Source organism: Schistocerca nitens, chromosome 1 (genome assembly GCF_023898315.1).
Source record: "Schistocerca nitens isolate TAMUIC-IGC-003100 chromosome 1, iqSchNite1.1, whole genome shotgun sequence".
Taxonomy (NCBI): Eukaryota; Metazoa; Arthropoda; class Insecta; order Orthoptera; family Acrididae; genus Schistocerca; species Schistocerca nitens.
In genome coordinates, this window is record NC_064614.1 from 585,677,725 (window position 1) to 585,821,903 (window position 144,179).

At 43.1% G+C, this 144,179-nt stretch overlaps 1 protein-coding gene, 1 non-coding gene and 1 pseudogene across 2 annotated transcripts; 2 read left to right on the forward strand and 1 right to left on the reverse strand.

Moving 5' to 3' along the window:
• Window positions 1–28,697: 28,697 nt before the first annotated feature.
• On the reverse strand, window positions 28,698–28,815 carry LOC126209829 (5S ribosomal RNA; annotated as a pseudogene).
• An 11,189-nt stretch (window positions 28,816–40,004) lies between these two features.
• Window positions 40,005–85,913, forward strand: LOC126236467 (trypsin alpha-like). Its single transcript, XM_049945793.1, has 7 exons — window positions 40,005–40,062; window positions 42,086–42,184; window positions 47,860–47,999; window positions 77,898–77,995; window positions 81,636–81,742; window positions 81,993–82,186; window positions 85,742–85,913. Exons 1-7 carry the CDS (start codon window positions 40,014–40,016, stop codon window positions 85,883–85,885), a joined length of 831 nt encoding a protein of 276 aa, XP_049801750.1. The 5' UTR covers window positions 40,005–40,013; the 3' UTR covers window positions 85,886–85,913.
• Trnaa-cgc (transfer RNA alanine (anticodon CGC)) lies at window positions 46,683–46,755 on the forward strand. Its single transcript has one exon. It is a non-coding gene; the product is annotated as a tRNA-Ala (tRNA).
• Window positions 85,914–144,179: the final 58,266 nt, after the last annotated feature.

The window sequence follows — 144,179 nt, forward strand, 5'->3', positions numbered from 1 at the left end:
GAGAAATTTTATTCAGTATAGGTTAAGTGTTCAAAATTATATTCTTTTGTTAGTTACCTATAACATTATAGTCCAGTTTTTTATTTGCTGAGAAAATTAATTTCTGTCCGTTCACTTATTTGTGTTCTCAGAATTCCCTCATAACAAACAACTTCTAGAAAACCGTTCAGCGCATCGAAGCCCTGAAAATAATTTGACCTCAGTGCTATAACAACTCTTCATAACAATTTCAGTCTTCTAATCAGAACAGTTCTACGAAGATACTGATGTCACTCTGTGTCGATTCAGAAGTAATGCACGCTGCGTTCATTCGAACCAAGTCTTATCAGAAACCTTGAAAACATTTATCTCTGATCCATTTAAAAGAAACTAATCTGTAAATCTAAACAACAACCATTCACAATATGCGCATATTTTTATCAAACTGATTGATTAATTATTTTGCAATCATGGAAGATGTATTTCATTGTCAGAAAGGAGTTTTAATGAGCTACTTATCAGTATACTCCAAGTTCTTAAACGTTATGGACGTCATTTGCACAATGTCTTAGGATTCGTATAGCTAATATTGTTTCTACGCTGCAGAAAAATATTAGCTTATCAGCCAAGACAATCTGGTACGCCCCTGGAGAGAATATTGTGTACGTGTAAGCCTAGAGATCTATCACTTGGTATTGCTACAGTGTGATTATAATTAAAAGTTAAACTTTCAATCCGCTGTAGAAGTAACACCACTGGTCAGAATGACGTCAAATTGCAATGGAATATTATCGGAGAAGGGGGAAAACGTATGGCAGAAGAAAAATAAATAGTTACATAATGTAGCAATATATGGCGCAGCACGCATCATAATTTAATAGTGATCGATTACAAACGAGAAATGAATCACACTACAACGCCTAATGTATACGTTTGACGTTAAACAAACTGTACTACTCAGTGTGTATGGTGTACAGGTGTGATAGTTACGTAAGCCCACCCACCACGGCAATATCATATCACCTCGCATGGGAATTATCGGTTTTTATTGTCCTGAGACCAAAAACTGCTTAAAAAGCATCAATCAAAATCAAATCGGATTATTAATTTCCGTGCGACTGGCGCAGAACGTGTTCAGTACACCGTCCACCGTTTTCTCCAACAAGATGAAATCGAGAAACAGCATGTTCCGGAACTGATCGAAGTGTTTTCGGGGTCACGTTCAGAACGTGTTGCGCAATGCGTGCCTTTAATGCAGCTAAGTTTGCAGTCGGAACACTGAACACAACATCCTTCAGGTAGCCCCACAGCCAGAAGTCAAGTGATAGGGACGGCCAGGCTGCTTAACTGGATTTGCAATGCTCCGATGTGCGCCATCTTGCATACAAATGACCCCATCCACACATCCACGCTGTTGGTGAGCTGGAATGACGTGGTTGTACAAAAGACACTCGTAGCGCTTACCAGTGACGGTACAGGTAACAGGACCGGAAGCACCTGTCTCTTCGAAAGAAACGTGGCCCTATGATAAATGATACCTTAAACCCGCACCATACAGTGACCTTTTCAGGATGAAGTGGTACTGGTTGATTTGCGTGTGGTTTTTCCGTTGCCTATATTCGACAATTCTGTGTACGACATATCCTGTCAGATGGAAGCGGGCTTCGTCTGTCCACAAAATCTTCCACGGCCAATCATTGTCCACTTCTATGCGAGCAAGAAATTGTAAAGCAAAATGTGCGCCATCTTGCATAAAAATGATCCCATCCACACATCCACGCTCTCTTGCTGGCAGGTCAACCGGAAGCAACTCGTACAGATGGGTAATTTTGAATGGGTAGCAAAGAAGGATGTTTCGTAGGACCTTACGCCCGGTGCTCGTATGTCCAATATGCCCGAAATTCTCCATGCAGTACACGTTCGCACACCACCACTCGTCTGCTCGTGCATTGCTGTGGCCACTGCTTCCACTGACGTCGAATCAATTCGTTTCTTTCCTCTACCAGGTTGTACACCAAAAGGATCCGTCTTTTCGAATTCCCGAATCATTTTCTCCAGACCCACAGCAGTCTTCGGAGCAACGCCTTTTTTCAAAGCCTTTAGTGCCCGGAACTTCTGCAGAGCGACGTGTGCCAATCATCATTCTTGTAATACAGCTTTACAAGCAGAGCGCGATACTGGATTGAGACAGTCATGGCGAACGTCGCAGACGCGAAAGGAGGAAAAGCCGTGTACCCGGCGTGTTTATAAATTGGAAATTTGTGGTAAGATCTCATGGGACCAAACTGCTGAGGTCATAGGTCCCTAAGGTTACACACTACGTAATCTAAATTAAACTAACTGACGCTAAGGACAATACACACAGCCATGCCCAAGGGAGGACTCGAACCTCCGACGGGGAAAGCCGCGCGAACCGTGACAAGGCGCCCTAGGCCGCACGGCTACCCAGAGCGGCGGCCTGCTTATATCAACATAATTGGGTCGTGCGCATGACAGGTGATTTCATTTACATATTCTGACACTTACAGCACCATCTGTTGATCAATTTTCACATCCATTTTTTTTCTGACATACTTTTTCCCCCTTCTCCGATAATATTCCGTTGCAATTTGACCTCATTCTGACCAGTGGTGTTATTTCTACAGCGTTTTGAAAGTTTAACTATAATTATAATAATCCTGTATATTGTGCCGAAAGATAGAGGAAACGTTTTGACTATCGGCAACGCGAATAATTGACAGAATAGAACTATCAGTAAATGTAAAAAAAAATTCACGGCTGGGAACGGAAATTCAAATAATGAAAACGAGATAAGGCCATCTACGAGGAACTACAACCGGAGTCGATACTTACCCTAGCTCTTAATTTGTTAGCATATTCGACCGAGTGGAAAAAAGCTGCTCAAAAAACATTTTCAACACCTGCATATCTGCGAACATGTATAGATCTATATTCAAGAGGATGCAGGGAGTAGAAGAAAAAGTCTTTTATATTACAAAAATAAGCTCACTGTGAAAGAAAAAGGAAGTAGTAGCCAAAATAAGGCATTCTTCTCGAAAATACACAACTTTGCACATCTGTATAACATAAATCTGCTGCTGAATAACATTGCCATATTGTGCCACATTTTGCTTTATACACTGAAGAGCGAACGAAACTGGTATAGGCATGCGTATTCAAATACAGAGATACGTAAAGAGGCAGAATACGGTGCTGCGGTCGGCAACGCCTATATGAGACAAGAAGTGTATGACGCAGTTGTTAGATCGGTTACTGCTGCCACAATGGCAGCTTATCAAGATTTAAGACAGATTGAACGTGGTGTTATACTCGGCGCACGAGCGATGGGACACAGCATTTCCGGGGTAGCCTTGAAGTGAAGATTTTCCCATACGGCCATTTCACGAGTGCACAATGAATAGCAGGAATCCGGCAAGTCATCAAATCTCCGACATTGCTGCGGCCGGAAGAAGATCCTGGAATAACTGAATATCGATGACTGAAGATAATCGTTCAACGTGACACAAAAATGGCTCTGAGCACTATGGGACTTAACAGCTATGGTCATCAGTCCCCCAGAACTTAGAACTACTTAAACCTAACTAACCTAAGGACATCACACAACGCCTAGTCATCACGAGGCAGAGGAAATCCCTGACCCCGCCGGGAATCGAACCCGGGAACCCGGGCGCGGGAAGCGAGAACGCTACCGCACGACCACGAGCTGCAGACTTAGGCAGGTGTACCAGTTTCTTTGGTTCTTCAGCGTACATCCAAGAGGATGCAGGTAGTCAAAGAATAAGTCTTTTATAGTAGAAAAAATAAGCTCACTGTGAAAGAAAAATGAAATTGTAGCCAGAATAAGGTATGCTGTTCGAAAATTCACGTCTTTACACATCTGCGTAAGATAAATCTGCTGCTGGATATGTGTGATGTCCTTAGGTTAGTTAGGTTCAAGTAGTTCTAAGTTCTAGGGGACTGATGACCTCAGAAGTTAAGTCCCATAGCGCTCCCATTTGAACCATTTTTGCTGCTGGATAACAACTCCATACTGCGCCACATTTTGCTTTATAGTGTTTTGGGATCATCTTGTGAACTGTAACGTGCAGATGCTGAGCACACTCACAGGAGCGCTCGTCGCAAACACATACAGCTATCAGAAGGGGTGGTTTGTTGTTCAGTAGAAGCGGCGGAACCTCAGGACGATTCCTGGCTACCAACTAAACGGCAAGGCACGAGAGACACTGAACACGAGATGGATTTCTCTGCTGCCACGATACATCACATCTGCACACATGGCACAGAAGGGATATCGCGGCTAGTGTGCCCACTGAAATAAAACATCTCTACGTAAAAACCTTGGTTATTTAGTGTCATAAGAGCTAGTAACGCTGCATTAATTCCAAAGCTGTCAAATTGAGTGTGAAGATGATAGGAGTCCGTCGTCGCATAGAATTTTTTTATACTCCAAAAACTACACAAGTTAAAGCAATATTAATAATGGTCCTTGATGCTAGTTTCTTAACAAATTAATGGTTTAAGAAAATGAGGTGCTGTGAACTCAAACGACATGGAAAACGAAATATGCTTGTTTATACTTTGAGGGTTGCTCAGAAAGTAATGCACCGCATTCTTTTTTCTCGGCCAAAAGCAATGCTACGAACGCGAAACGTAACGTATTATTTGACGTCTCCTGACTGAGCCCACCAAGCTTCCGTCACTTCCGACAGATAGCGTAGCTGCAGGACAGTGTCAAAATGGCATCTGCAGGTGACGTACGTTACAAGAAACGTGTCGTCATTGAATTTCTCACTGCAGAGAAAGAAACCGTGGAGATACAGTTAGTTGCTGGGCACGGAGGGTGAGGTCATCAGAAAATGGTTGGGCGGAGCCCCACGATTTGCAGCGGTCGGGCAGACCATCACGGCTATCACACCTGACACACCTGACCTATCCCCTCAGACTACCACTTGTTTGGGTCATTAAAGGATGACATTCGTGGAAGACATTTTGAGGACGATGAGAAGGTGATTCACACAGTGAAGCACTGGCTCCGCCACCAGGAGAAGGAATGGTAAGGACAGGGCATACACGCCCTTGTTTCGCGCTGGAGGAAGGCCATAGAACTGGATGGAGATTAAGTGGAAAAATAGGGGTGCAGATAAAACACTATTCTTTTGTGTGTATAATTCTCATTATGTTCAATAAAGAACTGTTGAAAATGCTGTGCATTACTTTCTGGGCAACCCTCGTATAACTTGTGAACGCAGCACTTTAACACATTAAAGAGTTTTAACATTGCGAGCAACAAACAATTTCGCAGTTAAACAAATTAAGCCAGAGTACGCTACCTTCCACAGCAATGCGTATTATGAAGTACGATAGTAATGATGACAATTTTGGATGACGGGCACTCAACATCATGGTCATCAGCGCCCTGACCAAAAGTCGTCATTCCATTCTCGTAGGGAGGGGGTGGGGGGCTGTCCCCATTTGCCCAGTAGCTTATTACGCTTTAAAGTCCGCCTACTGTCCCCACCACTTTATGGATGAGGGTCGACAGTTCACAAAACTTTAGAATCAGTGTAACACTGGTGTCGGTGACGTCGAGGGTGGTGGGCAGATCTCCATCCAAACCGAGGGCTACCATTCTGAACCGAAAGTGGCTCATCACAAACCCCACACAGTGGTGGATACTCCTACGGAAGAAGCAAACCGTGTGTCAAGGAGCTGTCCTCCAGTGAACAATCGGTAAGCAGCACTTCCCTTTCATAGCTGAGTTATCAGGAAGTCCGCCGTGCCTGTGTGGCCGATTGAGTGACCACCGTTAGTTTTCCGCCATCTGCAAGTAATCAGTTTCCCGCTGACGCATGAGTCGGCAGCGGTGGCCAAGCGGTTCTAGGCGCTTCGTTCTGGAACCGTGCGACCTCTACGGCCGCAGGTTCGAATCCTGCCTCGGCCATGGATGTGTGTGATGTCCTTAGGTCAGTTAGGTTTAAATACACTACTGGCCATTAAAATTGCTACACCAAGAAGAAATGCAGATGATAAACGGGAATTCATTGGACAAATATATTATACTAGAACTGACATGTGATTACATTTTCAAGCTATTTGGGTGCATAGATCCTGAGAAATCAGTACCTAGAACAACCACCTCTGGCCGTAATAACGGCCTTGATACGCCTGGGCATTGCGTCAAACAGAGCTTGGATGGCGTGTACAGGTACAACTGCCCATTCAGCATCAACACGATACCACAGATCATCAAGAGTAGTGACTGGCGTATTGTGACGAGTCAGTTGCTCGGCCACCAATGATCAGAAGTTTTCAATTGGTGAGAAATCTGGAGAATCTGCTGGGCAGGGCAGCAGTCGAACATTTTCTGTAGCCAGAAAGGCCCATACAGGACCTGCAACATGCGGTCGTGCATTATCCTGCTGAAATGTAGGGTTTCGCAGGGAACGAATGAAGCGTAGAGCCACGGGTCGTAACACATCTGAAATGTAACGCCCACTGTTCAAAGTGTCGTCAATGCGAACAAGAAGTGACAGAGACGTGTAACCAATGGCACCCCATACCATCACGCCGGGTGATACGATCCGTTACAGCCATGCGGATAAGATGCCTGTCATCTCGACTGCTAGTTATACGAGGCCGTTGGGATCCAATACGGCGTTTCGTATTGCCCTCCTGAACCCATCGATTCCATATTCTGCTAACAATTATTGGATCTCAACCAACGCGAGCAGCAATGTCGCGATACGATAAACCGTAATCGCGATAGGCTACAATCCGACCTTTATCAAAGTCGGAAACGTGATGGTACGCATTTCTCCTCCTTACACGAGGCATCACAACAACATTTCACCAGGCAACGCCTGTCAACTGCTGTTTGTGTATGAGAAATCGGTTGGAAACTTTCCTCATGTCAGCACGTTGTAGGTGTCGCCACTGGCGCCAACCTTGTGTGAATGCTCTGAAAAGCTAATCATTTGCATATCACAGCATCTTCTTCCTGTCGGTTAAATTTCGCGTCTGTAGCACGTCGTCTTCGTGGTGTAGCAATTTTAATGGCCAGTAGTGTAGTTCTAAGTTCTAGGGCACTGATGACCTCAGATGTTAAGTTCCATAGTGCTCAGGGCCATTTTGAACCGCTGACGCATGATTCTTTAGTCGGATAATGAGATGACGGCATGAAATGGGACGGCACATCGACGTACAACGCCATCCCCACACGCTTCTTCGGTTGCTTTGTCGCCTATGTCGTTTCCATGTATCCTTACGAGTCTAGGTAACCAGCAGAAGATCACCTCCTTGCCACACTGTTGGACCTGCCGCAAAGAGCCATGAATGAGCTGAATCAAATGGTCTGCTGGACACATTTTGTGGACCGCTTGTAGCGCACGGAGCGAGTCAGAATAGACAAGAAACATTTCACTGTGATGCCTGTGAACCCACTCAAGTGCCGTCATAATGCCGTGTAATGCGCGTCATAATTTTTAGATTGTATCAGAAGATGCTCTTTGAGAACAGTGCCAGGTAAAACGAACTAAGTATGTACGTAAAGTTGAAGAAGGCAGGATTGTAAAAACGTAATCTGGGGAACTGCGTCAAGCTTAAAATCTCTTCGGTTCTCCGAAGACGACAAGGAGGCAATTTGTTGCATCCCTGGCTGTATATTCGGAAGCCTGAAGTTTCCAGATTCATGAGCTAGTCAGCAGTATATATCCCGAACGGCTTGGTGGCATGAGGCCGGTTCCTGAACAGCCACCCAAAGTTGCGGTGGACAGTCATACTAAATGCTAACGACTGCGGCAGCGCTGACGTTTTCAGGGCCTACCAAGCAAGGAGAAGGTGCCGCTGAACCCCGAGTGGTGGTTCACCGGCCTCTGCACACAATGAATAAGATTGGTCCGAAAGGCTCCAGTCGATATCCGAATGCCCTCATGGTGAACAGCTTCTAACATCTTGATGTAGGAAATATGAGCTGCTCGATAAATCGCGAACTGATAAATGTTATATAAAACTGCAGGAGGCGGGACCAGTCAGATTCTCACTCATTTCCACTGAGGCTTTTCAAAATATTCAGTGGTTTGAAGCCCTTCGACCGCAACCCCTTAAGATGCGGGAGCCACGTTAATTTCGAGTCAAACAGTAGGCCATAAGCGGGTAATGTCATTAAAATGTAAAATGTTGTCCCCTACTGTGAGCTTTGGTTGTTTAAAACTTCGACAAGAACGTCTGAAATTGACACACGTAGTCTTCACTGGTGAGAACCAAAACCGTTTTACTGGCCCATGTTTCCAGCCTCTTAACAGTCAGCTGTAGCTGCCCCGTTGTCATTGTAAGATCGGAGGAAGATTAGAAGACTGCGAACTGATAGCGATATCAAAAAGTATGTAACTGAGTACACTGCATTTGAGAACCCCATTTTCCTGAACATAGGTATCAGACAAGGCACACCAACACGATACTAAAAGCACAGATACTCGAGGAAAGACTGAATAACAAGTGGCAGACGTCCACGTAATTCCCATTCATGAAGTTGGAGAAGAATGTTGTACCTCCAAGCTGTGTTGTACACTTTTCCGAGGTCAAAAACACACCAACCAAATGGTTTCGGCATAAGAAGGAATCCTGTATCGCCGCCTCCTGTAGAATTACGTTATCAAGGGCAGAATTGCAGCGCCTGAAACAGCACATGGAGCGGCATAGGTGAGCCCGGAATTTAAGAAGCCAGGCGAGGAGGCGGGTGGTCAAGTCCTCGAGTATCTTACCCAAAAAACTGATAAGGATTGCACTGCGGTAACTGTTAGGGTCGGTACAATTCTTTCTTGGTTTCTACGAGGGAATCAATATTGCCTTAAACCAAGTTGTAGGGCACTGTCCATCAAACCAGATCTGTTGGGAACAAGACAGGAGGTTGGCTTTGGCTCGAGGGCATAGATGACGGAACATGGTATAATGAATCTGATCCGGTCCTGGAGCTGTGTCTTTGGCCCTGACACAGCTGATTCGAGTTCCCGCATGGAGAATGGAGGATTGCAGAGCTCCTCATTATATGAGGAGACGTGGAGCCTCCTCATCCGTAGAATCCTACAGAACACCTGATAAGGTGATGTATTGACTCACATGCTTTTTATGTGAACCACTACGAACTTCCACTTATTACTTTACAGTATTCGCTTGACTACGCCCCAGTTATTGGGTTTCAGCATTTTACCCAAATATTTCAGTCACGATATTCCTTATACACGGCTTTGGTTTCGATTAATGTTATAGAGTGTGAGATACTCTTACATCGTCAGTTTGATGTCGACCGACTTCTTTGAGTATTCGCTGACACATATCTTCGGATATTGTATTGGAATGTTTCTCCAGTCAGTTGGCAGTTGATGGTTGGAGTGCTGACACGTAAGTTCCGGGTATTTCCAACATTCTCTTACGATGGTTATTAGAGTTCTACACTCTGGTATTCATTGTATTTATGTCGTTCTGCAGATTATCTGCGTATCCAATTATGCTGGCAACTGATGTGATACATATAGGGATCATATCAACCCGTAACGCATCAACAAGAGTGAGTCTTTCAGTGTTTTCGGTATTTTTGTGGGTATTTGGCGTATGAGTAGGGAGGGCTTTTCGATACTGACGTATAGCTGCTTGATAATTGTCGTAATGGTTCAGGTCTCTGCTTGTTCTCACATTAGGGGTACACCATTTGTAGCTGTAAGTTGTTGGGTGTATATTACAAGCTATCTCGTGCCTATACGGTTACAATAACTCTTATCTTATCCCTTCTTCACTCCTCCTTCCACCCACTATGTATTTCGTGCCACGTTCCTGTTTTTTCATAGCTGTTTTAGTACTGATTAAGTGCGTGCCTCTTGCCCACTCCCACTGGTAGTTTGTTGTTCCATGACACAATTGTTACTGGACTTGGTATGGGTTATCTGTTTATGCTTGGGTTCGTACTTGATAAGTAGTTCGTAGCGTGTTTTAGAGGATTTTTCGAGTAATGATCTACATTGACGTGTACGGTGGTGTTTCTTTCACATGCAGTTATTTTGATCGTATGTGAGACATTCAGTGGTTATGCACCCATTTTCGAGTTTACGTAAGTATGCATTTACCATCACTCAGATTCCAATGGACAGGACTATGGCATCCTCAGTGTTGCAGTTGTAATAGTGGATGTATTGTCAACTCGTAGACTACTGTGACATGGTTACAGCCTCACATCAGACATAAGTATAGGATTCACTTACAATTCAATTATTGGCATGTTGTGTGGGCTCTTCACTGGTCAATTGATAAATTGGTTTGTGAGACGATATGTATGACCAGTATGGCTCTTTTGAAACTTGATTGCATAGATATGATGGATTTTTAGTTTTTACGTGGTTCAAAGACCAAAGTGTGAATTGGTTACATTACATTTACTCGTAAGTATAGGCAATTTAAATTTTGTTGTATTTTGCGTGTTTACTTGGGCTTTATACATATGAGTATCTTTCCAGTGGGTTGCTGGTCAGGAAGTTGATGTGAAGATTGCTGCCGCTAGCCTCTAGTTAGGTGTTTGGTGGTAGAACTGTGTATGTTATCCCTAGAATTATATCTAGATATCTTTAAATGCCACTTTCTTTGACATGCAATTACTTTAGTCATATGTAACAAATTTAGTGATTATGAACATGTCTTCAACTTCGTGTGGATTTGCATTACATTACCTTAAGTTCCGCAACATACGACTCGTGGCATTGCCAGTGTTTTTGTTGTAATAGTGTATGTATTGCAAACTTGTAGACTGCTGTCACACGGTCACAATTTACGTCTGACAGAAAAATTACAATTACTTACATTTTAACTACGGGCATGATGTATGGGCTCTTCACTGGTAAATTAATAATGCGGCTTGACTCTGACACGATTTGTATGACTGCTATTTTCGTTTTAAAATTTAAAAAAATTTAATTGCTTGCATGTTCAAATGGCTCTGAGCACTATGGGACTTAACATCTATGGTCATCAGTCCCCTAGAACTTAGAACTACTTAAACCTAACTAACCTAAGGACAGCACACAACACCCAGCCATCACGAGGCAGAGAAAATCCCTGACCCCGCCGGGAATCGAACCCGGGAACCCGGGCGTAGGAAGCGAGAACGCTACCGCACGACCACGAGATGCGCGCTTGCTTGCATGTAATGGCTTTTGGTTTCAATGTCATCGAAAGACCTAAGTGTGTACTGGTTACAATGCATTTATTCATAACTGTATATTATTTTAGATCTCCATTATTTCTTCGTGATCACTTACGCTTAACAGACATGAGTACGTATTGAGCGGTGTGCTAGTCAGTAAGCTTTTCTGGTTTTTCATGTGTATACACTTGTGGAAAATGAAAAATGAACACACTGACGCAAGTGAATAAGACCTGCCATACTTGCACTGGACACTAAAAGAGGGCAGTGCATGCAGTGATCAAATGCGGAGCGCTGTGGAAGCACCATGAAGCTCGTTATCGGCCATGGGATGTTGCTAGCTGCGCAATGGTTGGTCACCACCAGACCCAGTGGCAGCCAGTTTGCCGTTGCCTGTGTCTGCAACGTTGTTAGCATGTCGCGACAGCATGTACATGAACCGTTCCAATTTTTTTTAGTATATGTACCGCCGAAGCGAGTACGTACATGAACCGTTTGAGCAATTGACGGAGTTTGAGCGAGGGCATATAGTGGGTCTGTCGGAGGCCAGGTGGACGTACCGCAGAATTGCGCATGACGTAGGGCGTGAGGTCTCCACAGTGCATCAATGTTGTCGCCAGTGGACAGCAGAACGTGTACATGCCCGTCGACCTGGGTCTGGACAGTGGCAATGCACAGATGCATGCCAAGACCGTCGCATCCTACCAAGTACCATACTGGACCACACCGTCATTTCACAGCAACTTAGGGACACAGTTCCTTCAGGAGTATGAGTGTCAACCATTCACAACCATCTCCATGAAGCAGGGCTGTAGGTCCACATACCGTAAGGGCGTCTTCCGCTCCCACCACAAATGGTTCTTCAAATGGTTCAAATGGCTCTGAGCACTATGGGACTTAACATCTATGGTCATCAGTCCCCTAGAACTTAGAACCACTTAAACCTAACTAACCTAAGGACATCACACACATCCATGCCCGAGGCAGGATTCGAACCTGCGACCGTAGCGGTCACGCGGTTCCAGACTGAAGCGCCTAGAACTGGACGGCCAGGACTTAACATCTGAGGTCATCAGTCCCATAGAACTTAGAACTACTTAAACCTAACTATCCTAAGGACATCACACACATCCATGCCTGAGGCAGGATTCGAACCTGCGACAGTAGCGGTCGCGCGGTTCCAGATTGAAGCGTCTAACAATACCACCACTTGCAAAGTAGGTTAGAAATCAGATTAACAATGTTGCTCACGCAGCATATGTTCACTTTATCGGGCAACAACAAAGTTATTGACTGTGAGTGGTACCGTCAGAATGGAAATAGGGAAGTCACTGTAAAAAAGTCATTAATTTTGACACTTATCTTGAATGGATTCTCACGTAGATTTCGTCGAAGTTGTTATGTCTCATGTTGTTGATTCTAGGGTGATTCCACTTTGACTGCTAGAAGGTCCAGATCTGTATTTTAGCAATATTTGAAGACCTAACAAATGCGTTTTTCAGGAAATTCTTAATGATCAAACAATCCCAGATCAGAAAAATGGTAAGGTAGAAATAATTTTTGACTTGGTGTTCACGATACACATTTTTATTAAACTTCTTGTAAATTCACATATACTTCTTCTTAATTGTCACATCATCAAGAAAACAGTTTTGTATCACTCTTCATATATTTAATTTCCACTTCAACCAAACACAAGACTTGACTGTTCTTTTACAAAGCGAAATAACAACTTAACTTCTGCAAAGTGAAACAAAGACTGCCCCGTGCGCATTCGTGCCAAAACGCTTACAAGTAAGTCAAAGATTATGACAGTCTCACAGAAATGAATAGACACAAGAACCATATCACTGTAATATATCGATACATCGGAGTACGTATACATTAATAAAACCAAATGTGAATATTGTCACAAAAATATGTCTGTTACTTCGCAGAAAAGTAGTACGATATTACTGGTATCGAGAACTGGGGTTGGAGTGCCGAAATGGTCACGTAAATAAAGAACCGCTGGGCCACAGCGACCGGCTGCTCACACCACAACATCGTTCAGCTCGCCTCTAGTGGTGTCGCGATAAGCATTTATGGAAACACGAATGGAGACTTGTCGTCTTCAGTAATGAGAGTCGCTTCTGCCTTGGTGCAAACGATGGTCGCGCGCATGTGTGGTGTTATGCAGGTGAGTGCCAGAATCAGGAATGTATATGATGCAGGCACAAAGGGCCAACATCCGGCATCATGATGTGGGGAGCAATATCCTACACAGGCCGTACACCTCTGGTGATCATCGAGGGAACGTTGAACACTGCACAGAACATTCAAGCCATCATCCAACGCATCATGCTACTGTTCATGGAGCAGCTAGATGATGTGCTTTTGCAACAAGCCAATGCACGTCCACATGTATCCCGTGCCACCCAACATGCTTTTGAAGGTGTACGTCAACTACCCTAGGCAGCACAATCTGCAGATCTGTCCCCATTGTGCATGTTTGGGACCGGATGAAACGTCATCTTGCGCAGTCTGCATGTCCGGCACGAACTCTGGCCCAACTAAGGCGCCAGGTGGAAATTGCATGGCAGGCCATTCCGCAAGACTACATTCAGCACCTCCAGTACTCATGTGCGCATGACTCTGTCTGTGTGATCGTGTGTTGCATATGTCCTCAAGAATGTATCAATAAAATTTCCCCATGCTGGGGTGATGAATTCATGGTGTTCATTAACATTTTCCAGGAGTGTATATTGTTGAATCATCCTTTATGATACATTGAATCCTTAGTACCATTGCGTGTGATTCCTACATGGCAGTACATGATATATAGACGCATTCGCACATGAATGTTTTTATCATGAACAGTTTCGTTGTGGGCGTCTTTCATACGTTCTACGTATTTTATGATCTGAGGTGGGTCTTACATTCGGTTTTATACCACGTCTTAGACATTCATTTTATAGATATAGTGTATGGCCCTCATCTGTGTACAACTAAGCATTTTATACTTTGACAAGACACTTAGGTCATGTTCCTTCTCTTTACTTGTTTGTGAGGTATTGTTTCCTTCCATTTATCACCTTCTACAGTCATTCTGTCTTACAGTAGGCTATTTCAGGGTTATGCAGATAATGTATGTCCGAATGGCCAATAAAAATCATGAATAGTTATTTAAAGAAGTTTTTAATAGGTAGTATAATTGTACAATCTATTGAGTGCAAATTCGTTATGGTATATTTTAGATATGTGACAATGGATGTATCCGTTCTATCAAATGTTCGGTGTAAATTCACTTGTAGAGTCTCACCATTGTTTCTCATTCTGTTTTTAATCTGTTTCTATGTAACTTGATTGATAAGTTGATAATGATATCGTTATTGATTTATGCATACAGGGCTCAAGATGGCACATGGAAATGTAGAAACTGGTTGCGGGGCCACTGATTAGCGATGGTCGTCCTTGCTCTTCTCCGTCGGCAGCAGTGATTTACCCGAGAGATCACGGAGAACTTTAGACGGTGCCCAGTTCTCCGGTTCCTCCATGTGGATGCCTATATTACCGAGTGTCAAATCATCATCGGAATGGGTGAGTACTCGCCGATCCCAAGGTTTAGCTGCCACTTTCTTCGATTTCGAACGACTTTTTGTGTGATTTTTCCCATAGTTATTCGAGGAGTTGCTTGTATGGGTAGAAAGGATGGCTTAATGGTCTTGTGATGGTGTGCAGCGGTGCGTGGCTTAACTCCCGAGTCTGCCATTGCCGGCTTCCGAATAATTTTTCCCCCACAGCTACACTGAGGAGTGCAAGTACTCATATCTGAATCTGTGGCTTGGGTTTGTGTGGAGCCGTCAAACTTTGCAGATGGCTTCTTAAGAGCCGATGGAAAAAGAAGTAGCAAACACAGGAGGTTGCATAGCTTTGGAAACTTTTTTAGCTTTCCCATAGGGTATGGATCTCGTAACCTTCGACTCCCGAATTTTCATTTCCTCATTATAAACTCCACATATCCTGCTCCATTCTGGGTAATCCACATATCATTTTATATATTTCGGAGAAAGTGTACAACAAAACAACAATAGAAACAGAAATCAGTAAAAAGTTTTGGCTTGTCAGTATGTCATTCCTTTTGAAACTGAAAGTGCGTTTTCAGATAATGTTAAGAACGTGGTTCCTTCCTGAAAAGTACCACATGGCACCGAATATGACCCATCAACAACACAATATGAGTACAAATATTATGTAAAGCAAAGTTCAACGAAATGGGAGGGCTACTCGGAAGTAACGCAGCTGAGATTTGTAGTAGAACACTCACTGCAAACACCATACTATACTGCCTCACAGTGTGGTAAATTGGAATTTACAGGACCAATTCGTGCAGAACAAAAGTATTTGTTATTTGAGGCCTACACTGGCTAATGAGCTGAAAACTGAGAGTTTGTGTGGTGGAAGCAAGAATTTATGATGGCTCTCTAATGATATTGTCATTTGTTGCCTAACACCCCCACACCCGGGTTCCCGGGTTCGATTCCCGGCGGGGTCAGGGATTTTCTCTGCCTCGTGATGGCTGGGTGTTGTGTGCTGTCCTTAGGTTAGTTAGGTTTAAGTAGTTCTAAGTTCTAGGGGACTGATGACCATAGATGTTAAGTCCCATAGTGCTCAGAGCCAGCCTAACACCCCGCACAAATTGCATTGTGACTGGCACACACTTCATTTTAAGCAGTCCTAAGTGTTCACACTTGGAGGCAACGTATATGTGGTAAAATATGTGAACAAAGAAAAGGTATAAAGTAATAAATTCGTAATAGCAAATGTAAAATAAATCCAGTATAATGTTGGAGTAAGCGAGATAGACGAAGTTAACCGCCACAGATAAGCACTAACATCAGATTAAACCGTTCACCATCGCCTCTGAACATCATAACACAAGATTCCTTAAACATAAGTTTATAGACTTCTGAAAAAATAACCTTGTGAGTGAAAGAATCTAAACGAAAATTGAATTTATAAATGAATAACTTGTAACACCGAAATTGCAGAGAAAATGCCTTCTGAACCATCCAAAGTTTTTCGGCGTTTAATATCAGTTGATAACTTGCACTGTGCTTCTAATTCTGAATCTTTAACTTTTATTGAAGAAAATATATTTAATATGTAATGGATGTAGTAGTGTATTTATTTGTGACTGTATGTATTTGACTGTAATTATAACGTAAATATTGTAAACTGCTGGGTAATAGCCAAGGGAACTTTAATTTAATGTATCGATATGAGCGACGAAATGGCAGTAACTGTGCTGTTGTTTATCTGTGGGTATGGAGAATCTCTGTCGCTGTGCGAACACAGGGAAGCAGAGCAGCTTGAGATTGTTGGGCGCTCCCGCAGACACGGTATGCAGCTATGATCGCGCCAGTGTTGGCGCACCTAATTCGTTAACCCGCGGCTGTTCAGAACAAGGTGGGAGTGGACAGGTGGAGAAATCTGCAATTCTAGCTATTGCCTGTCCCATAATTATCTGTGTCTCTGGAGGCGACACACGGATCTCAACCAGCAGCAGCAACGGCGGCAGCTCAACATTGTCGTCGGCACAGCTACAACATAGTAAGATTATTACGCGACAGAATGTAACTAATATTGTAGAGGCATTACCCAGTGGCTTTCCTTTCACAAAATATGACTAAATTGAATAATAAGCTGCTGCAGTAGTTGAACCTTGTAGAGCACCTGTGTTGTCATTGTCCTCAGTCACTATTACCAAGCAGGGTCCCTCCCCTTTCCATGCTGTCACCGAGGGTGGCAAAAATATGAAAACCGATTAACTATTTACTGCTAGTTTTGTTTCTTTGCTAATGGCCAGTTCCAGGCTAAGTTTTCTGCCTCAGCAACAGAACATAATTGTATTGCGTAACACGACCTTAACCAATTTGCAATTTTGAGTATTTACTTCATTCGCTTAGATTCAAATGGCTCCAAGCACTATGGGACTTAACTTCTGACCGAGCGGTTCTAGGCGCTACAGTCTGGAACCGCGCGACCGCTACGGTCGCAGGTTCGAATCCTGCCTCGGGCTTGGATGTGTGTGATGTCCTTAAGGTTAGTTAGGTTTAAGTAGTTTTAAGTTCTAGGGGACTGATGACCTCAGAAGTTAAGTCCCATAGTGCTCAGAGCCATTTGAACCATTTTGAACTTAACATCTGAGGTCATAAGTCCTCTACACTTAGAACTAGTTAAACCTAACTAACCTAAGGACATCACACACATCCATGCCCGAGGCAGGGACGAATCTGCGACCGTAGCAGCAGCGCAGTTCCGGACTGAAGCGCCTAGAACCGCTCAGTCACAGTGGCCGGCTTCATTCGCTTAAAGCAACTTAAAATTTCACTAGCAAAACTAGTAACTAAAGATACAGCACAATTTAAGATTGCGCAATTTCATTTATTCTGTATTTAGCTTAGCGAGTGACTTTTTCTGGCTTGGTATGTATTTTTATTATTGTTCCATTAAAAGTAAAATCAGTTGCTCCTTTGCTTAAAGTGAATTCAGTTCAAAACAGAAGTAAATTGCTTGCCTTTTTCTAAATTTTGCATTACGTTATACTGAGGTTATAAAAAGTATTTTTTTACATAATAAGGTTTTAATTATATTCATTTAATTAGTAACTTTAATTAACTGTACTTTCAATTTTAGTGTTTTAGAAAAATAACTGCAAGCTCAATGCTTTCTGATTCGTTTATTTTCTTGTGAACTGTTGTGTTGTGGAAAAGCGTGACAACTTTCTGTTGCCATTATCTTTCATAAGATTCTGGAGACTCATTGCCCTAGTGGGCTGGCGACCGTTCAGTTATCCCTTTTTAGATAATCAGTATTTTTTTTGTACTATCAGTATTTCTTGTATTAAATTTTACGTGGTACTTTTTCCTCCCTGTGTGATTCGTGAGCGATTGCACTCTATTTCACGCACTTAAAAAATGGTACAAATGGCTCTAAGCACTATGAGACTTAACATCTGAGGTCATCAGTCCCCTAGAACTTAGACTACTTAAACCTAGCTAACCTAAGGACATCACACACATCCATGTCCGAGGCAGGATTCGAACCTGCGACTGTAGCAGCAGCGCAGGTCTAGACTGAAGCGCCTAGAACCACTCCGCCACAACGGCCGGTCACACACTTCAAAATTATCATCAGTATTTAGATTAATTTTAGAATAGATTCTCCCTTCAGAAGGGTATGTTGTATACTTTCCTCATACTAGCCAGTATTATTTTCCTTTGGTAACGATAGCTTTACTCACTGTAAAATTTCACTACGCGATCAGGGTTAATTGTCTCTCATTCCAGTAGGTTCAAATGGTTCAAATGGCTCTGAGCACTATGGGACTCAACTGCTGAGGTCATTAGTCCCCTAGAACTTATAACTAGGTAAACCTAACTAACCTAAGGACATCACAAACATCCATGCCCGAGGCAGGATTCGAACCTGCGACCGTAGCGGTCTTGCGGTTCCAGACTGCAGCGCCTTTAACCGCACGATTTCCAGTAGGCCGGTTAGGAAGGGGGAGGTTACAAGCTCAGAAATGGATACCGATCACCACTTGTTCTGATGAGATCAAACGCGTGAACAAAGGCAAAACACATCCCAAACACGCTCGTGATATACAGTCACTTGAACACAACCCAAATGCTCGCAGCTTGCTGTGACTCACCATTGTGCTGAAAGTTTCTGGTCGAATGTCTCCATACCCAACGCAATACAAATGTGTAAATGACTTCTTCTCATTGTATTGGCCGGGAAGAGAGTGCTTCGTGCTTAAACTGCACGAAGCGTCGAATCGAAAAATACACGCCCAGTGCTCTAACTGGCCAGCGTCGACCAAAGCTTTAGCGTCACCGCAAGGGATACCTGCCTATTTTTGTTGCAAATATGCACCGCTCCAGCGGACAGAGTCAACTAGTGACGGACTGTCTGCAAGTTGGTAAGGGGCTTAGGTGTGTCGCACTGGCGCGTGAGTTAGTACGACGCTTGTGCTACGGTGGCCGTCCTTAGGGTTATATGAGAACTACTTCACGGAAGTGAGTCGTGAATAATGACAATAAAGAATAAAAGCCAAATAGGGGCAGAAGAAGAAACTCCTCCGCTTAATCAAAGAGTATACGGTACTTCTTAAGATAAGAAACAATATAGTCAGAGAAGATGCTAAAAGTTTTAGTGTCTTTTCCTAGTGGTTTGAATAATATTCTCCATAGCGTCTATCCTGTTGTAAAAGAGTTGATATTTATTTTATTTTAGCTCTGTAGACTGAAACCCCCAGTCTCACTCCTTGGAGTACAGTAAAATAAGTAGATAAAAAATACTATCAAATACGGCATATTTTTTTCTCCAAAACCACTAAAAATGCTTTGTTTCAAATTGGTTGCTTCGGTGTGCAAAGGAGGTTACTGACGTTCGTCTTCAGTGCTTGAAGTGGTACTTTACTCGTAATACAATCAGCTGTTGGCATCATCTACATTTAACGTTTGCGTAAACAAAATTTGTGTAACTACCAAACGCAATGCTAAAAAATGGCATACTATCGAAAGAAATGTTTTGGCGGAACAGTTTCTTACGATCAGATCTCAGAACTTCGAAAAACAATGAGAAACTTAATCATCGGTCACTCTCTTACGGCATATAGTCTACTCCTAATCACTGAGTCTACTTAACGGCAGCGCCTGTGTATCCCAACTTACAAGTTGAATAGAGTAGTGGTCTCTGAAACGACATACGTCTAAATTCATGTGTTTAAGTTCGACTGTTTTCATTCTATGAAACGAATCTGCTTATTTTGATTTAAAATGGGGTAATATGTAGGATGAGTTGGTATATCTGCACTATCTGATCAAAAGTTTCTGGACAGCTCTACGTAATGCGGAACTCACTAGATGTCACGAGAGGTGGATCCACCGTTATGGAAGGACGTAGCAGAGAAGCAACAACAGCAGAGCTGGGCGATCAGGAAAGCTCAGTGACTTCGAACGTCGACTAATCACTGGATGCCACCTAGTTAACAGATCCAACAGCGACATTTCAACACTTCTCAAGGTGACCGAATCGACTGTTGGTGATGTGATGGTGAATGGAAATGCGGATGAACAGCCACAGCCAAACCGAGACCAGACAGGTCTCATATACGGACATATGGGGACCGTCGAGCTTTGTGAGGGGGTTGTAAAAACCTCGCACGAAATCAGCGTAAGGAATCACTCTGTTCCAAAATGCTACCAGCAGTCCAGCTAGCGCAATGACTGTGCGTAGCGATACAAAAAGGAATGGCGTAAAATGGCCGAGCAGCTCCTCATAAGCCACACAGTTCTGCAGTCAGTGGCGGGCGACACTTGAGGTGATGTAAAGTGCGAAAACTGGGCAGTGGATGACTGGTAACGAGTGAAACTTCCTGGCAAACTAAGACTGTGTGCCGGACCGAGACTCGAACTCGGGACCTTTGCCTTTCGCGGGCAAGTGCTCTACCATCTGAGCTACCCAAGCCAGGAAGTTTCATATCAGCGCACACTCCGCTGCATTGTGAAAATCTCATTCTGGAAACATCCCCAAGGCTGTGGCTAAGCCATGTCTCCGCAATATCCTTCCTTTCAGGAGTGCTAGTTCTGCAAGGTTCGCAGGAGAGCTTCTTTAAAGTTTGTAAGGTAGGAGACGAGGTACTGGCAGAAGTAAAGCTGTGAGGGCGGGGCGTGAGTCGTGCTTGGGTAGCTCCGATGGTAGAGCACATGCCCGCGAAAGGCAAAGGTCCCGAGTTCGAGTCTCGGTCCGGCACACAGTTTTAATCTGCCAGGAAGTTTCATACCAGCGCACACTCCGCTGCAGAGTGAAAATCTCATTCTGGTAACGAGTGATTCGGCCTGGTGAATCGTGCTACACGTGTGGGAATTCGATGTGATTGTTTGGTTTTCGCGAATGCCTGGAGGCCGTTACCTGCCATCTTGCGTAGTGCAAACAGTGATGTATGGAGGAGGTGGTGCTACAATATGGGAATGTTTTTCGTGATAATTGTGTGACCCCATTGTTGCGCTTAAGAAAACGCTCTTGCATATCGTCGTGGAAAAGTTCGGAGACGAAATCCTCTGTATCAGCATGACTATGCATTGTGTCGTAAAGCAGCACCTGTGAGACAACGTTCTGTGGACAGTAACATTCCTTAAATGGACTGGCCTCTCGAGAGCCCCGACGTGAAACCAAGGAACACCTTTGGGGTGAGTTGTAACGTCGAGGACGTTCCAGACCGCAGCGACCAACATCACTACCTTCTCTGGTTTCGGTTCCTGAAGAAGACATTCGTAAACCTCACTGAAACCGTCCCCAGGACAGTTCAAGCCGTCGTAAAGGCGAAAGGTGGACACACTACACAGTGATGTCCACCACTAGGATACATTTGATCTATGTTTCCTGTATTGTTTCCCCTATTGTATTACGAGGGTCACTCCAAAAGAAATGCACACTATTTTTGTAAATATACAGTTTTCATTCTGCATGTTTGAAAGTTTTACAGTGTGTAGAGACATCCTTCCCGCTTGTTTTCAAATTTAGTTCAACCTGTTCCCGTGAGTGGCCCAGTCACAGCATGTCTTCAAGATGGCTGCTACACTTGACATTCGTCAGAAGCAACGTGCTATCATAGAATTCCTTTGCTGTGAAAACGAGACAGTGGGGAAACATATACAAGAGGCTGAAAAAGGTGTATGGAGATGCTGCTGTCTATCGCAGTACAGTTAGTCGGTGGGCAAGCAGGTTACGTGATGAAAGCGGGCACGGCAATATTGAGGCCTCGTACTGGACACACTCCAGACAATGTGTACAGAGTTAACGAATTGGTGACTGCTGACAGACCCATCACAGTGAACGAATTGTCACGCTACGTTGGGATAGGGGATGAAGTGTTTGCAGAATACTGAAAGTGTTGGCGTTAAAAAAGGTTTGTGCCAGGTAGGTTCCCAAGATGTTGACAGTGGCTCACAAAGAAACAAGAAAAACGGTATGCAGCGAACATTTGGAACAGTACGAGAATGGTGGAGATGAATTTCTTGGAAGAATTGTGACAGGTGATGAAAGATGGCTCCATCGTTTTTCACCAGAGACGAAGAGGCAATCGATGGAATGGCATCATGCAAATTTACCCAAGGAAAAAAAAAAATCAAAACCACACCTTCTGCTGGAAATGTTATGGCTACGGTGTTTTTCGATTCTGAAGGAATCGATTCTGAAGGAATCAAGTGGAACCACCATAAATTCTGATGCATATGTGACGATACTGAAGAAACTTCAAGCTCGACTGAGTCGTGTTCGACCACATCGGCAAAAGCAGGATGTTTTGATGTTGCACGACAATGCACAGCCACATGTCAGTCAAAAACCCATGGAAGCGATCACAAAACTCGATGAACAACACTTAAACACCCGCCTTACATTCCTGACCTGGCTCCATGTGACTATCATCTCTTTGGGAAACTGAAAGACTCTCTTCGCGGAACAAGGTTTGAAGATTATGACTCCCTTGTGCACGCTGCCAAACAGTGGCTCCAACAGGTTGGTCCAGAATTTTACCGTGCGGGTATACAGGCGCTGGTTCCAAAATGGCGTAAGGCAGTTGAGAGGGATGGAAATTATGTGACGAAATGAAAATATTGTTCCTAAAGTATGTATCTACGCACTGTAAAACTTTCAAACATGTAGAATAAAAGATGGATTTAAAAAAAATAGTGTGCATTTCTTTTGGAGCACGTGTTTCTCGTTGACGCAATATGCACGATGCATTAGTGTCTCTTACTGTTCGGAAGTATGGTAACTACAGACGGAGAACAGGCTAGGTCATGTCGACATGATATTATTTACTGCTTATAGAGACACTGTCGCACTTACAGAAATGCAGTTTCGACCTTGAGCCAGCGAGACTCATTCGGAAAATTCTGTTATTCATTTTCCCTCTTATCTATTGTCGTTGTTAAGTACAATTATTATAATGAAACGCGGAAGATAACTGTTGAGACATCAGCGCTCGTGGCGCAATAGCAAAGTGACAGCAATCACAGCAAGGCATTCTTCGCCCTTCGGACTCCTGTAACGATTATAACTTCGCACTTTTGTCCGGGAGACACTTTGACCTTGTTGCTTATCGATATAATTAGCGTTTCAATACACCCGGTAACAGACGATGTTGCCACCTTAAGATTTGTGATATTTTCCATGAATCGTGTAACAATGAATAAATTATCTCATCATGTCATTGACGGCATTGGTATCAGTAATTGCAAAACCCATCAAAAATGGTACATGTTAATGGACGTAGATAACATGCTATTGTTCGACCTTCAGTCTTTGGTATGACTGCGATTTATTCTGCCACGAATATGTAAGATGCGTAAAACGTAATTGTTTTAAAAGAATATACTGTCAGATGTTCTGCGTACCGTTTACATAATCTGTAGTCGACAATCGGTAGGAATGCTACATATGAATATGTGCTGTAAACCCTATCAAAGACGCTTGACAACTTCTAAATTTGCAGTGTGGTTCCGTGTTATTCCTAGTAATCATTAAATGAACGTTTGATTCACATATGTATAGCCAGCAAACCACATCAATCAATGACGCCTGAAAATTTGCATATTTGAAGATTGATTGTAGCGTCAGAGGCGTTGGATGGCATGTGTATGTATGTCAACCCATTCCAGGACGGAAGTAGCTGTCTGAATTCTACCGTATTTATCGTGGATATCGATTTTATATATTTATTGGATGTCTTATTTATTGATTAGCTTAGGATGCACAGTGGTATGGTGACAAAAGTTCAGCATGAGAAGTGAAACGTACAAAAATTGAATTGATTCACCCAATTAATTAATTAAATAAGCAAGTTTGTATAGTTGGGTTAAAGGCTTTCAATATCGATGTTGTCAGGCCCCGTACGACATTGTTATTGTTACATAAAAGAATATGGGAAGGAGCCGGCCACCCTCTAACTCATGTCTGTTTAAACTTGCACGTACGTACGTACACACACACACACACACATATACAGGGTGTTACAAAAAGGTACGGCCAAACTTTCAGGAAACATTCCTCACACACAAATAAAGGAAACATGTTATGTGGACATGTGTCCGGAAACGCTTAATTTCCCATCTTAGAGCTCATTTTAGTTTCGTCAGTATGTACTGTACTTCCTCATTCCAACGTGATCAAATTGTAAATTTTCACAATCAACATGTGTGGGCTGAGGAGAATCCGCACTCAATTGTGTAATCACGTCATCAACACAGATTTTCTGTGAACGTTTGGGCAGGCATTGTTGGTGATGTCTTGATTGGGCCCCATGTTCTTCCACCTACGCTCAATGGAGCACGTTATCATGATTTCATACGGGATACTCTACCTGTGCTGCTAGAACATGTGCCTTTACAAGTACGACACAGCATGTGGTTCATGCAAGATGGAGCTCCTGCACATTTCAGTCGAAGTGTTCGTACCCTTCTCAACAACAGATTCGGTGACCGATGGATTGGTAGAGGCGGACCAATTCCATGGCCTCCACGCTCTCCTGACCTCAACCCTCTTGACTTTCATTTATGGGGGCATTTGAAAGCTCTTGTCTAGGCAACCCCGGTACCAAATGTAGAAATTCTTTGTGCTCGTATTGTGGACGGCTGTGATACAATACGCCATTCTCCGGGGCTGCATCAGTGCATCAGGGATTCCATGCGACGGAGGGTGGATGCATGTATCCTCGCTAACGGAGGACATTTTGAACATTTCCTGTAACAAAGTGTTTGAAGTCACGCTGGTACGTTCTGATGCTGTGTGTTTCCATTCCATGATTAATGTGATTTGAAGAGAAGTAATAAAATGAGCTCTAACATGGAAAGTAAGCGTTTCCGGACACATGTCCACATAACATAATTTCTTTCTTTGTGTGTGAGGAATGTTTCCTGAAAGTTTGGCCGTACCTTTTTGTAACACCATATATATATATATATACGCACAAAGGCACAGTTGAATTATTAATTGGCCAATTTTTGTAAAATTTCATTAAATAACCTAATTAAATACAGAGATGAATGTGGATGGCTTATACCACAACCAAATCTTCCACAAAGTATTTTAAGTAGGAGATATTTAGCACGTAAATGATTAAAATACACACAACATCTAAACACAAGACCGCTCTTCTGTCATCGTCTGAAACAGAATCGGGTGAAATATTTTGGCAGTACGAGGGCGTGCTGGAAAATAATGAAATAATGTCTGCGACTTTTTTGTGTGAAAACTCTTAAAGCTGTTTAAATTAAGCAAACTTTGTTAACATTTCACATCTTTACTCTTCATGTCTGCATATTTATTTCACCCTAGCGACGAACATATTTCTCTCTACGAGAAACCTGTTCGTCGATATGGTCACTGTAGAATGTTTGACTTTGTTGATGGAGCCACACCTCTGCTTGCACCGCAACATCACTATCTAAGTGAGGCCTTTGAATGTGTGCTTTAAGCTTCAGCAGTATATGAAAATCGGATGGGCGAAGTCGAGACTGTACGGAGGATGGTCGATGAGCGTGAAGCCAAGGCGTCGAATTGTTGCAGATGGCGCAGCGCTCTTGTGTGGTCCGGGGTTGTCATGCTGAAGTAGAGAGTGCTCCATGAGTGGACGAACTCTTTCAGTTCCTGCTTTCAGTTTTCTAAGAGTTCTGTGGTACCTTGCGGAGTTTATGGCGGGGCCTTTGGGCACGAATTCCAAATGCACAACATATTGAACATCCTAGAACACTGTGAAAATGACTTTGCCTGCTTATGGCACGGTGTTGAACCTTTTTGGCGTCGGTGATCCTTTGTGACGGAACTACACTGAAGCTGTTTTGTTTTCGGGTCCAAAATAGTGAACCCAGCTTTCATCAATTTTCAAAGTATTGCTATGGAACGCAAAAGAAATTGACATATGTCAAATTTCCTCTGTTTCATGTCACGAGTGGACATTCGAGGCACGAAGGTTTTTGTACTGCATTTCTGCAATGATGGCCTGTACACACACTCGTGATATGCCACACTTACCTGACAGGTGTCTCCGTGTTGTCCAACGACTTTCTGTGATGAGTTCACCAACCCGGTTCCGCTGAGTCTCGTCGGTTGCTGTGTGCGGTCGTCGACTAAGAGAACTGTCACACATGTTCAGGTTAGCATCACTGTTTCCTTCATTACGAGCACGAAGAATCCAACCTCGCACGTGACTGATGTCGACAGAATTCTCACCGTGGACAGCTTTCTTGCTTCTATGGATTTCAAATGGAGGCACGTTTTCTGCGGTTAGAAACTTCATTACAGTACGCTGTTCTTCACACACAGACATAATTACGTTGCACACTGCCATGTTACACGCTACAATTCCGAACTCTCTAGCGCAGAGGATTGCAGCTTTCGTCAGCGAAGTGGAAAAATCGACGGAGCAACATGCATGACATTTGATACCTCAACCGATATTGAGAACAGAGTAAAAAATACGGAGATATTACTTTTTAGTACGCCCCCGAACATTCTGTGCGTTACATACAAGCTCCATTCTTGCCGGCCGAGGTGGACGAGCGGTTCTAGGCGCTACAGTCTGGAACCGTGCGACCGCTACGGTCGCAGATTCGAATCTTGCCTCGGGCATGGATGTGTGTGAAGTCCTTAGGTTAGTTAGGTTTAAGTAGTTCTAAGTTCTAGGGGACTGATGACCTCAGAAGTTAAGTCCCATAGTGCTCAGAGCCATTTGAAAAACGCTCCACTCACATATGAACACTGAACCATGTCTTAATGGAATTTGGCCATCATGTAACCACGTAAAAAGATCATTTATTCGTTGTTAATTTCATATGCAGAGTCTTATTACAGCAAACACCAGGCTCGTGCTTTTCCACTGGCACACGGTTTGTTGCCTCAACAACTCAGTAACTGTCTGTGGGGAACTCAGCACAGCAATACACTGAAGGAAAAACAAATCTTAGGCGTGTTTCTACATCTGAAAGACGATGTCTCTTCAAACTTCGCTCCAGTCGCAAAAGAATGGCGGTAGTAGCGACACTATGAGAATGCAAATCAGACCGCTGTGACGGTCGTGAGCGTGACTCACCTTCGAGATTGGACTTTATGAACTGATGCTAGTCATGGCATAAAGGCAGAAAAGACGCCATTATCAACACGTCACTGAGTTTGAACGAGGTCATGGAGTAGGGTTACGAGAAGCTAGATGCTCCTTCTGCGACGTCAGAGAGACTTGACAGGAATGTAGCCACTGTATATGATTGCCAGCAGCGATGTTCCTGGGAATGCACGGTCGCAAGGAGACAGGGCTCCAAATGGCCATGTGGCACTGCCGATAGGGAAGACCATCGTGTTCGTCGTATGACTGGAGCATCGTACTGCATCTGCAGCAACAATTTGAGCAGCAGTTGGCACCACAGTCGCACGACGAGCTGTTACACATCGGTTACTTCAAGGACAGCTCCGATACAGATTCACTGTGGCGTGCATTCCACCGAGTCCAAACCACCGCCAACAGCGACGTCGGTGATGTCAAACGAGACCTCGTGGGAGGGCAGGGTGGAGGTCTGTTGTGTTTTCTGATGAAAGCTGGCACTGCCTCGGTGCTAGTGATGGCCGTGTGTTGGTTAGAGGGAGGCCGGTTGAGTGTCTGCAATCAACCTGTCAGCGTGCTAGACATACTGGAGCTACACCTGGAGTTATGGTCTGGGGTGCGATTAAGTATGACAGCAGGGGTAGTCTCGTTTTTAGCCCGCGCACACTGACTCCAGATTTGGACGGCAGTCTGGTGATTCGACCTGTTGCGCTGCCATTCATGAGCAGCAATCCAGGGGGTGCCTTCCAACTGCATAAGCTCGCCCACATATCGCCGTTGTAAACCCACATGCTCTACAGAGTATCAACATGTGGCCTTGGCCTGTTCGATCACCAGATGTCTCCAATGGAGCGCAAATGGAACAGCATCGGACGTTAACTCCAGCATTAACCGGCGCTGTATTGACCGACCAAATGCAACAGGCATGAAACTCCGTCCTAAAAACTGACATCCGGCAAACATACAACACAATGATTTCACTTTTGCATGCCTGTATTCAACATTCTGGCGGTTACACCGGTTATTAATGTACCAACATTTCATATTTGCAATGGCTTATCTCGCGCTTACATTAACCTGTCATCTTGCAAATGTTAAATCACTTAAATGTGTTACCTAGACAAATCTATTCCAGATTTTTCATTAAAACTAAAACTAAACGCCTCCCGAACAGGCCATTAAGGCCCAACGGTACCGACAGGCCGCCGTGTCATCCGCAGCCCACAGGCGTCACTGGATGCGGATTGGAGGGATGTGGACAGCACACCGCTCTCCCAGCCGTATCTTAGTTTCCGAGATCGGAACCGTAACTTCTCAATCAAGTAGCTCCTCAGTTTGCGTCACAAGGGGTGAGTGCACCCCACTTGCCAACAGCGCTCGGCAGACCGGAAGGTCATCCATCCAAGTGCTAGCCCAGCCCGACAGCGCTTAACTTCGGTGATCTGACGGGAACCGGTGTTACCACTGCGGCAAGGCTGTTGGCGATTTTTCATTACTCTACATTAATTATTTTCTAACGTTTCGATTTCTTTTCCGTCGATGCATAATCGGCTACTCGGAAGCCCCTGCACCGCTTTATTTCCCGTTGATTCAGACATGTACGCATCAGAATACCGTATTTTCCATCACTGCAGTAACTATTAAGATGTATCCTGGATATTTTGGGCAGTTCTGTCTACTGAGTAAAGGTGCTGTAAGAAATGCGGAGCAGATCGAGAACCCGAGTAAATGAAGAACTTCATGTTTGGCTCACGTCTTTCCTATTCCATGCGATTAGGTTCACTAACAACGACATTAAGTTCACTTGTGAGAGAAATCCAGAAGATAGAAATACAGAAATCAGTTGTGAAGCAAAACTATCGCTCTTACTATACTGCATTTTACACTTCAGGGTAGCCGGCCGGAGTGGCCGAGCAGTTCTAGGCGCTACAGTCTGGAACCGCGCGACCGCTACGGTCGCAGGTTCGAATCCTGCCTCGGTCATGGATGTGTGTGATGTCCTTAGGCTAGTTAGGTTTAAGTAGTTCTAAGTTCTAGGGGTCTGATGACCTCAGCAGTTAAGTCCCATAGGGCTCAGAGCCATTTGAACCATTTGAACACTTCAGGGTAAAAATCTACATCTAAACTGAAATGAGCCCCATGTGCTTGCATCTATCAGAAGGTGCATTACTCGAATTCCAAATTCCCCGTCATGTCTGGATTTTGTGCATATAAGCGCTTCAGATGCGAGTGAGGAATACAGGCGACAACACAACGGAGCGACGTCTGTACGAAGGTACAGGTGTGGAACGAAAATAATAGAACATCGTGAAAAACGCAGATTTGAACATGAACGTAGATGCTAGCCAAGGTTGCAAGTTTCACTGTTGTATCTGACCACGAACGATGCCTGTGCAGTGTCCTCAAAACTTTGTAAATGTCAGTCGTGTTCAAAACAGTGCTCCGTGTACTGTGTACTTGTGAGTGCATAATGTTAGAGCTAAAGAATACAACGTGGACAAATTGCTGGCGCTTGTGCGGTGCGTGCTGCCGGAACCGAGGTAGGCGAAGTGTTTGGTGTTTCAAGAGGCACCTTATCGAAGGTTTACACAGCATCCAGGGAAAGCAGAAAAGAGTCATCCGCTAAGTCACGATGCAGATGCATGTGCATGTTGGGTAATCGTGACAAGGCGGCCATTCGAGAGGCTCGTGAACTACAGTTACAAAAGTCATCGCAGAACTAAATGTCTCAGTCGCAATGCCTGTCAGCACCAAAGCAACAGGAGAGAGCCCCATAAGTAGGCTTTTATGCTCCTTTACCCTCGTATATCTTTGACTAGTTTTCTCTCTGCTACTATGTGCAAGCTAGACCACGCCCACTTTCATCGGTATTTAGGCCCCTCTCCGACGACCGACTCCTCAGTCGGCAGGACTCAGCAGGACCAGCCATACCTCTGAAGATGTCCAACGTAGTATTGGACGAAACGTTAGGAATAGAAGAATTCCATGGACCACGGCCATATAACCCGGAAGAATTATCAACAACACCACAAGACCTGAGCTATGGAGAAATGGAAGAATGTCATTGGGTCGGATTAGTCTTGTTTTACAGTGTTTCCTACCTCAGGCCGAATTTACGTCGCAAGAGAGAAACATTGCGGGAGTTAGGCTGTAATTTCGGCAGCCATATCGTGGCATTCCATGGATCTCATGGTTGCACTGCGAGGTCGCATTACTGCCAAGGGTTATGTGATCATTTTCGCTGATCACGGCCACCCCACTGTACAGTATTGGTTCCCCAATGGTGATGCTGGGTTTCAAGACGACAGGGCTTCTGTTCACACTATTCGCATCATCAGGGTCTGGTTTTCCCAGCACGAGGGTGAGTTTCGCATCTCTCCTGAGCACCACACTCGCCAGATCTCATTATTATCGAACCTTTGTAGTCTACTTTGAAGAGCTATCCTCTTCCATCATCGTTAGCTCAACTTGTTACTACACTACTGGCCATTAAAATTCCTACAACAAGAAGAAATGCAGATGATAAACGGGTATTCATTGGACAAATATAATATACTAGAACTGACATGTGGTTACATTTTCACGCAGTTTGGGTGCATAGACCCTGAGAAATCAGTACCCAGAACAACCACCTCTAGCCGTAATAACGGCCTTGATACGCCTGGGAAATGAGTCAAACGGAGCTCGGATGGCGTGTACATCTACAGCTGCCCATGCCAGCTTCAACACGATACCACAGTTCATCAAGAGTAGTGATTGGCGTATTGTGACGAGCCAGTTGCTCGGCCACCATTGACCAGACGTTTTCAATAGGTGAGAGATCTTGAGAATGTGCTGGCCAGGGCAGCTGTCGAACATTTTCTGTATCCAGAAAGGCCCGTACAGGACATGCAACATGCGGTCGTGCATTATCCTGCTGAACTGTAGGGTTTCACAGGGATCCAATGAAGGGTACAGCCACGGGTCGTAACACATCTGAAATGTAATGTTCACTGTTCTAAGTGCCGTCAATGCGAACAAGAGGTGACCGTGACGTGTAACCAATGGCACCCCATACCATCACGCCGGGTGATACGCCAGTATGGCGATGACGAATACACGCTTCCCATGTGCGTTCACCGCGATGTCGCCAAACACGGACGCGACCATCATGATGCTGTAAACAGAACCTGGATTCATCCGAAAAAATGACGTTTTGCCATTCGTGCACCTAGGTTCGTTGTTGAGTACACCATCGCAGGCGCTCCTGTCTGTGATGCAGCGTCAAGGGTAACCGCAGCCATGATCTCCGAGCTGATAGTCCATGCTGCAGCAAACGTCGTTGAACTGTTCGTGCAGATGATTGTTGTCTTGCAAACGTCCCCACCTTTCGACTCAAGAATCGAGATGTGGCTTCACGATACTTTACAGCCATGCGGATAAGATGCCTGTCATCTCGACTGCTAGTGATACGAGGCCGTTGGGATCCAGCACGGCGTTCCGTATTTCCCTCCCTAAAACACCGATTCCATATTCTGCTAACAGTCATTGGATCTCGACGAACGCGAGCAGCAATGTGGCGATACGATAAACCGCAATCGCGATAGGCTACAATCCGACCTTTATCAAAGTCGGAAACGTGACGGTACGCATTTCTCCTCCTTACATGAGGCATCACAACAACGTTTCACCAGGCAACGCCGGTCAACTGCTGTTTGTGTGTGAGAAATCGGTTGGAACTTTCCTCATGTCAGCACGTTGTAGGTGTCCCCACCGGCGCCAACCTTGTGTGAATGCTCTGAAAAGCTAATCATTTGCATATCACAGCATCTTCTTCCTGTCGGTTAAATTTCGCGTCTGTAGCACGTCATCTTCGTGGTGTAGCAATTTTAATGGCCAGTAGTGTATTTTGCGGGAAGAATGGTATAACGTTCCCTTGAAAACCACACAGTACTTGCATTTGTCCATTACGAGACGACTGGAAGCTGTTTTGAATTCCAACAATTTCCCTACGCCGCACTATGCATGCCAGTGTGTTGTGGTGTTGGTATTTTCAAGGTTTTGACCCCCATGCCCCCGTAGCATCTTGGCCTACGCTGACGAATGGAAAATAGTGGCTCCGCACCTACGCAAAGAGATGCTGTGTGAGATGTTCTGTAAGCCGCTGCAACCAGCGTATTGCCCTGATTCTTAGCTAAAGCAGGTGACCGACTTCGGTTCATTTGTAGCATACTGGGAAAAGATTGCTTACAAAACAGTCATGCGACCAATCCTAGAATGCTATTCGAGCACTTGCGACCCACACAAAATTGGACTAACAGAAGATATCGAACATATACAGAAGAGAACGAGAGGAATGGTCGCAGGTTTGTTTCCACCAGGCGAGACCATCACGGAAATGCTGGCAAACTTGTAATGACAGTCACTTGAAGCTATATGCCAAATATCCCGTGGAAGCCTATTTACAAACTTTCAAGGACCAATATTAAATAATAAAGCTAGAAATATATTACGAACACCTATGTATAGATCTAGTAGAGACCGCGAAGACAGTGTTGCACTAATTACAGCGCACATACAGGAATGCAAGCAGCACTTCTTCCCGCGCTCCATACGCGAATGGAACGGGAAAAAACCATTATACAATGGGAAGAACTCCCTGCCACGAAATCCTCATTATTTTTCAGAGAATGAATATAAATGTAGACATTTTTGCGCAGAGAGGGAAACGATCTGTAGAAAAAAGTTACTCTTCCATGACAGCTTCCCACTTGTTAAAATAGACTTTTTCTTTGCTATCTAAAGGGCTGCTAGGCCCTCTCCTGATCAACTTGAACCTTCGTAGTGACGTGCACCTACCCGCGGTTGTAGAGCGAAATCGTTGTCCCACCAGGGGAGAGGTCACCTCTTCTGCTGACCAAAGATATTTCGTATTTTTGCATCAATAGCACAACGGATTAGGATAATAATATAGTCTACAGCTCCAGGGTGTCTTGACGGTGTTCAAACGTCAGTAGTTGGTTGTACAACATGCAATTTGTTTCATTGATTACCCATTTTGGCGGCTTTTTTTCGGGTAATGCTTTCCCTAAAATTAGTAACCAGAATGTAAAGTGGGATCTCAAGTGGAGATTGGTACCAGCTTCCCACCGAACACCATCGGCGAAGGTTAAGAATGCGGCAGTGGAGGTCCCTGTTGCTGAGTCTTGACTGTCATAACCTCCAGCTAACAAAATGAGTCCCTCGAATTCGCGACCTATGAAGCAGATGTTTGCGAAGCTTTCTTAGATGCTACACCTGCAATTCATTTCTCTGGATTCATATGTACTCCGGTTCGCAGCATTACGACAACTATTCACCAGTCCTCGAAACTGGGGAAGTGAGGCCTGGAAGTTCCATACTGATTTCCCTATTGTGTACACGCATCGTCTGGATTGAATGGCACTCAGCACGTTGGACTAGAAAAGGAATTTGGCCAAACAGAAGCTGTCATCTGTTCTAGTGCTGTCGAGTTCATCACGTACCATAAATTTATTTGTTTAACAAGTCTGGAAGACCCGTACCGGAAAAATGCTATGTAGTCACATGTATCCAATTGCTTAGAGTCATCTGTAGATGTTGTTACACATTTGTGGCGATTATTTCAAACTACGCTTGACAGCAGTAATCAGGTTCGAAGGGGTATACGTTGTAGAAGTTATTCAGAGATGAAGAGGCTTGCTCAGGATAGACAAGCGTGGAGAGCTGCATCAAACTACTCGTCAATCTGAAGACTCCAACGAAAACACGGTGAAGAATGCAACACGCTTAAAATAACTGGTTGAGAAAGGCAACTTTTCCCACTAAAATGCATCATACAAAACCAACTTGCAACGTAAAATAGCTTTGGGACATAAGAATTATATGACTAGAGGCTTACAGTACTTTTGAAGCACATTCCTGTAAGTTTTGTAACTGTAGGAACTGTCTAAACTAGTCCTCTGTAAAAAAAATATTACTATTAGACACTGTCTGCAAAGATAATTCCAGTAGGACCAGAAGGCGGATGACGGATCAGTGCCTCCTACACCGGAGCTACAAGTGCGTAATGTTTTTACTGGTGTGTAAGACTCGGACCAGGCGATGGTTTACCGTTCGCCTCAAATTCTTTGCTACACAGTATAGTGTATGGGATACGTATTACAGACGAAAGAACTGTAATTATTCTCGCCTGCCCTATCTGGTGGCACACGGCTAATCAGGAAATTAATTCATTTGAATACTACTGCAATAAAAGATTGTCTCTGAATTAATGAATAAGGAGGCAGATTCGTCGTTTGCCGTATTTAACTTGAGCATTGAATTCTCGTCTGTGTAACTGCCGTACAAGATAGGATCTAATATGCTACATACTGTGTCTCCATAATAAGTCTGGAATCCCTTAAACATCATCATTTCTAAAATTGACATATTTTCTGAACTGGAAGAGATGCTTTAAGAACACGTAACATGACGTTATACTTTAATAGTTAAATATTTTTATTACTGCAAAGTATACAAATACCTTTGTATTAAGATGACTGTACTCTACCAAAAACTAAGGATGAATGGGCTTTAAAAATGGCCGTAATTAATTTCATGTCATTCTTTAGCAACCCCGAGTTTTGTCAGTATTAGTAAGGATTTATATTCTGCACCATCGATTCCTCTGCAACGTTGCATAATCTCTGACGAAAACCAGAAGTAACGCGAATTATCTAATATTTCGTGAGATGTGTGTTATAACAAGTGATTAAAATGACCTTTCCGTAACAACTGGGACATGCTCGGACATTCCCTTGTTTACGAGGGAGTTTCAAAAAAGATTCATCCCATTTTACGAGCCTATAACTTCTATATGACTGAAGATAGAAACTGGGGGCGAATTTTAACTTACGCACAGGACTAGAAAGTATTTGGTTTCAAATGAACCATCTGATTTAAAAAGAGTAAATCATTTAAGCGCCTGCACTTGCAACCTTGTTGTACTTTTTATAACTGTATTTGAGATCAAAGTTTTCACTTAGGGTACCTTCCCCAGATTTTCGATGTGGCCTCCACCAGTCGCATGACGTATACACAGAAGATACAAACGCCCAGATCTGTACAACAATCATTTCTTACATGAAGCAGAAAGTAAAGGGACAAACAGTTCAATAGAAAAATTAAAAGAGTGTGTTGCATAAGCACCTCTCATAAAATTAAATTATATGAATGTATCGCCAACTTTTCCTTCTGAAATTAAAAAAGGTTATATATTCTCTCAAAAATGAAAGCTCATCTGGATTTGATGGCGGTCCAATAGAGTACTAAAGATTTGTTCCCATATAATACGTACTGTTCTACCTGGAATATCTAATGCGTCAGTAACTCAAAGCATTTTTCGGAGAAACTGGAATATGCTATTGTTAATTACGGTATGTTGATGATTTTTATACTTGTTGGCCATCTAGCTACAACTGAATGAAACACTATCTTCGTGCCATATCCGTTTCGCCTTTACTCATTGCAAGGCATATCCAGTGGCAGGTTCCGTGGATGCTGTTCTACACTCCTGGAAATGGAAAAAAGAACACATTGACACCGGTGTGTCAGACCCACCATACTTGCTCCGTACACTGCGAGAGGGCTGTACAAGCAATGATCACACGCACGGCACAGCGGACACACCAGGAACCGCGGTGTTGGCCGTCGAATGGCGCTAGCTGCGCAGCATTTGTGCACCGCCGCCGTCAGTGTCAGCCAGTTTGCCGTGGCATACGGAGCTCCATCGCAGTCTTTAACACTGGTAGCATGCCGCGACAGCGTGGACGTGAACCGTATGTGCAGTTGACGGACTTTGAGCGAGGGCGTATAGTGGGCATGCGGGAGGCCGGGTGGACGTACCGCCGAATTGCTCAACACGTGGGGCGTGAGGTCTCCACAGTACATCGATGTTGTCGCCAGTGGTCGGCGGAAGGTGCACGTGCCCGTCGACCTGGGACCGGACCGCAGCGACGCACGGATGCACGCCAAGACCGTAGGATCCTACGCAGTGCCGTAGGGGACCGCACCGCCACTTCCCAGCAAATTAGGGACACTGTTGCTCCTGGGGTATCGGCGAGGACCATTCGCAACCGTCTCCATGAAGCTGGGCTAAGGTCCCGCACACCGTTAGGCCGTCTTCCGCTCACGCCCCAACATCGTGCAGCCCGCCTCCAGTGGTGTCGCGACAGGCGTGAATGGAGGGACGAATGGAGACGTGTCGTCTTCAGCGATGAGAGTCGCTTCTGCCTTGGTGCCAATGATGGTCGTATGCGTGTTTGGCGCCGTGCAGGTCAGCGCCACAATCAGGACTGCATACGACCGAGGCACACAGGGCCAACACCCGGCATCATGGTGTGGGGAGCGATCTCCTACACTGGCCGTACACCACTGGTGATCGTCGAGGGGACACTGAATAGTGCACGGTACATCCAAACTGTCATCGAACCCATCGTTCTACCATTCCTAGACCGGCAAGGGAACTTGCTGTTCCAACAGGACAATGCACGTCCGCATGTATCCCGTGCCACCCAACGTGCTCTAGAAGGTGTAAGTCAACTACCCTGGCCAGCAAGATCTCCGGATCTGTCCCCCATTGAGCATGTTTGGGACTGGATGAAGCGTCGTCTCACGCGGTCTGCACGTCCAGCACGAACGCTGGTCCAACTGAGGCGCCAGGTGGAAATGGCATGGCAAGCCGTTCCACAGGACTACATCAAGCATCTCTACGATCGTCTCCATGGGAGAATAGCAGCCTGCATTGCTGCGAAAGGTGGATATACACTGTACTAGTGCCGACATTGTGCATGCTCTGTTGCCTGTGTCTATGTGCCTGTGGTTCTGTCAGTGTGATCATGTGATGTATCTGACCCCAGGAATGTGTCAATAAAGTTTCCCCTTCCTGGGACAATGAATTCACGGTGTTCTTATTTCAATTTCCAGGAGTGTATATGCGTAGTCTTGTTCCATTTTTTGCGCTGTTATTCTTATAACCGCCATTTGAGTTTTTGTTTTCCAAACTTCAGAGCACTGGGAACTGAAAACTTGTTTCTTGTGATCAAAACAGAGGACGACAGGACTACAAAAGTTAATGATGCTGTTGTTAAACCCCTCTATATGAAATGTGATTGAAGAGATGTCAGTAACTACCGAACTGTTTCACTAGTGACATTTTCCAAAATATTTGAGAATAGTATCTAACCTGAACAGTAATAATATTCTCAGTGAATCACCGCTTAGCTTTCAGAACAGTTGCTCTACTGAGAATGCCCTTTATATGTTCACTCACCAATTATACACGCATTAAATAACAAAATAGTGCTGGTTGGTATTTTCTACGACATATCTATGGCATTTGACTACTCGAATCACAATAGTCTCCTACATAAGTTGATATTTTGTGGGACTGATTGTATAAGCAGCCAGTGGATAATGTTACATCTAACCAAAAGAGTGCAAAAACTAGTATCTAGTAATTCAACAAATGTCGTCTGGGGACATTATTCCCAAGGCTCAGTCTTAGGTCCGCTATTGTTCCTCATGTATGTAAACGCTCTTTTGTCTAACATACAACAAGCAGTATTAGTTCTTTTTGCGGTTGACACTAGTATTGTAATCAGTCCAAACATACAAGTAGCAACACAAGAAATGGTAAATAATGTATTTAAAAGTGCCACTGACTGGTTTTCTATGAACAGTCTCACTGTCAATTTTAAAAAGACGCAACATACTGATACCTGCATCTAGAAGTACTGAAACTTCTTAATAAACTTCTGAAACTGCTGAGTGAAACTGAATGCAAGTGAACCTGCTTAAACTGCGGAGTGAAACTGAACGTACTGTCACAGACCTACGGAATTTTCCCTGACGAATACAGCTCAAAGTTATTCTATTCATTTATGACCCTCAATATACAACGCTACGCGATCTGACTGCTCAAATAATTAACACAGAAGAATGGCCCTGAATTAGAAGAAATCATAACAACAACCTATACATTTCATAAGACACTTACCTCACAAAAAATCTTCGTTATACGAACTACAGCGATACAGCAAGCACCAATACAACCAGCTAAATAAAAGATTCTAACTAGTGTAGGCTCTAGCTACTAATAGGCGTGTGGTTACCAAAGGAAAGATTTTGTTGCAGAGCAAACAATGTATTTAGAAAATTTTACCTTAGTAATGTGACATCCAGTTCAAAAAATTATGTAATCGTCCGTGACATCTAGTTCCAAAAAAATTATATTATCATCAACAATCTTACATTTCCATGACGGACACACGTCCAGACCGTCCGCTCGCGCTAACACTTCAAACCTCTAACCTTCATCACTGCTAACTATTAACATCCAACCTCTACCACTGCTGGCTATTCACCTCCAACTGCGAGTCCGACCAGCACAGAATCTCTTACAGAAGGCGCACACCACTGTCAGAGTTATTAATGTAGTCTATCCCGCTGACAACATGCAAACACCTAAACAGGCTGCTTACATTACTACATTGGTGATAAGTGCAATAAATGGAGAGAAGGTAGTAAATAGGGTGGAAACCTCGAAAGTCTTAGGTGTCGATATTGATGAGAATTTAAACTGGAAGAAGCACATTTTGGAACTCATAAAACAACTCAGTTCAGCCACAATTGCACTCAGAATCATTGCAAAACTTGGAGAGAGACAGCTCAGTAAGATGACTTATTTTCTTTCATTAATGTCATATGGAATAATGTTCTGAGGTAACTCATCTTTAAGACAAAGTCTGCATTGCTCGAAAATGTGTTGTAAGCATAATACATGTGGCTCACCCACAATCATCTTACAGACATGGGTTTAAGGAGTTACGTATTTCGGCTGTGGCTTCATAGTATATTTATAACATCATGAAGTTTGTTGTAAATAATGCCCTTCAGTTCAAAAGGAACAATGATGTACATATGTACAATGCTAGAAGAAAAAATGAAGTTCATTACACCACAATAAGATTGTCTTTCGCACAAAAAAAGGAGTGCACAAAACTGCAACCATAATTTTTAATCGTTTACCCAGTCATATAATATGTCTGACAGACAACGAAGCAAAATTCGAAAACAATCTGAAAAACTTTCTCCTTCACAACTGCTCTTCCGTAGAAGAATTTCCGTAATTGTAATGTGTAAAAAGTTGTGGGTAGGAATTACTTACTCAATCAGTAACTCTTAGATGCTTGTATTTGTTTTGTACATATTATCTCTTTTTGCATCTTGCTACCTATGTCAAACAATAACTCCTTCAATACATTTAAGAATTTTGTAACACTTTTGTTAATTACAGCTTTGAACGTGCGCCTCACCGCAAGTAGCAATCGCACATCTTCAAAGCTACTCTGTTACTGGACGGAAACTTGCACGTTAATAGTTTTCAGGTACAGCACGTTCGATCTGCATTTCGATGATGAAAGATATGAACTAGTGAAGAAAAACCTATCAAAGAAGACTGGACAGCAGAGGTCGGCGAAAAGTCAACTTTAATCACAGATATGAGTCTCGTTATCAAGGTCTTCCAGTTCATTAATTTCGCCATCCCTGGTTCAAAGTGCGAAGTGTCACTTAACAGGCCAGTATATAAGGCCCTGGAACGGCACTACGCGGCATCCATCCTTCAGACTACAAAAGTCCAACATGATGAGACAGACTGTCCTGGTTCTGGCGCTTGCTGCCTGCGTGCTCGGTAAGTATCCCTGCTGGATGAAGACCCTCTCTCTCAGCTTCTGCAGACATTTTACTTAAAATTTAAAGCTTTGCATTTAGTTAAGAAAATATTGTTTTAATGTAATTACACAAAAACAATAAGACAAGAAAGCACGACATACCACGAAGGAATTAACCTAATGGTACGGGAATCGGTAGATGTGACGTACATGTACAGACAAATGATTACAATTTCAGAAAAAATGGCAGATTTTTTCACGAGAAAGAGGTTCATAAATTGATCAAGTAAATACGTAACACGTTGGTCCACCTCTGGCCTTTATGTAAGCAGTTATTCGGCTTGGTATTGACTGATAGGGTTGTTGGAAGTCCTCCTGATGGATGTCGAGCCAATAGTGTTCGAATGGCGCTACATATCCTGAAAATCCCGAGCTGGTTGGAAGGCTCCGCTAATGTTCTACTTTGGGAGAGACCGGCGACCTTGCTGGTCCGGGCAGGGATTGACAAGCGCGAAGACAAGAAGTAGAAACCGTTACCTCGTGCGAATGGGCATTCTCTTGCTGAAATCTAAGTCCGGGATGCCTTGCCATGAAGGGCAACAAAACGGGGAGTAGATCATCGTCGACGTACAGCTGCGCTGTGAGGACGTCTCTGACGACAGCCAAAGAGGTTCTGCTACGAAATGAAATGGCAGCCCAGACCATCACTCCTGATTGTTGGGTCGCATGGTCGGCGACCGTCAGATTGGTATCCCTCCGCTGTCCAGTCGTTTCTAGACACGTTTTAAAAACTGCTTATCGGTGATCAGTTCGAAGCGGGAGTCATCACTGAAGACAATTCTACTCCAGTCAATGAGGTTCCAGGCCGAGTATTCCCGACACCACTGCAAATGGGCTTGCTGGTGTAGAACGGTTAATGGTAGTCGCCAAAAGGGACGCCATGAGCTCAGCTTCCTTTCTGTAGGCCGCCTATTAGAGGTTACTGAAGCACCAGTTGCCCCTCGGATCGATGATAATGATGAATCCGGGCCTCTGTGCGGCTTTCTGAGGATCGCTCTGTCCTCATGTTCTCTCGTCTCTCTACGACGACCACTTGCATCTTGACGCTTTCGACCATGGTCCACCTGTTCCTGCCAACATCGTTGAATAGTGGCATCGCTCGTATTCAGATGTGGAGCGCTTGGCCGATTACTACAGCCGTCTTCCTTGAGCCCAGCTACATGTCCTTTCTCAAGTGCGAACATCTGTCTATCATGTTGATGCGCCTGTCAGGGAGCCACAGTAACTGTTCAGTTGAGTACACGAAATGAAATTCGGTAAGACTTTATGCACAGGTATCGACATGTTCCCTGTTTACTATGCTTGCCAGCAGTGAAGTTAAATTGTTCTAGTTTACCATTTTCCGTCGACACTTTTACGAGTATCAGTTTGTGTAGAATTTGCATAACTAATCCGTTGTTCGTCGTTTCTTTATCTTAGTGTGTATTTGAGGTGAACAAGAGCGCAGTCGTTTCCTGAGAACCATATACGATGCGACCACTGTTGGGTCTTACACCACTAGTATATTTATCGGAAGCGGGAAATATTTTGTTTGTTGCAGAAATTAAAGCGACGAAATTCCAGAAAGAAAGGACGATTTCTTTATTTTTATTTATTTTTGATATAGTATTATGACGCAAACCAAATACAACATACCCTTCGTTTGAGATTACACACAGAACAGAGAATAATTATTAGTTTACTCATACTGAGTGTGAAGGGGCGATCTGTATAACCTGGCACAAGATGTTTATCTTGTGCCAGATTACACAGATCTGAAGATGGTAACATGAATTTACCGAAACCAGTCATCCATAATACACTGTTTAATTGTGATCCTTGCTACGAAGTTTTTCTTCTCCTAAGAAAACACAGAATAGTCTCTGTGAACACCTCCTTCGTTGGCAGCACTTAACGTTTCGTTAGTTTGTTTGTCATACATCAGACGCGGGCGGTGGCCCGCCTCACTTCACAGTGTTCATTGTGGTGTTTGCTGTGTTCCAGCGGCTGAGCTGCCCGTCCGTCGCATCCCACACAGCGGTCCGCAAAGGAGGTTTGGCCGGGTGCACGGACGCATCGTCGGCGGCTCAGATGCCACCTTAGGTGAGTTACTGCATCCTACATACTCCCAAAGACACCTGTTTATCCTCTTTTATGCTTTTGGTTGGTAGCAAAACATGTGTGATAACGGGCCTGTGAAGACGAAGAATCTTGCAGACCAAATTACTAGCAAGGTAATGTTGCTCAAGACGGTACGAGGGTTCCACAGCTACTTTTGTTGGACCTTAGGGCAATCCTTGAATTTAGCAGCTATGGATTTCTTTCACAAAGACAGAGACAAGTTTCACAGAACGAGAGCAGCTTTAGCTTCTGGCTTCTGCATTACTTCAATGTATGAGTCTACGACGAATGGTGCAAAGGAGTCTTGTTGAAGTGACAACCATTTCGCGTACCCACAGCAGATGTTATAGCACTTGTACGTAGTTACTGCCGAATTTCGAACCAAGATCAACACCCTGCGTACTTTATGTTGCACTTCCTGGCTTTATTAACCTTTGCAGTGCCAAGGCATTTTTCCAAAATGCGCCTAAACAATGCCCTCTCTTAAAAGAATACGAAAAGCAGATTTCGTTAATTTCTGCTGAACTATGCTAAAAAACATACTTTTTCAATTGGTACTGATGAGTAAGTAGGATTCAGAACCTGACAATGCCTTGTAGCACACACGTAGCAATCTCAAATGCAAATGCAGATTTCGATCATTGTCGTTGACTTTTACTCTCAACACACTTTTTAAAGAGAGACTGGTGGGTAAGTATTCCACCTGGAAATACTGAATACGACGTTCATTAGGGAAAGGGACATCTACTGCTGAGACTTAAATTTTTGGACCAAATTTAACTAAAATATGTGAAACATATATGTGGAAGCTTGTAGAAGAATCAATTCAAAACATTAATTTTTTCAAAATTTTGAAGTACAAAGTAACTGACTAGATTACAATATTTTCATAACGTGGGCATAAAGTACCCGCCTTGGTGGCTCAAAATGGTCCTGAGTGCTATGGGTCATGAGTCCCATAGAACTAGAACTACTTAAACCTAACTAACCTAAGGACATCACACACATCCATGCCCGAGGCAGGATTCGAACCTACGACCGTAGCGGTCGCGTGGTTCCAGACTGAAGCGCCTAGAACCGCACGGCCACATCGGCCGGCCCCGCCTAGGTATTGCGAGGGTTAAGCGTCCTCATTGCTTTCCGGTATAGTATAGGGAGCCCCTTCGGCGTGTAATCATCCTTCTCATCAGAATAATCAGAAACAAAACGCCAAGTTGTGAGCGGCCGGAGAGGGGGATAATCCGTGAGGCTATGATGGCAATATGGCGTCCATTCTAGAAGCTCCCATCGAGGATGCAACTCATAATTTTCAGCCAGAAAGAGGGCCATGAGTCACATCACACAGATGAAGAGTTACACGAAAAAAAAAAAACAAAAAAAAAACAATGATGCATTTCATTCGTGGCACATCAGTGTTACTGTCGTCCATTGTATAAACATGAATCTACAGTTCTCTGCAGCATACGTTTTCGGCTATTCGTTCTACTTGTGCCACTTACATTCGTCCTGTACGACGGTGTCCCATCTCCTATTTCAGGTTTACCAAATAATATCATATTTATTATATTCGGTTGGTGCAAAAGTTTGTAGCATTTTTGTTTTGCATGTTGATAGTCCGGTTGCTATCGATTTATTTATCGATTGTCATGTTTTATTTGTAGTTTACTGTTGCTATTTCAGCTAACATATTGTCATTTGGAGATAGTGAGTGGAGCTGCGGACACTAGAAAATGGAGTGCCAAGTGGAATAATCGGAACATTTCCGACATATTCTCCTGTCTGAACTCAGCGGAGGGGTGACAGCAGCGTAGGGAGCCAGAAGCATTTGCACCGTTTATGAGGATAATGTCACCGGATAGAGCAGGGCAAGAAACTGGTTTTCTCGTCTTAAGGAGGGTCGTTTCGGCATTGGTTGCTGTCCACGTTCATGAAGACATTCAGAGTTTGATGAAGATCGTTTAGACGCATTAATCCACAATGATTCACGTCACTGACCTTGAGAGATGGCAGATGTGATGAGCTGCGATCATTCCACCACCGTGCGACTTTTGCATGCAGTGGGGAAGGTTCAAAAATCGGGGTTTAGATGCCGCACACTCTAATCCAAAATCACAAAAACCAGAGGGGGGGGGGTGGGGGTGGCCAAATGTGCGTCTCTGTTTGCACGTCATCAACTGACTCGTGAACAACACCGACCATTCCTGTCCCGCATTGTCGTTACTGGTTGGTTGGTTGTTTCGGGGAAGGAGACCAGACAGCGAGGTCATCGGTCTCATCGGACTAGGGAAGGACGGGGAAGGAAGTCGGCCGTGTCCTTTGAAAGGAACCATCCCGGCATTTGCCTGGAGCGATTTAGGGAAATCACGGAAAACCTAAATCAGGATGGCCGGACGCGGGATTGAACCGTCGTCCTCCCGAATGCGAGTCCAGTGTCTAACCACTATGCCACCTCGCTCGGTTCGTTACTGGTAAAGAGAAATAGAGTTCTTTGCTAACACAATGAAAAGAAAAGAATGGGTGAGCCCAAATGAAGCAGCTACATGAGCCCAAACAAAGTAGATGCACTCTGTACAAAGACCAGCACGCGTCCACAAAGGATAACGTTATACATCTGGTGGAAAAGCGTTGGTGTGGCGTACTACGAATTGCTTCCCCAGATTGTAACCACACTGCTAATATTTATTGTCAACAACCGAGACGTCTTACAGATGCAATCCAAGAACTGCGTGACGCGATGCTACTTCAGGGTAAGGTCCGGCAGCATTCTGTTACAATGACAGAAAACACTGTACAGGAGCTGCATTGGGAAGTAATTCGGCACCCATCTTATTCACCTGATCTTGAGCCCTCTGATTTTCACCTTCTATGTCTACATCTACATCCATACTCCGCAAGCCACCTGACGGTGTGTGGCGGAGGGTACCTTGAGTACCTCTATCGGTTTTCCCTTCTATTCCAGTCTCGTATTGTTCGTGGAAAGAAGCATTGTCGGTATGCTTCTGTGTGGGCTCTAATCTCTCTGATTTTATCCTCATGGTCTCTTCGCGAGATATACGTAGGAGGGAGCAATATACTGCTTGACTCTTCGGTGAAGGTATGTTCTCGAAACTTTAACAAAAGCCCGTACCGAGCTACTGAGCGTCTCTCCTGCAGAGTATTCCACTGGAGTTTATCTATCATCTCCGTAACGTTTCCGCGATTACTAAATGATCCTGTAACGAAGCGCGCTGCTCTCCGTTGGATCTTCTCTATCTCTTCTATCAACCCTATCTGGTACGTATCCCACACTGCTGAGCAGTATTCAAGCAGTGGGTGAACAAGCGTACTGTAACCTACTTCCTTTGTTTTCGGATTGCATTTCCTTAGGATTCTTCCAATGAATCTCAGTCTGGTATCTGCTTTACCAACGATAAACTTTATATGATCATTCCATTTTATATCACTCCTACTGCGTACTCCCAGATAATTTATGGAATTAACTGCTTCCAGTTGCTGACCTGCTATTTTTTAGCTAAATGATAAGGGAACTATCTTTCTCTGTATTCGCAGCACATTACACTTATCTACATTGAGATTCAATTGCCATTCCCTGCACCATGCGTCAATTCGCTGCAGATCCTCCTTTCCCACTGTCTATCGGGCAATCTTCAAGGAACTTCTTTTTCCGGATGGAAATGTTCTCCGAACATGCTCGACGAGTTCTTCGGCTCTCAAAACCATGTGATATCTATAATCGCGGAATCGAAAAGTTACTCTAGCGTTAGCCATACTGTTGTAAATAGTGCAGCAGAACACATTAGTGATGGCTAAAGTCTCTGTCATGCGTCTCTGCCGGCCGTTGTGGCCGATCGGTTCTAGGCGCTTCAGTCTGGAACTGCGCTGCTGCTACGGTCGTAGGTTCGAATCCTGCCTCGGACATGACTGTGTGTGATGTGCTTAAGTTAGTTAGGTTTAAGTAGTTCTAAGTCTTGGGGGACTGATGACCTCAGATGTTATGTCCCATAGTGCTTAGAGCCATTTGAACCATGTGTCTCTGTTGTGCTTATTAAACTTATGGAAAAACAGTACGAAATTACTCACCAACCCAATACATGCATATAAATGGTGTCCGCAGGAGTGTTACGTACGTAACATTTGTTCTTGTAGTCAATCAGGCTCTGTAAAACAGTAATTCTTAGAACTGGCAGAGAAACAAATGTCATCGACAAGGCGAAATCCATAAGGTTTCAGAATTGCACCGGAAGAAGGCTTGAATTCTCTTCTTGTCAATTTTGAAGAAATAAAGATTAGGGCTTAACGCTCTGTAGATGGTGAAATCATTACAAACTGATACCAAGATCATGTTAGGGGGGAATGGAGAAGGAAATCAGGCGTGCCCTTTCAAAGGAAACGTCTCGTGTTCGTCTTAATCGATTTATGGAAGACACGAAAAACTTAGGTCCTGGTCACAGAAAGGGGCTTTGTATGGCTGCTCTCACCGAGCGGGGTGGCGCAGTGGTTAACGTACTGGACTCGCATTCGGGAGGACGACGGTTCAAACCCGTCTCCGGCCATCCTTATTTAGGTTTCCCGTGATTTCCCTAAATCGTTTCAGGTAGATGCCAGGATGGTTCCTTTGAAAGGGGACGGCCGATTTCCTTCCCAATCCTTCCTTAGTCCGAGGTTGTGCTCCGCCTCTAATGACCTTGTTGTCGACGGGACGTTAACCACTAATCTCCTCCTCCATGGCCGCTCTCCCGAATACGAGTCGTATGTGTTGTTACTAAGGTACGGCGCTCTGTATCGGTGGTATTGAGGGCTGTTAAGGGGGGTAGGATGTGAAACGGACCGACTTGGAGCAGGAGAGGCACCACAGCACATTTTATTTTCTGCTGTCTATACTCTTACAAATAAATTCATAAAACTTTGTCAACATGACCAGGAAGGATTCAGGATTCACACTCATAGCAGTGGAAGTGCAAAAACATAACAAAATAAATTTTTTTTAGATACGAAATTTCATCATTTTTTCACTTACTGTTGGCTGCATTTGATGTTATAGCTACATTCTTCTTCACAAGTAAGAGAGATTCTTTGATGAATTTTTCACAGCATACAAACCATACTTACAGGTGTATGAAACTCTAGAATTTTCCAAATCTATTATAAACTGTGATAAAAATTGAGATAATTAACTACAAAATTTGATTATTTTCTAAACATAAAGTTTAAAACGTAACAGCTCATTCATTTTTTCATAAATTAAATAGATTCTAGAGTTTCAGACACCTGTAAGTATGGTTTGTATGCTGTGCAAAATTCATCGAACAGTCTCTCTTATTTATGAAGAAAAGTGTACCTATAGCAACAAATGCAGCCAATAGTAAGTGAAAAAATGATGAAATTTCACTTGTAAAAAAAATTATTTTGTTATGTTTTTGAACTTCCGCTGCTACGAGTGTGAATCCTGAATCCTTCCTGGTCATGCTGACAAAGTTTCATGAATTTACTTGTAAAAGTATAGGTAGTGGAAATTAAAATGTGCTGTGGTGCCTCTCCTGGTCCAAGTCGGCCCGTTTGACGTCCTACCCCCCTTAATGTCTCTCTGTGGTGGTGTCAGATGCCGTGCTTTTATAAGGAGTGTGTGGCGACTACATCAGCTGTCTCCGCCTGTGCAGGCCAGTTCCCGTACCAGGTGTCGCTGCAGTGGGTGCTGCTCGGCATCGCCTCCCACACGTGCGGTGGTTCCATCGTGTCCGCCAGTGCTGTCGTCACGGCGGGACACTGCCTCGACCCGGCAACCGTCGGCCACTACGAGGTGAGTGGCTCGCACAGCGCTCAGCTGTTACAACTAGGCGCCAACAGAAACGTCTGCCAAGTCTGTCTCCAACAAGAAGGGATAACAGAAAATTTAAACGTTGCCCACATGTAGGACGTTCTAGACTTTCCTGCAACATTCGGTGCAAGAAGCACAAAACCTTACTCTAGAGGGTCATCATCATCATTATCACCATCGTAATGTACATAATGGGATGCGCTTTTTGGTCCGTTCCATGTGCTTCATAATTGGTGACGCCATCTCTTCATTAGTGTTCCTAACGATCTTTCGCATCTTGGTTTATATTGGTTTAATGATACTTGCGTCTGGCATTCGGCTTATGCGTTTTTTCCACCTTATCTGATACTGTGTCACTTATGTTGTGCGTATTTTGTACAGCTATAATGTCATAATTACTCTTGATATCCATTAAAGTACATCCACTCACGTGTCTAACGAAGTTCATTCCACTCGCTTGTACCTCTTTTTGTAAGGATCTAGCTTTCGTAACCATACAGCAGTGCCTCCCGAGGTCAGCCGCTTTACCGTGGCGAGGAGGTTTGTGCACTCCGTCAGGGCTGCCAATCTTTTTTCATCGAAATCGGGACTTTTACGAAACCTAGACAAAATGCACATACGACTTAGAATAGAATTTACTTTCATCTGCGTTGTCGAGGCCCACAGTTGAACAGACGTTCTCTGTTTTGCAATGTTTATGTGTTTTCTAACTTCATTTTCATCTTCATGATAAACACGGAAATACGAGAGGTACACAGTTTTGTGTTGGCAGAAGAGCCAATGAGTGAAGGCCGAAATGCACGCGTTTTAGCTCACGCAGGCTGGCGTGAGGAGGGAAGAACTATACTGACGTGAGGTCTGGAACATGACAAGGAATGATAATCCAGAAATCGGTCATAATTAGTTTGATACTTAACTTTAATCCATTAATGATGAACGTCGCTCTTGACGGTACATGAGTCACAATATTATCTGTTCAGAAGACATTCTTGAAGTAATTATAGTAACTGAATATGGCGCCTTGCTAGGTCGTTGCAAATGACGTAGCTGAAGGCTATGCTAAACTGTCGTCTCTGCAAATGAGAGCGTATGTAGACAGTGAACCATTGCTAGCAAAGTCGGCTGTACAACTGGCGAGTGCTAGGGAGTCTCTCTAGACTAGACCTGCCGTGTGGTGACGTTCGGTCTGCAATCACTGATAGTGGCGACACGCGGGTCGGACGTATACTAACGGACCGCGGCCGATTTAAAGGCTACAACCTAGTAAGTGTGGTGTCTGGCGGTGACACCACACACAGTCCAGTGGGCATCATTATCATATTCACTTTTTCGAAGCCACGAGTAAACTTTACACTGTTCACTCGCGAACTTAGTTTTCAACTTTTGTTTCCTTTTCGACACAGACACTTCCCTAGTTTAGCTGTCTGCTGATGAATTCATATTTGTGAAAATATCTCACGAACGAAACTGCACAACACAACTTAGTTGTTCCTGCAGAGAATGACTAAGCACCGCTATGGTCGACTTCGGACTAGCTACTCGAAAACAACAGCTGTTGAGTCAGGTTTGCGAACTTAGCTGTCTGACTAAAACCAAAAGCAGAATTTTAAATTTCAGTAACTTTTACAAGCTTGTGCCTCAGTTTTAACTCCATACTAAGCAATTTAAAGCGGAGTCCACAATATTAAATGAAATTTTGCCCATTTTTATGCGATAGCAATTTTTTCCTATCCCGACAAGTTTTATCGGAAGTCGGGTTTTCAGCTGGATATTCGGGACAGTCCCTCCTAAATCTGGGTTCCTGGCAACCCTGCACTCCGCTACGACCCAGAGAGCAGTGCTGGTGCGACCTTAAGCTTCTGGCAGGACCACCCCAGCCAGACAGGTTTCTTGAGCAGGAGTCAGGCGAAGAGCGGTCCACCACCTCTTTAAAATGATCTACTGCACGTTCTTGTACTCCAATCCGAACCATATTAATTTACCAGTTTTCCGAAGTGATCCTCTCAGTTTTCCAAATGGTTCAAATGGCTCTGAGCACTATGGGACTTAACATCTGAGCTCATCAGTCCCCTAGACTTACAACTACTTAAACCTAACTAACCTAAGGACATCACACACATCCATACCCGAGGCAGGATTCAAACCTGCGACCGTAGCAGCAGCGCGGTTTCAGACTAAAGCGCCTAGAACCGCTCGGCCACAGCGGCCGGCCTCTCAGTTTTTCTCCCTGTCATGGCCGACTGGAGATCTGTCAGTCTTTCATCGAGATTTTAAAACTGCTAGTTTCCAGTGATTAATTGTGTAATTCATGGCTTCACTGTTCGCCAGCCTCGAAATATGCTCCCTAGTTTTCTGCTTATATCTTTGACTTTGGAATTTATTCACGTGTGGTGAATACACGAAGAAAATTCTCGCGCATTGTTTGTATCATTCTGTGAAGATGTCAACGGCTAGTGGAAAAATGTTCACAAAACGTGTGAATTGGCAGATGTAAATGAAGAACAGATTACACTCAATAGGAAACATTGTTTTAATGTCTTCAACGGTGGAAGGACCAAGATGTGCCAACGCGGCTGATCCACAGAACCCCAGCTAATGTTTGCACTTTCCCCTATTATTAATGCGTCCAGTAGGAAGCTCAAAGACGCTGAAAATATGTATAAAGTGCTTGAAAAGGGCAAGGAAGTTTTTGAGATTGTCGACATAGTAAATTTTCTGAAGTTCTCGAACAGAATCTGTGTTGCAAAAAGTGTTGTAAGTTTGTACTAATCTGCAGTATAAGTAATGCCAGTTGCAAGTTTTCCAATTCTGATTCAGTGAAAATCAATGACACTTCAGTTTATAAAGTGAACATTAGATTAATGTATGGGCTGCGAGCTATCGGTAAATGAAGACCAGCGGGAGCTATGCTGTGTGGTGTAACAAACCTTCCTCCACCACCTTCAAAATTTCATATGTACAGTCGTGGACAAAACGAGCGAGACCCCTCGCCTTTTCGTTATGCTGATCCGCACGGCTTTAAAGTCTGCTACACAGCATAACAGGCAAGGCGACGAAGTGCTACCAACATACTATGCGCAGGCGTGAAATTGACAAACTATCTGAACTTTTTTTAGACTGTATTCCATAATTTGTAAGACTATATTAATGCTGATTAGTGTGTTAAATACAACACGTAAATATAAGACAGAACTGAAAGAACAAACGCTAATTGGTATGAACTGGACAAATAAAAATGAATTTCAACTTATCGAGATGACTTAACTGTTTCAGTAAGACAAAGAACCCCAGATCGTTACGAAGTAGCAAAATATTATCCGCATTCGGCCGCGAAACGGTCTGTGTCAACGTTCAGACCAGTCATACTGGATTACCGTTGCTGACCTACCGTGAAAGTGTGCAAATTTAGCAATGTTTGAAGATTCATAACGAAATTCAGTTAAAAATCATTCAGTGCCACGCTTAAGTCAATTCCATATTGACAGAAGCGGAAAAAGTAGGCAGTAACATGTATGAAATTCTACAAGAGTGTCATATTGACATGCACAGGGCGCCAGTACAGAATAAAGGTAGCGATAAAACGTATTGGGTGCGCGAGAATTTCTTAAAATTGCTTTACTGATATTCTACCTGCCTCCATAGAGATTAGAACCGAAAACAAACCAGACCTTCCTTTCACTATGCTAGCAGACAACCTAGGCAAACAGCCCTCTATTATTACCCCAGACATGAACAAGCAGGCAATTTCGAAATGAAAATCTGCAGTTTCTGTTGCATAGAGCTTTCTGGACTCAAAAACATGAATTTTCTTCCTTTATGTCACCGCTTATGTGACAATCATTCGGGATGTTTATCGAAATAACAAATTACTGTTATTAGAGAGTAAATTTTGTAGGATAATTCTGCACCACCCCAGGAAATAAACGGCTACATAGCTGCCAAACGTATTCTGCATTGTTTCGAATTCTCCACTAGACTCGCCACAGCCAGAAAACGTTCATTAGCAGAAGTGTTTCTTAAGCTAGCTAGCAATGAGAATGTTCGTACTTCTAAAACGCGGTGGCATTAATACTGGGATGTGAATTACCACGTGTATAGGCAAATACATTCTATTTGCATTCCTGTAAACGTGATTTGGATCGAAAACGTAGCTACGACTAATATGCTTATGTATCGACAGCAACTAGAACATTTCGAATAAAGAGTAGCGGGTGTTATTTATGCGGCCCTCATCTTCAGTGTTTTCGTTGTTAGGATTTCGTCACCTAAACCGGTAAAAACGGAACCCTACTAGTCTCACTTTCTTGACCGTCTATCGGTCTACCCAACCCTTAAAACCCGTTTACCTCCAGAACGGGTGGACATAATAAGCGGAAATGTATCGCACTTCTTGCTGTAACCGGTCCCATGCTGGTGTAAAAAAGTGAGCTTCTATGTCAACGCAATCAAAAGATACGACGGTTTATGTAAAGAAAATTTACGCGAAAGGTCAAAAAATGGCTTCAAGAACTATGCGACCTAACTGCTTAGGTCATCAGCCCCTAGACCTAGAACTACTTAAACCTAGCTAGCCTAAGGGCATCACAGACATCTATGCCCGAGGTAGAATTCCAACCTGCGACTGAAGCAGCCGTGCGGTTCGTCACTGAAGCGCCTGGAACCGCTCGGCCACCGCAACGCGGCGAAACCCTACTCACCTCATGTATAATGATAATATATACTGTCTAGTGAGGATAAACTGTATTCGCCAGCAACTCAGATCGTTTGCTCACGGAACTTTTACGAAGCTACATTCAAACTTTGTCGAAGTCGTCTGCAATATCCATTACAAACACCCTAGGAACTTCGTATGCGATATCCACTTCTGAAGACGCTGGCAGATACTGCAGTACTATAACAAGTAGGTGGGAATTTATTGTTATTGGTCCACGCATGACACTTTATTTCAATATCAATTTAAGGCGCCTAGGTGTTTGTATATGCCTGAAACTATTGAACAAAAAGTAAATAAACAACAAACGAGCCGGCCGCGGTGGTCTCGCGGTTCTAGGCGCGCAGTCCGGAACCGTGCGACTGCTACGGTCGCTGGTTCGAATCCTGCCTGGGGCATGGAAGTGTGTGATGTCCTTAGGTTAGTTAGGTTTAAGTAGTTCTAAGTTCTAGGGGACTTATGACCACAGCAGTTGAGTCCCATAGTGCTCAGAGGCATTTGAACCATTTTGAAACAGCAAACAACTTCGATGTTTAAATCAAATGAAAGTCACATGTCGTAATTAAAACATAATTTCGTCGTTACATCTACATGACTACATCAACAGGATTTCTTGGCAATCCGGACTTACGTGCCTGGCAGAAGGTTAGGGTTATTTCTCTACCGTCCCACTCATTAACAGTGTGCGGGAAAAAGGACCACTTAAATCTTTTCTTGCGAGCCTTGAATTACATTATTACTATGGTTTCTTCCTGTGTTCCCGAGGAAATACCCCGATCTTGCTGAAACTTCGCTCAGTGAAAGCGGGGACAAAATAAGCGAACACGTGTCTCGGCTTATCTGCTTACACTCTACCGCTTCTGAGAAAACGACGGTCAAAGTTTTCAATGCGCTGTTACTATAGTGTAGACACCTCTTAGCGGGTAAGCATTCAACTGGAGCGGTGGCTCTGCGGCTACCATAGCGATTTCTGAACTTTGCGCTGCGAGTTCGAAACCCGGTTTTTCCTTTTTTTTCCCCTCACTCTCTGAATTATCTACGAATGTTTATTCCAATTTATGTTGAAACACTGTTGTCGTTATTCGTCAGTTAATTTACTGTGTAAAGAAATAAGTTAAAAAGGGAACACACAGTGCGTAGTGGGGCGATCACTCTGTTGTAGAAATAATTCAGAAGCCAAGATCGCTTAAATATTGTTTACTGGATAACCGGTTTCAACACACTAAAGGTGCCATCATCGGATCTGAATGTAGATTAACATTTATAAAATATTTGGTTATAACGATACATGAGGCAGCCCAGATGATGTTAGATCAGCTTGTCTCATTCGTTTATTACTTTTTAATTCATTAATTACACATAAAGTTAATTGGCGAATAATGACAACATTATTTCAACATAACTTAGAAAAAAACATTCGTAGATAATTCTGATAGAGAGGCAGGAAAATAAAATAATTAAAAAACCCAATATGGTATCGAACACGGGAATCAGTGTTAAGAAGGAACGACGGTAGCCACCGCTTCAATTGCGTTCTCGGCTGCAGATGGTATCTACACTAGAGCAACAGCGCGTTGATAACTTTGACCGTCGTTTTCTCGGAAACGGTCGAGTGTCTGCAGATAAGCCGAAACACATGTTCGCTTATTTTGTCCTCTCCTTCACTGAGCAAAGTTTCGGGACAATCAGCCTATGACATTTGGCGAGTTCCCCTCGCTCGTCGAGTCGCTTCTTACGCCCGGCGAGAATTATGTATGCCTCCGAGTAAACTGCGCCACCTGGAAACACGGCGAGCGGGGATAAACACGTTTTCCTTCTTATAAGGCAACCTTCTACAGATAATATTCACGAAGTGTTCTTCAGGTTGCCTCAGATATTTCAGAAATGTTTCTTGCCTCAGGCCTGCCGCATATGCAAAACGTAAACATTTCATTTCATGTAATATTTATCAGGATAAGACATGACAAGAGTGGACCAGTCACTTCTGAGAAAAATTAGAGATTCTAAGTTGCTCCACTATGTAATGACACGGGCACGGGCTTGCGATCTGTCTTTTATGCCATCGATTTCCGTGTTACACATACTTGGCCACTGCGTTGCGGCTGCCATCTTGGAGGAGGCAGTCTGTTTCCTGCCAGCGCTGTTTCCGCAGCCAATATTAACCGCGACGAATCATTCAGTCAACGCTAAATGGCCCATCTGGCTGAGGCAGACAAGGGCGCTATAATACTCCATGCAGAGGGATCTTCAAATGCCGACATAGCGAGAACTATGGGTCTTCACAAGTCGACGGTAGCCAGGTGGATCAGACGAAAGGAAGAGAGTGGTAACTTGAATGGGAGGCCTCATGGCCGTCGCCGCAAAACAACGCAAGCTCAGGATCAGCAGATACGCCGTTTCAGTGAGAACCACCCATTTGTCAACGCACGACAAATCAGCAAATTCATGAAGCTTGGAATGAGTTACTTGAATCTCCTAGTTCTGTGGCTCGAGTTGTGGGCTCAATGCCCAACAGACTTCCAGCTGTTGTGGAAGCCAAAGGAGGCTATACGCGATTTTTTTTACAGACTTATGTTTTATATAATTTCAAGGAAACGCAATAAGTGGAATGGGGACAAACAAATTAATTCACAGCAAGATATGTAATATTTAATTTGATAAGAGAAGAAATACTCACCTTATATATTCATTCAGTCTCTATAAAATACGTGACACACGTGTGTATGCAAGAAGGGTACAAAACAGTTCAGCACAAAATAAAAATGTTGAGGAGAAGCTCCCCGATGAAGACGTAATTGCAGAACAAAGGTTGGGCTAGAAGGAGAGGTAAGGAGGCCCGAAAAAGCAGAACAAAATCAAATACCCAATAGACTTTGAGTAGTTGTCGCAGCAAAGGGCGGTTGGTATATGCGATTCGGAGCAACTGTACAAGAATAGTTATATTTACTGATTTTTGAGGCTTTATTTTGTGACGGCTAAACAGTGCTGCATCATGAGACCCGCTATTTTTCCACATGTGGCTAAACATCAGAGCTGAAAAAATTTTGAGAGGTACCGAAGTTCTCTGGAAGAGTAAAGTGTTTTAGACAAGAAGATGATTTTTAGTTCATTTCATTTTAACCATTCACACTATACTTCGACATTCTAATCTTTGATTTCATTTTATTATTACGTATCTTTCCTTCAGTGAAAGTCAACGGTAGTAAGTTTCAAGATATGAAGAATAACTGGAAGTTTTTAATTTGTGGAATAGCGTATTTAACAGTTCATATTTTCAACAAATCTGTAGTTATAGGACATATTAAGAAGCAAGTAAAAATGGCACTGTGGAAAGATCAGGTTGGCCTCTAAAGGGTAACGACGGTAAAATAGCAAATACTAAACAATGGGTAACAACTATTGTTGATGGTGAGTAGCCGTAATCGATATGTCACTTTTCCGTAATTGTATTTCTGAAGTTTATCGTCAATCCTAGGACTGACATCGATACTCTGTTTTACGTAAAGAATACAACCTTCAAAATTTATTTAGCAGCGCAGAATATTAAATCACAGTTTATAGATCAGGAACCTAATCCAACTGCCTTTAATTTTATTCTCACGGATGACTTTGGGACAGTAAATAACAAGAGAAATAACAAAACTCTCAGAATCAATATATAGAATTCAAGTGTCCAGTGGATTCAAAAGTTTGCTATAATAGCGATTAATTGCTTTTACAGACTCCTTCATGCCTACATTTTCTATCAGACAATGTTTGAAACTAGGACTAAGAAGGTAAACAATTTTTCCACAAATTGTCAAATTGGAAGTCGGAGAGACAGTTACACAAATTACGATGACAACAAACGTTTTTCAAGTAAACTGATCACAGGAGGAATCCAACGCATTTATTGTGAGTTACATGCACAGTATGTAAACTGGCAACGCCACCAACACACAATACCACTAACAAGGGAACATCCCCATCGCACCGCCCTCAGATTTAGTTATAAGTTGATACAGGGGATAGGCCTTGAAAAACTGAACACAGATCAATCGAGAAAACAGGAAGAAGTTGTGTGGAAGTATGAAAAAAATAAGCAAAATATACAAACTGAGTAGTCCATGCGCAAGATAGGCAACATCAAGGATAGGGTGAGCTCAGGAGCGCCGTGATCCCGTGGTTAGCGCACGCAGCTGCGGAACGAGAGGTCCTTCCGTCAAATTTTCCCAGGAGTGAAAAGTTTAATTTTTATTTTCAGACAATTATTATCTGTCCGTCCGTCCGTCCGATGCGAGGTAACCGCGCCGTAGTATGATGACGCTACACCTAAAAAACATCGAAAGACATGACGTCAGTCGACTATAGCGCACGGAAGAGAGAGTATTCCTGCTAATGAGGCTCCCTGGCTGGCAGTTAACTGTTCGCTACTTTGGACGAGAGTGCATTAAATACGTGCGATGCATTGCGTGGGCAATATGAATCCAGCAAATATAGCTCGTGACTCCAATAACAATGTCAATGAATATTTTCCGAACTGTAAGGCATCGGAAAGTTCCTTAAGGGATCGAACGATTGTCGAACATTTGTATGATTATTTCCTACATTTGTTGAATAACAGTACGTGTGGTGATGATTGTCTGAAAATAAAAAAAAATCAAACAACTAACCCGAGGGAAGACTTAAACCAACGACCTCTCGTTCTGCAGCTCCTCACGCTAACCACGCGACCACTGCGCTCCCGTGCTCAAGCTATCCTTGATGTTGCTTATCATGCACACGGACTACTCAGTTTGTTTGGTTTGAATATTTTTTTCATAGGTCCACACAACTTCTTCCTGTTTTTCGAATGATCTGTGTTCAGTTTTCAAGGCCTATCCACTGTGTCAACTTATAACTAAATCTGAGGAGGGTGCGATGGGAAGGTTCCCTTGTTAGCTATGAAACAACTGTAGCAAAACGGAGCATCCTCGTTATCCATGTGATGGATAAGACGACTAATTCGCAACATAAATGTCAATGTAAGCATCAGTTTCTGTTGGAACGTGCTTCCCGGACCAAATAACATACATTTCCTACGTCTTCAATGCGAATCATGTAGCAAATGTAATTTAAAGGACATAAAAATATCGAGTGAATTTACTAAAATAATTATGAACCACTTGAATTTGCATTCAACAGGCAATGTTCAGAAGTCTGGTGTAGGAGTACTGCATGCTCTAATTCGAAACAACAAAAATCAACAGAGTAACTATTATTGAACGTCATCAGGTCACTCATCGAGCATTCCTATGCAGTACTGTTACTGGTGACGTGTTATGATGCCTTTATCGTTAACTTCCTAAGAAGAAATGAAAGGCTGAGCCCCACCAAAAGACGTAAACTCGAGGAAAGAGTTGCGTGAACATATTATTTTACATCTGATAAATCCAAAAGTGTGTTTTGGGCTACGAATTCTGCCCCCAGGGTGTGTGCAACACAGCTGGAATTTGTTGCCAACAACTGAGACACCTTTCGGTCACAGTGTAAGAAAATCGAGCAACAAAACTACATCACCTGTGCTACTGCATGATAACGCACTATGTTGATTTGAGAAACAAAACTATCCAGGAGATTGATAGGAAAGTCGTCTCTCAGGCACATTTGTATTGATAGGGAAGTCCTCTCTCAAGCACTTGTCCCTCTCGTCATATATTTGTAAAATTTTACCTTTCCCACTCTAGATCGATCAACCGTCAAGGCAATTCATTTCTAGACGAAAATACTTTTAAAACTACTCTGGTTTATTGACATCGTTAGAACAAGTAGGTTTCTACAGGCGTAGAATTTGTAAACAACTTTAGCATTGTCATATCGTTTTAGATATCGTGAAAGAAAATTCTGCTGCTAATTAATTTCTCTTTGATAATTACTGTTGCGTTTAGTAAACTAATGGAAAATGCAATTAAAATATTCACTGTACTAATACAAACTAAAGTCAGCTTAATACAGAAACATCACGACGGCAGTCTATCTTAATAAAGCATTAAGTTTCTGTGAGACAATTGGGCTTATTTTAACACGAATTAGTAGGATATTACAGACTTTACACTTAGAAAAGATCTGTATTTATTTCATTTCCTGTACCATTCGTAAGTGTTATGAAAATGGGGCTTTTCATAGATAAAATTATGTATTCACAACAACAACAAAATGTCGGCAGAAAACAAAAGTGGCATTATGAATCTGGCAGTACCGTAAGGTTTTCACTCTGACACTAAGAGTTACTGAAAGTAGCAAGAAGAATTTTGCTCGAGCGTTTTCTTACGATTCCCTTATTAAGTTTTTATCTGCCTGCTTGTAGCTGTGCTACAAAAGAATTAAAAATCTGGCTTTCAGCAAGTCTCGAAAGGCGAACAAAAGCAGCTTGCACCTGGTTACTAAGCATGTTACCTGGGGACTGGTTTTTTCTTAAAGCGGGAAGACATCCTTTTGTGGTTCAATTGGCAAATGTCAGTCAGACGTGTGACGTTAGTCTAAGCGTTTCGGTGTGTTGAATTTGTACCAATGATTTTTCTACACGTTTTTTCTGTCCCAAATAGAGTTGAAGTCTCCCATTAGTATTTTCACGTCATCTTGGTGAATTTTGCTCATGGTATTTTCGAGTGTGTTCCAGAATTTTTCAACATTGTGGGTGTTTTTCTTATTTTCGATGTTGGTGGTTCAAAATGGTTCAAATGGCTCTGAGCACTATGGGACTTAACAGCTATGGTCATCAGTCCCCTAGAACTTAGAACTACTTAAACCTAACTAACCTAAGGACATCGCACACATCCATGCCCGAGGCAGGATGCGAACCTGCGACCGTAGCGGTCGCGCGGTTCCAGACTGTAGCGCCTAGAACCTCTCGAACACTCCGGCCGTCGATGTTGGTGGGGACACGTGCATTGATGAGTGTATATGTTTTACTGGGGCTCTGAATGACCATAGTCATAAGTCGCTTGTTGACGGGCCAGCCGCGGTGGCCGAGCGGTTCTTGGTTCTTCAGTCCGGAACCGCGCGACTGCTACGGTCGCAGGTTCGAATCCAGCCTTGGGCATGAATTTGTGTGATGTCCTTAGATTAGCTAGGTATAAGTAGTTCTAAGTTCTAGGAGACTGATGACCTCCACTGTTAAGTTCCATAGTGCTCAGAGCCATTGGAACCTTTTGATTGTCGATCGGTGTGAATTCTTTGGCAGAGTTGATAGATCGGTGTTCGAGAAATGCAATGCCGAAGATTGGTACGCCTTTCGTTACCTTTTGTTGTATTCTGCTCTTGAAGATGCAATGGTTTCCCTAATACACGGTTTCATTGTCAGTTAGTCGTGGTTCTTGAAGTGCAAGGATAAGAATTTTTTGTCGGTCCATTTCTTTTGTGAAATTATTTAGTTTTCGTGTTTGGATCAAGGTATCGATGTTTACTTTTAAATGCATGTTTTTTGCTTGTAGGGAAATTTACCAGAGATCTTCGATATTCTCTGTCGTGCTAACCTGGACTCCCCAGAATCCGAAAATCCAACTGCCGCCTGTCGACAGCCGGGTTGTGTACCACCTGGGATAAAGTTGACTTTGCTTGCATAGTTTACGTTTGCTTGTGTTTCATTGGTTGTGCTTGGGTGATACCAGGACCGGACAGGACCAGAGGGTGTTGAAGCCTTTGAAAGCAAATATTTTCAGCCAAGCTCATTGAGCTAACACGGTGACCAGAGTAACGGTGATTTTCACTCAGACGTGTCTGGATTTTGCGTTCAACGGATTGAGTAGCCGTTCAGGATTGTGTTAGTATTTGGTTCACCCCTAGTATTTGATTTCCTCGGTACCACCCATATGGGGGAGGGTTTCCACTATTCGCCACACGCGATTATTATTATTATTATTATTATTGTCATTATGTCTCAGCAAATCCCATATGGTGTATCTTCCCACCACTGAAATAGATGTGTATTGTTCGATTCAGTATTTCCATCACATAAATGTGGTTTATAATTACGTTACATTGCTACTAGTAGACATATTTCTCACTTTTTCTTAGACAGTTGCTACCTGTTACTCCATCATAGGAATTTATGTGCGAAGCATTGTTGAAATACAGACGTTCAAATTATCCGATTTCTGTAATTTCATTTCGATACCAGATCGTTCTAATCGGATTCAGCCAGGTAGTCTTAATGTGGATATCCGACCACGACTGTCATCATATGATAGACTGTGTAAACCACATTCTTTATCGGACTGTTGAATATAGATCACTTATCTATGACAGGACCTGAATTCTTAAACACTGTGGAAAATAATAATCCGATGTGCTTATTACAAATACGTTATTCCAATATAAATATGTGAACTAACGAGATAACAGTTTATTTACAGGAGCAGAACTAATGTTCAAATGTTCAAATGTGTGTGAAATCGTATGGGACTTAACTGCTAAGGTCATCAGTACCTAAGCTTACACACTACTTAACCTAAATCATCCTAAGGACAAACACACACACCCATGCCCCAGGGAGGACTCGAACCTCCGCCGGGATCAGCCACGCAGCTCATGACTGCAGCGCCCCTGACCGCTCGGCTAATCCCGCGCGGCTACTAAAAGTATACTCGTCCACAAAACCCATGTGGACAATTATCTGATAATCGGTCAAGCTTTGCTTTGTCGCAGCTCTTTAGGATACAAGTCCATTTACTTTCAGGCTCTTACATACAATTCTTGCAATGCAAGGTAATTGAAAAAACTCATCCACTCGACGCCAACTGAGGAACTGACTGGTGCATGTGTTGTTCAACACACAGTAGTTGTCACCCTCACTGGAATCAATGAGTGTGTGCGTGTGTGAGTGTGTGTGTGTGTGTGTGTGTGTGTGTGTGTGTGTGTGTGTGTGTGAGTTTTCGTGTTAATGCACAATCTGAATCAATACTATTAACATCAGACAGACAACCGGGCATCAAATATGACTGTAAAGTATGTTAATGCGATGGGAAGTTACAAACTGAATTTTCACCTAACCCACGTCCTGCATATTACGTTAAGTAAGATGTATTAACTCCATAGTATCGTTAGCAGAGAGTGCGCTCTTGTTGTCGAGGCCTGCGACAAGCGCAGCGATCAGCACTGCCCAATGCCGCCGCGATTTGTTTATGTTGGCTGAGCGTGGACACTGCAGCAGACGCTTCGCCATAAACAGAAAGAAATCACCTTGGCTCTGACTGCAGTGAGCGGATATCACTGCCTGCGTGTTCTTATAGTAACCAACGTGAGACTCTACTCACAGGTGCCATGGAGCAATTGCAACGGGTATCATGTCATTAGTCATGAGAATATTAACCAGTGATGAAATGTCCACTCTATTTGAATCCTAAGAAAATAGGAACCTTCTCACAAAGGAATGTGAGGTGATATCAAAATTTATCCAACATACAAAAATTAACTGCAGGGCTTTCATGTATGCAGTAGTAGCACACAAGGAAATAATATGTCTTGGAAGCGTATATTTCATTTCCTCTTCTCATATTAACGTCCTTGTTTTAGAATGAAGTGAGAAAATTAACGCGAAAAACTTAAGTTCCTGAGAAGCATATAAGTCATTTCCTCGTCTCATATCATAGCTTTTGTTTTAGTATGAGGTGAAAAAATAAACAGTTTACGGCTCTGAAACATAATATGACACCAGATTCTTATCGTAGGCGCTATCGGAAACGCAAAAAGCAGGGAGCTGTCCATTCTTTTGTCCTAAAGAGCTGCGACAAAGCAAAGCTTGACCGATTATCAGATAATTGTCCACATGGGTTTTGTGGACGAGTATACTTTTAGTAGCCGCGCGGGATTAGCCGAGCGGTCAGGGGCGCTGCAGTCATGAGCTGCGTGGCTGATCCCGGCGGAGGTTCGAGTCCTCCCTGGGGCATGGGTGTGTGTGTTTGTCCTTAGGATGATTTAGGTTAAGTAGTGTGTAAGCTTAGGTACTGATGACCTTAGCAGTTAAGTCCCATACGATTTCACACACATTTGAACATTTGAACATTAGTTCTGCTCCTGTAAATAAACTGTTATCTCGTTAGTTCACATATTTATATTGGAATAACGTATTTGTAATAAGCACATCGGATTATTATTTTCCACAGTGTTTAAGAATTCAGGTCCTGTCATAGATAAGTGATCTATATTCAACAGTCCGATAAAGAATGTGGTTTACACAGTCTATCATATGATGACAGTCGTGGTCGGATATCCACATTAAGACTACCTGGCTGAATCCGATTAGAACGATCTGGTATCGAAATGAAATTACAGAAATCGGATAATTTGAACGTCTGTATTTCAACAATGCTTCGCACATAAATTCCTATGATGGAGTAACAGGTAGCAACTGTCTAAGAAAAAGTGAGAAATATGTCTACTAGTAGCAATGTAACGTAATTATAAACCACATTTATGTGATGGAAATACTGAATCGAACAATACACATCTATTTCAGTGGTGGGAAGATACACCATATGGGATTTGCTGAGACATAATGACAATAATAATAATAATAATAATAATAATAATAATAATAATAATTATACATCAACAGCTTGCCTTACAACATAAACTTTTAAAACAACAAGTTCCTACATACAAGTATGCACCACAAAATGTACTGGAGAATGATGAATACAAATTATACTGGAACAGAACCATTATAACAGATAAAACAACGCCACATAACAAACCTGACATCATACTCACCAATAAAAAGAAGAAATTAACACAACTAATCGAAATATCCATACCCAATACAACAAATATACAAAAGAAAACAGGAGAAAAAATTGAAAAATACATCCAACTGGCTGAGGAAGTCAAAGACATGTGGCATCAGGATAAAGTTGACATCATACCAATTATAGTATCAACTACAGGAGTCATACCACACAATATCCACCAGTACATCAATGCAATACAGCTACATCCAAACACATATATACAACTACAGAAATCCGTAATTATTGATACATGTTCAATTACCCGAAAGTTCCTAAATGCAATATAACACATACCGTACAGTTAATAGGAAGTGACGCTTGATCAAGGTCCGCGTCACTTTCCATTCTCAACCAGACTTAACGTCTGAGAAAGTAAAGAAATAATAATAATCGCGTGTGGCGGATAGTGGAAACCCTCCCCCATATGGGTGGTACCGAGGAAATCAAATACTAGGGGTGAACCAAATACTAACACAATCCTGAACGGCTACTCAATCCGTTGAACGCAAAATCCAGACACGTCTGAGTGAAAATCACCGTTACTCTGGTCACCGTGTTAGCTCAATGAGCTTGGCTGAAAATATTTGCTTTCAAAGGCTTCAACACCCTCTGGTCCTGTCCGGTCCTGGTATCACCCAAGCACAACCAATGAAACACAAGCAAACGTAAACTATGCAAGCAAAGTCAACTTTATCCCAGGTGGTACACAACCCGGCTGTCGACAGGCGGCAGTTGGATTTTCGGATTCTGGGGAGTCCAGGTTAGCACGACAGAGAATATCGAAGATCTCTGGTAAATTTCCCTACAAGCAAAAAACATGCATTTAAAAGTAAACATCGATACCTTGATCCAAACACGAAAACTAAATAATTTCACAAAAGAAATGGACCGACAAAAAATTCTTATCCTTGCACTTCAAGAACCACGACTAACTGACAATGAAACCGTGCATTAGGGAAACCATTGCATCTTCAAGAGCAGAATACAACAAAAGGTAACGAAAGGCGTACCAATCTTCGGCATTGCATTTCTCGAACACCGATCTATCAACTCTGCCAAAGAATTCACACCGATCGACAATCAAAAGGTTCCAATGGCTCTGAGCACTATGGAACTTAACAGTGGAGGTCATCAGTCTCCTAGAACTTAGAACTACTTATACCTAGCTAATCTAAGGACATCACACAAATTCATGCCCAAGGCTGGATTCGAACCTGCGACCGTAGCAGTCGCGCGGTTCCGGACTGAAGAGCCAAGAACCGCTCGGCCACCGCGGCTGGCCCGTCAACAAGCGACTTATGACTATGGTCATTCAGAGCCCCAGTAAAACATATACACTCATCAATGCACGTGTCCCCACCAACATCGACGGCCGGAGTGTTCGAGAGGTTCTAGGCGCTACAGTCTGGAACCGCGCGACCGCTACGGTCGCAGGTTCGCATCCTGCCTCGGGCATGGATGTGTGCGATGTCCTTAGGTTAGTTAGGTTTAACTAGTTCTAAGTTCTAGGGGACTGATGACCACAGCAGTTAAGTCCCATAGTGCTCAGAGCCATTTGAACCATTTGAACCCACCAACATCGAAAATAAGAAAAACACCCACAATGTTGAAAAATTCTGGAACACACTCGAAAATACCATGAGCAAAATTCACCAAGATGACGTGAAAATACTAATGGGAGACTTCAACTCTATTTGGGACAGAAAAAACGTGTAGAAAAATCATTGGTACAAATTCAACACACCGAAACGCTTAGACTAACGTCACACGTCTGACTGACATTTGCCAATTGAACCACAAAAGGATGTCTTCCCGCTTTAAGAAAAAACCAGTCCCCAGGTAACATGCTTAGTAACCAGGTGCAAGCTGCTTTTGTTCGCCTTTCGAGACTTGCTGAAAGCCAGATTTTTAATTCTTTTGTAGCACAGCTACAAGCAGGCAGATAAAAACTTAATAAGGGAATCGTAAGACAACGCTCGAGCAAAATTCTTCTTGCTACTTTCAGTAACTCTTAGTGTCAGAGTGAAAACCTTACGGTACTGCCAGATTCATAATGCCACTTTTGTTTTCTGCCGACATTTTGTTGTTGTTGTGAATACATAATTTTATCTATGAAAAGCCCCATTTTCATAACACTTACGAATGGTACAGGAAATGAAATAAATACAGATCTTTTCTAAGTGTAAAGTCTGTAATATCCTACTAATTCGTGTTAAAATAAGCCCAATTGTCTCACAGAAACTTAATGCTTTATTAAGATAGACTGCCGTCGTGATGTTTCTGTATTAAGCTGACTTTAGTTTGTATTAGTACAGTGAATATTTTAATTGCATTTTCCATTAGTTTACTAAACGCAACAGTAATTATCAAAGAGAAATTAATTAGCAGCAGAATTTTCTTTCACGATATCTAAAACGATATGACAATGCTAAAGTTGTTTACAAATTCTACGCCTGTAGAAACCTACTTGTTCTAACGATGTCAATAAACCAGAGTAGTTTTAAAAGTATTTTCGTCTAGAAATGAATTGCCTTGACGGTTGATCGATCTAGAGTGGGAAAGGTAAAATTTTACAAATATATGACGAGAGGGACAAGTGCTTGAGAGAGGACTTCCCTATCAATACAAATGTGCCTGAGAGACGACTTTCCTATCAATCTCCTGGATAGTTTTGTTTCTCAAATCAACATAGTGCGTTATCATGCAGTAGCACAGGTGATGTAGTTTTGTTGCTCGATTTTCTTACACTGTGACCGAAAGGTGTCTCAGTTGTTGGCAACAAATTCCAGCTGTGTTGCACACACCCTGGGGGCAGAATTCGTAGCCCAAAACACACTTTTGGATTTATCAGATGTAAAATAATATGTTCACGCAACTCTTTCCTCGAGTTTACGTCTTTTGGTGGGGCTCAGCCTTTCATTTCTTCTTAGGAAGTTAACGATAAAGGCATCATAACACGTCACCAGTAACAGTACTGCATAGGAATGCTCGATGAGTGACCTGATGACGTTCAATAATAGTTACTCTGTTGATTTTTGTTGTTTCGAATTAGAGCATGCAGTACTCCTACACCAGACTTCTGAACATTGCCTGTTGAATGCAAATTCAAGTGGTTCATAATTATTTTAGTAAATTCACTCGATATTTTTATGTCCTTTAAATTACATTTGCTACATGATTCGCATTGAAGACGTAGGAAATGTATGTTATTTGGTCCGGGAAGCACGTTCCAACAGAAACTGATGCTTACATTGACATTTATGTTGCGAATTAGTCGTCTTATCCATCACATGGATAACGAGGATGCTCCGTTTTGCTACAGTTGTTTCATAGCTAACAAGGGAACCTCCCCATCGCACCCTCCTCAGATTTAGTTATAAGTTGACACAGTGGATAGGCCTTGAAAACTGAACACAGATCATTCGAAAAACAGGAAGAAGTTGTGTGGACCTATGAAAAAAATATTCAAACCAAACAAACTGAGTAGTCCGTGTGCATGATAAGCAACATCAAGGATAGCTTGAGCACGGGAGCGCAGTGGTCGCGTGGTTAGCGTGAGGAGCTGCAGAACGAGAGGTCGTTGGTTTAAGGCTTCCCTCGGGTTAGTTGTTTGATTTTTTTTATTTTCAGACAATCATCACCACACGTACTGTTATTCAACAAATGTAGGAAATAATCATACAAATGTTCGACAATCGTTCGATCCCTTAAGGAACTTTCCGATGCCTTACAGTTCGGAAAATATTCATTGACATTGTTATTGGAGTCACGAGCTATATTTGCTGGATTCATATTGCCCACGCAATGCATCGCACGTATTTAATGCACTCTCGTCCAAAGTAGCGAACAGTTAACTGCCAGCCAGGGAGCCTCATTAGCAGGAATACTCTCTCTTCCGTGCGCTATAGTCGACTGACGTCATGTCTTTCGATGTTTTTTAGGTGTAGCGTCATCATACTACGGCGCGGTTACCTCGCATCGGACGGACGGACGGACAGATAATAATTGTCTGAAAATAAAAATTAAACTTTTCACTCCTGGGAAAATTTGACGGAAGGACCTCTCGTTCCGCAGCTGCGTGCGCTAACCACGGGATCACGGCGCTCCTGAGTTCACCCTGTCCTTGATGTTGCCTATCTTGCGCATGGACTACTCAGTTTGTATATTTTGCTTATTTTTTTCATACTTCCACACAACTTCTTCCTGTTTTCTCGATTGATCTGTGTTCAGTTTTTCAAGGCCTATCCCCTGTATCAACTTATAACTAAATCTGAGGACGGTGCGATGGGGATGTTCCCTTGTTAGTGGTATTGTGTGTTGGTGGCGTTGCCAGTTTACATACTGTGCATGTAACTCACAATAAATGCGTTGGATGCCTCCTGTGATCAGTTTACTTGAAAAACGTTTGTTGTCATCGTAATTTATGTAACTGGCTCTCCGACTTCCAATTTGACAATTTGTGGAAAAATTGTTTACCTCGTTAGTCCTAGTTTCAAACATTGTCTGTCTGACGGAAAACGTAGGCATGAAGGGGTCTGTAAAAAGCAATTAATCGCTATTATAGCAAACTTTTGAATTCACATGATACTTGAATTCTCTATATTGATTCTGAGAGTTTTCTTATTTCTCTTGTTATTTACTGTCTCAATGTCATCCGTGAAAATAAAATTAAACGCAGTTGGATTAGGTTCCTGATCTATAAACTGTGATTTAATATTCTGCGCTGCTAAATAAATTTTGAAGGTTGTATTCTTTACGTAAAACAGAGTATCGGTGTCAGTCCTAGGATTGACGATAAACTTCAGAAATACAATTACGGAAAAGTGACATATCGATTATGGCTCCTCACCATCAACAATAGTTGTTACCCATAGTTTCATATTTGCTATTTTATCGTCGTTACCCTTTAGAGACCAACCTGATCATTCCACAATGCCATTTTTGACTCGCTTCTTAATATGTCCTATAACTACAGATTTGTCGAAACTATTAACTGTTAAATACGCTTTCCACAAATTAGAAACTTCCAGTTATTCTTCATATCTTGAAACTTACTACCGTTGACTTTCACTGGAGAAAAGATACATAATAATAAAATGAAATCAAAGATTAGAATGTCAAATCATAGTGTGAATGGTTAAAATGAAATGAACTAAAAATCATCTCCTTGTCTAAAAGACGTTATTCTTCCAGAGAACTTCGGCACCTCAAAATTTTTTACACCTCTGATGTTCGGCCACATGTGGACAAATAGCGGGTCCCATGATGCAGCACTGTTTAGCCGTCACAAAATGAAGCCTCAAAAATCAGTCCACATTCCATTTACTGCGTTTCCTTGAAATTATATAAAATATACGTCTGTAAGTAAAAAAAAAAAAAAAAAGACGAAGAAGAAAGAAACAAAGCTTGAAACAGCTGATTGGTGAAGCCTCCTTTGGCTTCCACAACAGCTCGAAGTCTGTTGGGCATTGAGCCCACAACTCGAGCCACATAACTAGGAGATTCAAGTAACTCATTCCAAGAGTCATGAATCACATCAGAAAGCTGTCGGCGAGTCGACGGTGACTGCCCTTTTCTCGTATTACTCTGACCATTTCTGCCCAGATATTCTCAATGGGATTCGTGTCAGCTCCTTTAGGTGGCCATTCCGTTACAGTAATATTACTATGGTCGTCGACCCGCCTCTTAACCACACGTGCCATATGAATAGACGAGCGATCTTGTTGGAACATGATCTGATCATCGCCAAATCTTGCTGCCACAGCAGGCAACATCACGTTCTCCAGAATTGATATGTAATTGCGCGCATCGAATCTTCCTTCCACTTCCCACAGGAGCCCACACCCTTCGGCCGATATCCACGCCCATACCGTTACCGACTACAAATGGCTCTGAGCACTGTGGGACTTAACATCTGTGGTCATCAGTCCCCTAGAACGTAGAACTACTTAAACCTAACTAACCTAAGGACATCACACACATCCATGCGCGAGGCAGGATTCGAACCTGCGACCGTAGCGGTCACGCGGTTCCAGACTGAAGCGCCTCGAACCGCACGGCCACACCGGCCGGCACCGACAACCTGCCACTCCTTCGGCAACTGTAAATATATTTTCGATTATACCTAGCACATTTAGGCCGGTAAACTAGTACTTTTCCGGATGATGCCGTAGAGAAAACTTTTTGGTGCGTGAAAATCACTCGCCTCCAAAACTGGAGAGGTTTGTCGCCATTTTCAGTAGCAAAAGCAAGGCAAGCTTCTCTTTGGGAAACAGTCAATGTCTCTTTCACAGCAGCGCTTCTTGCTCTCAGTCCACCTTCCCTTACACGAGGAGTGACGGTCTTACTGCTAACATTGAGACCCAAAGTTTGCTGAATTTGTCGTGCGTTGACAAATGGGTGGTTCTCACTGAAACGGCGTATCTGCTGATCCTGAGCTGCTGTTGTTTTGCGGCGACGGCCATGAGGCCTCCCATTCAAGTTACCACTCTCTTCCTTTCGTCTGATCCACCTGGCTACCGTCGACTTGTGAAGACCCATAGTTCTTGCTATGTCGGCATTTGAAGATCCCTCTGCATGGAGTTCTATTATAGCGCCCTTGTCTGCCTCAGCCAGATGGGCCATTTAGCGTTGACTGAATGATTCGTCGCGGTTAATATTGGCTGCGGAAACAGCGCTGGCAGGAAACAGACTGCCTCCTCCACGATGGCAGCCACAACGCAGTGGCCAAGTATGTGTAACACGGAAATCGATGGCATAAAAGAGAGATCGCAAGCCCATACCCGTGTCATTACATAGTGGAGCAACTTTAATTTTTCTCAGAAGGGACTGGTCCACTCTTGTCATGTCTTATCCTGATAAATATTACATGAAATGAAATGTTTACGTTTTGCATATGCGGCAGGCCTGAGGCAAGAAACATTTCTGAAATATCTGAGGCAACCTGAAGAACACTTCATGAATTTTATCTGTAGAGGGTTGCCTTATAAGAAGGAAAACGTGTTTATCCCCGCTCGCCGTGTTTCCAGGTGGCGCAGTTTACTCGGAGGCATACATAATTCTCGCCGGGCGTAAGAAGCGACTCGACGAGCGAGGGGAACTCGCCAAGTGTCATAGGCTGATTGTCCCGAAACTTTGCTCACAAGGGGAGGCAGCCAAATGTGAAATTCAGATTCGATTCATACTGCGCATAATAAAAGCTCATGGCCAGAGGTGTAATGTGGCAAAGCACCAAGATGCACTTCTCAGCTGTTGTCGAGAAAATCGACAGTTAGAAGAAACCGTTGCGGTGAAATACTCTCTACGATTAATAATTTTCTACAGCGTCGTGGCGCAGCGGTAAGCGCTCGAGTTCGTAATCCGAGGGTCGCCGGATCGAATCTCACGCCATGCAACATTTTTTTGTTATTATTATTTTTTTGTAATTCAAATATATATGTATATATATATATATATATATATATATATATATATATATATATATATATAAACTATTAATGAATTGCTTATGCATGTTGGTGAAGGCGGATCGCTCTCCAATTGTACCGCCTCCATTTTACCGTTTGTTTAACAGGGTGTACCAAAGCTCTCACGTCCGCACTGATTTTCGACGGTGTTATAAGTTGTGCTAGGGACCGCATCTACCTTCTTTCGAAGTTAGCAGGCAACTACGCTGTTATGCGGCGGCTCGTTTCGGCCCATTCAACATCTGTCCTTCAAGTGTAACGAGCGATTAACGGAGTTTATATTTCATACCTGCCACAGCAAATTTGTGTTCGTGGGGTTTCTATTCTAATTCGAACGTTTGACTTACGCTATACGTATTCGTTTCGGAATATCGTTTCTACGTCTTCCGCTAACTATACGTGGTTAACATTATGAAGACAATTAATAACATTTGTGAAATACAAATTTGTTTGCGGAAAACATAATGATGTTCGAAGTCGCCAGTTTTTCCACGACAAACGACTTTCAACAACTTATTATATGCATAATTGTTGCAACCTGTTGCCGGGAATTATATATATATATATATATATATATATATATATATATATATATATATATATATATATATGTGTGTGTGTGTGTGTGTGTGTGTGTGTGTTTATACACACATTTGAATTACAAAAAACAAATACTAAAAAAAAAAAGTTGCATGGAGCGAGATTCGATCCGCCGACCTTCGGATTACGAACTCGAGCGCTTACCGCTGCGCCACGACGCTGTAGAAAATTATGAATCGTAGAGAGTATTTCACCGCAGCGGTTTCTTCTAACTCGATTTTCTCGACAACGGCTGAGAAGTGCATCTTGGTGCTTTGCCACATTACACCTCTGGCCATGAGCTTTTATTATGCGCAGTATGAATCGAATCTGAATTTCACAATTGGCGGCCTCCCCTTGTCAGTGAAGGAGAGGACAAAATAAGCGAACTTGTGTTTCGGCTTATCTGCAGACACTCGACCGTTTCCGAGAAAACGACGGCCAAAGTTATCAACGCGCTGTTGCTCTAGTGTAGATACCTTCTGCAGCCGAGAACGCAGTTGAAGCGGTGGCTCAGTGGCTACCGTCGTTCCTTCTTAGCATTGATTCCCGTGTTCGAGACCATATTGGGTTTTTTAATTATTTTATTTTCCTGCCTCTCTATCAGAATTATCTTCGAATGTTTTTTTTCTAATTTATGTTGAAATAATGTTGTCATTACTCGACAATTAACTTTATGTGTAATTAATGAATTAAAAAAATAATAAACGAATGAGACAAGCTGATATAAAATCATCTCGTCTGCCTCATGTATCGTTATATCCAAATGGTTTATCAATGTTAATCTACATTTAGATCCGATAATGGCACCTTTAGTGTGTTGAAACCGGTTATCCAGTAGACAGTATTTAAGCGATCTTGGCTTCTGAATTATTTCTACAACAGAGTGATCGCCCCACTACGCACTGTGTGTTCCCTTTTTAACTTATTTCTTTACACAGTAAATTAACTGACGAATGACGACAACAGTGTTTCATCATAAATTGGAATAAACATTCGTAGATAATTCAGAGAGTGAGGGGGGAAAAAAGGAAAAACCGGGTTTCGAACTCGCAGCGCAAAGTTCCGAAGTCGCTATGGTAGCCGCAGAGCCACCGCTTCAGTTAAATCCTTAACCGCTAAGCGGTATCTACACTCTAGCAACAACGCATTGAACACTTTGACCGTCGTTTTCTCAGAAGCGGTAGAGTTTAAGCTTATTTTGTCCCCTCTTTCAATGAGCGTAGTTAAAAGCAAGATCGGGGTCTGACACTTGGCGTGCCCCCTCGTAAATTGCGTGCGTTGGGATTCAGTAGACAGAATGCGTCCACTTTCCTCGACTACTCATTGACATGTTTGGAAACTTTCTTTGTTGTAGTTGCACTTTGCATTATGAGGGCTGGTTTTCCTGATGAGGATCTACTTATGGACTTTGCTCCTAATTTACGTTACTGTGTAGTAGACCTACTGCAACTACTTAAACCGGAAACGTTTGTTTGTTTGGATACTCCGCTTCTTAGTTGCTACATTTCGCTAAAATATTTTTCTTTTTTTCAAAACGGCAAGTTAAGATGACCACTGCAACATGGTAAGATCAGTAACAATTTAATACTTTGAAACAGTTATGTGTGGTGTACGAGGAGTCTACTGTTGTTGACTGAGGAATACATTAAACACGAAAGCTGCGTCCAATAACAATAATTAACTTTCGGTTACATGACAAAACACAAGTCGAAGCACTGTCAGTTCATCTCAGTACCCAGTAAAACTTAAACTGGAAAGATCGAAAACATACTTTTGTGGGGAAGGCAAACGAATGACTGCGTTTTATTGGCCGCACACTAAGAATACGCAACAGGCCAACTGAAAACACTGCCTACACTACGTTTGTCCGTCCACTGCTATAATATCCTTGACAGACGTGATTGACTGTGCACGCAAAAACGTCCAAGGAACGGTAGCACGCTTTGTAATGTCACGAAATAGGGGAGAGAGGATCCCAGATTTGATAATCGAGTTGGGGTAACATTCATGAAAACATATGCGTTTTTCGTTGCCACGAGATCTTTTCACGAAATTTCAATCACCACCATATGTTCTGAATGCCAAAACATTATTTCCTAGGGTACTTACACAAGAAGAAACCATAGTAATAATGTAATTCAAGGCTCGCAAGAAAAGATTTAAGTAGTCCCTTTTCCCGCACACTGTTAATGAGTGGGACGGTAGAGAAATAATCCGAACCTTCTGCCAGGCACGTAAGTCCGGATTGCAAAGAAATCCTGTTGATGTAGTCATGTAGATGTAACAACGAAATTATGTTGTAATTACGACATGTGACTTTCACTTGATCTGAACATCGAAGTTGTTTACTGTTTATTTACTTTTTGTTCATTAATTTCAGCCATATGCGAACACCTAGGCGCGTTAAAGTGATATTGAAATAAAGTGTCATGCATGGACCAATAACAATAAATTCCCACCTACTTGTTATAGTACTGCATTATCTGCCAGCGTATTCAGAAGTGGATATCGCATACGAAGTTCCTAGGGTGTTTGTAATGGATATTGCAGACGACTTCGACAAAGTTTGAATGTAGCTTCGTAAAAGTTCCGTGATCAAACGATCTGAGTTGCTGGAGAATACAGTTTATCCTCACTAGACAGTATATATTATCATTATACATGAGGTGAGTAGGGTTTCGCCGCGTTGCGGTGGCCGAGCGGTTCCAGGCGCTTCAGTGACGAACCGCACGGCTGCTTCAGTCGCAGGTTGGAATTCTACCTCGGGCATAGATGTCTGTGATGCCCTTAGGCTAGCTAGGTTTAAGTAGTTCTAGGTCTAGGGGCTGATGACCTAAGCAGTTAGGTCGCATAGTTCTTGAAGCCATTTTTTGACCTTTCGCGTAAATTTTCTTTACATAAACCGTCGTATCTTTTGATTGCGTTGACATAGAAGCTCACTTTTTTACACCAGCATGGGACCGGTTACAGCAAGAAGTGCGATACATTTCCGCTTATTATGTCCACCCGTTCTGGAGGTAAACGGGTTTTAAGGGTTGGGTAGACCGATAGACGGTCAAGAAAGTGAGACTAGTAGGGTTCCGTTTTTACCGGTTTAGGTGACGAAATCCTAACAACGAAAACACTGAAGATGAGGGCCGCATAAATAACACCCGCTACTCTTTATTCGAAATGTTCTAGTTGCTGTCGATACATAAGCATATTAGTCGTAGCTACGTTTTCGATCCAAATCACGTTTACAGGAATGCAAATAGAATGTATTTGCCTATACACGTGGTAATTCACATCCCAGTATTAATGCCACCGCGTTTTAGAAGTACGAACATTCTCATTGCTAGCTAGCTTAAGAAACACTTCTGCTAATGAACGTTTTCTGGCTGTGGCGAGTCTAGTGGAGAATTCGAAACAATGCAGAATACGTTTGGCAGCTATGTAGCCGTTTATTTCCTGGGGTGGTGCAGAATTATCCTACAAAATTTACTCTCTAATAACAGTAATTTGTTATTTCGATAAACATCCCGAATGATTGTCACATAAGCGGTGACATAAAGGAAGAAAATTCATGTTTTTGAGTCCAGAAAGCTCTATGCAACAGAAACTGCAGATTTTTATTGCGAAATTGCCGGCTTGTTCATGTCTGGGGTAATAATAGAGGGCTGTTTGCCTAGGTTGTCTGCTAGCATAGTGAAAGGAAGGTCTGGTTTGTTTTCGGTTCTAATCTCTATGGAGGCAGGTAGAATATCAGTAAAGCAATTTTAAGAAATTCTCGCGCACCCAATACGATTTATCGCTACCTTTATTCTGTACTGGCGCTCTGTGGATGTCAATATGACACTCTTGTGGAATTTCATACATGATACTGCCTCCTTTTTCCGCTTCTGTCAATAATGGAATTGACTTAAGTGTGGCACTGAATGATGTTTAAGTGAATTTCGTTATGAATCTTCACGCATTGCTAAATTTGCACACTTTCATGGTAGGTCAGCAATGGTAATCCAGTATGACTGGTCTGAACGTTGACACAGACCGTTTCGCGGGCGAATGCGGATAATATTTTGCTAATTCGTAACGGTCTGGGGTTCTTTGTCTGTTATCTGGATAAGCTGAAATTCATTTTTATTCGTCCGTTTCATACAAATTAGCGTTTCTTCTTTCAGTTCTGTCCTATGTTTACGTGTTGTATTTAACACACTAATCAGCATTAATATAGTCTTACAAATTATGGAATACAGTCTAAAAAAGTTCAGATAGTTTGTCAATTTCACGCCTGCGCATAGTATGTTGGTAGCACTTCGTCGCCTTGCCTGTTATGCTGTGTAGCAGACTTTAAAGCCGTGCGGATCAGCATAACGAAAAGGCGAGGGGTCTCGCTCGTTTTGTCCACGACTGTACAACTATGCATTAGGCTCTGCAGCTGAGGATGTAGCCCATGACACTGTGCGTGAGGTTCTAGAAACAGCAGTCAAAGAAAATGAAAATTCCCGTGACCTCAGTAGCTTTCGATGGTACATAGCACGAACGGGGTCATACCTCCAACAATGACATTGTTACAGCTACAAGTGTTGACACTGGAAAAGTGATTGATTTGGCTATTATGTCAAAATACTCTCGCTGTGTTAATAAAGTGAATAATGAACATAGTGATAAGTGTACAGCAAATTACTTAGGCAACAGTGGTGGTGTGGAGGTTGCTACAATAAAAACAATATTTGATCACTCTTCTCAGTGGTATAATTTACGTTATTTTCATTATTTGGGGGATGGTGATTCAAAAGCCTTCGAACGTGTTATGGAAAGCAAACCATATGGAAACAACGTTGAGATACAGAAGCTCGTTTGTGTGTGAGGCAAGTTCACAAAAGGATGGGAGCTAGACTTAGACGTCTAAAGTCGACAATGAAAGGAAAAATGCTCATCTGATGAGCGGTTACTGAACTAACTGCTACTCCTCACTAACTGGTTTTTTCTATCAGTTAAATTATTTTTTGCAGCCTCTAATCGTCAAGTGAAGACTCTATAGTATGATAAGTAAAGAATATTGCTTTATGTTATGTGCTTTTAAATAGAACTTAATTCACATCACAGCATTCGGTTCATGTGGTGAGAGATAATTCTCAGCAATGAAGTGGATTAAATCCCTCGAAATACTCAAGTTTAGAAGAGCCTTTCTTCATTGACTATTTTCAGCACTAAAAACTCCTTTCTTGCAACCTTGCGCCAAAGCCCGTCCTTCTATTATGATGTGATATATACCTTTGGGAGGAAAACTAGGAGGATCAAAAATGGCTCTGAGCACTGTGGGACTTAACTTCTGAGGACATCAGTCCCCTAGACCTTAGAACTACTTAAACCTAACTAACCTAAGGACATCACACACATCCATGCCCGAGGCAGGTTTCGAACCTGCGACCGTAGCGGTCGCGCGGTTCCAAACTGTACCGCCTAGAACCGCTCAGCCACTCCGGCCGGCCTTGGAGGGTCGATCTGATATACAAATAATAAGTTTTCAATAAACCAGACCCACTGATGGTGGCACATAGGTGCTGAAATATGTTTAGGTAACAAGAAGAGACAGTATATCATTACGATCGTCCATATACCTACCTTGAAAGAGTCAGGAACTAATAAAGAGGAGTCACATTTTGGGCCCCCAGTAGACAAAAAGTTGTTCCCTGTCGTGGTCTGATTAAATTTATAGAAAATTTATCGAGAATGCTCCCTAAAAGGAATCAGTGTATCTCATCCATGCTACCCTCCGTTAAGTCATTATTCGTTTCCATTCAAATATTCCTAGTCAGATACACTCAAACAAACATTAAAATAAAATGAGGAAACTTTCAAATGGCTACATTTTATTCTACGGAATGTTTTCTGCTTCCGGTGGGCCAGCAGCTCAGTAGCACGTGTACGAAACACAGTCTGTAATCTTCAAGAATTCTTTGTCATTTTCAAGACCTCTCATTTTCTTCCTCCTTTATTCGTGACAACCACGATCCGCGCCTTTTTAGACAGTCGTCATATAGGGTATTACTTTATTCTTTACTCAGTAGTAAAAAGCTTTATAATCATTTCTGTTTTGTTAGGGTGATTGGAGGACGTGGCTCAACATGTTTGGTTATGGCGCAATATCATTTTCCATATTAAGTTATAAAAAGTCTATACTGTCTTTTCAACTGAGAATGCGAGCCGAAGCTCATCAATTGTTCTGTTACGTCAGCTATTCATTTGTTGAATGAATCAATAGCACATAGTATATGTTTAAGATGGGTTCCCAGACATTTAGTCTCATCAGTGTTTTTGAAAACAATGACAGCTAAAGCTCTTGTAGGAAATGGGAAGAGCTCTCTGTGATTGTGTCTTCTGTTATGTGTTTTAGGCCGTGGCCGGCATCAACTCCCTGACGTCTGACTCGGCCATCGAGCAGAGGGTGCAAGTGGCGCAGGAGATAAGGCATCCATCCTACCAGGAAATTGAGTAAGTGATACAGACACTGTCTGCGATCAGCGTGTTCGAAATGTGTAACAGCTTTAGTAGCGTCTCACCAATGATTATACATAGGATCTCTTTCACTGCGATTTGATTGACAAGCTATACCAACATCTGTTACTGATTGCTGCACAGTGAAGCAGTCATAAAGAAAGCAAAACTGCGATCCCTTCCTGTGAAAACATAATGTGAGATATTTAAATGTATTTAAGAGTGTTTAGGTATTAAAATAGATTTCGATGCCAAAGACGAGATCTCAGGAAAATAATAAATAAATAGTTAGTCGTAAATCTCGACATGAGGTGCAGGCTATTTGATGATGCAGAGCATCTGTGATAGATGCCTATCCAGGCGCCCATATGAGCCCGAAAGCGCTTGCATTTCGAACTAAACAAAGCAATAAAGATACACTACTGGCCATTAAAATTGCTACACCACGAAGATGACGTGCTACAGACGCGAAATTTAACCGACAGGAAGAAGATGCTGTGATATGCAAATGATTAGCTTTTCAGAGCGTTCACACAAGGTTGGCGCCGGTGCCGACACCTACAACGTGCTGACAGCTGTTGACCGGCGTTGCCTGGTGAAACGTTGTTGCGATGCCTCGTGTAAGGAGGAGAAATGCGTACCATCACGTTTCCGGCTTTGATAATGGTCGGATTGTAGCCTATCGCGATTGCGGTATATCGTACTGCGACATTTCTGCTCGCGTTGGTCGATATCCAATGACTGTTAACAGAATGTGAAATCGGTGGGTTCAGGAGGGTAATACGGAACGCCGTGCTGGATCCAAACGACCTCGTATCAGTAGCAGTCGAGATGACAGGCATCTTATCCGCATGGCTGTAACGGATCGTGCAGCCACGTCTCGATCCCTGAGTCAACAGATGGGGACGTTTGCAAGACAACAACCATCTTCACGAACAGTTCGACGACGTTTGCAGCAGCATGGACTATCAGCTTGGAGACCATGGCTGTGGTTACCCTTGACGCTGCATCACAGACAGGAGCGCCTGCGATGGTGTACTCAACAACGAACCTAGGTGTACGAATGCAAAACGTCATTTTTTCGGATGAATCCAGGTTCTGTTTACAGCATCATGATGGCCGCGTCCGTGTTTGGCGACATCGCGGTGAACGCACATGAGAAGCGTGTATTCGTCATCGCCATACTGGCGTATCACCCGGCGTGATGGTATGGGGTGTCATTGGTTACACGTCTGGGTCACCTCTTGTTTGCATTGACGGCACTTAGAACAGTCAACATTACATTTCAGATGTGTTACGACCCGTGGCTGTACCCTACATTTCAGCAGGATAATGCACGACCGCATGTTGCATGTCCTGTATGGGCCTTTCTGGATACAGAAAATGTTCGACAGCTGCCCTGGCCAGCACATTCTCAAGATCTCTCACCTATTGAAAACGTCTGGTCAGTGGTGATCGAGCAACTGGCTCGTCACAATACGCCAATCACTACTCTTGATGCTGGCCGCTGTGGTCTAGCGGTTCTGGCGCTGCAGTCCGGAACCGCGGGACTGCTACGGTCGCAGGTTCGAATCCTGCCTCGGGCATGGGTGTGTGTGATGTCCTTAGGTTAGTTAGGTTTAAGTAGTTCTAAGTTCTATGGGACTTATGACCTAAGATGTTGAGTCCCATAGTGCTCAGAGCCATTTGAACCATTTGAACTACTCTTGATGAACTGTGGTATCGTGTTGAGGCTGGCATGGGCAGCTTTACATGTACACGCCATCCGAGCTCTGTTTGACTCAATGCCCAGGCGTATCCAGGCCATTACTACGACCAGAGGTGGTTGTTCTGGGTACTGATTTCTCAGGATCTGTGCACCCAAATTGCGTGAAAATGTAATCTCACATCAGTAATATATCTGTCCAATGAATACCCGTTTATCATCTGCATTTCTTCTTGGTGTAGCAATTTCAATGACCAGTAGTGTATTTAGCGGAAAATGAAATCTAGTTGTTTTATAAAAGAACTATATTAGCTTTATCTGTATGACAATACCAACAGCGGGGATCCGACGGTGAACACTGTGGAACATAAAAACTTTTTTTTTTCTTTTCTCTAGTCAGAAACGACTTCTCATGAAACCTGAATAAACTGCCTCGCATGGCTCCTGCTTTCTATAACGTAAATACGAAATTGATCTATTCCTTACTATGTCTTGAAATCCGTAAATTATTCCTGCATGCTGTAATATTCACAGGCAAATGCGTAAGTGAGATCATAGAAAATTGTAGTAGCTGAATTGCTATACTACGTTAGTAAAATCATAGATATCATATTCAGTAGAAATTATTTTCTAGAATCGAAATTGTCAGTGTTTCAGACTATCGTACCTTCAGAGGTGTTCAACCAGTCTGAAGTACATCGCTTCTCGCAAAATTTTTGAAAAGCTCGTTAATGTTAAAACAGCTGTCCAAACAGCTGTCTTAAAAACTAATATGACAATGGCAAATGTATGTCTAACTGGGGTGTGATGTGTTGCGTGTATCACAATGTGCAGTATTCTGCCTGACACATAATCGGCTTCATTGGATTTTTATTTTAAAGCAGTCATTTATTTTCTGGATTTTCCTGGACGTTTGGATCCCTCAGATTGGCTGAATACTTATCTATCGGTTATCACCAATACTGCACTATTTAATGAGAGCGGAAAACGGGAAGTTTCTCTTTTATGTTTACAAAGTGAATGGTTCAAATTGTTCAAATGGCTCTGAGCACTATGGGACTTAACATCTGAGGTCATCAGTCCCCTAGAACTTAGAACTACTTAAACCTAACTAACCTCTGGACAACACACACATCCATGCCCGAGGCAGGATTCGAACCTGCGACCCTAGCGGTCGCGCGGTTCCAGACTGAAGCGCCTAGAAGCGCATGGCCACTGCGGCCGGCTTACAAAGTGAATGCTAAAGAGGCTTATTATATGTTTGATGAAAATTATCATTTCATCGTTTCCTTTCACGAATATATCTACCTGTTCCACACAAACATCACACATAACCTTCAGGCAATTCTCTCTCTCTCTCTCTGTAATAGTTGTGTGACAAAAGTTAATGTGTAAGCTTCTTTTATTCTTCAGTGGGAATTTGGGCGTCAGGTAGAGACGATGCAATAATCTGGTCCTTTATTTCTCTGTCATTACAACTTAGTGTCCGCGGCTCGTAGTCTTGCGGTAGCGTTCTCGCTTCCCGCGCACGGGGTCCTGGGTTCGATTCCCGGCGGGGTCAGGGATTTACTCTGCCTCGAGATGACTGGGTGTTGTGTGTCTTTCATCATCATTTCATCCTCATTCACTCGCAAGTCGCCGTAGTGGCGTTAAAGAACTTGTGGAGCGGTGGCTGAACCGCCCCGCGAGGGGTCTCCCGGCCACCAAATCCATACGCTCATTATCATTACAACTTAGCAATATCGTTAATAGTGGAGTTTCGAAATTGTCATTCTGTCTTTCAACACATAGGGACACTGTTTATGGTACACTTATATGACTAGAAGTCAGACGTCCATATGGATCGAGGTACACATATGTGCAACTGCAGCAACATTACTTTTTCAAAGTGAACGCGTGTGTTAAGATACTCTGATGTTGTTTGTTCCACAGTAACGTCGCAATCAACGACGTCGCCGTCTTCCAGCTGCAGTCCAGCCTGACCCTGGGCGGCAACGTACAGGCCATACCGCTCCCTACCGCTGGATCCGTCCCAAGTGGTAAGACTGTCAACGGTGTCAGCTGTTGTTTTCACGAGTACCTATCTCTAGAGTGGCGTCACTACTAGAAACTTATGATTATTTTACTCTTTGTGTCATTACTTTCTCTGACCACTAGTTGTCTTCTTCACATGGTCTGAAGTCTTCTTTTGTTTCCTACTACTGCTAATTCAGATTACACTGAAACCCCTCGTGAAGCCACACTGCCTGTAAGCCGAGTGTTTGCAGCTATACTTGACTTTCTTCGCAGCTGGTTCGTCGGCGACGCTGTCTGGCTGGGGCAGCACCAGCACCGGCCTTCTTCCGCACATGCCCGACATCCTGCAGTGGGTCGACGTCAGCGTCATCAGCAACACGGAGTGCGCGCTGCTTCTGGGTGACAGCCCGCTCAACGACGACAACGTCTGCACCGGCCCCGTCGACGGAAGCATCTCCGCTTGCAAGGTACACATGCCACCAGGATCGTCTGTTCTGATGCAGCAACCTACTGTTAACTCACGTGAGCAGTGTTGGATAAGGATATCCTTGAGCGTATAAACATTTGCGTTTTACGCAATGGCTGGTGTCAGAAGTATCCTCTGCACACAACATAACAATTATCTTAAGTCGTCAATGTGGTACGTTTTGAATTTCAGTTATCTGAAGAATCTATGGTTGCCTTATCGACGTGGCATGAACTCAACAGTTCTTTGGAACTCCCCTGCAGAAATATTCAGCCATGCTGTGTCCATGGCCGTCCACAATTGCGAAAGTGATGCCGTTGCACCATTTCCTGCACTAACTGACATCTCGATTATGTCCCATAAATATTCCATGGTATTCACGTCGGACAATCTGGATGGCCAAACTGTTCGCTCGAACTGTCCAGAATATTCTTCAAACCAATCGCGAATAACTGTCGCTTGGTGACACTGTCTTCCACAAAATTTCCATCGTTGTTTGGTAACATGAAGTTCATCAATTGCTATAACTGGTCTCCAAGCAGCCGAACACAAACATTTCCTCTCTAAGCTCGAATGTATTTTGACCAGAGGACCCATTCCATTCCATGTAAACAGAGCCTATATCATTATGCAGTCACCACCAGCTTGCACAGTACCTTGTTGACAACTTGGGTTCAGGGGTTCGTGGGGTCTGCGCGACATTCAAACCCTACCGTCAGCTCTTACCAGCTGAAATCGGGACTCATTTGACCACGCAACGGTTTTCTGGTAGTCTACATTCCAAGCGATACGGTAACGAGTTCAGGAGAGGTGTTGCAGGTGATGTAGTGCTGTTAGCAAAGCTACCCGCGTCTGTCGTCTGCTGCTACAGCCCATCAGTGTCAAATTTCGACGTACTGTCCTAACGGATTCGTTCGTCGTACCTCCCACGTTAATTTCTGCGGTTATTTCACGCAGTATTGCTTGTCTGTTAGCAGTGACAACTCTACGCAAACGTCACTCTCTCAATCGTTAAGTGAAGGCCATCAGCAAGAACGTTCCCCATGGTGACAGGTTATGCCTGAAATTTGGTATCCTCGGCAAACTCTTGACACTGTGGATCTCGAACTATTGAATTCCCTAACGATTTCCGAAATCTGAAGTCCCATGCGTCTCGCTCCAACTCACATTCCACGTTGGAAGTCTCTTAATTCCCGTTGTGAGGCCACAGTAACATTGGACACTTTTTCTCGTGGACGACCTGAGTACAAATCACAACTCCACCAATGCGCCGCCATTTTATACCGCCATCTGTATTTGTGTATATCGCTATCCCATGACTTTCGTCACCTTAGTGTGCAAGGACGTGCGAGGCAGATTGCGCCGCAGTCAATTACGATCCAGATTCAGGTCCAATGAAACGAACAGACTGAGAATTGGCTTAAAGGGAACTTTCGAAACCACATGGAATTTGTGACTGCAACCATTTCTACAGTGGATGAAATAAAATGAAATGATCGCATGGTATTTTTGGTCAGGAGAAACCATATGGGATTGATCAGTTTCCTACACATCAATGATGAGGACACCATAAGGTCGATTTTCCCAGCAGAGATCTCTGACCCAGCACGGACTGTAACCCAGGACCCCCTGATCTAGAGACAGCAACGTTAACCACTAGATCATGAGCTGTGGACTCTACAGTAGATAAAATCCATGAGACATAAGTTCTACCGGACAAAATATTAGTCATTATCTTAAAAAAGTACGCTGTCCAGTTTGGTGCGCTTTAGATTATGTAAAACTGGTACTAGACAGCCATGTGACCCTCGACCACTGACATAAGTAATGAAAGTGAAATGATTTGATGTACCAGTCTGTCCTCCCCGACAGCTTAATGGTCAGCGTGACGGACTGCCTTCCTAACGGGCCTGGGTTCGATTCCCGGCTGGGTCGGGGATTTTCTCCGCTCAGGGACTGGGTGTTGTGTTGTCTTCATCATCATTTCATCCCCATCCGGCGCGCAGGTCGTCCAATGTGGCGTCGAATGTAATAAGACCTGCACGAATGTGGCCGGACCTGCCCTGTAAGGGGCCTCCCGGCCAAAGACGCCAAACGCTCATTTCCATTTGCATGTACCAGTTTATTGTACGGAAATAGCGCAGTAAAATGGGTCGATGTGGAGATGTTTCAGGATGACAGAAATATGGTAAGTGTTTCGATGTGCCCTTGACCATATCATAAATGAAGTTCCTCAATTTGTTGGTTTATCAAAGCATACTGACCAACGTGTCAACAAGGAATGGTGTACTTCTTACAGCTATGAAACATGGAGTAAGAACAATGGTTGCTGACTCATCCTAATCCAATGTGACAGGTCAGAGATGTCAGAGTTTTCAGAGACAACCGGTTTCACACGACAGGAATTCGTGCTGTCTCTGAATGCGTTCCACCATAACCAGATTCCAAACAAAAACTGTGAAGGCAGCTGCATGGAATGATCGTCTGGAGCCGGATATCTCACAAAAGACCATTGCTTATAGCGGCACATACAGCTGCAAGTCTTCAGTGGGCCAAACAACACAGAAACTGGACACAAGCTAATTGAATATGTCTAGTGTTGGACGACGAGTCAGGCCTCTCTTATAAAGTTGCAGGCCGTCAAGTGAACCGAGGACCAATGAGACGGTTTACCTGCTGTGTGTGGAGGAGGCAATTCATGCCAGAGGTGGTTTGGCGATGTTCTGTATTTATTTGGCACAGTGATTTCGGACCACTCATTTACATACCATGAACTAGAACCAGGATGTTTTTCAGAATATTCTCAGTGACCAAGTGTTGCCCTTTCTTCTACATCTTCGTGGAGGGTATGCTGTGGATACCGACATCGCCTAAGATGACAACAGCTGAGTTCACAGGGCTGCACACATAAGCCCCTGATTTTGGTTCAAATGGTTCAAATGGCTCTGAGCACTATGGGACTTAGCATCTGAGATCATCAGTCCCCTAGGCTTAGAACTACTTAAACCTAACTAACCTAAGGACATCACACACACCCATGCTCGTGGCAGGATTCGAACCTGTGGCCGTGGCAGCAGTGCGGTTCCAGACTGAAGCGCCTAGAACCACTCGACCACAACGGCTGGCCCCTGATTTTGGCGATCATTCAAGCACCCTACTGTGTATCGACAAGGCCGATAAATCAACCAATCTTAGTAGCACAGAAAATGGGAATACTTCGAATATTGAGTGAAACGCACCAGTTAATGTACCCGCAATTTGGTAGCTCTGCAAGATGTAAGCATCAGTGAGTTGATTCCGTTAGATGCGACCTACCTGAAGAAACTTGTGGGTCTACGTTCTCACCGAACTGAAACCATACCAAGGCTAGAGTCAACGTTATAAGCTACTAGCGTCTCGTGCTGATAACTATTTTTCGTCCATTTTGTTTAAGAAGTCAAATCAACTGACAACTGAGGTGTTTAAGTTGGTCATGTAGTGTAGCGCAGCTTGTTCCGCTGCCTGCGGGTATACATGGTGAGACTGTGTTTGCTGACTGTGTGCTCTGATTGTGCAGGGCGACTCCGGCGGCCCACTGGCCCAGGACGGCGCCCTCATCGGAATCGTGTCGTGGGGCATGTGGCCCTGCGGGGCTGAGAACGCGCCCTCCGTCTTCACCCGGGTGGCCGCCTTCACGGACTTCATCAACCAGTACCTTTAGAAACCTCGTGCCACACGTGTAATCTGATTTCAGCCGAGAGTAATAAAGATACTTCAACAAAAATCTCTCTACTTTCGTAATTATTTTACAGTGTATTTTTGCTTCCCTGTACCTTCCATCTATTTCTAGTTAAATTAGCAAAACAATTTTGGCATTAACACACCTTAGACCTCAATAACACATGGACCATTTCGTGTAACACTACACATACAGTTGAGAACTGAAAACAAAATTTTTATTGATTCTTTATATTATTGCCACGAGCGTCAGATGAATCGTGTTTGTAGAAAATTACAAGTAATCTGTACACTGTTCAGAGTGGTTAAGAAGCCACAAATTCAGTTTTTACTCGCTATTTAAATTACATTAATAACTGAGAACGATGTGCAAAAAGTAGTTATTCCCAGGACATATCACACTAACACCCTGTGCACCGCATCCAGCCTCGATGTTGTTGTTGTGGTCCTCAGTCCAGAGACTGGTTTGATGTAGCTCTCCATGCTACTCTATGCTGTAGTAGGTTCTTCATCTGAATCCTGCCTCGGGCATGGATGTTTGTGATGTCCTTAGGTTAGTTAGGTTTAACTAGTTCTAAGTTCTAGGGGACTAATGACCTCAGCAGTTGAGTCCCATAGTGCTCAGAGCCATTTGAACCAAGGTTCTGCATCTCCCAGTACCTACTGCAACCTACATCCTCCTGAATCTGTTTAGTGTATTCATCTCTTGGTCTCCCTCTACGACTTTTACCCTCCATGCTGCCCTACAATACTAAATTGGTGGTCCCTTGATGCCGCAGAACATATCCTACCAACCGATCCCTTCTTCTAGTCAAGTTCTGCCACACATTTCTCTTCTACCCAATTCTATTCAGTACCTCCTCTTTAGTTATGTGATCTACCCATTTAATCTTCAGCGTTCTTCTGCAGCACCCCATTTCGAAAGCTTCTATTCTCTTCTTGTCTAACTATTTATCGTCCATGTTTCACTTCCATACATGGCTACACTCCATACAAATACTTTCAGAAACGACTTCCTGAAAGTTAAATCTATACTCGATGTTAACAAATTTCTATTCTTCAGAAGTGCTTTCCTTGCCGTAGCCAGTCTACATTTTATATCCTCTCTACATCGACCATCATCAGTTATTTTGCCCCCAAATAGCAAAACTCGTCTACTACTTTAAGTGTCTCATTTTCTAATCTAATTCCCTAATTGTCATCTGGTTTCTCTACAAATTGTAAATAGCCTTTCGCTCCCTGTATTTTATGCCTGCCACCTTCGGAATTTGAAAGATAATATTCCAATCAACACTGTAAAAAGATTTCTGTAAGTTTACAAATGCTAGAAACATAGGTTTGCCTTTCCTCAACCTATCTTCTAAGGTAAGTCGTATGGTCAGTATTGCCTCGCGTGTTCCAACATCTGTACGGAATCCAAACTGATCTTCCCCGAGCTCGTCTTCTACCAGTTTTTCCATTGGTCTGTAAAGATTTCGTGTTAGTGTTTTGCAACCGTGACGTATTAAACTGATAGTTCGGTAATTTTCACACTTGTCAGCACCTGCTTTCTTTGGGATTGGAATTATTATATTCTTCTTGAAGTCTGAGGGTATTTCGCCTGTCTCATACATCTTTCTCACCGGACGGAAAAGTTTTATCATGGCTATCTCTCCCAAGGCTATCAGGGGGAGGGTATAGCTGAAGAAAAGGGCAGCAGCGCTAACAATGGACTGGAAAGCATGGAGGAGAGTAGTGCATAAGAGAGAACAGAGCAAAGGATTGAAGGCAAAATAGGGCTTTAAATGTAGAATAATAAAAACGATTGTACTCCCATTTCTATTTTGCTACTAAATAAGTGCCCGTCTTTTTCAGAAGACCTGCTGTAATTTCTGTGTAATGATTAAGAAGCTAGATACTGTGCAACGCAGTCCAGGATTAGAAAATAAGAAACATTATACTTAGATCCGGTGAAACACCTCTGTCGGAAACGATTTACGTAGTCTTTCTCATATTTAATTTCCACTCAATAATGGCACCTCGAATTATCGGAGCCTCTCTTGGCCCAACCCGCCAGAAAACTAAGTAGTGGCAAATGCTTATATCGATGGAAAGATGCAGATAGACTGTGTTCTGCATCTCTCTAACGTATTTGTATATACATATTTATGGCTCAAATGGTTTAAATGGCTCTGAGCACTATGGGACTTAACATCTATGGTCATCAGTCCCCTAGAACTAAGAACTACTTAAACCTAACTAACCTAAGCACATCACACACATCCATGCCCGAGGCAGGATTCGAACCTGCGACCGTAGCAGTCGCGCGGCTCCGGACTGAGCGCCTAGAACCGCTAGACCACCGCGACATATTTATGTCCCATGCAAGCCATCTGTACTATTTATATGATTTATGTTTTGTTCTTTCACATTTCCCGTGCTTCCTTGGTTTTTGTTGAAAGAGTGAAAGAGTGACTGTTTAGTATTTCAACGGTACTTAGTAGCGCTGCACTTCGCTGTCTGCTGAAGACACTGGGTGGCGAACTTAGTGTATTCAGTTAAAGCAAAGATGTTTTCCGCTTTTTGAGTGGTGTTTGGATTATTGTCAGGTTGGTGACAAAAAGGAACCCTCTAGTCTTTTCCACTTAGCCTGGGGATTCGTTATTCGGGGAAAGTGTTGAAGCATTTAGCGCTGGGCAGCTGGTCAGTGTACATCGTAACTTTAAGAGCGAGACTAGCAACTTCGTCTTAGAATGAAGTATATTAATTCAATTTATTCCACAGTGATAGCCTCAGAATGATGTTCAATTGTTTATTCATAAAATGCAGAAAATGGTGTAATTTTTAGGTTCTGTTAAGTTTTTCTGAGACTAATTTGTCTTACTAGAACTTGTGGTGTGGAAATGCATTTCACCATGCCATGCTGAGGTTTCGAGAGAAACATTTCTGTTAAGTGAGAACGTACTTATTAATCCACCTCATAAATATCAAGTAAATTTGCAAGCGTTCCACTTTACTTGGCCTTGCACGCACGTGGTTCTTTTGCGCGTAGAATTGCTTTGTGTGTGAATGCTCGGTGTCATTTCATGTTTACTTCAACCTTCATGTGTTGGAATGCGCATTCCTCGTGGTCTGTATTTACGTGGCGAAGGGTTGACTTCCTTCAGTCTGTATTCTTTTAGTGTGAACTTAGAGTGCGTGTGAATTTATCCTAGCGTTCCCCCATTTTGAACGAATTATATTCATCGTTCTTCAACATCCAACATACTGTTCACTGGAATGATATCAATACGTAAATGCAAGCAACGCCAACTTTAATTAACTTAATTTCTTATGCAGTGTTTGAAATTGTTTCTTCCTATGAAAATAAATCGTTAAAAGTTGATGGTTGTTTCTCAAACGACTCCTTCCTTGTTAGAGTAAGTAGAGTACATTCACCCTGACCTTTTTCTAAGCGCAAGAGTTCTTGTACATGAAAAGATTTCATGTATCTCAGTGAGAATTTAGTAAATTGTGTCGAGACTTAACCTCCTGTTACCTTTCACTCGGAATGGTTGTGCTTCATGAATAAACTGATTTTAGCTGATAAACTGCTGAAAGCGAATAAGGATATCTAGTTCATATGGATCAAATCAGTATTTAATTGTCTTTTGTAATTAAATTTCCCATACTTAGTTAGGTTCGCTGTTGCCATTTTTCGGCGTTCACTCAGCCTCGTGATGCCAATTGAGGAGCTACTCGAACGAATAATAGCGGCTCCGATCAAGAATACCATCATATCGACCGGGAGAGCGGTGTGCTGACCCCACGCCCCTCCTATCCATAACCTCCATTGAGGATGCCACGGCGGTCGGATGGTCCCGGTAGGCCACTCGTGGCCTGAAGACGGAGTGCTTTTATACTTAGTTAGGTGGCGACCCTGAATAATTAATTGCGAGAACGAGCTGAACAGAGCTCAGAGTTCCCAGTTTACATTTCCATTTTCCATCCCCAGCGGATTCCTGCTTATATACAGGTACCATTCACCGGAATCGAACCCTCGAACTTGAGTGTTCTAACGCAATTCTTTGCTCACTACGTTAACGAGGTAGCTGACCTATGGAGAACTGAATGAATATGTTTTTCGATTGCACTTGCCAAATTGCCTTTGTCTGATGTCCATTTTCTACCGGAAATAGGCAGGGAAAGAACTTTTGTTACAGACATTTTTGAGCTGTTAGTGTGCAAAGAATCGCCCTGTAAGGGTCGGGTGCGCGAATTTTAATTTGTCCTGTATTTTAATTTGTCCTGTATTTTAATTTGTCCTGTATTTTAATTTCCTAGTATAATGTAAGTTGGCAAGAACTATGCTCCTAACATGAAGTCATTAAAGATCACCTAACTCACGTTGAGCGAACAGTAGGGCTGAACAAAAAAAATGACTGACAAGGCACAATGCATGTTGTAGAGGGTATAGTATGGACGTATTGGAATAATTAATGTCGGGTGATGGTTTTAAAGTAATTCACATGACATGAAAACTTTGTGGAAACGAGTCGATTTACTGGACGCTATTTTACCCCAGGGAAACATTTTTAGAGTTGACCGTGGCCGGCTGGGGAATGGCTAAGGGAAGCGACAATAGGCAGCTTAGGGCGGCTCAAGCTCTGAGAAAGCGGTAACGGTGAGTGGCCTCCAGCTGCCTTAAGATGAGTGACAGTGAGTGGGTGCTTGACCCCGACACCATGCTGGTGTACCGGGAAAAAGACGGAGAACTTGTACGCCTGTTGATAAATGTCCGTCATCCCGTTTTCAGGGAAACACGCGACAAAGCCACGCAAAGCTACGGTGGAGCAGTCAACAGAGGTCAAAATATGCGTGTTCGTGACTATAGCAACTTCACACTGAATTGACGGTCCGCAGAGCCTGAAGTAAATCAGGTGAAGACTGACAGCATGAAATACGCCGGCCTCCGATGGGTACGTAGGACTGAGGAATTTGAAGTACTCTCCTGGGAGTCAGAATTCCGGAAAACTTGGTGTTTGTGCAGACGCTAACCTTGATAGGTGGCCTGGGGGGAGCTAAATAGAAGTAGTTGAGAGGAAGGGAAATTCTGTGGGAATTTGTTCACTTCCCAGAGCAGGCATTGTTCGGCGCTGGGAAGCGACGCATAATTAACGCGACTTGCGCTGCAATTGGCGTAAGTGATTTTGCTGGAGGGGAAACCGAGGCGAAGAGCGGACTGGCAGAAGTCTCAGTAGAGGTCTTCCGTTCCCAGCTTGCCTGGAGTGCGGACGTGGTGTTCTTTACTCAGCTTGCCTGAGAAAGAGTGAGCATCTCTGCAGTTTAGGACTTAGCAAATGGAACGACTGAGTTTGGGGATGGAAAGTTTCGGTTCAGCTATGTACTGAGCAAGATAGCTAGGAGTGAATAGACGAGCGCAGCCTTGCAGCACCACGAGGTCGGCCGACGTCCACACAACGACGCCGCTCTGCCACTCTATATTCGGTGATATTGCGCCCGCTCCAGCCACTGATTAATTTGTTGGATCACGTCGGCAAAGTTTCCACGAGGGTTTCATGGGCCGTGTACTGTAGAATTCTTCTCGCACTTCGCATTACGCCTGGGTCAGTCGATAGGAATTACTTTTGAGTTATCGAGCTTTACTCCACGCAAACGCAATTTATTACCACTGTCTGGTAGGAGAGTCATGTAATGTGATAATTTAAGGTCGTGAGTTAAAATAAATTTTTGATAATCGACTGCATCTGTTTTCAATCAAGTAGTTGAAATCCCAAGTCACTTTCTTAATTAATTTTATGTTCAACATTTGCATCTGGTGTTCAATAGCTGCATATAACATCAATGTGCACCCCTTTTTAATTAAAAGTGATCAATTCTGAATCAATTAATGTCAACACTGCCACCGCAGTTCAATCAGGAGTCACAGGGCTTTATTACTTTCTTTGCGTTATCCGATATTGCGGCAGTTTTGCACTCTCTGTTGATCTGTTAGTCAATTAGCTGGGGTGAACACACGCCAAAACCAGATAAGTGACGGGTGGGGTGTTACAATAGAATGACACATGACGTGCCACATAACACAGCAGCTACGACTGAAGACTTAGCAGTGCAGTAGGGTGGCGTAGCCATTTGTCTGTAGCATCCACGATTGATTAGCCCAATCATATGTGTATTTCTTCTCGTCTATGCTCCGATACCTAGAAAAATGCTTTGTAATGAGAGAAAAGAATGCCAGGTAAAAACCTCTACGGTTTGTCATCTCTTGTTCAGTCGCTGAAAATGCAAATTACACTCAACGGGTCGCCGATCTTGCTCTTCTTTCGCGCGGTGGTAATACGTAAGCACATTAACAATCACTCCTACATGTCGCGCAGGTGTGTTGTTATTGTCACTGTTCCTGCGTCACTGGACGACGATATTATTGCACTTGGCGACCCGTGACCGTTATCAGAAACGTGAGGTGACGTTACAGTAAACTAAGGAAAACGCATCGCATTGCAAATGATTTCAAGATATTTGTGGGCATATACTATCAAATTGTTCAGCGTGTCCTCGCGAAACATTACGATAAAAACTCACGATAAGCCGGCCGAAACGCCGCCACCCTCAGGTGCAATATTACTGGGGTGACTAATATCGATCGGAAAATCAATCCTGACGTTGGTTGTAAACATATCCGCAGTTTCCAGAATGAGATTTTCACTCTGCAGCGGAGTGTGCGCTGATATGAAACTTCCTGGCAGATTAAAACTGTGTGCCGGACCGAAACTCGAACTCGGGACCTTTGCCTTTCGCGGGCAAGTGCTCTACCATCTGAGCTACCCAAGCACGACTCAAGCCGCGTGTTCACAGCTTTACTTCTGTCAGTACCTCGACTCCTACCTTCCAAACTTTACAGAAGCTCTCCTGCGAACCTAGCTGAACCTAATATCACCGCACACTCCGCTGCAGAGAGAAAATGTCATTCTGGAAACATCCCCCAGGCTGTGGCTAAGCCATATCTCCGCAGTATACTTTCTTCCAGGAGTGCTAGTTCTGCTAGGTTCGCAAGAGAGCTTCTGTGAAGTTTGGAAGGTAGGAGTCGAAGTACTGGCAGAAGTAAAGCTGTGAACACGCGGCGTGAGTCGTGCTTGGTTAGCTCAGATGGCAGAGCACTTGCCCGCGAAAGGCAAAGGTCCCGAGTTCGAGTCTCGGTCCGGCACACAGTTTTAATCTGCCAGGAAGTTTCATATCCGCAGTTACCATGAGCGCTTTCAAACAGTAGGAGGTCACACTCGAATGGATTGCAGCTCATGAGGTGAAAGTAAAGCACCAGTAGGGACGCGTTAGAGACGTCTGTGAAACGGCAGAGTGAACATCCATCATGCCACGAAGAAAAGTAGCTACCAATGATCGGGTCCACATCATTACGTTAGGCCCACAAAGCTTGTCAATCAGTGGAGTTGCTCGACGTGTGGACTGGAGTCAAAGGGATGTCTTGCTGACGTGGAATTGGTGGGTGGTGTTGAGGACTCAGCGCCGCACTGGCCGTCCACCTTCGACATCTGTGAGTTTTGAGCCAAAGGAACCGTGGCCTGAGTGCTCGAGACCTGAATTTGGCGTTAGAAGACGCAACAAGACCACATCTACAGCTACATCTACATCTACATTTATACTCCGCAAGCCACCCAATGGTGTCTGGCGGAGGGCACTTTACGTGCCACTGTCATTACCTCCCTTTCCTGTTCAGTCGCGTATGGTTCGAGGGATGAACGACTGCCGGAAAGTCTCCGTGTGCGCTCGAATCTCTCTAAAATTACATTCGTTATCTCCTCGGGAGGTATAAGTAGGGGAAGCAATATATTCAATACCTCATCCAGAAACGCACCCTCTCGAAACCTGGAAAGCAAGCTACATCGCGATGCAGAGCGCCTCTCTTGCAGAGTCTGCTACTTGAGTTTTCTAAACATCTCCGTAACGCTATGACGCTTACCAAATAACCCTGTGACGAAACGCGCCGCTCTTCTTTGGATCTTCTCTATCTCCTCTGTCAACCCGACCTGGTGTGGATCCCACACTGATGAACAATATTCAAGTATAGGTCGAACGAGTGTTTTGTAAGCTACCTCCTTTGTTATGGACTGCATTTTCTAAGGACCCTCCCAATGAATCTCAACCTGGCACCCGCCTTACCAACAATTAATTTTATATGATCGTTCCACTTCAAATCGTTCTGTACGCATACTACCAGATATTTTACAGAAGTAACTGCTACCAGTGTTTGTTCCGCTATCATATAATCATACAATAAAGGATCCTTCTTTCTATGTATTCGCAATACATTACATTTGTCTATGTTAAGGGTCAGTTTCCACTCCCTGCAACAAGTGCCTATCCGCTGCAGATCTTCCTGCATTTCGCTGCAATTTTCTAATGCTGCAACTTCTCTGTCTACTACAGCATCATCCGCGAAAAGCCGCATGGAAATTCCGACACTATCTACTAGGTCATTTATATATATTGTGAAAAGCAATGGTCCCACAACACTTCCCTGTGGTACGCCAAAGGCTACTTTAACGTGTGTAGACGTCTCTCCATTGAGAATCCAAGCACGACTCACGCCCCGTCCTCACAGCTTTACTTCTGCCAGTACCTCGTCGTGTTGTGCTTGCTAAAAACTCTTCAATCCATCCACACAGCTGGTCTGATATTCCGTACGCTCTAACTTTTTTATCAGGCGACAGTGCGGAACTGTATCGAACGCCTTCCGGAAGTCAAGGAAAATGGTATCTACCTGGGAGCCTGCATCTAATATTTTCTGGGTCTCATGAACAAATAAAGCAAGTTGAGTCTCACACGATCGCTGTTTCCGGAGTACATGTTGATTCCTACAGAGCAGATTCTGGGTTTCCAGAAATGACATGATACGCGAGCAAAAAACATGTTCTAAAATTCTACAACATATTGATGTCAGAGATATAGGCCTACAGTTTTGCGCATCTCCTCGGCGACCCTTTTTGAAAACTGGAACTACCTGTGCTCTTTTCCAATCATTTGGAACCTTCCGTTCCTCTAGAGACTTGCGGTACACGGCTGTTAGAAGGGGGGCAAACTTTCAGGCTACGACTGCATGAGACGAATCTCCATTCCCGACGAGCACGGCGAGCACCACGTCGTACACCACAACACCGTGGACCCCGTTACACATGGGTAAGAAATAATACAGAATGAACGCCCCACAATTTGCGTCGAGTATTGTTTGCGGACGAATCAAAGCTCTGTTTGTACTGTGGTAATTGCAGACAACATATCTGGAGACAACTCGGTAATATTGAACGCCTCGAACAGTGTCTCACATCTGCAACAAGTCGGTTGCTGCTCTACGGTACAGGGACGAGATTCTGCAACGAACAGTGGAAGAGTATCGCCAACATTCTGTTGACAATTTCAACTTGATGGATGATAACTCGTGTGCTCATCGTGTTGTTCTGATGAACACGATCCTTTGGCATGCTGGAATGGAGTAGCTTCTTATTCCCTGGATATTAATTCAATCGAACATGCCTGACATCGATCGAAACGAACTGTTTTTGGAAGTCAACAAGAACCACTTACTCTGCCCGACTTATGTCGAATTGCCACTGAAGAGGGGGACTATTTGGACCTGGACTGGTCCCATCGGTAGTGTGCCACGACGGATTTAAGCCTAAATCCACCAAGCATTGGCCAGTTGGCAAGAAGTGATGTTAGAGCAACCAGGTAATGCAGCACACTAGACTGGAAATCTGCAAGTACTGGGTTAGAGTGTAGTTTCTTCTTCCCTAAGCTTCTGCTAAATACTTGTAGAGCTACAATCTTACGAAAGAAACAAACGTAATAAGCCTTATATAAATAATAAAGCTTCTTTCGGCTTGTTTGTTGACAGGATTGTTTTGATTTGTTCGTCAGCGGACCTAACAATGGTGACAGGATTGATCGTTGAAACATTGCGACCGTTGAACACTGAATACCGGCAGTACATACACGGTCTGTACTGTTGATAATAATAATTATAATCAGAGTGGCACATACGTCGCCAAATGTAATCGAGATATAATATCGAGTGGTGATAAAATGGACATTTATTTATCGATACATTCATGCGCGTATCGTAACTAAAGCTTAGATTTGTTAAAGTTGGTGTAAATCGGTATTACTTCACTAGAATACACGAACGAGTTTGTCGATAATTCCTGTTCATTTAATCACGATTCCATACTACATCTCCATTATACCTCGCCACAATGATTATCATTATGGTTATTGTATCTTTCCACAGAAACCTGATTCGTTTTAGTGATACAAGTACTGGATGGAAGATAACACGCCATATCTCGAACACAGTACGGGGAGGCTTGTAGCCTGCTGCGTCAGCCTGAAGACAGGTTTGTTTTAGCTCTCCACGCAAGTCTATCCAGTGCAAGACACTTCAACTCTACATAGCTTTTGTGACCTACAACCATTAGAATCTCTTTACTCAAGCCATCGACTCTGTCTACAATTTTTAACCATCTCCCCCTCACATACAAATACGCACACACACACACACACACACACACACACACACACACACACAAACACACACACACGAACTTCATTCCATTAACAAATTGACGATTCCTTGATGCCTCAAGACTTGTCCCATTAACCAAGCCCTTCTTATAGTCAAGTTGTAGTGCAAATTTCTTTTTTCCCAGTCTGATTAAGCACCTTATCACTAGTTACCGACCTACACATCAAATTCCGGCCGCTGTGGCCGAGCGGATCTCGGCGCTTCAGTCCGGAACCGCGCTGCTGCTACGGTCGCAGCTTCGAAGCCTGTCTCGGGCATGGCTGTGTGTGATGTCCTTAGGTTAGTTAGGTTTAAGTAGTTCTAAGTCCAGGGGACTGATGACCTCAGATGTTAAGTCCCATAGTGCTCAGAGCCATTTGAATCATTTTTTACACATCTAATCTTCATCATACATCATCCCTCCACAAAGCTACAATTAAATAATTTCTATTTTCTTGTGTGAATTGTTCATCGTCCGATTTTACTTCCGTACAATTCTACACCCCAAACAAATACCTTCAAAAAAGAGTTCTTCACATTTAAATTTATTTTCGGTACTGACAGATGCCTACTCTTGAAAAATAACTTTTCTTACCGTTGCCAGTTTAGAGTTTATATCCTCTCTACTTCTGCCATCATCAATTTTTTTTTCTTCCCAAATTGTAAAACTCATCTACGACTTCTAGTGTTTCATTTCCTAATCTAATTTTCCTAACACCGCCTGTTTAATTCGACCACGTTTGAATACGCTATTTTTCCTGATGTTTATCTTATAACCTCTTTTCAACACGTTATCAATTCCGTTTAACGGATCTTTCAAGTCTTTCGCCGTCTCGTACAGGACGACGATGTCGCTGGCAAACCTAGAAGTTTTACTTCCTCTTCCTAAAGCTTTATTCCTATTCCAAATTCATCCTTGGGTCTCTGTATTGCTAGGTCAATATATAGACTCCAGAATGAGATTTTCACTCTGCAGCGGAGTGTGCGCTGATATGAAACTTCCTGGCAGATTAAAACTGGGTGCCCGACCGAGACTCGAACTCGGGACCGTTGCCTTTCGCGGGCAAGTACTCTACCAACTGAGCTACCGAAGCACAACTCACGCCCGGCCCTCACAGCTTTACTTCTGCCAGTATCTCGTCTCCTACCTTCCAAACTTTACAGAAGCTCTCCTGCGAACCATGCAGAACTAGCACTCCTGAAAGAAAGGATACTGCGGAGACATAGCTTAGCCACAGGCTGGGGGATGTTTCGAGAATGAGATTTTCACTCTGCAGCGGAGTGTGCGCTGATATGAAACTTCCTGGCAGATTAAAAGTGTGTGCCTGACCGAGACTCGAACTCGGGACCTCTGCCTTTCGCGGGCAAGTGCTCTACCATCTGAGCTACCGAAGCACAACTCACGCCCGGCCCTCACAGCTTTACTTCTGCCAGTATCTCGTCTCCTACCTTCCAAACTTTACAGAAGCTCTCCTGCGAACCATGCAGAACTAGCACTCCTTAAAGAAAGGATATTGCGGAGACATGGCTTAGCCACAGCCTGGGGGATGTTTCCAGAATGAGATTTTCACTCTGCAGCGGAGTGTGCGCTGATATGAAACTTCCTGGCAGATTAAAAGTGTGTGCCTGACAGAGACTCGAACTCGGGACCTCTGCCTTTCGCGGGCAAGTGCTCTACCATCTGAGCTACCGAAGCACAACTCACGCCCGGCCCTCACAGCTTTACTTCTGCCAGTATCTCGTCTCCTACCTTCCAAACTTTACAGAAGCTCTCCTGCGAACCATGCAGAACTAGCACTCCTGAAAGAAAGGATATTGCGGAGACATGGCTTAGCCACAGCCTGGGGGATGTTTCCAGAATGAGATTTTCACTCTGCAGCGGAGTGTGCGCTGATATGAAACTTCCTGGCAGATTAAAAGTGTGTGCCCGACCGAGACTCGAACTCGGGACCTTTGCCTTTCGCGGGCAAGTGCTCTACCATCTGAGCTACCGAAGCACGACTCACGCCCGGCCCTCACAGCTTTACTTCTGCCAGTATCTCGTCTCCTACCTTCCAAACTTTACAGAAGCTCTCCTGCGAACCATGCAGAACTAGCACTCCTGAAAGAAAGGATACTGCGGAGACATGGCTTAGCCACAGCCTGGGGGATGTTTCCAGAATGAAATTTTCACTCTGCAGCGGAGTGTGCGCTGATATGAAACTTCCTGGCAGATTAAAAGTGTGTGCCCGACCGAGACTCGAACTCGGGATCTTTGCCTTTCGCGGGCAAGTGCTCTACCAACTTTTTTTTTTTTTTTTAAATTTTTCTATCTCCTCTTTTAATCCTACAAGATACACTCTCCCAGACTGACGAACAATATTCGAGTACAGGAGTGAGAAAGAAAGGGAAAGGGTGGGTGGGAAACTAGTAACTTCCAGCCGCAGAGAGTAGTGTGAAAATGTAAAGGCGAAAGCCGAAAATTTGTGCCGTACCGGGACTCGAACCCGGATTTACCGCTTCTCATAAGCGGTTGCCTTAACCGCTTTTTTTTTATAAGTGCTCTACAAATTGTTTTTTTAGAAAAACAAAGAAAAACCTCTTGGGTATGAAAATAAAAGACGACGTTCTTCATAAAATAACAGAATATCCTTTGAAAACATAAAACATAAAAGGTAGCTATATTTCCGCAACGGCCTTCTTTTGTATTTTTATGTTTTTCTTGTTAACATAAATGAGTATACAGTCTCACCATCAGCAGCAATTGTTTTTTTTTGGTGTTTTTTTTTTTTTGGGAGCACAGGAGAAAGAGAACAAATAGGCTGCAGAGAGAGAGCTATGTGTGAAAAGGATAAACATGTGTAAGGAGAAAAAAAAACTTAGAAGAGGAGGAGAAAAGAGAAGTGAAATAAAATAGGAATACTTTCCGCGCCGTGCTCCACTTTGGCGCGCCATCAGAACAAAATGCATTCTATCATTGATCATTGAAGGGGAACGTGGGATCGTCCAGTCTTGGCTGGCACGGTTCGTTGAGATTCCAGCTTTGAGGCGGGTTGGTGAAAATGCTCTGTAAATAGTTCGCGAAAGTGGCCCGATAGTGTCGATGCCGGCGAAGGGTGTGGTGATGTACTTGGAGGCGTGTCCAAAAGTCCGCCGGATCGACGATGTCGTCCCGGAAGAGGTAGTTGACAGCCATGCCACTGATCCACGTAATGGCGTGCCACTTAGCCGATGGAAAGTAGGTCGTGTCGGGATGTATCAACATAGTGGGAGAAACGTGATGTGGTGGTACTCGGAGGTAGAAAGCCACAATCTTCTGTACGAGGGTCCAGACAGCTGCTGCTGGCCCACACTCAAAACGATGTAAATCTGTATCTTCGACATTGCACTTGAGGCACAGGGGTGAGTCCACCAGTGCGATGCGATGCAGTTTCTGTCTTGTAGTATACTTGCCGTTGACTAGATGGTACCACATAGAGGTGGTGTCAGTGGTGTGATATGGTTGGTGGATCGTTTTCCAAACTGTAGGCCATGAAACCTGGGGGTGACATGTTTCGACGGGGTTGCGGGGTGGAGACTTTCGGAGAAGGCGGTAGATGTCGCGGGTGGTCGTCTTCCTGGTCCTGGGGAGCTCGGAGCATATGTAGCTGTACTCCAAAAAGAAACGGCCGATATGTGACATCGGAGGTGGGATGTGTGCCAAAGACGTCGGTGGGCGTCTCGAAACAGGTGCGAGCTCGGTGGTCAACATTCCAGTAAAACTAGCATTTTGGCTTTTCCATAACCGGAGCATAGTATTGGTGTAAAGTGCCGTAGTCCTGTCTCTCACATTAACCAGATCGAGGCCACCATCCCGCTTCGGTAAGGTGAGAGCTTCATACTGGACTTTGAAGATGTGTCCAGAACAAATGAAATAGCCGAATGCCGCCTGTATCCTGGCCGCCATTGTCGCAGTGATGGGCAGAATCTGCGCTATATGGGGTATCCGAGCTGCCAGATGGGTATTGACGAAGGTGACTCTCTGGCACATATTCAGCGGGCGTAGTATGTGATTTTGTATGTTGGCCCGGATGCGTTGCAGCAGCGCCCGAAAATTGATCGCCGAGGTGCGGCGAATGTCTCGCGTGTACACCAATCCGAGACAACGAAGGGTGTCCACCAGTTGAAATGGAACTACGCTGTCTGCGGGAAGGCCGCGGCCGATCTTCATGGCGCATGATTTTGCCACGTTCATAACGCTTCCTGCCCCTGCACTGTAACGGGTAATCCACTGCATCGCAGCTTGTACGTCAGCCGCTGAACGTACGACGAGGGCCAAGTCGTCCGCGTAAGCTCGGCAGCGGAACATATGATCCCGGAGTGGAATACCTGTCAAACGTCGCCGTAATCCGCAAATGAGTGGTTCCATCGCAATGGCATAAAGCACCGTCGACAAAGGGCAACCCTGCCGTACTGAGCGTTCAATCCGTATAGGTTCTGTAAGTCTGCCGTTGACGAGAAGTCTGGACGTTGCTCCACGAAGGAGCCGCATAATCACTTGCGTGAACGTCGGGGGAATTGCCATTCGGTCCATCACTGCATTGAGGAATGCATGATTGACGCGGTCAAACGCTTGTTGGAAGTCGATGGAGATTAAAGCGCCTGGCAGTCGCGAGTGTGTTGCCACAGCGATCACATCTCGATATTCACTGAGGGCTGTCTGTATATTACGATCACCGCCTAAGGATGTTTGTTCGTGGGAAACAATGTCCCGTAAGACACGTTTGAGTCGCACTGCTAGAAGGCGTGTAAAAATCTTGAAGTCCGAATTGAGTAACGTGATCGGCCGATAACTGTCGAGTCGTGTTCCTCCTGCGGGTTTCGGGACTGGTACAAGGAAGCCTTCCATGAACATTGGTGGCGGGTTCGCCGCGCCGGACAAAAGTTCCCAGTACATGTCCCTCCATCGTGGCATCATCAAATCTTGGAAGGTTCTGTAAAATTCGAGAGGTAAACCATCCGGGCCGGGAGATCGATTCAGAGACCCCTTGGCCACAGCGCCTTGGACGTCATCGGTGCTCACTTCAGCAGTCAGGAGGGTTGCAGCTGCTGCGTTTAGAGTACCAAGTGTCTCCTGGGCAACCTCAGCAATGGCCTCTGCACCGGCAGGTACTTCTTGATAGAAAAGTCTATAGTGCGTTGTGAATGCATCCGCAATGGTAGCTTGCGAAGTCAGCCGTCGTCCATCAGGTAAGTCTAAAGTTGTCATTAAAGCCTGTCGGCGTCGACGAACATTTTGAACAATATGATGCATAGAAGGGTCTTCACCGTTAATCCTGTCTTGGCTGCGGGCTCGTACAATGGCTCCCTCTAGACAGCATCTGGTCAAGGATAAAATCTTTGCCTTGATGCGTTGAGCTTCTTTGAGGCGATCCGGGGATGGAGGATGATCCATGAGTTCACGTAGAGCGCTATAGTAGAAATCAGTTGTATGGTGATTCCACCTGGCTTTGGCTCTGCCATAGTGTGTCAATGTGCGTCGGATGGCCGGTTTGGCGCACAGCAACCACCACTGCAGTGTGGTCTCGTAACGCATAATGCGTTGAACACAGGTGTGCCACGTGTCGGTGACCTGTTGTCGACATTCAGGGTCCCGCAGTAGCGCGACATTGAGTTTCCAAGGTCCTGCACTGCGCCATATAGATTGTCGACGTAGGTTCATGGTACAGATATAGATGTCATGATCCGAAAAGGCAGACGGCCAACGTTCTGCGTCGAGGAGAACTGATTTTAGAGCGTTAGAGATGTATATTCTATCAAGTCGGCTGGCGGAGTGGCTCGTGATGTGTGTATACCCCGGGCGGACGCCGTGTACCACTCGCCAAGTGTCGAGGAGACAAAGGCGGCGGACGAGGAAACGAAGTTCGGGACATGTGGTGAAATGGGGGTATTGGTCTGTGCGCTCGAGAACACAGTTGAAATCTCCACCTACGATGAGATGATCGTATCGACCGAGGAATAAAGGCGTGATATCTTCTGCGTAGAACTGGGAGCGATCCCTCCGTTTATCAGTGCCCGATGGGGCGTAGAGATTTATGATTTTGAGTCCTTCAACTGTTATGGCCACCCCTCGCGCTGTTGGGAGGTATGCGACATCGGAAACTGCAATTCCTTCTCGGAGGAGGATGGCTGCGCCTGAGTGTTCCATAGCTGCAGGGGCGGCGTACGTCTCATATCCATAACACCCAGTCCAAGTCGCTGTCCTCAGTTCTTGTAACAGGGCGATGTCGATGTCCGCTGCTCTTAGCGTGTCACGGAGCAGTTGAAGTTTAGCGTGGGAGCCGATATTATTAGTATTGATAGTAGCTATTCGGTACGCCTGATGGGAGATCCGTGCTGCCTATAGGTTCGTAGTTGGTGAAGATTGTTGTGGTGGATGCTGGAAGTCCATAGAAGTCGCAGGAGTCGCCGTAGAAACTTCCCCCGTTTTAGTGTTGGTCTAACGGAGAAACAGATCTCATTTCCGCATCAGATGGAGGTGGGAAATCCGTGTCATCCGCCCATGAAAGGTGTCCGACAGGTTTGACATCGGCGAGAGGTGGCAGCGCAGGCCGAGTCGCCTCAATGGCGTCGATGACAACAGGCGTGCTATGTTCCATGGCTTCTGGGCGCGGGGTTTGCGCACGATCTCTGTTGGACGGTTCACCGTCTTGTGGATGACGCGTCTCCGTGGCAGAGGAGAAAGTGTTATCGTGTTCTCCGTCGGAGTGATGTGGCATCTCTTCGTCCTGCGGAGGGGGCTCAATGGTCGAGTCTGATGTCTTGCGGCGTTTTTTTCGTCGTTTGGGCGACTTCTGCTTTCGGCAATGAGTTTCGGTGTCTGAGGAAGGAAGAGAGTCACGTCGTTCCGGTACAAAAGCCGCGGGTGCTATGATGCGGTCTTCATTCTCCAGAACACTCATTGGTATCCTTGTGATCTTCCAGCGTGGGTGTGTCCGGCTGTTGGACATGTTCACGGGCGGCATCGCCGGTGTCAAGGTGCTGGGACGCCTCCGGGTGTATCGGACCAGAGAGACGCTCATGTGAGGGCTGGACGTGCAGTGTCGCCGCATAGGTGACTGGAAGGGTGGTCGTGGTTCTGTCGGTGTTCGTATCGTCGGGCCTTAGTTGTGTGATGCGGCGTTGCAGGCATTCATTACGGACGTGGCCTTCTTTGCCACAACCGGAACATGTTCGAGGTTGTCCGTCGTAAATGACCACCGCACGGCAGCCGCCGATAGAAATGTACGATGGAACGTGCCGTTTGAGATCGATTCGGACTTGTCTCACACCATTAAGCACCGGATACGTCGTAAACTGTGCCCATGACTCGGCTACGTGGCTCTGGACTTTTCCGAACGGGCTTAGCGCCGCGATGACTTCATCTTCATTCACCTCGAAAGGCAGTTCGAATACACGGATCGTCCGAAGGCCAAGTCCTGCATAGTCGACATCCACAGGCCCGACGTTTCCGTCGGAGTGCCGAAATTTTAGTCCATGTCGCGTCCTTTGAATGATCTCGTTGCAGGCAGCGTGGGAAGTCATCTTAACATAAACTACGCTGCTAATGATCGATAGGTGTATGCCGATGAGTTCGTCACGCGGGATCTTCACGTCTTCGCGTAGGAAGCGTTCGACGGCCAGTGCTTTGGGTCGTGCGTATTCGTTTGAGAAGGTGAACTTAAGAGTGTTCTTCCTGTAAGAGTTGGCCATTACAGCTTGTTCGACTGAGAAGCGCTGTGACGAGGAAGTAAACAAAACCCTCCGCGCGCGCAGCGGCGTGGACGGCCGAGCGCGGTGCGTACTGCTGCCCTGCCGAACGCAGACTATGAAACTTCCTGGCTTGGGTAGCTCAGATGGTAGAGCACTTGCCTGCGAAAGGCAAAGGTCCCGAGTTCGAGTCTCGGTCGGGCACACAGTTTTAATCTGCCAGGAAGTTTCATATCAGCGCACACTCCGCTGCAGAGTGAAAATCTCATTCTGGAAACATCCCCCAGGCTGTGGCTAAGCCATGTCTCCGCAGTATCCTTTCTTTCAGGAGTGCTAGTTCTGCATGGTTCGCAGGAGAGCTTCTGTAAAGTTTGGAAGGTAGGAGACGAGATACTGGCAGAAGTAAAGCTGTGAGGGCCGGGCGTGAGTCGTGCTTCGGTAGCTCAGATGGTAGAGCACTTGCCCGCGAAAGGCAAAGGTCCCGAGTTCGAGTCTCGGTCGGGCACACAGTTTTAATCTGCCAGGAAGTTTAATATATAGACTGAATAACGTCTGCAAGAGGCTACAACTCCGTCTCACTATAATCTCATTTCTCTGATGTCCTTCGACTTTTACAACTGCTATGCCGTTTCTGTGCAACTTGTATACAACATTTTGCTCCGTATATTTTATCTCTGCTACTTTCAGAATTTCATAAGTGTGCTGCAAGTTACCATTGTCAAAAGCTTTCTCCAAATATACAGAGACCATAAATGTAGGTCTGTCTTTCTTTAACCTGTTTTCTAAGATAAGTCACAGGATCAGTACTGCTTTGCGTGTTCACATTATTCCGGAATCCGTACTGATCCCCAAAACCAGTATTTCCATTCTTCTGCATATACTTCGTGTCAGTTTTTTGCAGCCATGACAGATTAAAGTGATAGTTCGGTAATATCCAAAACCCGTCAGCAACCTCCACGTCTGTAATAAGAATTATTACAGTCTTCTTAAAATGTGAGGGTATTTAATATGTCTCATATATCTCACATGCAATAGTTTTATCATGGCTGGATCTCCGAAGATTCTCAGAACCGTGCGAAGGACCAGTCAAGTGGGTGAACCACTGGGTACCCGCTTCCCTTGTGATAGAGTCGAGTAGAATCAGTAACCTTAGTCCACAGGCTCTGGCGGGTTCTTCGGTACCGACCGACCTTCATGCCATCCTCTGTCAATGACGTCATTGGGTGTGATATGGAGAAGCGTGGCCGTTGTCAGTTTTCGTAACCGGCTATGTCCTCAGCTGCCCTTACAAGACTCATTGCACCCTGTTCCAGTCCTCCCACCAAGGACAAACACCCGGCAGTATCGGGAATCGAGCCCGGTTCTCCCGCGTTGCAGTCAGCCGCGCTCACCACTCAACTACGGAGGCGGACTTGGTAGAACCGAGCACGATATAAAACGAACCTGGCGTGTACGCGGCTGCCGACGAGCAGCCACATGGCTTCCACGCGTCACGTCGGCGACACGCCAACTGTTCCCCAGGTCCGCCCGCGTCTGCAGAGCGGCTATGCTGATCGCCGCAGCGGCAGTGATTCGGTTACCAATGGCGGTCGCAATCGGATTTACGCGCTCGATGTAATCGTCTCCATTATGAGCGGACTGCGAGCCGTATGCAAATGCAGCCCCGGTCGCTTAATCGCGTTACTTCTCGCGCGTCGCTTAATTGTCGTCTAGCGGCCTGTGGCGGCAGTCCCGGTCCTCAGAGGCAAAGGAAACGGCAGCCGAGAAACGCACCCTGCCTACGCTGCCAGACTAGTAATATTTGGACATTGAGTGTCAACCGGGAATGAAACCGATCGAGTGATGTTTCATGTTCTCTTTGTGTTTGTGTATTATATTGTACATAATTCGTTAAAGCAAAGGCGAACTGAATACAGAGATCGATACGAATGTTAAAATTATAAGGAATGTCTCGGAAACATAACTTATTTATCTTGTTATCTTGTTAAATCGATTTCTCTTCCTGATGATTATTTAGGTTACCTTACATCGAGAGACGTCTATTTATTCTACAATTTTAACTTTTGGTTTTATAAATGGTTCTGTATCTCCTTACATGAAGCTAATAAAATGCAAATGAAGCAGACAGGTAAAATAATAGACAGTTAAAAAACACGGCGACAGTCTGGTTTCTGCACGCAAGAGACATAAAATTCACACCCAGCGACAGCATGATTTCTGTTCGCAACACTTTGGAAAGACGAACAACACTGAACATTCACTTGAACACTGCACTAAAAAGTTGGCAAATATGACATACCACAGCCGAGGGCAGGTGGAGGGAACCTGGACAGATGATGGGAAAATAAAAAGGGTGGAAGGGGAGGAAAAGCGAAGGGTGGGGTGGGGGTGGGGGGAAATGAAGGAAAGGAGCCGATGAAAGACGAGGACCCATAATGGGAAGGGGGGTGGGGAAGGGCAGAGGAGGGGAATACAAAAGAGCTCGGGGTGGGAAGGGAGGTAGGGAGAGGTTAAGCGCGGAGACGCACCTAAACTGAGCCATTCTTAAATATAAGGGCGCATGATACATTTGTTCGTGAGACTATAGTTCGCATAGCAGATCTAAAGTCGTTATCCACATATATGGTTCTTTATAAGCGAAGCACTTTTTTCATCGCATTGTTTATCTCGTACAGTAATTTTTACCTGAACTCTGTCAACTTTGGATTTGTGCATTCAGTAACACAGCATCATCTATTGGAAGTAACATAAATGTACCTTTTGATGTACTTGTAGTTCGTATGTAGAACGGACGATGGCCATTGATACGACTACTCGGTTTCGTCATTATGACAAGTTTCATTTCCTAAATTTGTGTGAATGGCATCATATTTTTAGCGAGTTCATCTCTTCTTACAATTTTGATGATCGTAGTTTTGACGTATATATTTAATTTATTATTATCATCTGACAAAAAATGTTCAGATATTTTCACCTGTTGTAATTATTTAAATTGGTATTATCAATTACCATCACTGTATAATTTTTTTGTAATGTGATATATTCCTTATTGCTTGGATTTTACATTACTCTTACGCTTATTGCAACGTGGCGCCACCTCATGTTGTCTTGATGTAGTGTTGACGTCTGATGTGTCACTTCATGACAGAGATCTGCCAAGGACAGTACTTCTATTTATGGCACGTATCGGTTACAAAATGGTATGTTTTGACGTTGAATTTTAATTTCAGACAAGTGTATATGTTGTAATTGACTAACTATGTTTTATGGTCAATTTTTTCGTTTGTTAAAGAAGCTGTTGTTTATGCCCTGTCCCTTGTATTTGTTTCAGCACCGATGATGACATATCTGTCGAAATCGATTTGCAACAAGATAAATAAATTATGTTTCCGCGGCTGGTTGCTACATTCGTTATAAGTTTATATTCCCCGGTCGCTGCAGAGAAAGGGAACCTTATGGAGCCCAACATTCGATACGAATGTTGTTGTTATAGATACCAATTTGAAGACTGGTTTCATGGAATTCTCCACGCCAGTCTCCCTGGTGCGTGTGTTTTCACATCTGTGTAACTATATCGGCCTACATCTCTTTGAAACTGCTTACTATGTTCAAGCCTTGGTGACCTTTCACAATTTACACTTCCCTCTGCCTCCCCTAAACCCCCCCTCCCTCCCCCCCCCCCCCGGCGCCATCCGTATTTCTGTCCACTGCAAAATGAATTTAATGCGTAAAGACGTCTCCTATCAACACTTAACTCCTTCTAGTCTAGTTGTGAAATAATATTTTTCCCCAGCCTCCATTTAGTATCTCTCCGTTAGTTACTTTTCCTACCCACCTAATATACGGGGTGTTCGGAAATCCCCGTTATGGACTTTTAGGACTTGTAGAGGGGAGTGAGTACATAATATTTTGATTAGGAACCCATGTGCGTAAACGTATCGCTTCCGTGCTACAGCAGTTTGAAAACATGTTTGCTACGTTGGTTTGCCAGAGGGTAGTGGAGGGTGGGTTGGGGGGGGGGGGCAGAGGTGTGTGTACGTCGGATTGAGTGATATCATTTGACGTACATCCTGCCTCTGTGACCTGGTTCAGACACCATTCACGTGTCTGTGAATGTTAGAGCCACATTGTTGAGTACACAGTGACATCAACGTGATCCTTCTGCATGGCGAAGCTCACGATAATGGAAGAACTGCTCGTCACCTTTATCAACATTGTTATTCACAACGTCCGCATACCCTTTTCGCCACAGTTACTCAACGGCTTCGAAAGAGGAGTACCTTCACCGTTAGGAGTGACTGTGGTGCTCCACGGAGACGCCGCACACTCGAATTTGAAGAGGCCGTACTGCACCGCGTTGAAGAGAACCATCAATGACTGCGTGAGCAATCGTGCATGCAACGGGTGTTGGTACGGTTTGGATGATAAACAACTACGTACATACCCCCTCCAATACTCCATACCAACTCTAGCACTCACAGACACATGAACGAGGCTCGAACCCGATGAGAGACGTAGGATGGACGTCAAATGACATCAGCCAGTCCTACGTAAGCGTCCCTTCCCCGCCCACCATGACTGCCCTGTCGCAAACCTACATAACAATTATGTTTTCAAACGGCTGTAGCACAGAAACGGTACGTTTCCGACATGGGTTTCTATTCAATGTGTTATGTACTTCCTACCCTCTACAAGTCCTAGAAGTCTGAATTAGAATTTCTCTGTTTATCACCGCATTTCAAAAGAGTTTCTTGTCTGTACTCTATAGGGTGGACGTTTACTTCCACCGAAAGCTAAACTCCACACAAATACTTTCTGAAAACATTTCCTAACACATAAATTTATATTCACTGTCAGCATACTTCTCTTTCTCAGAAAATCTTTTCAACACACAATACACTTCGTTCAACTGATCTTCCAAGTCCTTTGCCATCTTTGACGGAATCGCACTGTCACCGACAAACATTATAATTTTCATTTCTTCTCCATGAAATTTAATTCCTTTCCCAAATTTCACAATCATCTCTTTACTTCTTGTCTATGCAAGGGTTGATTAACACTGGGTAACCTACCACTGTGTCTCACTCCCTTGTCGACTACTGCTACTATGTCCTTCGACTATTGTAACTGCAACCTAGTTACCCGTAATAACTTCAGAACTTCAAAGAAAGCATGCCAGTCAACATTGCGATAATCATAGCTTATGTAAATCCATAAATGCAACCAGAAAGGGTTTGCCTTTCTTAAACATATCTTCAGTATTGCTTCACGAGTCCCTAAATTTCTCCAGAATCCAAAATGATCTTCCTCTAGGTCGGTTTCTATCATTTGCTTCATTCTTCCGTAGATTATTCTCAGCAGTGTTTTACAGTCATGTCTCATAGCGATAGTTCGGTAGCATGGCTGTCAGCGCCTGCCTTCTTTGGTTATAGGGAATCCTGAACACAGATATCATACCGATTCACACACACACACACACACACACACACACACACACACACGGAAAGGAAGAGAGAGAGAGTAACATTACTGCTGGATTGGATTTACGGAGAACTGACTTGGATCTCAAGTGCGAGGTATTTCATGGTACACACTGTTTCATCCCAGTCGATGTCACACTAAACTGTTCCAAGAAGGACACTACTGCATTGATTCGCCATTGTTTTTGTAATAACGAAAGTGATGTCCGCCCCGATAGCTGAGTGGTCAGCGTGACGGATTGCCGTCCTACAGGCCCGGGTTCGATTCCCGGCTGGGTCTGGGATTTTCTACGCTCAGGAACTGGGTATTGCGTTGTCTTCATCATCATTTCATCCCCATCTGGCGCGCAGGTCGCCCAATGCGGTGCAGAATGTAATAAGACCTGCACCAAGGCGGCCGGATCTGCCCAGCAAGGGGCCTTCCGGCCAATGACGCCAAACGCTCACTTCCAACGGAAGTGATAGAATGACGGGAACAAAACTGCAGTCCGGTAAGGTTAAACTGCTAAGCTCGTAGTGACGTTAGAGAGCTGTCCTCTCAGTCTAGTTGAACAATTTCATGACTAATTATAAAGGTATGCACAATATTTCACTTGAACTTCCGCCCGCCCATGCTCCATGTTCCGCGGCCCTTGCTGAGGTGGGGTGGCTTGTCTGCCTCAGCGATGATAGCCACAGTGTAAGTACGACTACGACTACGGTGGTCAAGTATCCGATTACGGTGTGCGAGTATCTGTGCAGATTCCAGACCAACCTGTGGTTCCTGAAATGGAGCAGCTGCATTCTTAGTGGTTGCAGGGTCAACTGTCTCGATGTTTCACTGGTCTGGACTTGTAACATTAGCCAACATGATTTTGCTATGTTACTGCAGCAAACGGTGGAAATCATACATTTCTACTGTACGGCTTAGTGACGATAGCATCCTCCTACGTAGAATATTCTGGAGGTAAAGTACTCCCCCATTAGAATCACCTGGAGGGGACTACTCAGGAGCGTATCGTCGCCGGGAAGACCAAAACTAGCGTTCAACGGATTCGGGCGTGTAACATTAAATTGCTTAATAGGGCAGGTAGATTAGATAATTTAAAAAGCGAAATTAATAAACTGAAGTCTAACATATCGGAAAGTTGTGAAGTGCGCTGGTAGATAAGAGGACTTCTGGTCAAGTCAGTAGCGGGTTATCAACACGAAATGAAATACGGGAAATGCTGGGTAAATCTAATAATGAATAATAAAATAGGAATGCTGATAGACTACTGTCAAAACATAGTGAACATATTACAGTAGCCAAGACAGGCACGAAGCCAACACGAACCACAATAGTCCAGACTTATATGTCCACTAGAATTTGTGAGGAGGTAAAAAAAGTTATTTAATTAAAGGAGAAAGATATTTAACTGTGGTGATATACTGGAACTCTATAGGAGGAAACGGAAGCGAAATAAATGTAGTAAAAGAACATGATCTGGGAGAAAGGAATGTAAAGGGAAGTCGCTTTGTGGAATTCTGCATAAAGCATCATTTAATCATTGCCGACACTCGGTTTAAGGATAATAGAAGCATGTGGACGTGGAAGAGTCCTTGAGGCACCGAGAGGATTCGTATGTATTATACAACGGTAAGACGAGGGTTCCGAAACCAGATTTTAAATTGCAAGACATTTGTAGGAACAGACCTGGACTCTGACCATAATTATTGAAGACTTTGGAAGAGCAGACACGACAAAACTATTCTGTCTGGTGTGTAAGAAATATGAGACAGGCGAAATACCATCAGATGTCAAGAAAAAATGTATTAACTCCTATTCCAAAGACGGTAGATGCTAAAAGTGTGACTAATGCAGAATGGTTCTCGGGCGAAGCGTCGTATATCGTTGTGAAATCCCAACAATATTTCATCCACCACACTATTGAGCACTGGCACTGGTCAGCAGTGTGTCGCACCTGAAAATGCCGGTTATTTGCGCCGATGAAATATTGTGGGAATTTCACAATGACATTTGACTGTTCGCCTGGGAACCATTTCTACAACTAGCCCGCCAGGAAAGTCTCAAAAAAAAAGTATGTATATTACCGAATTATCAGTTTAACATGTAATGCCTTCAAAATACTGACACCAACTATTTACAGAGAAATGGGTAAACTAATAGTTTAGAACATGAAGATCAGTTTATTTCCCAGAGACATCGGAGAACATAGCTTGAAGAAAGACAAATTTATGTTTATTTCATTTGTAGTTTTAGATAATGTTGACTGGAGTACACTTTCGAAACTCTGAAGGTAGCAGGGATAAAATATAGGGAGCGAAAGCTTATCAACAACTTGTACGATAACCACACTGCATTCTGAAGAGCCGAAGGACATGAAAAGATAGAAGTAGCTGAGAAGGGAGTGAGGCAGCGTTGTAGCCTATCCGAGATGTTATTAAATTTGTACTTCGAGCAAGCAGTACAGGAAATCAAGTACTATTCTGGAATGAGAAATAAAGTACAGGCAGAAGAAATAAAAATTTCGTGTTATGTACAGTATGAAGCGATACCATTGCCAGGAAACTTCCACATTAAAAAACTTTAAGGTTTGCCGACAGCATTGCAGTAGACGTCAAAGGACTGGGAAAAGCAAGTGAACGGAATGGGTATGTCTTGAAAAGAAGTTACAAGATGAACATCAACAGAAGAAAACGAGAGTGACCGAATGTAGTCGAATTAATTCAGGCGATGGTGGGCGAATTAGATTACGAAATGAGACACTAAAAGTAGTACATGGGTTTTGCTGTTTGGACAGCAAAATAACTAATGATGGCCGAAGTATAGAGGGTATAAAATGCATATTGGCAATAACAAGACAAGAATTTATTAAAAAAGGAGGAATCTGTTAACATATAACGAATTTAAATGTTATGAAGCCTTTCGTGAAGGTATTTGTCTGGAGTGAAGCCTTGTACGGAAGTGAAAAGCGGAGGATAAGCAGTTCAGGCAAGAAGATAATAGTAGTTTCCGCAATATTGTACTCCAGAAGAATATTGAAGATTAGATGGGTGGATCAAATAACTAGTGAGGAATCAATACAACGGTAAAAAAAAAGCCAAAGTTCCCAATTTCGCTTTTATTTTCTTCATGACTATTTTCGGGCGGCAACCAACTCGTACAGTAAGGAGCTTCAAATGGGTGTCGGCTGTTGTAGTTATGCAGAGATGAAGTGGGTTGTTCAGGTTCAAATGGTTCAAATGGCTCTGAGCACTATGGGACTTAACTGCTGAGGTCATCAGTCCCCTAGAACTTAGAACTACTTAAACCTAACTAACCTAAGGACGTCACACACATCCATGCCCGAGGCAGGATTCGAACCTGCGACCGTAGCGGTCGCGCGGTTCCAGACTGTAGCGACTAGAACCGCACGGTCGCCCCGGCCGGCCGGTTGTTCAGGAAACACTTGTGTGGAGAGCGGCAGCATACCAGTCTTCGGACTGAAGGCACCACAGCACCATTTAAACCAAATATAGCCTTCATATGTACATCTGTTTCAGTCTCTTAAGCTGTAATATGAGAGAAAATAAAGCTTTTTCATGTGTGGTTGTTATTATATGAATGATGTCTGAGGCATCTCGCTAAAACGGGTTATTTTGATAACACGTGCGCAGCAGGTATGTTTACTCCGACAGGGAAAAGATAATGTTAACAAGGAAAAAAATTTAGCATCCGCAGACAATTATTTTTGTATCTTGAACTTACAAAATGAATCAATTAGAAGAATTTTTTTTAATTTGTTGTATTATACTCTTATACATTTTCTCCTGTTCTAGCCGTCAGTACTGTCAGCTGTGTCAATGTCAGCTGCGAATTATACGAACAAAGTAGTCAGCCATTAAGTCACCTTTGAATCACAGAGTAAAACTAAATTTTGGAGGAAATATTGGATGGTAACTGAAAGTGCAATTTTCAAACTGTTCAGCGTACTACATTCTACACTGAAGAGCCGACGAAACTGCTCCACCTGCTTAATATCGTCTAGGGCCCCTGCGAGCACGCAGAAGTGCCACAACATGACGTGTCATGGACTCGACTAATGTCTGAAGTACTGCCGGAGGGAACTGACACCATGAATCCTGCAGGGCTGTCCACAAATCTTACGAGAGGGTAGAGATCTCTTCTGAACCGCATGTTGCAAGGCATCCCAGATACGCTCGATAACGTTCATGTCTGGGGAGTTTGAAGCCAGCGGAAGTGTTTAAACTCAGAAGACTGTTCCTGGAGCCACTACTCTGTAGCATTTCTGGACGTGTGGGGGGGTCGCATTGTCCTGATGGGATTTCCCAAGTCCGTCTGAATGCAGAATGGATATGAATGGATGCAGGCGATCAGACAGGATGCTCACGTATGTGTCACCTGTCAGAGTCGTATCTGGACGTAGCAGTGGTTCCATATAACTCCAAGTGCACCCGCCTCACACCATTACAGAGTCTCCACCAGCTTGAACAGTACTCTGCTGACATGCAGAGTCCATGAGTTCATGAGGTTGTCTCCATAACCGTACACGACCATCCGCTCTGTACAATTTCAAACGAGACTCGTCCGATGAGGTTACATGTTTCCAGTCATCAACTGACCAATGTTGGTGTTGACAGGCCCAGGCGAGGTGTAAAGCTTTGTGTCCTGCAGTCATCAGGGGTACACGAGTGGGCCTTCGGCTCCGAAAGCCCATGTCGATGATGTTTCGTCGAATGTTTCGCACGCTGACACTTGTTGATGATCCAGCATTGAAATTCTCAACAATTTGCGGAAGGGTTGCACTTCTTTCACGCTGAACGATTCTCTTCAGTCGTCGTTGGTCCATTCTTGCAGGATCTTTTTCCGGCCGCAGCGATGTCGGAGATTTGATGTTTTACCGTATTCCTGATAGTCACGTTATACTCGTGAAATGGTCGTACGGGAAAATTCCCACTTCATCGCTACCGCGGAAATGCAGTGTCCCATCTCTCGTGCGCCGACTATAACACTACGTTCAAACTAACTTAAATCTTGATAACCTGTCAGTGTAGCAGTAGATCTAGCAGCTGCGCCAGACACTTGTTGTCTTATATAGGCGTTACCGACCGCAGCGCCGTATTCTTCCTGTTTACGTATGTTGTATTTGAATATGGATGCCTACGCCAGTTTCTTTGGCGCTTCAGTGTATATGCAAGAGAATAAAACTGGACAACTTGCTTGTTCAGCTGTCATATATCTTACGTGTTAAGATTTTTGCAATGAGACAGAAAATCACTGTGCGCGTAAGTTTTCTTCTGTATGAGCTGAAAACAGATCTTAGATGTAATATACAAAATCTAATTAGTAGTATCGGGACACCCTATGGAATGTGGAAGTGACCACTACATTTCACGAGAGGCAAACCCGCCAGTATCAGAGGATACAGAGAGTAATGTGATTTTTGCTGCTGGTAAACCTTACGGGGTACAAGGTCGTGGTGCACGAAACTCTTTTACTCCTATCGTTTCGTCCAGAAATGCACTGGACATCTTCAGAGGTGTTGCTCCTCCGTTGAGTCTTGCCGGCGAAACGTTAGGAAGATAGGAGTTCGTGGACCACGATCTTGTTCCCCGAAAGGTTTACCAGCAGAAATGTCACCCGGTCGTGAAAACCTTCATATTATTATCAGTATTATATTTGTCAGTAGAGAAGCAATAACAGCAATTCAAGACCTCCAGGAGAACTCGGTGACCTCGAAGGCTGACTAATCATATTGTATGTCATCTCATTAATAAATCCATCTGGAACATTCCAGTCTATCTGAAGCTGCAAAATCGACTGTTGATGGAGACTCTAAGGAATAACCAAAGCTGAACCAAGACAAAACATAACTAATGAACTGATGGTTAGAGACAGTAGAGTATTGCGGAGGGTGTTGTAAAAAATTGCATGAAATCTACAGAAGGAATCATTCTCCAGTTGCAAAGTGATACCAGCACAACGATTGTGCGTGAGGACTTAAAAAGAATGGCGTAAGATGTCGGATCAGCTCCTCATAAGCCACACAATTCTGTAGTCACTGCCAAGCGACACTGGAGGTGGTACACAGAGCAACGTTACTGGACAGTGGATGACTGAAAACGAGTGATTTGGAATGATGAATCACGTGGCAATACGATGGAAGCGTTTGAGTTTGGCCAATAGCTGGAGATCGTTGCCTGACATCATGTGTAGTGCCAACAGCGAAAAACGGAGAAAGTCGTGTTTAAGTATAGGGGTGTTTTTCGTGGTTAAGCTGTGAACGCATTGTGCAACATTATGTACTGCGTACAGTAGACCAGCAGTCGGAGGTGATGACTGTATGTATCAAGTTTACAGTGCATCTTGTCATAAGGCAGCATCCTGAGGCAATGTTTCGTGGTCAGTAACATTACAGAGAGAGAGTGGCCTACCCAGAGTCCAAACCTGAACTCAACGGAACACCTTTGGGGTGAGCGAGAACGTCCACTTCGCTCCAGATCTCAATGTCAACTGCACTACCTTCCCTGGTTTCGGCTCTTGAGGAAGGATTGGCTGCCATTCCTCCAAAGACATTCAGACACCTTATTGAAAGTGTGTCCAGCAAAGCTCAATTCGTCATAAAATTGAAGTGTGGACAGACCACATATTAATGTCCGCTAATAGGTGTCCTGATACATCTCCATCTACATGGACACTCTGCAAATCACACTCAAGTTCCTGGCAGAGGGTTCATCGAAACACCTTTACAATAATTCCCTATTATTTTATTCTCGAACAGCGCGCGGGAAAAACGAAACCTGTATCTTTCCGTGCCAGCTCTGATTTCCCTTATTTTGCTATGATCATATTACCGCATTCGGAGGAGAAAGTTGGTGATTGAAATTTAGTGAGAAGATTCCGCCATAACGAAAAACGCCTTTGTTTTAGTGGTGCCCATCCCAAATCCTGTATCAAGTCCGTGACTCTCTCTCACCTATTTTGCGATAATACAAAACGTGCTGCTCTTCTTTGAACTTTCTCGAAGTCATCCATTAATTGTATCTGGTAAGGGTCCCAAAGAGCGCAGGAGTACTCCAAAAAAGGACAAGCGTAGTGTAGGCAGTCTCTTTAGTAGCTCTGTTATATTTTCTAAGTGTCCTGACAACATTTTCTATGTGTTCTTTCCAATTTAAATTGTTCGTAATTTTAATTCATAGGTATTTAGTTGAATTTACGGCCTTAGGATAAGACTGATTTATCGTGTAATCGAACTTTAACGGATTCCTTTTAGCATTCGTGTGATTGACCGCACATTATTTAGGGTTAATTGCCAACTTCCGCACCATTTAGATATCTTTTCTAAATCTTTTTGCAATTTGTGTTGATCTTCTGATGAGCTTACTATACGATAAACGACAGGATCATCTTCAAACAACCTAAGACGGCTGCTCAGATTGTCTCCTAAATCGTTTACAAATATAAGGAACAGCAGATGGCCTATAACACTACCTTGGAGAACACCAGAAATCACTTCTGTTTCACTAGATGACGTTACGTCAATTACTACGAACTGTGACCTCTCTGACAGGAAATTACAAATTCAGTCACATAACTGAGACGATATTCCATAAGCACGTAATTTCGCTACAAGACGCTTGTGTGGTACAGTGTATAAGGTCTTTGGAAATCTAGAAATACGGAATCAGTTTGAAATCTCTTTCAATAGCACTCAAAACTTCGTGTAAGTAAAGAGCTAGTTGTGTTGCACAAGAAAGATGTTTTCTAAATCCGTGTTGACTGTGTTACCTCTTGGAGATAATTCATAATGTTCCAAAACCCTGTTGGATATCGACGTTGATGGTATAGACCTGCAATTTAGTGGATTGCTCCTACTACCTTTCTTGAATATTGGGGTGACCTGTGCAACTTTCCAGTCTTTAGGTATGGATCTCTCGTCGAGCGAGCGGTTGCGTACGCTGAAAGGAACCTAATTTGTTTTACAGTCTGGACCAGAAGGCGTGCTTTTATTAAGTGATTTAAGTTGCTTCACTACACCAAGGATAGGAATTTCGAAAGGCTGTGTTTAGTAACTCTGCTTCCGCAGCACTGACGTCGATAGCATTTGCACTGCTATCGCGCAGAGAAGGCATTGACTGTCTTGCCGCTAGCATACTTTACATACGACCAGAATCTCTTCGGATTTTCTGCCAGGTTTCGAGATAAAGTTTCGTTGCGGAAAATATTATAAGCATCACGCATTGAAGTCAGCGCTAAATTTCAAGAATCTGTAAAAGATCGCAGGGCTCGGAAATTTTGCGGTCATTTGAATTTGGCATGCTTTTTTCGTTGTTTCTGCAACAGTGTTCTGACCCGTTTTGTGTACCAAGGGGGAATCTGCTTCGTAGTTTGTTTCGATATTGTTTCTTTGAATTCAAGCCAAATCTGGTATGCACCTAAATTGTTAATTTGGAAGGAGTAGAGATTGTCTCTTAGGAAGGTGTCAAGTGAATTTTGTGTTCTAGCAGTAGTGGACACCAAAAGATCCTGAGGGAGATCCCAGCAGAGGGGTCGAAACGTTGAACATTTTAGAAAAAACATGACGCGGCCTAATAACCCAGAAGATTTTAACTTAAGTGAATTTTATCTGCTTTTTTGAATAGGTATATTTTTCGTTTGTTTATGGAGGATTTGGGGGCTACAATATTCAATCTCGCTGCAACCCTGTGTTCACTAATCCCTGTGTCCGTTTTGATGATCGTTATTACCTCAGGCTTATTTGTTGCTAAGAGGTCAAGTGTGTTTTCACAACCGTTTACTATTCGCGTGAGATCATGAACTAACTGCTCGAAATAATTGTCCGAGAATGCGTGTAGCACAATTTCGGATGATGTTTTATTATTTATCCGGATTTAAACACGTATTTTTGCCAACATATCAAGGGTAAAGTAAAGTCACCACCAACTATAATTGTACTCGTTGGTTAGGGTAAGTGCTTGAAACTGAACTCAAGTATTCTTTGAGCCTTTCAGCAGTTGGGAGATCGATAAAAGAACTTCTGATCAGTGTAAACATACGTTTTCTTCTGTTTCGTTTTGTTTTACGTTTTAATAGTGATGATGCACAACTAGATTATGAAAAGAATGCTGGCTGAAGCCATAAGTGAGTGCAAAAGAAATCTTACATCGCTATGACTGGCAAGACATAAATGGTGTAGCGGCTTTCTTATTACTGTAGTTAACTTGATACGTTTATTAACGAGCGGTCTAAGGCGCTGCAGTCATGGACTGTGCGGCTGGTCCCGGCGGAGGTTCGACTCCTCCCTCGGGCATGGTTATGTGTGTTTGTCCTTAGGATAATTTAGGTTAAGTAGTGCGTAAGCTTAGGCACTGATGACCTTAGCAGTTAAGTCCCATAAGATTTCACACACATTTGAACATCTGAACGGTTATTACGGATTGCAAATGCGAAGTTATCTGGTTCAAGCTAAGTTTTAAAGATGGGCAAACGCAGTAATCAGACGCGTTTGTATGCCAACTGACTCCAGGATCTGTGTCGACAGACGTTTTCAGATCACGAATTACAATAGGGGGTAGAGTTAATTTTATCAGCTATAGAATGGGAGAGACACATGATTAAAACACGTTTCAGGGACAAGGATTCGTACAAGAGTTTATGAACATCCTTTCTGAGATGTGTCTTGGTAATCATAGTTCAAACGGAGAGAAACCTGAGAGGCGTTGTGATAAGGAAAAAATCAAGGTAGGTACACAAATTCATTTATTTTACGGAACTGACTCATGAGAGCAATGTTTTAGACCTCCTAGTAGTTGATGGACCCGAAATTCTTGTTTGAGTTTCTGTATAGGAGAGATTCAGTCACCGTAAGGCTGGTTGGTGTCAATGACGGAAGGTGATAAAAGGTATGGCATTGTAACACTACCGTCCGCTACTGTTATACTATAACCTCAAAGCTGGAGGCAGTTCATATCCTGAAATCATTTTTATTATTAAAGTAATTACAGCATAAAGAAGCAGAGCAGTGTTACCCTCTGAAAGGAATTTTGTTATGTTGACCGTGATGTACCTATCGGAAATGGCTTATCGAAAGTGAAAGTCAGAATTACGTAAATATTGAAACATTAGCAAACAATATTTTGCCTATCCACACTGCCCAAATGATAAAGAAAACGGTCGCCAGCCTAGTTAGGCATAAGAATAAGTAACATTTTTTGTTCAAGAAACTAATTATGAGTAACTTTAATGGACAGATACAGCTTATGCTTTATCACACGAGAGTGCAATGAACTCTGTCACTGACATGTGTTGACGTTAAAGAAAGTGCTAACAGTTATAGAAGAACAAGGCTATTTGCGTAATATAACAGATCATGACACACACTATTTCCTTCAGGGCTTAGTCAAACTGAATGGTTTGAATGATATTACTGTTAATATTTACTACAAAATTATAAATTGGGCATACGTTTAGTCTCTCTTTTACCAATTACTTTTCTATCTGACATAAAAAAATTCACTAGCAAAATATTTCTCACTGTCCTCTGAATAAAAGAAGTTACTGTTTTCATAGATAGTGGTCTTTCTGTTACTTGTTACCTAGCATAAGCACAATAGACAAACTGTGGATCCTGTTACACTATTAATATGCATTTCCAATACACAAGAGGGACAAGCACTTAGCAAACATGAGTATATAACTTTCCACAAATGCAGTTCACGTCTTTTATTGCAGTGAGACTCAATATTGACAAATTTGTAAGAAACTGACTCACCTTTTAAAATTTACAACAGGCAGCACTATGATCATTAACTAAGCAAAACTTTATAAGCCTCAGTTTTAAGAACTTTTAATTTTTAAAAGTAACAGCAAATTGTCTTTATTACCACAGTCTTCTACTTTCAAGTCAACCATTAAATAGGTAACTTTAAAAAGTCCACAAAACTTTAAATTGGACTGTTTAAATCACTGGGAGCCTTTCACGAAGCTACATTTTCTACCCCCCACAATTTTACCAAATCCACAGTAAATCTGAATACTCCCTTCTCACCAAATATCGAACAACATTATTTAATTAACTGTTTGGCTTTGATGCTTTCATTTTTTCCACAACAAAGACACTCGGTAATCATAGTTCAAACGGAGAGAAACCTGAGAGGCGTTGTGATAAGGAAAAAATCAAGGTAGGTACATAAATTCATTTATAGGTTACCTTATATTTGAGCACACTAAAACATCCATTGAGCTGATCCTTCACCTTACATAGCTACAATTCCTCCATTCCGATAGAGTGACTGGACAATGTGGTGGCGAGTACGTCCTGGCAGGTGGATCAGCAGTAGATAATGATAAAGCTCTGTCATTTCTTGGTGGCGATGATAGATACCATTTCCAAAACAGAGCTAGCTTAGAAATACATCCACCCGAGGCTTTGGCACATTGGAAAACGGCACAAAAAGCGTCTCTCGGCACCAGCACAATCCGCTGTTGTTACATGATCTGTTGGCGGTTCAGTAGCTCGTGTCCGACTGACTCTTGGTTCCACCTTTTTATCCATGCCAACCACATTTTGCGCGCGCTACAAAGTTCCGTTCCCTAGGGTAACCACACTATCTTTTACATACAAAATAACTAAAAGCCCTTAGTGAGGATCAGTCTTTACATAACAGCAAGTAGTTAAAAAATGGTTCAAATGGCTCTGAGCACTATGGGACTTAACATCTTAGGTCATCAGTCCCCTAGAACTTAGAACTACTTAAACCTAACTAACCTAAGGACATCACACACATCCATGCCCAAGGCAGGATTCGAACCTGCGACCGCAGCAGTCCCACGGTTCCGGACTGCAGCGCCTAGAACCGCGAGACCACCGCGGCCGGCTGAGCAAGTAGTTACTTTAAACAAAACATATCGTTTGCCCATGTTGGTATTTCTATAAAAAATAATTTAAACAAAATTACTATTATATACATTAAGTTTTGTTCCCTCCAAATGGGGCAAAGAATTTAAGTAATCATTTACAGAAACTCAACGATATAATATTGAATAAACATAAAACAAAAACAAAAAATCAGTAAACAGTTAGGTAGGGTCTGAGTTGTGGTGTTACAGTATGAAAGCGAGGAAAATCTTTTACTCATTTACTGTCACAGGAAACAGATCTCAGATTATCAAGAAATCTACAAAAAGGCATTCTTCCTTTACAGTTCAGAACTGCACTAAGTAACTGTTACTAAGGACAAAATTCAATAGCATTGTACACGCTTTAAAAAATGTGTGCGCTGAGGAAAGTTGTGAGAGATGGAGACATCCGTCAGGGTTCAGCAGTGGTGTTAAAAAGTTACTACGAATACAAAGAGTACTTCGTCACTGATATACACTGAAGCACCATAGAAACTAGTACCTGAATGCGTATTCAAATATAGGGATATGTAAACAGGAAGAATACTGCGCTGCAGACAGCAACGCCTATGTAAGACAACAAGTGTCTGGCGCAGCTGTTAGATCGGTTACTGTTGCTACAGTGCTAAGTTATCAAGATTTAAGTGAGTTTGAACGTGGTGTTATAGTCGTCGCACGAGAGATGGGACACAGCATCTCCTAGGTAGCGATGAAGTGGGGATTTTTCAAAACGACCATTTAACCAGTGCACCGTGAATATCAGGAATCCGGTAAAACATCAGTCTCCGATATCGCTGCGGCAGGAAAAAGATCCTGAAAGAACGGACCAATGACGACTGAAGAGAATCGTTAAACGTGACAGAAGGCCAACCCTTCAACAAATTCCCTCAGATTTCAGTGCTGCGCCTTCAACAAGTGTCAGCGTGCGAACCATTTAACGAAACATCATCGATATGGCCTTGTGGAGCCGAAGGCCCACTCGTGTACCCTTGATGACTGCACGATGTAAAGCTGTACGCCTTGTAAGTAGGCTGTTTATGTTTTCTTATTGGCAACGTTACATAGCGCTCTGTATGAAAATGACTGGGTGTGCTGTGTGCAGTCTGTGGCTAGTTTGCATTGTTGTCTGCCATTGTAGTGTTGGGCAGCGGCAGCTGGATGTGAACAGCACGTAGCGTTGCGCAGTTGGAGGTGAGCCGCCAGCAGTGGTGGATGTGGGGAGAGAGATGGCGGAGTTTTGAAATTTGTAAGACTGGATGTCATGAACTGCTATATATATTATGACTATGAAGGTAAATACATTGTTTGTTCTCTATTAAAATCTTTCATTTGCTAACTATGCCTATCAGTAGTTAGTGCCTTCAGTAGTTTGAATCTTTTAGTTAGCTGGCAGTAGTGGCGCTCGCTGTATTGCAGTAATTCGAGTAACGAAGATTTTTGTGAGGTAAGTGATTTGTGAAAGGTATAGGTTAATGTTAGTCAGGGCCATTCTTTTGTAGGGATTTTTGAAAGTCAGATTGCGTTGCGCTAAAAATATTGTGTGTCAGGATAAGCACAGTCTTGTACAATTTTTTCAAAAGGGGACGTTTCATATGTCGACACTTAGCCGAGGATACCTCACTGGAATCTTCTGATTTTTTCTTGTAGTTTGTGTAATTAGTGTAGCTACTGTTTATTGCTAGCGCGTAATCATAGAGAGAATTTCCTTTGTAATTGTAGTTTTTCATTGTTGTACAGTAAAACAGTTGTCACATGCATGTAGATTTGCACCAAGTATTTCGCAGCTGCGCTTGCAATTAACTATACATTATTTTCAGTGCTATGTTAATGTGTTCTCTTATTTTTGCTCTTCAAATTGTGTTTTTCTGTGTTGTCGTGTGAAATATTGTGACAATAACGGCGTGTGAAAAACTTAATACTAGGCTCCAAAGTAAACTGAGAAATGACAGTGAAGACGAAAGCAGTGTCTTAGCGCCACCATGTAATGAATTAACTAATGTTCAAAGTAGTAATTTGGTAACTGTGCATAGGGAAATGGAGCGGGCTGCAAATAATGGTGTAGGCGGTGAAACAATTAGTGAACAGGGAAGCATTATCGATCGATCGGTCGGCAACAGCTCGCCTCAGGATTCCGAAATGACAGGACATAATCTTGCAAATACTGTAGATTCAGGTTTTGCGTCCTCACCGTTTTCTCAAATAAATCAAGACACATTTTCTGCTTTTCAAAATGCGAATATTGCCGGTTCAAATGCACTGCCGAATAGCACTGAGGAACATGTTTCAGACACCAGTCCACTGTTATTACAGTTAATGCAACAAATGGGACAAAGGCTACAACAGTTAGACACAACGCTTGAACAAAATCAGAAACAAATGGGACAAAATCTTCAAAAGTTAGACACAATGGAACAAAATCTTCAAAAGTTAGACACAATGGAACAAAATCTTCAAAAGTTAGACACAATGGAACAACACCAGAGACAAACACAGCAACAGTTAGACACAATGGAACAAAATCTTCGGAAGTTAGACACCACACTTGAACAAACACGTGAAGATTTAACTACTGAGTTACATAACATTGAATCGAAATGTCAAAAAGTCTGTAATGACGTAAAAACACAAATTTGTGAGCATTTCCAACCTATTTTTTCGCGTCATGAAAATGCATTACAGAATCAGGAAGCAGCCACAAAAGAACTGCAAACTATTGTTCATGAAAATCACGACACCTTGCAAGCTAAAATTGACTCAGTTGCATCTACCGATTCGGTTACACAACTTGCAAAAACTCAGGAAAACTTAAAGGACACAGTAGATACGATTTCAACACAAATGGACACTCTGAAACTTGGTTCAGAAAAACACAGAGGAAATAATTTCACTATCGGATAAAGTAGCCAAACTTTCAGATCTGTTCACTAACTTATCTACAAAGGTAGATGATGATTTGAATGACACAAGACATGTAGCCTTCACTGACACAGAAGAGTATGAACAAATTAGAAAATTCAAACAAAATCAAAATCAAATCAATGCACAGTACAAAAGAGAAATCCGGGAAGTACAAGATCAGTTGGCACAAGTAATACAAGAATTACATATTTCAGAGGACACTCGCGCTCCAATACGGGAAGAGGGAGATAGAAATACGGAACAGCTACAAAATAATAACACAGGGCATTTCGGAAATTATGAAAGAAATTGGCAAGGTGCACCGAATTTTGAGATGGAACCACCGACACGAAGTAACAATGACCGATATGCGACTTGTCGACATGATGATTTTGACTATAAGCTGTTTATTACTACATGTAAATTCAAAACATTTAAGAATTCCGGCAACGACATTCATCCACAAGCGTGGCTTAATCAATTCTCTCATTGTTTTCCTCCCAACTGGTCATTGGAGCACAGGTTAGAATTTATGTGTGGCTACTTGGAGAATGAACCAGCTGTAAGAATGCGATCGGTCATTCACGATTGTCACAGTGAAGGAGAATTTTATCGTGCCTTCCTCTCAGCGTATTGGTCTCAAGCTTCACAAGACCGAGTAAAACATAGCATCATAATGATGAAACGTTTCGAACAATCTGAATTTTCCGGTCTTATGAAAAATTTTGAAGAGATGTTGCATAAGAATCAGTATCTTTCAAACCCATACAGCCCTTCAGAACTCATCCGCATTTGCTTAATGAAATTTCCTGAACATTTAAGAAATATTATTTTGGCAGGACGTTGCAAAGACGACATTGAAGCTTTTCAGGGACTCTTACAAGAATTAGAAATTGACACAGACAGTTGCGGGATGCGAAAACAGGAAAACAATCACTACAGGTCACATCCGTCACAATTCCGTGACGACAGAAACAATAACTGGACACAACAAGTCTATTCTTACAACGCAAATCGTGACCAAAACAGACACCACCCATATGGCAACCACTGGCAGAGTAATAATAGTTACAGAGAAAGATTGCATTTCCGTAGTAATGAATATGACAGAGATTACCATAGAAACAGACAATATGGGAACAAAAACAATTATTATCAAGGGAGGCAGAATAACTTCAGATGCAACAGTTCAGCGCGCAGTTACGATTCCGGGAGAAATTCTCCACCACATGACCGACAAACAAGAAACTATGTAAACTACCGACAAAACGACAGACCTGAATTCCATCAGAACTGGCGCGATTCAAACAGGGCAGGGCACTCTCGACAAGGTGAATTTGTAGAAGTTAGGTCTCCTAATCACAATAACGACGCACGCCAACAAAGAGACGGACAATGACTCGCACCGCAGGCAGCCACGTGCGCCGGCTGGCTCAGGGAAAAATTACATAGACGCTAACCTTGAGAAAAATTTTAGCATTCTTTACCGATGTACCATATACCACATGATAATTCCAATGAAGCTGAAACTCTGCGTAATAGGAAGAGTAAAGATTTACACCACATTTCACATGTAAAACCGTTTGTTGAAAGATAATCTACTTTTTAACTTTGTCTTTGCCATAAAACTTTTCACTTCACATTTCTAGTATGCTTTGTCAGACTTAAGAAACTGTTACCATGCAGCAATGTTTGAAGTTAAATATCCAGTCAAGAACCTGGGCAACTTATTTAGACAGTAATTACGAATGCATTGTTATACTGAACAGACGACACAGTGTTATTGTGTGTGTACATTTTTGCTTGTTAGTTGCACGATTACATAACGACTGTAAGGCTCACATACTTAGAACATTTACCAGTACTGCTAATGAGATTTTAATGCAACATTTTGGTTTACTTGAAAATACATTCTGGATTTAAAGTACTTTCTGTGAGATACCAGATGACACAGTGGTTAGTTTATGTGACAGCTACACGATTTTATCACGACGCTACTGATGAGTGACAATTTACCATGTTGCTTCTGCGGTGTATCTGTTTTATATCTGCACAGTTTTTCTGAATTCTTCTGGACAGTAAAACATGTTTTAGTAGTAACTTTTGTGGTATACCTGCAAGGAGACAGCCTTTTCTGTAGCACAACAATACGTTACAGCACAGTACTTTCTTCATCACGGCAATAAGCGTAATAACTAAGATATCTATACGCAAAGCATTTCACTTTTATTTATCATGAGGTAAGTACATTGACTTCTGCAGAATTTAGCTTTTGGAGGACGATAACTACGACACTTCCACAGAGATTATCTCACAACAAGACGTACATTTTAGCGCTACAGTACACGTATTTGAGTGATTTATTTTGTACTTAAAACATTTATTTTTAAAGATATTTGAAGTACAATGGTACAAAGGTTTTCCGTGATACATTTCATTCCATTGCTGTAATCTGTAACATCTGAGGGTATAATTACATTAATCCTCAGGGGGGTACACGCATACTTTGTGTACCATGTGTTTGGCAAGCACAAGGAGCCCTAGCTAATATGGTATTTGCTTATACAACTTTACACATCGGTACCTTATTTCTCTAACACAGAATTACACAGCTATCTGATCATTTAACTGAGAGAGACAAACTTTTTACTGTGGCAGTGACAAATGTTTATGTAATTACACCGTTGGATAACTTCACACTTACGAAATTGTATTTTGTCTGTACTTTGTGAACTGTTCATACTTTTTCGGAACCATTGTGATACTATGAGAGCTTTGAATGGTGCATTTGGTAAGGGAGCATGATTTTAAAGTACGTTTGAGGTAGGTGACACTATTGAAATGAGCAGAGAATTTTTTTTAGGTTTTGAAATTATTGCAGAAAGCTACGACGTTTTTGAGATTTGACTGAGGTGTTATGATGTTATTATTACGATGACTATGTGTATTATGCTGTTGCGGTATGTTTATGATCTATAAGCTGATGCTATATGAGTTATTTGAGTATGCTACGTATCTGTTATCATGAAATATTGAAGAAGTGTCGACGAATAAGGTAAGGAATAATGAGTAGTGGTTAGGGACTCTGGTTTGTGAAAAAGGTTGTTGGAAACCAAGAATCGTACTTTAAGAGTTATGAAATGTATGTAAATGTGTGAATGTATTACAATGCCGACGAAAATTTTTTGGACACTGTTATATTCATAGGATTTTGTTTCTACACATTTGCAATGCAAATTCTTGACCTGTGAAATATTTTTATATGAGACTGCTACTGTAGCGGAAACTGCTGTCGTAAATATTTCCGTAAGAAAGTTAAGTGACCACCTGCACGTAATGCGTCGTGGGCACCCAGCTGTGTCAGACGCCTGGAGAAAAAGCCATTAGTGTGTGCCTTTTCAGAGGCACAGGTAAAAAAAAAAAGGCAGGCCATTATCCTCGCTATTGACATTTCTTTGTAGAAAGCATCGTAAATACGACACCTTCAAACTTGAAAATATATGATTATACTGTGGAGCTCTTAATTTATGATATTTCCTAAAATGCCTAATGAAACGATGAGAAACATTTCACGGCTATTGTCTTGCTAGTTGAGAGAAATGCCATATGGCTTGCTTTATGTATTTATTTACTCATTTTGTTTAATATCTAGTTTCTAGCTGCACTGCAGCACTGGTCAAAGTAAAATTTAATAGATGTACTAATATAAATATTTTATGCCTACAGGTCCAGTAAATAGTAACTTTGTGATGGAATTAAAAAAAAAACGAAGGAGCACAAAAAAAACATTTCCCTTCACAGGAATTGCATACAGAATTTTCTTTCCAAGTACTTGGTAATTTCTTTTGTAGAATAAGTTCTGGTGCACCACTTTAATTACATAGATATTAAGATGTGAACAGACATTTCCCTTATCTGCATTGTGGTCTTTAATGTAATATTTTTTCTGCTTGAGCTATGTCATGTTTAGATATAAGTTATTTCACTTGCTGCTGCTGTTTGCCAGGCATTATGTTACTGAATTTGACTTTGTATTACGCTGTTAAGCCAGTTTTACTACTCATTCATTTTTCTTGTTTGCTGCACAGTGCCTTATATTAGTTGTAATATTGCAATTGCTTTGCCAATTTGAATTTTTTGTCATTGATGTTTGTGTTAATTGTTTTGTGCTGCTGCATTGCCTCGTCCCTTAGTTTAGCATCTGAGCTCAGTAGATTTAAGTTAGCTTAAGATGGGGTAGGCCACATAAGAGAACAAGTTGTGATGAATTGGAAGAAATACATTGTGAAGCTATAAGAAAATGGTTTGGCCAAAACAGTATTTTGAAAGAGGATATGAACCAAAAAAGTAGCGTTTAGGGACAACAGGTTTAGGTAGGATTTTCTTGGAAATAAATGATGAAGTAAGATAATGGAAAATAAATAATGAGGTAAGAAATATGTGAACATATATATACAGAAAGCATGCTTGAATAGGATTTTTTTGGTGGAAACAAATGTGGAAATAAGACGAAAGATCTGTGGAATGAAGTTTTGGGTTGGACTGCAGTACCAAATGTTACACTGAAAACAAATCCTGTCCTTTCCTTTTGTGTTATCCCACTATGTGTTTGTGTACCCTTGTGTATTTGTTTTCTTCCTGTCTCTGTGTAGTTTCATAGAATTTTTTCTTCTTCTAATAATAAGCTACATTCACTATGATGAGGAATACTGTTATCCTCAAATATAATTGGCATTAATAATATGTTATTTACCTTGTAAATATGCTTAGCATTATTAATTCTGTTTCGTTTTAATGCTTATGTGTAAAGTTGATGTTTCAAAAGTTATTCTGATCTTTTATGTATTTACTTATCTCATAATTCCTGTAACACTGGTGTATATGTTTATTTCTATTATTTTGTAAAGCCTGTATTACTACAAATGTTATCTGTATTATTATGTTTTTAATGATGTATTTTGTACCTTTGTTATTGTATTCTTATGTTATAAAATTGTAATTGACAGCAGTTCATCAAATTAAGTAACTTGTAAGTTCCATTTCACTGCACACGTTTCTGTTGGTCATACTATATGGACAATATGTGACACGTAGGGACTGTTAGTGTTTGCACATGTGTTAATAATTCAGCAAGAGACTGGATAACAGCATTGCTGGTTCTAAGGACAATTACAAAAACTTTGTGAGTGCACAAGTGGTGGTTATGGACTTGCTATATTATCTGCAAGACTCTTCAATGGTGATTGTGCACCTGCACAGTCACAACAGATGCCTGCTGGCCATCTCTACAAGGACTACAGTGGGTCTGCATCTTTGATGACCCACCAATACCGTTATTTCTACAAGGACTACAGTGGGTCTACACCTTTGATGACTGACCAATACCATTATTTCTACAGGGACTACAGTGGGTCTGCACCTCTGGTGGCCCACCAATACCATACTCTCTACCAGGACTACAGTGGGTCTACTCTGTGATGACCTACCTACCAATATTCTTCAAAACGTCGAATGACTCTGCTGTGGGTTTGCTCTGTTGTGGCCCATTACCTGTCTGCATGTCAAGAGTCAGCATTGTCTTTCTGTTGGAAGGACAACACAACTTCTTCAAGACTGCACGGAAATCCACTACTTCCGTGTGCATTTTCTTTTACTGCTCAGACTTTGAGAAAAACACTGCAATTTTACTGTGATGAACAATCTGGACTGTCTTTATGGACTGTGAGAAAATTTTATCTTTTGGCCAACATTGTATCAATAAGTGTGTGCATTTGATATCTTTGCTATTGTAATTATGAAAAATTTCTTCAAATCATTATTGGCCACTGCCCAAAACTATTTGTAAAATTTTTTGTGGGGAGCATGGGGGCTATGTAAGTAGGCTGTTTATGTTTTCTTATTGGCAACGTTACATGGCGCTCTGTATGAAAATGACTGGGTGTGCTGTGTGCAGTCTGTGGCTAGTTTGCATTGTTGTCTGCCATTGTAGTGTTGGGCAGCGGCAGCTGGATGTGAACAGCGCGTAGCGTTGCGCAGTTGGAGGTGAGCCGCCAGCAGTGGTGGATGTGGGGAGAGAGATGGCGGAGTTTTGAAATTTGTAAGAATGGATGTCATGAACTGCTATATATATTATGACTATGAAGGTAAATACATTGTTTGTTCTCTATTAAAATCTTTCATTTGCTAACTATGCCTATCAGTAGTTAGTGCCTTCAGTAGTTTGAATCTTTTAGTTAGCTGGCAGTAGTGGCGCTCGCTGTATTGCAGTAATTCGAGTAACGAAGATTTTTGTGAGGTAAGTGATTTGTGAAAGGTATAGGTTAATGTTAGTCAGGGCCATTCTTTTGTAGGGATTTTTGAAAGTCAGATTGCACAATTTTTTCAAAAGGGGACGTTTCAGCCTCGCCTGGGCCTGTCAACTCCGACATTGGTCAGTTGGTGACTGGAAACATGTTGCCTGTTCGGATGAGTCTCGTTTCAAATTGTACTGAGCTGATGGACGTTATGGATATGGAGACAATATCATGAATTCATGAACCCTGCATATCACCAGGGAACTGTTCAAGCTGGTGGAGGCTCTGTAATGGTGTGGGTCGTGTGCACTTGGAGTGATATGGGACTCTTGATACCTCTACATACGGCTCTGACAGGTGACACGTACGTAAGAATCCTGTCTGATCACCAGCATCCATTCATGTCAACTGTGCATTCGGACGGACTTGGGAAATTCCAGCAGGACAATGCTACACCCCACACGTCCAAAACTGCTACAGAGTGGCTCCAGGAACACTCTTCTGAGTTTAAACACTTCCACTGGCCACCAAACTCCCCAGACATGAACATTATTGAGCATAACTGGGATGCCTTGCAACGTGCTGTTCAGAAGAGATCTCTATTCACTCGTACTCTTACAGATTTATGGACAGCCCTGTAGGATTCATGTCATTTCCCTCCAGCACTACTTCAGACGTTAGCCAGGTCGATGTCACGTCGTTTTGCGGCGCTTCTGCGTGCTCGCGGGGGCCATACACGATATTAGGCATGTGTACCAGTTTCTTTGGCTCTTCAGTGTATATAAGAAAGCGTAAGATCAGTGAAAGAAGCGTTCAGTCAGTTCATAAGGAAAATTTTGACATAATCCCTTAGGTTTTCTCGGAGTGATCGATTAATAGTGTCGTTTCGGGCGTACGGTCCAGTAGTTGATTCTATTATTTTGCCCAGTATTTCGACGACTGATTCAGTCGTCTTCTTCAGATGCGGCAAGCTGCACTACCACGCTACTCGCAGCCTAGACTCCAACCATACTAAGAAATAGTGTCGGTGTGGTGCCGCTATTACAAAGAAGACAGGGCGAAATAGGCTGAATGGCATGTTTTCGTAGGTGTCTACCGATATTCCGAAAACATGACTTTCAGTGTTTTTCGCTGGCGTTAACAAAGATAAAACGTCTTATTTGCACTGTTAAAAAAGACCACTGTCTCCAAAAGCCGACTGTGTACCGCAGTCCATGCGAATGTGGCATGTCTTACGCGGGTCGGACTATTAGGACAGTGGAAAACAGGTGCAAGGAACATCAGTGATACACACGACCAAATCAAACCAATCAGCTGACGCCAAGCACTACCTCGAACATAATCACGAAATGAGATACGACGGAACCAGTATCGTAGCACAGCCAGCCACTGTGGCCGAGCGGTTCTAGGCGCTTCCGTCCGGAACCGCGCTGCTGCTACGGTCGCAGGTTCGAATCCTTCCTCTGGCTTGGATGTGTGCGATGTCTTCAGGTTAGTTAGGTTTAAGTAGTTCTAAGTTCTAGGGGACTTATGACCTCAGATGTTAAGTCCCATAGTGCCTGGAGCCATTTGAACCAGTATCGTAGCACAAACCTCAAGTTTCTGGGGCAGCATAGTCTATCGAAATAAAGATGTCGGAAAACCTAATAAACGGGCTCGGAAGCTTCAGTTTAAACAAGACTTGGTATCCAACACCCAATTTACTAAGATTTCGCCACCATCTTATCCAAAAGTGGTGGAAAAGCCTGAGACAATCTGCGTGTTACGGAATAACAGTGAGGAGTCAGAAAAACAAATGAGCTCTCGGAGGTGTAGAGAGCTGCAAGTGTCGCACTCGGTTGTAAACGTCTGCACGACACCAGCAGTCCTTCAGTCTGGTTGGCGTCCAGGCAGCGAGTATGCATTATAACACAGCTCGCAGCCGCTGAAGAAGATGACGGGATCGATCGTCGAAACATTGCGCGTAAGGAACAACTCCGCTGTACACCCGAAAGCTCATTACTAAAATTTCGGCGAGTAATTTCACGAAAAGTTCTAAGAAGTCATGCTTTTTCATAAACCAAATTAAAAGGATTAAAATCATCTATACAGTCATTTACTGATCGTACTGGTGCTGCAACGGAAAATGACAGAGAGAGAGATAAGGTAACTGGAAAGTGATAGCTGTTACACTGGAGAAAGCTCTTCTGCCGTCTCCTCCACTGAATATTTAAAAGTGCCTAATACCAACGCTGTCGCTTGGCCTTGACTGGAATTCTGAATGACAATGATACATCCCCATAGGTATCGAATTGTAACAACGCTTCACGCACGTGAAACCAGTAAGTTAAGCCTTATTAAGCAGCCATGGAGTGCTGTCGGTGGGTATTTCAACTCCTCGGGCTTTGCTCTAACCGATGTCCGTGAGTTATGTGTGTCTATTAAACGTTATTGAACTAAGCGGTTGTTCGCCGCTTCTGAGGTCTCCTGAAGTATATGGAACGACCTGGTGCCTCCGTTATCAATGCGAAAGGAGAAATTATCTTCTACTTAATTACGATACTAAGGCCAAAACATATGCCTTCCTAAATAGAAATTGGAAGAAAGTATGAGGCACTATTTTGCCCAAAACACGTGTATTTCTGTACCTGTACGTCTATTTGCTACAGTCTGTCAGAGCTTTTTGTAGCCCTTTTCTGCAGTATTTTAAGTCACTTTTTAGTTTGGATTATGTTTTAATTAACTTGAGGTTTGATATATTACCTGGGGTCCATAGAAAGTAAAACTTGCGGACAGAGCCTAATGTGCTATAGTGACTACAAACAAATCATTACTCCTGCAGCAAATACGAAAGTGAGTGCGTACCGTGTGGCAGACAGGTAACCGTGAAAACCGCGAGCAGCCTTAAACAAACACGAGAAATTGCTCCGTAACTGCTCCCTGCACGAGCGGAGCCTTTGAAACGAAAAGTAAACACAGCCAAATTTTTTGCGGACCGTGGAAGATGCTTTCATACCGTCAAAAGTGATGCATGTCGGATGGAACGAACAGGAAATGCGAGCAGCTGATGTAGATGTTTTTCTAATGCCAGAATTTTGTTGAGCGCAGATTTCTTCAAAACAGGGGTACATATGCGCAAACGTGGTACAGCGTAGCACGATGGTGGAACGCTTTCCGCTGTGAAACGCACCAGTTGCTTTTTTCTGTTTCTTGTTTTTATGTCGAGACGTTCACATGCAAGGATGCGACCACCCACACACACACACACACACACACACACACACACACACACACGAACGCACGCACACACACAAGCGCACACACATGCGCAAGCGAGCCAGCATGCACGTTCACAAAAATATATTTCGACATAGACGTAACCAACACAAAAGTGATTTCCTAAAATTATGGGAAATGGGTTCCGCTTGATTATGCAAACAAAAAAATTACTGTCCACACGTTGTGTTTATTTCCGCAGAAGTGCTTCAGTTTAGGTCTTTGAGGCAAGAAGGATAGATCTTGTAGAATCTCCGTTAAATTGCTATAGTTTCTCTCGATGTCCTAGTCTTCTTCCAGAAGGAGGCAAAGAAGCATTGTGTTTTCAAGTTCCTTTTGGTATAATGTCCTTGGTTACGAAATTAAAGAACGATGGATTTCGCGGCGTTATCTAATACCTTCTGTCGTGGATGATCAGAATCATCCTAATGGTAACTGTTTATGGAATTCATACTGATCCCTACACAGAAGATATTCGTTCTTCTAGAAGGTTATGATATGTGAGTTTTTGCATTCCACAATTCTACGACAGACTGATGTCATTAGTAGGACAGGGTTCATTCTAGAGTTAAGGGGCCACAAGTATCTCAAGATAACAGTACTTAAAGGAACGTGACCTAATGGGACAGTAGTTATTCACTATACAGGGTAAAGCGATATTCGCGCACTCGGGCTCCGCAGCGCGACCTCCCACCTACCAGCGATAAAAAAATGTCTTTCGCAAAATTTCGTCTGGCGAGTACATCCGGCAGAAAAATGACGTTGAAGAGTGGCAATCTGGCAACACTGTAACCACATGTATAGTAATTACCTCTGTCAGCATATGCTACTTGTGCTGTACAGTTCGTGCAGTGGATAAAGTTTTGGGTTACATGCAGGAGGTTGATGGTTCGATCTTGGGTTGACGCAAATTTTTTTTACTTGATAAATGTAGTCCAGGAGGTATGGTATCTGGCATCTTAATCGTCAACAGCGTTTGCAGCAGGTCCTCTAGACAACATTTGCACTTACATACTACAATCGTAGAAATGGAAGATTTGTCGGCTTTAAAAGAAGCCCTTTCCACGTCATGGGTGAATTCATTGACACCACTTCATCAGCTAGATGCGAAACCTGTTTTCTTTGTATCCTCCTCCAAAGGTTCCACAGATTACTACCAACTACTATTCTTGCCTCGTTCAGGTCCATTACATTTCGTTACGGCCTCACTTTACCAGAAGGACTAGCACCGTGCTTTGCAAATACTGTCCAATCTCTGTTACCATTTATATGTGTTCTCACCATGGTTCTACTAATTGTGACTTTCAACACTGAGTCTGGTAACCGAATACTGTTTAGTACGTATCTCAATGCATTATTATTATTATTATTCTATCGATGAGACTCTGGAAACATTATGTCTATTACAGTTAGGGAAACAGTGTAATTCGAAATCAAACATTTCACAATTAGCGGTGTCACGATCCAGAACAGTATCTGTCAGAGGGGTAATGCGCGTTAGGTGGAACAGCACGCAGTACTGACTGTATGCGCTGTCCACTAGACAGGACCTAGTCGTGATCTGAGTAACGCACCTGTGACAGACTCCAATATACATGCATACACGTATCGAATTTTCTCATTGTAAACCTCTAAACCAGCATGGCAGACGTATGGCATACTTAAACGATGAATATGTGGATATGCTTCTGGTCCTTGGTGCATCTGATAACCGGGCTGGTGTTGCCACTCGTGAATATGCTGCTAGATATCCTCGTCGACGCCATCCAGAGAAAATTGTGTTTCGTCGTCTGGAGCTGCGCCTTCAGGAGTCAGTTTCTCTCCTTCCACCATGGCATGACAGAGGTCGTCCACAGACTCGCCGTACTCCAGCTGCTGAGGAAGCTATTCTGGAAGTCATACACCAAGAACCTCAGCGAAGTACACATAGTGTAGCAAGGCAGCTGCGTGTCTCGCAACTCACGGTCGTTAATGTGCTGCACGAGCATGGGTTGCACCCCTATCATTATACTTTCACGCAACACCTGCATCCTGCAGATCGTCATCAGTGGATGCAATTCTGTGAATGACTCCAACATAAACAGGAAGCCAGCGATGACTTCGTGAACACCGTAATATGGTCGGACGATGGAGTATTCAGTCGTGGCGGTATCTTCAACATGCACAATTCCCACCAATGGTTTGACATTAACCAGCACGTCACCCGCGACCGTGGCTATCAAGTTCGATTTGGTATCAACGTCTGGGCCAGCATATTGGGCGACAGGTATTGGGGCCCCTACATGTTGCCTGACCGGTTGACTACATTCCTCTCAACTAACTGCCTGAGAAGCTCGAAGAGGTTCCACTACATGTTCGGCAGATGATGGTGCCCCTCCACACACTGGAATTAATGTGTGGCAGTATGTGGACAGAACATTTCCAGGAAAAGGGCTCAGACGTGGAAGTCTAGTTGTATGGTCACCACATTCACCTCACCTAAATCCGCTGGATTTCTCCCTGTAGGGACACCTGAAGGAGCACGTGTACTCTACTCTGTCGACGAATGTGGAAGAATTGGTAGTGCGTATTCACGCTGCTCTTGTTATATGGATGCAGTTTTACTGCAAAAGGTCTAGAACTGTAAGATCCTGCGGATTGCGGAGTGATGGACGTGCAGGGTGGTCGCTTTGAGTATTTGTTGTTCTGAGGACAATGTATTCTGTTGTGAAGGTCATGTGGTCGTCAATATGGACATTATTATTGTCACTGGTTACTAATGTGCGACATCTGAGTGCTCATATTACATGTAGTATGAAAGACAAGAAGATTCTGTGTTATTGTACTGTATCTTTAGCATCTTAAAATCGATATTGTTTTTGTAGTTATTCTGTCCTCTGACAGGTCATTTGTTTCAACTGTCTATTTCTTATTTGTCTAACCACGTATTTGTTATGTTCAGCATTACAAAATATTGAAAATTTAGGATACATGTGACCTAAGAGACGGTGTATATTACAGTATGAAATATCAGAATGAAATTAGAAAATAAAAGAAAATGCGCCCTAACCCAGGATCAATCCCTTGATATGCTGCATGCTAACTCAAAAATCTAGCCACTGCACCAACTATACAAGTCGACTGTTATGTGCTGACACACGTAATTAGCATACATGTGGTTACAGTGTTGCCAGATTGCCACTCTTTAACGTCCTTTTTCTGCCGGATGTACTTGCCGGACGAAATTTTGTGAGAGACATTTTTTATCGCTGGTAGCTGAAGAGTCGCGCTGCGAAGCCCGAGTGCGCAAATGTCGCTTCCCTCTGTATCTTCCGAGCGAGATAACGATCTTATCTCACGGTCACTAATAAGGACTTCCTGTGTCAGGTTACACACTTGGGCAACTTATATTCAGGGCTATCCCCCATTTCTCTGACCATGGAGAGCCACTGGGGATTGATCAAGATCATCTATGGAAACCCCCCACCTTAGGCAAATTGGACTACTTATATTCAAGGTCACAAGATATAAAATCGGTGGGAGACCCCTCCCACTTACCCATTTATCTCAGCCAATAGGAGCACAATAAAATGGTTGGAAGCCCAGTGGACCAATATGATTCGAGTTCCTGCTACCCCGCCTTTATCAAACAGGTAAGAAATAAGGCTTCCTACACTACCTACTTTCATCCACTTCTCAAGGTCACTTATCAGCGATCCACATCTCCCATTCAACAGACAAACGTGTAGGTCATCATATATATCAGACAGCAGACTTTTTAGGATTATTTGCAGTATAGCGAATAACAATAAATATTTTCTTACAAAAACTTTTATTAATTCTGCATATATATTTATGTACAGAAAACAACTCTCGCTATTTCTGTTTTGTTTAGTTTAAATAACATCCGGATAAATGATTAACTTAAATCCACATCTGAACGAGCTATTTCCTCCTCCATTCAGTAATCTGGCCGACAAAAAGAAGGTATATCATTTGTTTCTAATATATGTATCTAATTTTCTTCCTGTAAAATATCTATTGCTTTTTGCAGATCTTTAGGCGAGAGGATTCAGGGATTGCCTCTTATTTGTTTCTTGCACTATTGATAAAATTTTCCACGTCTGCACGTGCGCTAAAACTCTTCTCCTACACATTCTTGCAGAATTTCTGTACAGAATTTAAAGTTTACAACATTTACGAAAGAGTAGCTATTGCATCGGTTATAAACTCTGCAAACGGCTGTTCTGCTGATAGGTGCACGACGTCCAATTCGTCCATTTCGGCATATTTGGATACAAGTAGTCTTTTGAAGGTAAGCCAAACGGGAATGGATGTTTATAAAAAATTTTCGTATATTCTTTAATGTAGTAAATGTGATTTCGTCCAGTACTTCAACACTTGACAATTTCCATTGGTGCTTACTGTAAATGCAGATATTTCATATTTCTCAGTCATAGCACACTTTCTCTTTACATTGTGTTTAAAGCAATATGTAAACATTGCTTGTAAATATGCAGTAGCTTCTTCTTTTTGCAACTGCAGTTTATATTCTTCCTTTATGGCAGTTGTCTTCGCCATGTAATTCAGTTTTTGTTTCTCGATTTCGATCTCCTCCATGTCCAGTTTTCTATTTCATACACATAATACATTAACTGTATTTAGAGGAGTAATTTCCGAATAGGGAATGGTTTAAGTCTGTTCGATACACTGATTCTTTTTCTTGAGACATGTGGAATAACATTGTTTGTGGAATCCAGGCCTAATTCGGCAATATCAGAATTTGATGGTATTGTGGAGAACGATATCCCAGATTGAGAAAAATATGTGTCTCCTGCTTTAATATAACACTTCTGTATAACACTTATATCGTCTTCGTTGGAGACAAAGATAAGAATCTCCACAGAGTTTGCAGGTAGATAATTAAAACTGTATGCAAATAGAATGTAGCTTATAGGCCTGTTTCGGTCTTGAGTGTCTGGAAGACTTACTTGTACTCCTTCAATTTTTGGGTATTCTTATTATCCCAGTAGATAAATTTTTGGAATGTTGTTGAACACTACGCAGCAGTTTTTATGTAAGTTGTTTGTTAATTGACACCATATGGAAGCTAATGGCACAGAGTACAGTGGAGGACATTGAAAATTCTGTTTGTTACGTATATGATGGTTTTTCCTTTACCTGGTGCTGTTATTCCCCGTTTTCCATTGTATATATACTATATATATAAATGGTTGAAATGTAAATATAAAAAATGAATATAAATGTAAATAGTTTATAAACTGAAAGAAAATGTTAGTAATATATATAGAACAAAAATGGGAAATGCAGACTTTCAGGTTCTTGTACCTGCTAGTCATAAGTCTTGAGAAAAAATTACTTTGTAAATAAGACCAAATTATATACATATGAAAAAAGGGATTTGTAAATAAACCAACAAAAAAACTGAAAGTTATTGTGTATAAGAATAAATATCTGTTTAAAAAACCACTGTGTGCGCAGCAAACTGCTTCGTAAATAAAGAAAAAGTTGGTAATAAACAACAAATTATTGTTGTACATAAAAAGACTGCTGTGTGTACAAATAGCTATATAAATAAAAGGAAAAAGTTAATAAACAACATCAATAAATTGTATATTTCAAAAATCGTTCACAGTAAACTATTAGTTAATTTGTTTTATCATTGTTATTATTTCTGAACCTGCCACTATAGAATAAATGATTAAAGCAAACTTGAAACTCTCCCCATGATGCTCACACCTAGAATGAAGAGGGCTATGCATCTGAGCTACTTTTTTTTAATTTAATCGTATGACTGGGGCCCACCATAGGGGCAGGCTGTTCGCCGCGTGCAGGTCTTTCAATTTGACGCCACTTCGGCGACCTGCAGTCGATGAGGATGATAGGATGATGAGGAGGACAGCACAACACCTTGTCCCTGGGCGGAGAAAATTCCCCTACCCAGCCGGGAATAGAACCCGGGCGTAGAGGATTGACACTCCGTGACACTGAACATTCAGCTACCGGGGGCCGACTATCTGAGCTAGTAATAAAGGATGATAAGGATGATGAAAAGAAGAGGGGCCTCCAGTCTTGGCCCAGGAGTTTCCCGCCATTTTATTGTGTTCCCATTATCTGACAGATAGGGAGGCGTTTCCTGGACGTTTATGTTGCGTGACCATTCTCAAGTTACATCATGACTTAGTTCACCTCTCTAAGATGTGTGAGTGGTAGCAGTTCAGTCCCATAAGAGTTCACCCACATTTGAACATTTGTGTGAGTGGGGTGTTTTCCCCAGGGCGACCTTGATCAGTTCCTGGTGGTTCCCCTAGGGGGGCGACGGGGGGGGGGGGGGGTCTAGTAAAGTGCAGGGTGAGCTTGATTATTGTTATCGAAGTGTGTAACCTGACACTGCTACCCCCCCCCCCCCCCTATGTTATTAGTAATCTTGAGATAAGAGCCTTAGCTGGACCCATATCCCTCTGATAAAGTACTGTTTATCAGTTATGGTATTATCATATCACAATCCTGTACTGACAACACGAATGCAGGCCACCAAGATCCTGCAACTTTTCTCGATGTTGTTGTTGTTGTGGTCTTCAGTCCTGAGACTGGTTTGATGCAGCTCTCCATGCTACTCTATCCTGTGCAAGCTTCTTCATCTCCCAGTACCTACTGCTACCTACATCCTTCTGAATCTGCTTAGTGTATTGATCTCTTGGTCTCCCTCTACGATTTTTACCCTCCACGCTGCCCTCCAATGCTAAATTTGTGATCCCTTGATGCCTCAAAACATGTCCTAAAAACCGATCCCTTCTTCTAGTCAAGTTGTGCCACAAACTTCTCTTCTCCCCAATCCTATTCAATACCTCCTCATTAGTTACGTGATCTACCCACCTTATCTTCAGCATTCTTCTGTAGCACCACATTTCGAAAGCTTCTATTCTCTTCTTGTCCAAACTGGTTATCGTCCATGTTTCACATCCATACATGGCTACACTCCATACAAATACTTTCAGAAACGACTTCCTGACACTTAAATCTATACTCGATGTTAACAAATTTCTCTTCTTCAGAAACGATTTCCTTGCCATTGCCAGTCTACATTCTATATCCTCTCTACTTCGACCATTATCAGTTATTTTGCTCCCTAAATAGCAAAACTCCTTTACTACTTTAAGTGTCTCATTTCCTAATCTAATCCCCTCAGCATCACCCGATTTAATTTGACTACATTCCATTATCCTCGTTTTGCTTTTGTTGATGTTCATCTTATATCCTCCTTTCAAGACACTGTCCATTCCGTTCAACTGCTCTTCCAAGTCTTTTGCTGTCTCTGACAGAATTACAATGTCATCGGCGAACCTCATAGTTTTTACTTCGTCTCCATGAATTTTAATACCTACTCCGAATTTTTCTTTTGTTTCCTTTACTGCTTGCTCAATATACAGATTGAATAACATCGGGGAGAGGCTACAACCCTGTCTCACTCCTTTCCCAACCACTGCTTCCCTTTCATGCCCCTCGACTCTTATAACTGCCATCTGGTTTCTGTACAAATTGTAAATAGCCTTTCGCTCCCTGTATTTTACCCCTGCCACCTTCAGAATTTGAAAGAGAGTATTCCAGTTAACGTTGTCAAAAGCTTTCTCTAAGTCTACAAATGCTAGAAACGTAGGTTTGCCTTTTCTTAATCTTTCTTCTAAGATAAGTCGTAAGGTTAGTATTGCCTCACGTGTTCCAACATTTCTACGGAATCCAAACTGATCTTCCCCGAGGTCCGCTTCTACCAGTTTTTCCATTCGTCTGTAAAGAATTCGCGTTAGTATTTTGCAGCTGTGGCTTATTAAACTGATAGTTCGGAAATTTTCACATCTGTCAACACCTGCTTTCTTTGGGATTGGAATTATTATATTCTTCTTGAAGTCTGTGGGTATTTCGCCTGTCTCATACATCTTGCTCACCAGATGGTAGAGTTTTGTCATGACTGACTCTCCCAAGGCCATCAGTAGTTCTAATGGAATGTTGTCTACTCCCGGGGCCTTGTTTCGACTCAGGTCTTTCAGTGCTCTGTCAAACTCTTCACGCAGTATCTTATCTCCCATTTCATCTTCATTTACATCCTCCTCTATTTCCATAATATTGTCCTCAAGTACATCGCCCTTGTATAAACCCTCTATATACTCCTTCCACCTTTCTGCTTTCCCTTCCTTGCTTAGAACTGGGTTGCCATCTGAGCTCTTGATATTCATACAAGTGGTTCTCTTCTCTCCAAAGGTCTCTTTAATTTTCCTGTAGGCAGTATCTATCTTACCCCTAGTGAGACAAGCCTCTACATCCTTACATTTGTCCTCTAGCCATGCCTGCTTAGCCATTTTGCACTTCCTGTCGATCTCATTTTTGAGACGTTTGTATTCCTTTTTGCCTGCTTCATTTACTGCATTTTTATATTTTCTCCTTTAATCAATTAAATTCAATATTTCTTCTGTTACCCAAGGATTTCTATTAGCCCTCGTCTTTTTACCTACTTGATCCTCTGCTGCCTTCACTACTTCATCCCTCAGAGCTACCCATTCTTCTTCTACTGTATTTCTTTGCCCCATTCCTGTCAATTGTTCCCTTATGCTCTCCCTGAAACTCGCTACAAGCTCGGGTTCTTTCAGTTTATCCAGGTCCCATCTCCTTAAATTCCCACCTTTTTGCAGTTTCTTCAGTTTCAATCTGCAGTTCATAACCAATAGATTGTGGTCAGAATCCACATCTGCACCTGGAAATGTCTTACAGTTTAAAACCCGGTTCCTAAATCTCTGTCTTACCATTATATAATCTATCTGATACCTTTTAGTATCTCCAGGATTCTTCCAGGTATACAACCTTCTTTTATGATTCTTGAACCAAGTGTTAGCTATGATTAAGTTATGCTCTGTGCAAAATTCTACAAGGCGGCTTCCTCTTTCATTTCTTCCCCCCAATCCATATTCACCTACTATGTTCCCTTCTCTCCCTTTTCCTACTGACGAATTCCAGTCACCCATGACTATTAAATTTTCGTCTCCCTTCACTACCTGAATAATTTCTTTTATCTCGTCATACATTTAATAAATTTCTTCATCATCTGCAGAGCTAGTTGGCATATAAACTTGTACTACTGTAGTAGGCATGGGCTTTGTGTCTATCTTGGCCACAATAATGCGTTCACTATGCTGTTTGTAGTAGCTAACCCGCACTCCTATTTGTTTATTCATTATTAAACCTACTCCTGCATTACCCCTATTTGATTTTGTATTTATAACCTTGTAATCACCTGACCAGAAGTCTTGTTCCTCCTGCCACCGAACTTCACTAATTCCCACTATATCTAACTTTAACCTATCCATTTCCCTTTTTAAATTTTCTAACCTACCTGCCCGATTAAGGGATCTGACATTCCACGCTCCGATCCGTAGAATGCCAGTTTTCTTTCTCCTGATAACGACGTCCTCTTGAGTAGTCCCCGCCCGGAGATCCGAATGGGGGACTATTTTACCTCCGGAATATTTTACCCAAGAGGACGCCATCATCATTTAATCATACAGTAAAGCTGCATGTCCTCGGGAATAATTACGGCTGTAGTTTCCCCTTGCTTTCAGCCGTTCGCAGTACCAGCACAGCAAGGCCGTTTTGGTTAATGTTACAAGGCCAGATCAGTCAATCATCCAGACTGTTGCCCCTGCAACTACTGAAAAGGCTGCTGCCCCTCTTCAGGAACCACATGTTTGTCTGGCCTCTCAACAGATACCCCTCCGTTCTGGTTGCACCTACGGTACGGACATCTGTATCGCTGAGGCACGCAAGCCTCCCCACCAACGGCAAGGTCCATGGTTCATGGGGGGGTTTCTCGATGTCTGTCAAGGTATTTTGGAAAGGATGCTCACTCACCGAAAGTGAAACATCGCCAGATTTATACTAGTCATTGTACCGGCACTACTAAACTACTGATGTTAACGCTGTTATGTTTACTTATCATGATGACTCTTTTTGAAAATGGGAATGGCGTGCACTTTTCTCAAACAGGTTGGAACTCTTTGTTGCTCCAGCGACCTACGTTAAACTACTGCTAGAAGGAGTGCTGCAGTTTCTTTCGCATGGCCTGTATACCATATAATCATATAGTTGCCTCTCTCCTGTTGAGAGCTTTTTGTTGGTTTTCGATCCCTGATCCCATGTCTAAGTATTTGTCATTTCGGCGTTTG

What these genes read in the sequence shown, in the direction of transcription:
- LOC126236467 (XM_049945793.1), top strand. Translation starts at nt 40,014, where the DNA reads ATGATGAGACAGACTGTCCTGGTTCTGGCGCTTGCTGCCTGCGTGCTC. An exon ending in CGGCTCAGATGCCACCTTAG is followed by an intron (nt 42,185 to 47,859) that starts GTGAGTTACTGC and finishes CCGCCTGTGCAG; the next exon opens with GCCAGTTCCCGTACCAGGTG. An exon ending in GAAGCATCTCCGCTTGCAAG is followed by an intron (nt 82,187 to 85,741) that starts GTACACATGCCA and finishes CTGATTGTGCAG; the next exon opens with GGCGACTCCGGCGGCCCACT.